This window comes from Myotis yumanensis, unplaced genomic scaffold (assembly GCF_028538775.1).
Source record: "Myotis yumanensis isolate MYYU_CA2020_CCGP unplaced genomic scaffold, mMyoYum1.0.hap1 SCAF_1, whole genome shotgun sequence".
Lineage (NCBI taxonomy): Eukaryota > Metazoa > Chordata > Mammalia > Chiroptera > Vespertilionidae > Myotis > Myotis yumanensis.
The window spans coordinates 172,765,397-172,909,575 of NW_027223752.1; the positions used below are offsets into that span (position 1 = coordinate 172,765,397).

General features: G+C 41.9%; 3 protein-coding genes across 5 annotated transcripts in view; 2 read left to right on the forward strand and 1 right to left on the reverse strand.

Annotated features, from left to right (window-relative positions):
- The window catches only part of LOC138993225 (all-trans-retinol dehydrogenase [NAD(+)] ADH4-like), a 22,968-nt gene extending 21,045 nt beyond the window's left edge, over positions 1 to 1,923 (forward strand). The window contains exon 9 of the mRNA XM_070392333.1: positions 1,388 to 1,923. Coding sequence (XP_070248434.1) covers positions 1,388 to 1,412 — 25 coding nt within the window. The 3' untranslated portion in view covers positions 1,413 to 1,923. The remainder of the gene's footprint in view (positions 1 to 1,387) is intronic.
- A 15,657-nt stretch (positions 1,924 to 17,580) lies between these two features.
- LOC138993239 (alcohol dehydrogenase class-3) lies at positions 17,581 to 29,476 on the forward strand. 3 transcript variants are annotated; one of them, XM_070392370.1, is made up of 9 exons: positions 17,581 to 17,679; positions 20,252 to 20,353; positions 22,137 to 22,278; positions 22,921 to 23,008; positions 24,850 to 25,069; positions 25,219 to 25,479; positions 26,711 to 26,846; positions 28,909 to 29,047; positions 29,178 to 29,476. In XM_070392370.1, exons 1-9 carry the CDS (start codon positions 17,668 to 17,670, stop codon positions 29,200 to 29,202), a joined length of 1,125 nt encoding a protein of 374 aa, XP_070248471.1. In that variant the 5' UTR covers positions 17,581 to 17,667; the 3' UTR covers positions 29,203 to 29,476. The 3 variants fall into 3 exon arrangements, with proteins under 3 accessions (XP_070248471.1, XP_070248463.1, XP_070248455.1); XM_070392354.1 differs by lacking the exon at positions 17,581 to 17,679 and adding an exon at positions 17,894 to 17,965; XM_070392362.1 differs by lacking the exons at positions 17,581 to 17,679; positions 28,909 to 29,047 and adding an exon at positions 17,862 to 17,965.
- Positions 29,477 to 39,568: 10,092 nt separating this feature from the next.
- METAP1 (methionyl aminopeptidase 1) lies at positions 39,569 to 107,569 on the reverse strand. The gene is made up of 11 exons (XM_070392376.1): positions 107,408 to 107,569; positions 70,502 to 70,553; positions 65,049 to 65,161; positions 64,071 to 64,131; positions 58,798 to 58,889; positions 56,931 to 57,014; positions 53,218 to 53,356; positions 50,828 to 50,959; positions 47,649 to 47,792; positions 43,046 to 43,111; positions 39,569 to 41,232 (listed from the first exon to the last, which is right to left on the reverse strand). Exons 1-11 carry the CDS (start codon positions 107,519 to 107,521, stop codon positions 41,069 to 41,071), a joined length of 1,161 nt encoding a protein of 386 aa, XP_070248477.1. The 5' UTR covers positions 107,522 to 107,569; the 3' UTR covers positions 39,569 to 41,068.
- Between the last annotated feature and the right edge of the window lie 36,610 nt (positions 107,570 to 144,179).

A 144,179-nucleotide genomic window follows, 5' to 3' on the forward strand; every position in this document is an offset into this window, starting at 1 on the left:
CATGTTAGCTACAACATTCAATAAAAATAAAAGAGATAAACATGCCCTGGCTGGTTTGGCTCAGTGGATAGAATGTCGACCTGCGGACTGAAGGGTCCCGGGTTTGATTCCAGTAAGGGCACATGCCTGGGTTGCGGGCTCGATCCCAGCATGGGGTGTGCAGGAGGCAGCCAATCAATGATTCTCTCTCATCATTGATGTTTCTATCTCTCTCTCCCTCCTTTTAAATATAAAAATATATTTTTAAATAAATAAATAAATAAATAAAATAAACACTATTTTTTAAACTATGCTAAATAACTTAGTGTAAAAGCCCTGAAATATCTTGCAGTGTCTAAATCTCTGTACTCCTCAAATGAGGAATTGGTTGGGTTTGGGGTCTTGGAACCTGGTGCTCATAACTCCTCCACCACTACCCAATTGTCCCTGGGTTCTTGGTCATACAATATACCCAACCAAGAATGCTAAGTGGCAGCCAAATGCAAAATGTTGCATTGCTTTAGTAATAACTGGTCAAGTCTCCCATATCCTACAAACAGGGCTGGTAATCACTGGTAGAATGGAGGGCTACGGGAAACATCTGAATGAGGCCTCCTACTCTCCCTCTGGCCCACTGAGAAGACCACCTGACTGCCCACACAGATGGACAGGTGGCAACAGAGCAGGCAGGGGATGGGCCCTCCCAGGTGTGCTTACCACATGGGTACAGGAAACACAATGGAGGACAGGCCCTCTTGGCATGCCAACTGCATAGAAGCAAGGAAGTGGGGAGAGGAGATGGGATACACCAATTGGCCTGTTAAGGTGCAGTGACCCCGACTCATGGTGAGGAGAGGACACAGAGACTCTCCCCCCACAGGGAGGTGGCTTGAAAGCATTTATGCATGGCAGCCCACAGCTCCAGCAGTAAGATCCAAGATAGGGAATTCTCTGTCCTTAAGGCTTACCCCCCATCTTGCTAGTACATGTTGAAGGACTAATTCAGAAGTTAGAATATTTCAGTTCTCAGAAAGTAGCATCCCAACACACCAACCACCTCCTTTTGATGCCCAATTTGCCCTCGGCTACAGGATTATTCCAAGATGAAAAGGTCACTACAACATGTCATGCTCTACTTCTCCACAGCACCACTAGGCAGCCAAGTCCTCACCCGGGGGCAAGTGAGGTCCCCAATTCTCTCCCAGCTTATTGGCATCATATATAAAGTTTTATTAGTGCCAGAAATAAAGGAGGATAACAAGATAAAAGAAATTAGGCTTACCAAATTGTGTGTCTATAAAGGAAGATTAAATCAAGTCCTGAAATGAATAAAACAAAAATTATTTGTGAGTTTTAGATAAATGTATTGTGAATATTGTACTGATTTTTTTAATATAATTATTAACAGCATTCGAACAGTCCTGACCTTCTGAAGAAGCCCGGAACAATTTGGAAGACTATCTGCCTGAATCTGAACCTGATAATCTGGTTAATTTATAACCTGATATGATGAACCAAAGATCACCATGAATTTAAATAAATATTTACAGTTAACATCTCAACATCAAATAGCTATAAAGATTATAGCATTTGTAGTGAAATACAGTAATAGTTCCTGCATTAAATAACTATGATAACTGATGTGTTTATTAATAAAATTGTTTAAAACTAGTTCTGGAGAAATGGTAATAAAGAATAAAGAGGTAATAAGAAAACTAGATTAGCTGCACATTCACAATATTTTAGGTTGGGTGATACATATACGGGGTCTCAGTACACTGCTCTACTTTTGAATATGCTGCACATTTTCCATAATAAAAAATTTTACTAGAAAAAAAATCACATGTATATGTACAAAAGGTATATATATATTTAAAGTATATATCACATATATGTAATGTCATTATGTAATTTCAGAGTTCCAATAAACTATGAGCTACTCATTTAATAAACTGCTAAATAATTTCCTTTTTAACATCTGTTCATTTTTATTAGCCCCACTTTACCTCTGTGAATTATAATCACAAGTAGTAGGATATTAGAAGCTATATAAATAAAAAACATGATGTTGAAGATTTTTTAAAAGTAAAAACACATATAATTCTCAAATTTCCATCTTTACTAGATAATTGCTTTTTTCATCTTTGATAATTATTATAACACTAGAGGCCCATATGTGCACCAGTAGGGTCCCTCAGCCTGGGCTGTGGGGATCGGGCAGAAACCAGCTCTCCGACATCTGCCGAGGGATCCCGGATTGTGAGAGGGCCAGGCCGAGGAACTTCGCTGGTGCACAAATCTGTGCAATGGGCCTCTAGTATGCATATAAGATCTTTGGTTAATCTCTTCCCACTCTCCCCCCACCCCCCTTCCCTCTAAGATTCATCGGTCTGTTCCATACTTCCATGCCTGTGGTTTCTGCTCCTGCATTGAACATCTGCCCTCTGGTGGTCAGTGTGTGTCATAGTGACTGGCCAGTTGGCCAGTCGGCCGGTCACTTAGCCTTTTATATATCTACTAGAGGCCCGGTGCACAAAAATTTGTGCACTTGAGGGGGTCCCTCAGCCCAGCCTGTGCCCTCTCCCAGTCTGGGACCCCTTGGGAGATAACGACCGGCTGGCTTAGGCCTGCTCCCGGGTGGCAGAGGGCAGGCCCAATCCCTAGGTGCAGCCCCTGGTCGGGCTCAGAGCAGGGCCAATTGGGGAGTTGGGGTGCTGCCCCCTGTCACACACAGAGCAGGGCAGATCAGGGGGTTAGGGCGCCACACCCTGTCACACTCAGGGCAGGGCTGATGGGGAGGTTATGGCTCTACCCCGTCACACACAGAGCAGGGCCCGTGGGGGGGGGGGGGGGGGTTGGGGCGCTGCACCCTGTCACACACAGAGCAGGGCCGATCAGGGGGTTGGGGCATTCCCCACTGTCACACTCAGGGTAGGGCTGATGGGGAGGTTGCGGCTCCACCCCGTCATACACAGAGCCGCAGGGCGATCAGGAGGTTGGGGAGCTCCCCGCTATCAGGCACAGAGCAGGGCTGATCAGGGGGTTGGGGTGCCTTCCCCTGTCACGAACAGAGCAGGCCGGATAGAGAGGTTGTGGCCCCGCCCCCTGTCACACACAGAGCCGCAGGGCGATCAGGCGGTTTGGGCGCTGCCCCCTGTCACACTGATCCCAGTGCCGGGAGGCCTCACTGCTCCGCTGATCCCGGTGCTGGTAGGCATATTACCCTTTTACTATATAGGACAGAGGCCTGGTGCATGAGTGGGGGCCGGCTGGTTTGCCCTGAAGGGTGTCCTGGATCAGGGTGGGGGTCCCGCTTGGGTGCCTAGCCAGCCTGGGTGAGGGGCTGATGGCTGTTTGCAGCTGGTCACACCCCCTTAGGGGTGGGGGTCCCCACTGGGGTGCCTGGCCAGTCTGGGTGAGGGGCTGAGGGCTGTTTTCAGGCTGGCGGGTGACTGAAGCTCCCAACTGCTCCTTTTTTTCTTTTTTTTTTTATTCTGGGCCAGCTTTAGCTCTGAGGCTTGGCTCCAGCTCTGAGGCCTCGGCTGCTGAAAGCAGGTATCTGGTTTGTTTGGGTTCTATAATTGAAACACTGTTTCAACTCCAGCTCTGAGATCCCGGCTGGCTGCAAGCAGGTTTCTGGGGTTTTGTTTAGCTCCTATATTTGTAACAATGTTTCAAACTGCAAGCTCAAAGGCCAGCAGCGGCAGGCGGGGAACGTTGGCTTCCTCCGTCACTGAAGCAAGCAAGCCTCATGTTCGCTTCAAGCTGCCTGGCTGCCGGCTGTCATCTTGGCTGGCAGTTAATTTGCATATCGCCCTGATTAGCCAATGGGAAGGGTAGCAGAGGTACGGCTAATTACCATGTTTCTCTTTTATTAGATAGAACTAGAGGCCCAATGCATGAAATTCATGCATGGGTAGGGTCCCTAGGCCTGGCCGGCAATCAGGGCTGATCTGTGGGGCAACCAGCGTGGCGATCGGGGTCCCCGCTGGCACCCACCTTGGCTGGCCTGGGGCCTGTAGGCTGGGGGCAGCTCCTGTGTTGAGCATCTGCCCCCTGGTGGTCAGTGTGCATCATAGCAACTGGTCGTTCCACCAGTTGTTCCACTGGTAATTACCCCTTTCAGTCAATTTGCCTATTAGGCTTTTATTATATAGGATATATAGAAAAGGCTAATATGCTAAGTGTCCCTCCTACTGTCCAACCAGTCGCTATGATGTACACTGACCACCAGGGGCAGATGCTCAATGCTGGAGCTGCCAAGCTGCAGTGACTTGGCAACGGCTGTTCTCGGGTGATGCACCCTGAAACCAGAGAGGAGGGAGCCCGATTCCTCAAGGGGCTGCGTGACTCCACCTTTGGCCGTGGGTTATGTTGTTGCTGGGGCACTGTCAGTCCTGAATCTGGTTTACTGTACCTGTGCATTTGTGTTCCACACCCTGTATGACAGCAACTTTGCAGAGTGCCCTCTTGCACTCCAGGACCCCTTGGGGGATGCCAGAGAGCCATTTCCGCCGGACCCCCGCAGGCCAGGCCGAGGGACCCCACCTGCTGGGAGGATCCCGCTCACTCCACAGACGCTGGGGAGGGACCGAGGGAGGTTGGCTCCAGGGCGTGTCTGGCCCGTCTTGCCCAGTCCTATCCCGCCAGCCACCTTCTAATTAATTTCCTTTCAATGTACACAAATCCATGCACCAGGTGACTAGTATAGATATAATGTTTAGAGCTTTATGAAGTTTAATGATCTGTAATTTGCACTAAGTAATCTATTTTCTGTAGTCAACTAAAAGTGAAAAAAAGCAATGTACTTACAATAAACTAATTAAGCAGAATATTTATAGCTACAAGATTTATCAGATAGTAAGATTTATATGAAAAACAAAATGAGAGTTTTCAAATGATTACATTCATTGATGCCACATAAACAGTTTAAGGATAAGACATAATAATTTGAATCAAGTAACAAAGACTAGTCCTCAGCTTAGCATAATTTATGAAACCTGCCAGTTTTTTAAAAAAAAATATTTACCACTTATTAACTTCAGAGAAAAGATAAACTTCCCTGAAGCTTTGCTGGGGAGGGTGGTAATATAGTAGGCAGTAAGACAAACAGGAGCAGAGTAGAAACAACAGGCCAGGTACAGAAGGTCATCAGGGTGGAAAGTCCTGGGTGCCTAGCAACAGGCAAAACTGGGCTGGGACCTCCCCCACCTCACCCCACCCATTGACCTTTCCTCCCCTAGCATATCCCTGGTCTTGCGGCTAGATCCCCTGACCTTTCATATCACTGGACATGTGGTTCAGATCCTCCCCTGACCTTTCCTCCCCTGGCATGTCACTAGTCATGTAGTAGACTCCCTTAGAAGAACAGGGGAGAGAATAGCCTCATAGGACTCCCATACAAGCCCTTACACAACCACTGCCTTAAGCATTAAGCCCTAAGGACAATCAGGTTCTGGCCTCATCAAACAACCTTAGAAACAGAGCCTCCAGCCCAGGAGTGGGCAAACTTTTTGACTGAGGGCCACAATGGGTTCTTAAACTGGACCGGAGGGCAGGAACAAAAGCCTGGATGGAGTGTTTGTGCGAACTAATATAAATTCAAAGTAAACATCATTACATAAAAGGGTACGGTCTTTTTTTTTTTTAAGTTTTATTCATTTCAAACGGGCTGGATCTGGCCCGAGGGCCGTAGTTTGCCCACGGCTGCTCCAGCCTGTTGACCACAGAGACAGAGAGTTGGTCCAACTAGAGATAATATCTAGGCCTCAGCTGTGTTTCAGCTCTAGGCCCAGAAAAGCAGCAAGGCCAGGCAGGGCTAAGCATTGACTCATAACCTCCTGCCCTGACACCACCAATCAGTGGAGAATGGGACCTGAGGGGAACACCTGGAAAGCTGACGAATATTCTATTGAGATCCTCCCCTGAAGCCTCCAGAAAAAAGCCCTTCAGAGGAAAGACCTGCATGGCTCCCTCCCTCTGGAGCATGCCCATGCCTTTCCCCCTCTTCTTTCCCAGTGTTTGTTTCTCTCTCTCTCTCTCTCTCCCTCTCTCTCTCTCTTCCTCTCTTTCTCTCCCTCTGTCTCTCAAGAACGCCCATGCCTCCTTTCCTCCCCCTTTTTTCCCTCAAGAAATGTATACCTTTGCTTTCTTTCTTCTAAACTCAAAGTGCCCTTCTTTTGCCTCTGTCACAACTCACTTCTTCTACCTCTTTAAATTTCTAAATAAACTTTTGTTTGTATTTGAGCCTTGGCTCTAAATTCTTTTTCAGAGGTCTAACATATGGCACTGTTTAATGTTAACAGGTAATAATATCTCATAGTAGAAATTCACATTCCTGCTCATTTAAGATCCTCTTTCATTAGGAATGGAAGCAGTTAATCCATTTGTAAATGCTTCCTTTGTTAACGTTATGGTGAATGGAACCCATCCCAAAGATGGCCGGCCTTTCTCATGCTATTCCCTACATCAGTTATGTTCTTCCCCCTCATCCCTTTGCCTCCCCCTGCCCCCACCCCCCCTCACCCCACCCCCCTCCGGCTTCCTCCATCCTCCCCAGGTCTACCTTAAGACCCACCTCCTTTTCAGATCCTGGCAGCTACAAAGCTGTTTTCCCTCCCTGATCTCCTTTGGCTCTGAGTATCTTTAAGGAGCTTTTAACACATGGTGTGTTCATAGAACTGGAATGAAACTTGACCCCTCCCAAGGGGGGAAAAAATAAGTTACTTTAAAGGGTTGGTTTCTCTAACATAAAATATGCAAGTCTTTCTTTTTTTTTATTCTTTATTTGGTCTGACATCATTACACATCTTTAAGAATGCCAGTTACTAGGGTGGACAATACTTGACTTTAGAAGACAATACAATCACAATATATTCTTCTAAGAAGAAAACATATGCAGCTATAAGATATATTAACTGTCTCTTCAAACATCTTAGACCAAGCATATCAAACTTGGGGCCCACAGGCTGCATGTGGCCCACAACGAATAATTTTGTGACCTAGCCAATATAACGGTATGTAAGAAACATTTTAATAAAAATTTTGTCATTTAATTTTTACAATGTCCTTTTATATATAATTATTAATAACAAACTATAACGTTCGCTAATGACTGATTACTATAATCATGTTGCATTCATTTCCCTTACATGCCTTATGCGCAGGAGCACCATTTCTCTCCACTAATACTAGCAGCGAATATTTTAGCAGCCGATTGCCACATCTTTAGTCTTGTACTGACTTGTTTGGTGTGCGCAACAGGAAATATTTCGCTTTTGGAGAACAAGAAAAATAGGTTTATTTGTGTTACACTTATTAATTTGTGCAGTTATTCAGTGTCTGGTAAGTTAATGTTCAAGAAAAAATATTAATTTTTATTAAAATGTTCTATTATTTTATGTTAACGATTACTCATTTATTTCAGCCCTTTGTATTCAGCATGTCTCTATTGAAATAAACCTATGTTCCTATGAAAATTGAAGCTTTTGTATTTTTGCAGCCCACATATACTCAAACCTTGCTTATTTGGCCTGTGTTAGCCTTTGAGTTTGACAGGCTTAGACTGTCATTGTTTTCTAAATGCTACTATAGCGCCCTCTGGTGATATTTTTATTTAACATTTTTCCATCTCTTAGATCCTATTTTCTTTGAAAAAAGGAATGCAGGGAGAGAGTAACAACTTTTATTAACATCACTAGGCCTGGTGCAGGACATTCGTGCCCTCTCACAGTCCAGAAGCCCTCGGAGGATGTCTGACTGATGGCTTAGGACCGCTCCCTGTGGCAGGGAGAGGCTCCTGCCATGCCCACTGTGCTTACCAGCAATGAGCCCGGCTCAGGTTTTCTGGCTGAGAGGCGCTCCCTCTGTGGGAGCGCACTGACCACCAGGGGGCAGCTCCTGCACTGAGCATCTGCCCCCTGGTGGTTAGTGCACATCATAGCAACCAGTCATTCTAGCATTTGGTCGATTTGCATATTACCCTTTTATTATATAGGATAGTTGATGTTTTAAAAAGTACTTTATGTGCATTATTTTGTCTGATTTTCCAAATTTTTCATTTGGCCTCACTTCTTGAGGGCAAGGCTATTTTTTATATTCTTTGAGTCCCCTGAAGATAGCAGGCCTCCCAACAATGAGCCTATGAGGTAGGCAGGGCCAAATTCATTAATCTCAGTGAATGAATCCTGTGTTTCAGGAAAAACAGACATTTTTTTATGATATTTTTCATAAGAAGTCAGAAAAATCTTGAAGATTCATATAATGTAATATTATCTTAATGATGGATAGTAACAGTTAGGAAATGTCCCTGTTCTTAGGAGATACTTGCTGAAGAAATTAAGGATGAATTTTATTAAAAAGCTTCTGCACAGCAAAAGAAACCATCAACAAAACAACAAGAAAACCCACTGCGTGGGAAAACATATTTGCCAACATCATATCTGATAAGGGCCTAATCTCCAAAATTTATAGGGAACTCATACAACTTAACAAAAAGAAGATAAACAATCCAATCAAAAAATGGGCAAAGGATCTAAATAGACACCTTTCAAAAGAGGACATTCAGAAAGCCATGAGACATATGAAAACATGCTCAAAGTCACTAATCATCCGAGAGATGCAAATCAAAATAACAATGAGGTACCATCTCACACCTGTCAGAATGGCTATCATCAACAAATCAACAAACGACAAGTGCTGGAGAGGATGTGGAGAAAAGGAACACTCGTGCACTGCTGGTGGGACTGCAGACTGGTGCAGCCACTATGGAAGACAGTATGGAGTTTCCTCAAAAAGCTGGAAATGGAACTCCCATTTGACCCTGTGATCCCACTCCTAGGAATATATCCCAAGAAACCAGAAACACCAATCAGAAAGGATATGTGCACCCATATGTTCATAGCAGCACAATTCACCATAGCTAAGATCTGGAAACAGCCTAAGTGCCCATCAGTAGATGAATGGATTAGAAAATTGTGGTACATCTACACAATGGAATATTATGCTGCTGTAAAAAAAGAAGGAACTCTTACCATTTGCAACAGCATGGATGGAACTGGAGAGCATTATGCTAAGTGAAATAAGCCAGTCAATGAAGGAAAAATACCACATGATCTCACTCATTCATGGATAATAAAGACCATTACAAACTTTTGAACAATAATAGATACAGAGGCAGAGCTGCCTCAAACTGATTGTCAAACTGCAGTGGGAAGGCCAGAGAGGGTTGGGGGGCAGTAGGGAGGGCAGTAAGAGATCAACCGAAGGACTTGTATGCATGCATATAAGCATAACTAATGGACATAAGACACTGGGGGGTAAGGGAGGGCAGGGGATTGTCAAGGGCGGGGCGGGGGGGGGGGAAAGGACACATATGTAATACCCTTTGTAATACTTATTATAATATTTTTTTAAAGAATTTAAAAAAAGGATGAATTTTATGAAATTTTAAACTTCCTTTCATATAGCTCATCAAAAGTGTGTGTGTGAGAGAAACCAAGATGGCGGCATAGGTTAACGCCGGAGTTTGCTGCCTCGAACAACCACTTCAAAAATACAACTAAAAGACGGAACGGACATCATCCAGAACCACAGGAAGGCTGGCTGAGTGGAAGTTCTACAACTAGGATGAACCGAGAATCAGAGGAGGCGCAGTGCTGAAGTAAAATACTAAGGTGCGGAGTGCGCGCGGTGCGGGCTGGTGGCGGAGGGCACAGTTGACTGTTTCAATCCGGAGGAAGCCTCAGACTCAGAGCTCCAGATCCTGGCGAGTCTCTAGGGACCCAGACTCAAACGGGAGAAGCAGGACTGTCTGGCTACGGTCCCTCCGAGGTTTGCAGCTGTTACTGGGACAGAGAGGCAGAGCCCCTGGGGACGGACTGAGAGCAGCCATAACTGCTCCCTCCTCCGCCCTGTTGATCCCGTGGGACCTGCCCCGGCCAAGCCCTGCACAGAGGCATTTGCGGGATAGCCTCAGGCAAAGGCTAGATTAGCACCTCTCTAGAGGACACAAGTTCTTCCACTGCAAACACAGCTGATTATCACAGCCAGTCAGCCTGGAGGTCAAATTCCTCTAGTATTAACTATAACAATCAAGGCTTAACTACAACAAGACTGTGCACAAAGACCACTAGGGGGTGTATCAAGAAAGCGTAAAAAAATGCGGAGACAAAGAAACAGGACAAAACTATCAAGGGAGGATATTGAGTTCAGAACCACACTTTTGAGGTCTCTCAAGAGGCTTCTAGAGTCTGTCGATAAACTTGATGAGATGTACAGGAAATCTAATGAGACCCTCGATGGTGTGATAAAGGACCATCTAGAAAGTAAGCATACACTGACTGAAATAAAGAATATTATACAGACTCCCAACAGCAGACCAGAGGAGCGCAAGAATCAAGTCAAAGATTTGAAATGCGAAGAAGCGAGAAACACCCAACCGGAAAAGCAAAATGAAAAAAGAACCCAAAAATACGAAGATAGTGTAAGGAGCCTCTGGGACAGCTTCAAACGTACCAACATCAGAATTATAGGGGTACCAGAAGATGAGAGACAGCAAGATATTGAAAACCTATTTGAAGAAATAATGGCAGAAAACTTCCCCCACCTGGTGAAAGAAATAGACTTACAGGTCCAGGAAGCGCAGAGAACCCCAAACAAAAGGAATCCAAAGAGGACCACACCAAGACACATCATAATTAAAATGCCAAGAGCAAAAGACAAAGAGAGAATCTTAAAAGCAGCAAGAGAAAGAAACTCAGTTACCTACAAGGGAATACCCATACGACTGTCAGCTGATTTCTCAACAGAAACTTTGCAGGCCAGAAGGGAATGGCAAGAAATAGTCAAAGTGATGAATACCAAGAACCTACAACCAAGATTACTTTATCCAGCAAAGCTATCATTCAGAATTGAAGGTCAGATAAAGAGCTTCACAGATAAGGAAAAGCTAAAGGAGTTCATCACCACTAAACCAGTATTATATGAAATGCTGAAAGGTATCCTTTAAGAAGAGGAAGAAGAAGAAAAAGGTAAAGATACAAATTATGAACAACAAATATGCATCTATCAACAAATGAATCTAAGAATCAAGTGAATAAATAACCTGATGTACAGAATGAACTGGTGATTATAATAGAATCAGGGACATAGAAAGAAAATGGACTGACTATTCTTGTGGGGGAAAGGGGTGTGGGAGATGCGGGAAGAGACTGGACAAAAATTGTGCACCTATGGATGAGGACAGTGGGTGGGGAGTGAGGGCGGAGGGTGGGGTGGGAGCTGGAAGGAGGGGAGTTATGGGGGGAAAAAAGAGGAACAAATGTAATAATCTGAACAATAAAGATTTAATAAAAAAAAATAAATGCACATTGCAGTTTTCGGAAAAATAAAAAAAAAAGTGTGTGTGTGTTTGTGAGAGAGAGAGAGAGAGAGTAAATGTAACAAAAAATTTTAATTGATACATTTGGTGAAGAGAGATATGTGTTCATTGTCCTGATTTTTCAAATTTTGAAATTTGAAACTTTTTTAAATAAAATGTTGTGTTAATAAAGATGGATGGTTTCCAACCCCAAATTCAATAAATAAATCACTTTTTAAAATAGGACAGGTAATCAGTCAACCATGGGTTAAACACCTTCATAGGTCAATTTTTCCTTATGGCTAAAGTTAAAGTGTGCCCCCCTCATCTGCTCTCGGGAGTATCACAGAGTGAGCACAATACCTCTGATTGGTGAGGACAGCTGGCAGGTCCTCTTCTCCCCACCACCTGTCTTGTTTGGTACCTAATTAAATATTTCTAAGTACAGTTAAACTCAATATTCCATATGGAGTCTGAGAAATATACCTATTCAGAATTATAGCCCAGAAAATGTAGGCTATATTTATATATTCTTTAGTCAGCCAACTTCATTGTTGACAAATATTGAGATGTATAAAATGCCTAAATATTTCCTATCTGGAATGCCATTAATCCAGAATGCTCCTATTCTACCACTTTAAACCAAGGATAAACCATTGGTCTTCTCTGAAATTTCAAGATCTTTTGAGATGGAAATTATAAGAAAACTAGAGGCCCAGTGCACGAAATTCATGCAAAGGGTTCAGCCTTGCAGCTGCTGTGGCTTGCCTTGGCCCTCACAGTCCTGGCTTCATCCAGAAGGTGGTCCGAAAGGACTTCCGGAAAGTCATTGGGCTGTCTGGTCTAATTAGCATATTATGCTTTTATTATTATAGATAAGGCATTTAATAATAATGAAAGAAAAATTATATCCTCCTTACTTTACTGCTATTAAACAACACTTTTATCCCTTTCTCCATTTCTGCCAATAAAATTTTGTTCTAGAGGCCTGCTTATATTATAGCTAATGAACTGTGGAACCTGACCATAAAAATGAAAGTCTTAATAATTAACTGAAAGAGTCTGAGACAGAGATAAAAGACATGTACCTTCTTGCAGCTATAAAAAGAGAAATAAAATTCTATATCAGAAGCTACTTTTAAAAACCTGATTTGATTAGGTACTAAATTAAGAATGTTCCCACCAAGCCAGCATAACTCAGTGGTTGAGTGTCAACCTATGAACCAGGAGGTCACAGTTCAATTCTCAGTCAGGGCACATGCCCGGGTTGTGGGTTCAATCCTCAGTAAGGGGCACGCAGGAGGGAGCCAATCAATAATTCTCTCTCATCACTGGTGTTTCCATCTCCCTCTCCCTTCCTCTCTGAAATCAATAAAAATATTTTTTTAAAAAAGAATGTTCCCAAGAATATCATTTGTTCTCCTTAGCATTATGGAGACATGTGTGAATAGTCACAACTGTTACTAGAATGTCTTCTATTTATTTCAGGAAGCCACCCATTGTCTTCACTATCAGAGAAGTGCCAACAAGGATCCCGGAATGCTGGTGAACCTTGAACCCATGGCAAGGGCCAGAGTTATGCACCAATTGCCTAGTCTGGACAATGGGGGCTCAAGCTATTTCCTGACCAGATAGTCTCAGAGTAAATCCTTCTAATATTTACTGACCTTTAAGATAGTCTGTCTGTTACTGCAATTGCCTGCCTAAGAGCTAGATGTGTATCCAAAATTGAATAAAAGGTTGGTGAGGCCTGGGCACCAGTGGAAGTCCTTTCTCTTGCATTGGGCTTGTCCACCTGGCCCCCAATATTTCCAAATTATTATTTCTTGTCTCATCTCTTTCATTTGTGTGTGGCCCCTCTTCCAGATCCTGAACCCTGAACCACACAGGACATGGGGGAACATTCACAATTTATTATTCAAAAGAAGTCCATTCTCTGTTAATATATATTTTTTAATTTATCTTTATTGTTGGAAGTATTGCAGATGTCTCCCTTTTTTCCCTCCTATTAACCCTCTCCACCCCTACTGCCTCCCAGGCCTTGACCACACTATTGTCTGTGTCCATGGGTTATGCTTATCCTATACAATAAAAGGCTAATATGTAAATAGACCAAACGACGGAACAACTGAACAACCGAACAACCGATCGCTGTGACGTGCCCTGACCACCAGGGGGCATGTGCAGGACATGGTGGGCGTCAGCCAGGCAGGATGGTGGAGCAGGTGAGTGGGGCACCGGTTGCTGTCATCGGAGCAAGCCTCTGGTGGTTACTAAAAATTCTTTGCTCCCAGGTACCATGGTCCTAGCCAGCGCTCGCACCTGCTGCCAGCACTGGCCCTGCTCCCACCTGCTGCCAGAGCCACCGCTCACACCCACTGCCAGCACCGGCCCTGCTCACACCCGCAGCCAGCGCCGGAGCCGCCACTTGCACCTGCTGCCGGTGCCTAGAGCCGATCCCAATCACTTGGCACCATCAGCGGGTGCAAGCGGCAGCTGCCGGTCCTGATCACCCCTGAGGTCTTCTCCACCTCCCCCTGCTCCTGAGGGACGATAGGGCAGCAGCCACCGCTTCCACCCGCTGACAGCGCTGGCCCTGTTCACACCTGCTGCTGGTGCCAGCCCCAATCACTCTGCGCCATCAGCGGGTGTGAGCGGGGCCAGCGCCATTAGTGCGTGGGAGCGGCAGCAGGAGCAGGGCTGCCAGCAGACAGAGTACCGGGGCTGTGGAGGGAGGGGCCAGGCAGGAGTGCAGAGGATGGGCCGAGACCTTCCCCTGTGTCTACCACAGCCTCAAGGCCCACACTTCCTTTCAAGGGGCATGAATTTGTGCACTGGGCGCCTAGTCTATAATCATAAAAGCGTAATATGCAAATTGACCAAACCGCCGTCTGAACGACCTTCTGGCTGAAGCTGGGGCTGCAGCCGTGGGTTGAGGCAGCCGCAGCGGCTGCGAGGAAGGGACCAAGGCAGCCTCCAAGGCTGCAAGGGATCGAGGCAGCCGCCATGGCTGCGAAGGCCTATCTTGCACAAATTTCATGCATCGGGCCTCTAGTATGCATACAAATTCTTTGGGCAATCTCTTCTCAGCCCCTCCCCCTTCCCTCTGAGATTCATCAGTCTGTGCCATGCTTCCATGTCTCTGGACCTATTTTGTTTGTCAGTTTATTTTGTTTTTTAAACCAAAAGGTCTTTTAAGGCTCCAAATGCTTTAGGAAGTGTTGCCTGTCCTGTGAAAATAACCACCAAGAGGAATCTGCAATTCTGGTTGCCTTATTAAGAAGGTTTTGACCTGATAATAATATTGTAAATGACATCTCTATATTCCTAAGCAGTCTTCTAATTGTTCTGACAAATTATAAAAGAATCATCAGCACTTTCCCTTTCTCCAATGTTCACCATGCGGAATTATTAACTGTTCCATAATAATGGGATAATTAAAAGCCCATGCCTTTGCTATAATTACTTTTTTAAATCTGAGAATCTGAATCTGTGTTTCATTTCTATTAATAAATCCATGGATGATGGTACAAGTGGAAGCATGACAGATAGGGAAAACAATTCTAGACCCAGCATAAGAATTCACCCCAGGGAGAATAATGAGGGGGACCCATGTAATCAGTCAGAGAGCTGCCCTCTGGTCCCCTTTAGGTCCTGTACCATATTGAGGACCCAGGGGTGGGTGCTGCTATCAATCTGGGTGTTCAGCATGGCAGAGCCAGGACAGCCTTGGTAAGGAACGCCTGTGCTCTTGGGCCCAACCTCACCTCTATGGCCACTACATTATTAGCCCACGAAGCAAGCACTTGGGGTGCTGCTGAGCAAAGTCCTAGGACAGTCACCTTGTTCACCTGATTGACAATCTCTTCCAGACTCAGACCTTTTGGTGAAATTCACATGGAACGTACGTTTCCTCACACAGTGCCTATTATTGAAAGTTCCATCCCATTATCTTTTCTAGTCTTCCTTATTACAAATTTTATTGATAAAGCATTTATTTTTTTATATATTTTATTGATTTTTTACAGAGAGGAAGGGAGAGGGATAGAGAGTTAGAAACATCGATGAGAGAGAAACATCGATCAGCTGCCTCCTGCACACCTCCTACTGGGGATGTGCCCGAAACCAAGGTACATGCCCTTGACAGGAATCGAACCTGGTACCTTTCAGTCTGCAGGTCGATGCTCCATCCACTGAGCCATACCAGTTAGGGCCATCTGAAGCTTTTTGAGTGGTTTTCTTCTCTTGGCTTCAGATGAGGGGGAGAGCTTCCCTCATCCTCACCAGGAGGTAGAAAGGACGCATTCAGCACATGGACAACTCTGTCCAAAGAGACCTTCCCTCCTGACCATTTCTGCCCTCCCCCATGAATCTTTGCCCTCTCTTACAAACAGATGAGCTGATACTGGCAGTTGAAAGGTGCTATGTCTTAGGATGTCCTACATTAAGTAGTCGAGTACCTGGCCTTAGAGTGTGGGGGTAATTTTGGTACCCATATTGCTTGGCCTTGGAATCTTTAGCCAAAACCGAGACAGTATGAAAAGTCGTCTTTGAATTTCCTGTTACATTTAATCATGGAATTATACCTTGCTCTTCTCCAGCCTGTCAGGTTTGCCAGAGGCCCCGGAGTTCCTGTCAGGAAAAGGTATGCTTAGGTTATTTACAAGAATGGATAACTCACAATATATTATTGCCTGCAAAAAAAAAATACAAGGAAAATTCACTTCTTCAGGATCATAGAACCACCTTGAGGGAGTCTCTGACTTCCAATTCCATAATATGTGTTTATCTTGAAGAGTAACAGGAAAACTGCACAACACAGTTTGGAGCTGCAGCTGCAAATTAGACAGCCACCTTCTCTGTATGCCATGCGTATGAAAGAGAAAAGACTTGATGAGTGGCTTTGGAACCTCGGTATTGAACAGCATTAGTACCAACCACTTCTGGCTCCCTCCTGTTCAACCCATCAGGGCTTTCTTCAGTTCAGACAGTTTTCTGTTCCAATTCATGGCGGCTCCAGCAAGGGCTGTCTTTGCCTCTCTAATGAAGTATGTACTCAAACAATGCCTACTAGAGCTGGATAGCAGACATTTATGGCTTCATGAATGCCTCCCTTCAATTCGCTCAGTATTTATCTTCCTTGTGAGCACTAAGCAATCTGCTTCAACTTGTTTGAAATCTGCTCGACTATGACAACTGTACACTTCCTTGCTTGTTAGAAAGTCCAAAATGACAGGTCATTTTCACCTAGTAAGTCCATCAGTTCAAAATAAACTGAACTATTTTCTTAGGAGGCAGAATTACATACAAGTTGGCACTGTCCCTCATTGCTTCCCGTCTTCTGCTAGCTGAAATAGGGAAAGGTAGGTCAAGAATTTAACAGAGTCTGCTTCCAAGTGATACCTGGCGTTTGAGGCTCTCCAGCTCTTCTGCACGTTGCTGCTATGCGCAGTGTGTGATCTGTATTTGGAAACTACCTGGTCAGCTTATTTCCAATGCAGTGCACACCAGCAAATTCTCTAAAGGGACTGAGGGTCTCTAATTTCATCTTATAACAAGTTTATCCTTCTCACAGAAAGTAGATGGGATTTACAAATCTACTTGTCATTCCTGCCTACGGTTTTTTTAAATATACTTTATGTCAGGGGCAGCTGGACTAGCAGCCGAGGACATTTCCCGAGTGGGTCCCCCGTCCTTTGTGTCCTTTGCTCATTCTCACACTCAGTTTCCTCTCCATGGAGAATCCTGAAGGGTTTTCTCTTACTCATCTTGCACCCTCAAGACATAGCAGCGCACAAAAAGTTGCGGGGAGCACGAAGCCCAGGCAGTCCTCCCGGTTCTCACGTGCTCCCGGTGGAATTCCTGGTCCCTCGCCTCCCACATCGCCCCCTGGAAAGGCTTACCTACGCTGCCTTGGCTACAGTCACCCGAGGAAACCCTGTCCAGGCACACACGGTTGCCGGCCAGGCGTGCGGACAGCCAGGGAGCCGCCGCTACCCCGCCTCGACCACACCCCGCCAGCCTCCCGGACCAGACCTCGCGCTACCGCTAGAGGGCGCGGCGCGCCTCACCCGGGCCCCGCCCATCCCTCCCAACCCTCGCAAACCGCGCCCCACGTCCCGTCCCGCCCCCCAGCGCCGGAGGAGGCGGGACCACGCCGAGCGCAAGCCCCACCCACGCTGCGCCTGCGCCACGCCCCTGCGTCGGGCACACGCCCCCTGCGTCGGGCACACGCCCCCTGCGTCGGGCACACGCCCCGTCCACGTCCCGACGGTGCGCCCGCCCCGGATGCGCGCCCGCGCTGGTCCGCGCTGACCCGCGCAGAAGGCATGGCGAACCAGGTATCTTAGGCCCTACCGCGGGCCCGAGTCCGAGGATGCGGGGAGGGGAAGCACAGCCTGGACCCGGGCTGCTGGGAACCGGAGCCGAACGGGGCCTCGGAGGAGCGGTTCGCGGGAAGGAAGCTGTGTTCCGCCTCCTTGCTGGGGAGGGCTCTGCGCTCTGGGCAGCTGGAGCGGAGCGGGAGACCCGGGGCGCGGGGCCAGGGTGGTCGGTGCGTGTTCCGGTGAAATGGCCCGAGGCCGCGCTTGGCCTGTGCAGAGAGCACGGCAGGCCCTTCTGTTCAAGGTGATTTCGTTAATAAAGGTGATGAGAGGCCGTGGGAGCTGCACCCCCGCTGGTATTAACTGGCATCTGGTAAGATGAGATGCCTTACCCGTCGTTTTGCGCGAAGTCGCAGAACCGATCCAGGTCTTACTGTGACTTGCCCAGGGTCATACTTGCGGGTGCAGAATTGTAATTCCTGTGACAGTTCAGATATGGAAGTAGGGCAGTCGCCTGTGATTTAGAGCGGGGCTTTGTTGTGATTAGAATTGTCATCGAAAGGAAACATCCTTTAAAAGTGGAGGGCTGGAGAATAAATCACATATGGATGGACTATTCCTGTTGCTCCAGATCTCTAGTGTGCGATATGAGTTCATTGTTAATATTCTGCATTGGACCTCTGAGGTTTACGGTACATTGAGGTGAAAAGGATTCCAGTGCAGAGTCTGAATTTTTTGTACCATCAGATTTAATATCTACGTTTCAACTTTAAAAGCAGAATTTCTCCCCTTGCCAACTTACACAAGCCACTCATCCTATATAATCCTCTATAATAAAGAGCTAATATGTTAATTAGACCAGGCGGCAGGATGACCTTCCCGGAGGACGTCCCTGACCGACCAGTGGGCCGGGTCGGGGCCAAGAGGCAGCCAGGGCTGCTGGGAGGGCCAAGCCCCTTGCACGAATTTCATGCATCGGGCCTCTAGTCTCTCTATATAGTTTAACTCTCCTTTCCCCTCCACTCTTTGTTTCACTGCTACTAATAACTACTAACTTATTTTTGCAAAGCTACTCTGTGCCAAAGAGGATGAGTATTAGGGGCTTCATATTCATTCTCATTCACCCTTCACAAGTACCCTGTATGTAGGTGTTTTATCACCGTTTGTAACTCTTCGCCTTCAGTATCCCAGTTAAACGCGATGCTTTCTCAAACTCACTACCAAAGTTACACTCTTTCTCCACTTTTCGAATTCTGTAGCACTTTGTGCCTCTAACTTTAAACCACACTTTTTGTAATTATTGACTTTCCAGTCTGTCGCCTATAAACCCAGTGGCTTTCAACCTTTATTCTACCAACTTGTTTCATAACCATTATGTAAACTGATGGAAATCTTCCCTGTTACATTTGATTCTCCGGGAATGGAGGGGTGTACTAGAATCTCTAAGGCAACATTATGCTATAGAAATATAATACAATTCACATATGTAATTTTAACTTTTCTATTAGTCATATTAAAAAGCATTAAAATTGTGTTAAAATTTAATCCAACATATTGAAAATACTATTTCAACATGTAATCAATATTTTAAAATATTATTGAAGTATTCTTACCCTTTTTTGTACTGAGTCTTCAAAATCTTACAGCTTAACTCAGTGCAGACTGGCCATTTTTCAAGTACTCAGTAGCCACAGGTGGCAAGTGAATACTGTATTGGATGGCACAGTTAAAAAGGATAGGAATAGCCTGTCTGGCTGGTGTTGCTCGGTGGTGGAACAACCTGGGTATGTGCCCTGATGGAGAATCGAACCTGCCACCTTTTGGTGTATGGGACAGTGCTCCAACCAGCTGAGCCACACCAGGGTGATAGGTATGGTTTTTTAAAGTTCCCCCATTCTGGTTCTCCTTACATTCCTTCCCATCCTGTGGTTTTGTACTACACCAATGTTACTTACACCAACCTGAACAAAAGAATTTCACAGGGTACGTGTTAAGCATTCAGATTCCTTGGGCCCTATGCCAGACCTACTGAATCAGATTCTCTTAGACCTGTATTCTTTACCTGCTCCTGTAGAATGTCATTAAGTATTCCATGAATAAAACTTTTCAACCGGACGAGGCTTTTATATCTGACCAAAGGTCATCTAAGTTAAATACTTTAATGAATATTACTTATACGAAATCTAAAAAACAGGCAAAACAATTCTCCATATCACTTAGAGGTACATGTTTCCTTTTTTTTTCTTTTATTAATATATTTTTATTGATTCCAGAGAGGAAGGGAGAGGGAGAGAGAGATAGAAACATGAATGTTGACAGACAGTCATTGATCAGCCGCCTATTGCACACCCGCTACCAGGGCTCAAGCCCGCAACCCAGGCATGTGCCTTGACCAGGAATCGAACCCAGGACCCTTCAGTCCAAAGGCTCTATCCACTGAGCCAAATCGGCTAGGGCAGTACATGTTTCTTTGTGAATCTTTAATATGCTTCCTAAGATTAGCATTCATCAGTATCTAAATTAACTAACAAGCAGTTCATTATTTGTTCAGGTGAATAAACAACTTGCTCTTTTTTCCCCCCCGTTTCAGGTGATCAAGTGCAAGGCAGCGGTTGCCTGGGAGGCCGGAAAGCCTCTCTCCATCGAGGAGGTAGAGGTGGCACCCCCAAAGGCTCATGAAGTTCGGATTAAGGTAATGTTACATCTAAGGCAATGGAAAAAGAAGACTTACAATTAGGTCTCTGGATAGATTAATACTCTTGAGTTCTGCAGAGGATAAATCCCAAAGGAGAGTGTCGAGAACAAGGTATTAAAAATCCTCCAACCACAGAGTCACAGCATCCTCCTCTTATTTTATCCCTCTCTCCTCTGCAGCACTCCTCCCATCTTTTAGCTTTGATGTTGGGCTGAGCAGCCTTCCCCAGGGATCACTGCAGTTTGTTTTCGTAGCCTAGGTTTAAGGTGACTTTGACAGATGTGTCCCCTTTCTGCTGATCCCATAACTTAAAATGTATGGTGACACATTAGGAACAAAAGAAAAAGAAATGGTCTTTAGTTTTGTTAGGTGAGACTTCAAATAAGATTTGGGAAGAGGCTCCTGATCAACTGGAGCAACAACCCAGTAAAGTCATCTTGACTAGAGAGCTTTAAATACTGACCCTTGCAGACAGGGCCCGAGTTCAAGGGATGCATTCATTATCCCAGTGCTGCTTAAGGAAGCTATCCCAGGAGAGAGGCATAGTTCACAAGGCCACCAGCTGGGTGTTTTTAGCATTCTTCTCTGTTTTGATGTAAAATTAATGGTTTAAAGTAGTGACCTTTGCCCTGGCCCGTATGGCTCAGTTGGTTGGGCATCATCCCATGCACCAGGAGGTCACCGGTTCAATTCCCAGTCAGGGCACAAGCCCAGGTTTCCAGCTTGATCCTCAGTAGGGTAGGGGGTGTGGCCGATATTAGGCTCTCTTTTGATGTTTCTCTCTTCCTCTCCCTTCCTCCCTAAAAAATCAATAAAAATGTTTTTTAAAATAAACTAGTGACTTTTAAATAAAACTAACATCCTAGAAAAATCAACTTTTTTTGCTATAAATTGGAGTAAACATCCCCGGTCCTACCTCCAAACACACAGCACATAAACACGTACTGACTCATGCTCCCAGGGACCACACATATCAGGTCAAGAAGCACAAATAACTTTTCAAGGTCCTTTTCAACCCAGACCCAGAAATCTGAAATATTTTAATAGTTAAGTTCAGAAACTAACCTGATTGTGATTTTGCCACTGAAAAAGAAAATGTCCTGGCTGTATTGTTTGGGGCACACTGAGTTCAGCTGTCTTTCCTGGGGTTGCCAACAAATAGCAAAGAATGTTACATTGTAAGTGGGTATGTAAGTGAGAAGCAGAGAAGTATAAATACACTCTAAGACTTTTTCTTTGTGCTTTTTTGGTGGTTTGGAAAGATAACATACTTAAAAGAGATAGGGATAAAGGGCTTATTTAAGCAGAATTTGTGTGTGTGCTAAAAGGGAGTTGGTTCCACTAGAAGCTCTGAGTTTTAGTGCAGACCAAGCAGACTGGCATATTTCAGAAATAATCCATAGCTTTTTAGAAATACCACTTCCCAACAGTCATGAAGAGCCCAGCAGTGAAATGGCTTTGCACACAGGTGCTCTTCCTCTTCACCTTGTTTGCTTTGTCTTGCTAATATGCACTGAAAAGGAGAATAGATGTGCCATCTTTCATTGAATATGAATACTCTAGCCCTTTAATGTACTACTAAGAAAAGGCTGCCAATTCTAGTTGTTAAGATGTCATCTGTTTGTAAGCATATACTGATATTAGAGAGGTTAAAGTATGAAAGAAAAGTATCTTGGAATCAATGGAATATATTAAAATAAAAGGGCCTTTCCTTTGACCAATGCCTCACTGAGTCGCATGCACACACACTGAAATGCTCTTTATTTGAAAATCTGGATAGATTATTGCCACTGCAGTGTGCCACACTGATGCCTATACCCTGAGTGGGGCTGATCCTGAAGGGAGTTTTCCAGTGATCTTGGGACACGAAGGTGCTGGAATTGTGGAAAGTGTTGGTGTAGGAGTTACTAAGCTAAAAGCAGGTAAGAGGGTATTTGAACCACTTATTTTATACCACCATAGGGAAATAACACTTCTGATCAGCTACACATTGTTTATTTATGAACAAATTATCACCTAAGGAAGTTATGAAGATTGATTTTATTCCTCACCCAGGAAGCGTAAATACAGGGTGGGCAAAAGTAGACTGCAATTGTTTGTATGGAAAATAATACAATAACTAATAAATAATACAAGAATAAACTGTGTTTCCCATTGTCATAACTGTAAAACTACTTTTGCCCCCCCCCCCCCATATTTGATGGGGTTTTTTCCCTGATTTTGCAGACTGTTGTTCATCTGAAACTGTTAAAAACATTTCCGAAGTCAGTTTCTAAGCAAGAATTTTTAGATACCCATCAGTGAGTCAGTAGTTTGAGGCACATGACTCCTTGTACTCCAGTTATTGTTTTTAAAAGTTTCCTTTAGTCAAAATTCTGAAACTTATATTTTTTGCAGAGCCAGGCATTGTCTGAATGATGTTATGTAGGTGAAGTTCTAAGCCTTGAAGAGGTTAACTTTCAAAGCCGAATGAGCTGACAGGAATAGGAATTTGCAGGGGCTGATACATTCATTAGAAATAGATGCTATGCATCCAGGATAATATCTTTGTATTTATTTTCCAGGTGATACTGTCATCCCGCTTTACATCCCTCAATGTGGAGAATGCAAATTTTGTCTAAATCCTAAAACAAACCTTTGCCAGAAAATAAGGTTAGTGTCTTTTTATTTTATTTTTAAAACAAGATTCATTTTTAAAATGATAATAATAAGTGTGTGGCAATTTATACAGACCATTTACATGAATTATTTCAATCCATCTTTATGTCTAAGAGTGTACCTCAAATTGTTACCTGGTGGGGTCGGGCCCAGAGCGGGTCTGTGGGTCTGCCTTGAGCCAGCTGGTAGCATGTGAGCTCTTGACTTCATGCAGGAAAGATTTCATAACAGGAGTCCAGGTGATTTTGAGAGTACATTAATTAAAATTGGTAGCAGTGAAACAAAGGAAGAGTTAAAGGTAGAAGCAGCAACAGGAAAGAGATTAGGCAGAGCTGCTTTGGCTCACTGAGAAATAGAAATCACAGTCAAAGAAGTGAGCCAGGGAGGGGCTGCTGTTAGCTCACTGAAAAGTCAGAGAAAAGGGAGCCTTGGAGACAGGTTCAGAGGGTGAGCCCAGGATGAGATGCCGCTGCCCACTGCTCCCCTGGTGGCAACTCTTGTAGGTCCCTTAGAGTTTAGAAAAAGAGCAGAGATGCAGGGCACAGGCATGCTATAGTGAGGGCACTGTTGCTCCTTTGTTTTTGAGGCGTTTCATCTTTAGCCAGTGGAAATCCAAGTGAAGGTCTCAGAGGAGGGTTTTAACAGGATATTCACTAGCTTTCCAGGTGTATCCTTCAATATGTTGATTCATCCAAATGTGCATATGGAGGGGTCAGGGTTCTTTTCTGGTTAGTTTCATTTTAAAACGACTTCATCAGAGAGGGACTGGGATGAGGCCAGGCTTCCCCAAGACGGTCTGGAGTGTGTAAACCATTTGCTCCTAAGTGCCCTTGGTTAGGGAAGGTAAAACCTTGTGATTCATTAGCTGGCTGTAAATTGCTCAAATTGTTTTGCCTTGTTTAATTATTTTTGTCTCAGTTTCACATGTTCTGCTTCCCTAGCTTCTTACTACTCTACTTTAAAATTATAGTGTTTGGTTTTATTAACAATAAAAAATATTTATTAAGCACTCTGTGCCAGGCTCAGTGCTAATGCTTTACATAACATCTCATTTGATTTATTTTATTTTATTTTATTTTATTTTAGCAATCTATGAGAAAGAATTGTTCTCTGCATTTTCTAGGGAGGAAACTGAAAGTCCAGTTTCACACAGGATTTGAGCCCAAGTGTGTCTGACTTCAGGGCTCATCCTCCTAAACAAGACACTATATCACCTATATGTTTAGATTATCAAAAATAAATTTTGCTAACATATATCATAATGGATGCCTTTGTGAGTGTGCTCTCCCACCTCCATCCCCGTTACTGTAACCAACTACACAGGCAAAAAACTAAGTGAACAGAGAAAGTAACTTGAATCCCTGAGGATTGCTACACTTTTGAAAAGGCCTGCTGAAAGATCTAAATTAGCCAGTTTGGCCATCTCTTTTCCTTAGCCAAATGGATCATTGCATGTGGTCTCTGCTTGTGTAGATGCTGGGTTTAGCTTGATGCTTTATGAAGTTACATTTGCTCACAGAGTGTTATGGTGGAATTTTAAAATAATTTTATCTGATCCATAAGTTGTACCTATTAAAAATTATTTCAATACTCTGACAGTAAGATCCAGAAGAATATTGAATGTTGGAAAAGATGTGAGGTTATAAATCTCTTACAAGTTTCCCTATTGTTGAAAGAGATAACTGATTAATACATACATTAGAAATTGGACTTTTGGTCTTAGCACACTTTTCTAATTATTTATATTAGTTGTTATTTTTAAAAGTAATTCTTTTTCTTATGGGTTTTAGGGAACCTAATTCTATCCTGCCTTTTTCCTTTTCTGTTTTCTTTAGAGTCACTCAAGGGAAAGGATTAATGCCAGATGGCACTAGCAGATTTACTTGCAAAGGAAAGAAAATTTTACATTACATGGGAACCAGTACGTTCTCTGAATACACAGTTGTGGCTGACATCTCTGTTGCTAAAATTGATCCTTTAGCACCTTTGGATAAAGTCTGCCTCCTGGGTTGTGGCATTTCCACTGGCTATGGTGCTGCTGTGAACACTGCCAAGGTAAGTGTTGGCCTGGCTTTTAGCTCCCACCTTCTAATTTGATACAACAAAACTTTGCTGAAATAATTAAATTGGTCCGATCTGTAAGAAACCTAGTGATTTTCTTGACTCTTGTGGAAGCAGTACCTCATAGACTGTCTTATTATTAGGTGGAGCCTGGCTCTACTTGTGCCATCTTCGGCCTAGGAGGAGTTGGATTGGCGGTTATCATGGGCTGTAAGGTGGCTGGTGCATCCCGGATCATTGGTGTGGATATCAATAAAGATAAATTTGCAAGGGCCAAGGAGTTTGGAGCCTGTGAATGTATCAGCCCCCAGGACTTCAGTAAACCCATCCAGGAAGTGCTCATTGAGATGACCGATGGGGGAGTAGACTACTCCTTTGAGTGTATTGGTAATGTGAAAGTCATGGTAAGTATGCTTGGTTGACTTCATTCCTTTCTCTCTCTCTCTCTCTCTGTCTCTCTCTCTCTCCCAGTAACTTTTTTTTTTTTCTAATACATTTTTATTTATTTCAGAGAGGAAGGGAAAGGAAGAGATAAAAACATCAATGATGAGAGAGAATCATTGATCAGCTGCCTGCTGCACACCCCCTACTGGGCATGTGCCCCACTCCGGAATGAAACCATGACCTCCTGGTTCATAGGTCAATGCTCATCCACTGAGCCTCGCCCTGCTGGATTGTAACTGCTTTTTTAATGTAATTTTCTTAATTAAGATTTAAAGTTGTTTTATTTTTGTAAAGGAGAAGTCTCTTGATAAGAATTATTCTAATAGAAGAAAGGAAAAATAATGATTTGAACTACAAATGGGAAATGACATGAGTGACTCAGGGAAGGATGAAGAAAAATGTTTCTTTGCCTTCCATGCATGCTGGATCTTAGAGTATGTCTGCTTAAATAGAGGCAGAGTGATGCAGTTGTAGAGAGCATGCGCTTTGAAGGTGGATAAACATCCACATGCTAAATCAGTGACCCTGAACAGTGACTTCTCAAAATCTCAGTTTCCTCATATGTAAAATACAGACAGTAAAGCCCCTACTTGATGCAAAGTAGATATTCAGCAAAAGTATCAGTATTACTTCTCTGCCTACTTCTTTTATTAAAGTCTTTAGAATTTTGAGCTGGTATTTATTTTTAAAAATGGACAGCAAGTAAAAGCTTTAAATCCTTTCCATTGGTGTCACTATATAGCCAAGTTAATAAATTTCTTTTCTTTTTTTAAGGGGAGAATGATGATTTTTATTTTTTTTAATATATTTTATTGGTTTTTTTACAGAGAGGAAGGGAGAGGGACAGAGAGTTAGAAACATCGATCAGCTGCCTCCTGCACACTCCCTACTGGGGATGTGCCCGCAACCAAGGTACATGCCCTTGACTGGAATCGAACCTGGGACCCTTGAGTCCACAGGCCAACGCTCTTTCCACTGAGCCAAACTGGTTAGGACAATAAATTTCTTAAAGTAAAATTGTTCAATAAAAGTAAATGCACTAAGCATTCTACTTGATCATTTTCCTGCCGTTTTTTTAGAAAGCTTTGTGAAACCACTCCCTTTGCCCTTCTCCCCCAGAGTTTCTGGGGAAGCAGATATCCTCGACAAAAATGTACTGACTATTGTGATTTGGTTCATCTCTGCCTGCAGAGAGCCGCGCTGGAGGCCTGCCACAAAGGCTGGGGCGTCAGCGTGGTGGTAGGAGTCGCTGCTGCCGGTGAAGAGATTGCCACTCGGCCCTTCCAGCTCGTCACAGGACGCACATGGAAAGGCACCGCCTTCGGAGGTGATTGTTGGATGGGATGGCACGTTTTCTCTCTCATTTCTATTTGCAGAGTTTTAATTGTAGGCCAGTTTTCTTGGTTTAACAACAATTTTCATGGGTTTCTTATACTGAGTTGTTGTATACAAAGTTATTTTAATAGAAGAGTTTCACACTCAATCAGTATTTTCTCATGAAGCTCAAAGCCACGTTTTACTCAGTAAAAGAAGAAAATTAATATTCTGTTAATGAGGCCATCGCTGGGGGTAGGGCAGGCATGAGAACTTGTTTGCAGGCTAAGCAAACAACAGTCATCCACACTGCATCATGTTGTGGAGTTAAATAGGTTACAGGCATTTTTTACTCATTTTTTCTGGAGGGTGCAGTGGTCAATCATACCTCTGAAAAATACTGATTTCAGCGTAACTAATATTAAATCAAACTGAAAACGTTAAATTAGACAAAACCTTATAACAAAATTAAAAAGCTGCCAGACTGATTATTTTTCCCTGGTATGATCCTAAAAAGTGCGTGGTTGTTAACCTTTCGTACGCCATAAGCCTCTAGATGCAAGGATGGTTTCCATTTTGGACACATGGCAGTTAACTGGTTAGGGTTGCCTACGTTTTAATAGTTTTTAAAAAAATATATTCTCACTATCCTCTTAGGAATACGATCATATAGCATGAGCTTTGCATGATCTGTGTATCTGTTAACATCCACTACCTTATGCTATGCCTGCTTTTTTGAAAGTCAGAAGAAAAGATTCAGGAAATATGCTAAATTGAAGAATTTGGCCAAAGTTTTCCTTCTTTATACTAGAGAATTTGCTGTAGAAACGTCACGCTGACTAAACCCTCCTGTCCTGGAAGTATGCTGAACTTGAGAATCTTAGACCTTTAAAGCCACACATGCAACTCAGAGGCATCTTCTCAGGATCCAGAGCTGAATTTGAAGGACCTTCTAAGCCTGGGTGACTGAGCCCGGCCAGGTGGTAGGAACCTCTGACGGAAGGCTCGTCCTAGCTCAGTGCTGTTTGGGAACTAAGCAGGAGCATTTGGGGCCCCGTGGTGTTCCTAAAACAGCGGTCGCCAACCTTTCGGGCTCACGGACCACCAGTTGGCGACCACTGCCCTAAAATATGACCCACAGATGTAAATAGATGTTTTAGTCTAGAGTTGTAGATGTCTCAGTTTTAATAAGAGTTTTGAAAGGAAACAAAAAGCTCTCGCCGAAACCGGTTTGGCTCAGTGGATAGAGCGTTGGCCTGCGGACTGAAGGGTACCAGGTTCGATTCCGGTCAAGGGCACGTACCTGGGTTGCGGGCACATCCCCAGTGGGAGGTGTGCAGGAGGCAGCTGATCGGTGTTTCTCTCTCATCAATGTTTCTAACTCTCTATCTTTCTCCCTTCCTTTCTGTAAAAAATTAATAAAATATATTTTTTAAAAAAAGAAAAAGCTCTCAGTTTGTAGGGGAAAAAATAATTAGTAGAGGATATAATGTGGGAGATTTGGAAAAAGCTCAAAAGAGATTTGAAATCTGGTCCAAAGCATCCCGGCTTTAAAAAGTAGGAAGGCTGCTTTGTTGATTTATTGCTTCTTTCAATAACAAGTGAAAAATTAAAGCATCTGATTTTCTACTTTGATTTCAGTTTCACAGTTTTCCATTCTGAGTTGCTATCCCTATTCATTGTTGATTTAACACCAAAGAAAGAGTCACGTAGCACATCAATATTTTTCTTCCTTACATTTCATTATAATGGAAATCTCTGCTATTATGGACCTAAAAAATAAGCTTCTAAGACTTACAAAGTTCTATTCTGGGTAGTCTAAAAGTCTCAATTGAAACTTAATGACATTTTAGTAAATCAATATAGAAAGAGGAACGTACTAAAAAGTCATTTACTTTTTTCTTAACTAATATTAATTAAATTCTTTCTCATCTCTGCTGATTTTGATGTTTTTCATTCCTATGTATTGAAAACATTTATTCTCTTAAATGTCTTTGTTTAACCCACAAAGTAATAAACATACTGTAGAAACTTGTTGAAAAAAAATTAATGAATAGATGTATGATTTCTTTTAGGATGGAAGAGTGTAGAAAGTGTCCCAAAGTTGGTGTCTGAATATATGTCCAAAAAGATAAAAGTTGATGAATTTGTGACCCACAATCTGTCTTTTGATGAAATTAACAAAGCCTTTGAACTGCTGCATGCAGGGAAGAGGTAAGCTGTCCCTTAGGTTGTATATTATAGAATAAGTTTATGGAGGAAAAAGGATAAACATATCAATTTAATGTTCCTAAAAGAAAAGATACCATTCCAAACCTACATGTATTGTTTCTTTCTCTTACAGCATCCGGACTGTTGTGAAGTTTTAAATTCAAAAAAACGAAAATATGTCCATCCTTATAACTGAATCATGTGAGCTGATTGGAGCAGCCAGACAAGCTGGGAGGAGCTCTTACAAGTTAACAGCCTCTTAGATGTTCAGTAACCTACTCTAGGGAATAATGTTTTCTGTATAATTAATCTCTCTAATCAATGGGAAGGCTAATACAGTCATAAATCTGTTTTCTGGACTCTCCTTGTGAATAATTGTTAGCTCATTAAGGAATTTTTTAACAAAATAAAAGTAATTTCTGCATAAATGTTTATCTCTGTTTTATGCTAAATTTATACTCACGGTTTTTCCCCCACTATCTTTATTCTTTAAAGGAAAGATGGAAGCAGGCCAATAATGAGTTTATGAACCTTGTCTGCTACTGGCTCAGTAACTTTGGCTTAACTTTTAAGAGTCTCAGGCCCATTTACTGAAAAACAGATTTCCTTAGCCATCAGTGACAAAGTTCATGAGAACCCAAGAAGGCCTCTGTGAGGTTATCTTGAGGGCAGGCAGGTACTGTGCCTTGTTCAAACTTACATACCCCCAGTTCCTAGCATGATATCTAGCCCACAGTAAGCACTAAAATTCATCATTGAAACAACCTTCTGTACTTAAGTAGGTGTGTGTGTGTGTGTTCTTAGCTCTATAAACTATTTCAAGATTATAAAAATTACAGTTATTTATGTACTGAATGTCCAAGTTCCGGGCACTTACTTTGATCAGATCTTCACATGTTACCATTGGCCAGACACATTGCACTTCCAGAGGAAGCAGCGTCCAGAAATCGATGTCTAGCACTCTCATGCCTGTTGTTATGCGTTTTACTGCCCGGGCATACAGTAAGTCCTTGCTTACTGTCGATAGGCTCTTGGCAATTGCAACTTTAAGCAAAAGGACACCTCACCAAACCAATTTTCCCATAGGCTAACTGATAGAAACAACAGTTAAGTTCCTACCGCATATTTCTGGTCACGAAAACATCACCAAACTAAAGATTCAACATTGAAATAAATGGGAGCTATACATACATTGAAGAAAGATTAATAAAAACAAATCAGATAATTATGTTCCTCCAACCCACTGATTCCAGTTCAGGGTTGCGGGTAGCTAGAGCATCTCTGCAGCTCAGGGCGAAGGAGGGACCCCCATCCTGGACGGAAGCCCTCCCATCGCAGGGCACACTCACACCACATGCACTCAGACTGGGGCAATGTGGACACGCCATTCACCTCACATGCACACCCACGCAGACATGGGGAGAATGTACCAACTCCACACAGACAGTGGCCCCAACTGAGAATTTTTTTCTCATCAACATTGCAACGAAATCAAGTTGAAGGAAACCAGGTTATTCAAGGACCTGCTATACCTCACTTTATTGTGCTTCTCAGATACGGGTTCCGTTTTTCTTATAAACAGGTTTGTGTGGCAACCGTGTGTCGAGCAAGTCTATCAGCACCATTTGCAACAGCATTTGCTCACTTCAGGTCACATTTCGGTAATTCTCACAATATTTCAGATCGTGGTTCCTCTAATGGATCTGGGCAAAGTACATTGAAAACCTAGAAAGGATTCACCATTCTAGATGCCATTAAGATCATCCGTGACTCATGTGGAAGGTCAAAATACCGACATAAAGAGTTCGGAAGAAGTTGGTTCGAACCCTCATGGATGACTTTGAGGGTTCAAGACATCAGTGAAGGAAATAACTGCAGATGTGGTGGAAATAGCAAGAGAACTAGAAGATGGGACAATTCTTGCAATCCCACATGATAAAACTAACAGATAAGTTACATCCTAGGGATGAGCAAAGAAAGTGGTCTCAAGATGGCATGTACTCCTGGCAAAGATGCTCTGAAGATTGTTGAAATGTCCACAATTGACTTAGAATATTACCTAAACCTACTTGATAAAGCAGCAGCAGGATTTGAGAGGATTGGCTCCAATTTTGAAAGAAGTTTTATAGGTAAAATGCCATCAAACAGCATCCAGTACTACAGAGAATTGTTTGTGAAAGGAACACTCAGTGTGGCTGGATTCACAGTCCTTAAGAAATTGCCACAGCCACCCCAACCTTCAGTACCACCACCCTGATCAGTCAGTGGTCATCAAAGAGGCAAGACCTTCCAGCAGCAAAATGATTACAACTCACTGAAGGCTCAGATGGTGGCTATTTTTCAGCAGTATTTTTAATTATGTACATTGTGTTTTTTCATAGTGTTAGAACACTATTGCACTTAATAGATTACAGTATAATGTAAACATAACTCTTATATGCAACTTGGAAACCAAAAAGTTGTGATTTTATTGCCTTGGTCTAACACTGAGCTTATACCTCAGAGGTATACCTGGACATATCCATAAACCCTCTAGTACTGTTGTGCATGTTTTAAACCTGATACTGTCTCATTCTGCAGCTTTCACTTTTCATTCATTGTATGCTTAATCTGTTATTTTGTGCTTAGTCTATGTTGTATGTGAAGCTCTCATTCATTCATTCTAATACCATGCAACAATATTTAATTATATGTATACCATAATTTATCCGTTCTCCAGTTGATGGCATGAAGTTGTTTCCAAAGCTGTTCCTGTATTGCTAACAACATTGTGTGGGAACATTCTTGTGCATTGTGCTCAATGTGTTACTTAGGATAAGCACATGTTTACTAGAAATTGACAAATTGCTCTTCAAAGTTGTTGGACATTTTTTGCAAATCACATGGGTGTGAAGTGGTATTTCATTATGACTTTAGTTTGCATTTCTGTAACTTAAGTCCTTCATTGGCCATTTGTATTTCCTTTTCTGTGAAGTATTTTTCATATCCTTTGCCCATTTTCTATTGGGTTAACTTTTTCTGAGTAATTTTTACAGGGTTTTTTTATTTTTCTGAGGTCTTTATTTTAGATGCCAATCTTTTGTCAGTTTTATATTTTATTGTATTTGATGTTATTTTTATTTTTAAACCTTTTAGTCTCATTCTGCAACTTTCACTTTTCATTCATTGTATGCTTAATCTGTTATTTTGTGCTTAATCTCTGTTGTATGTGAAACTCAAATTATCAGTCTTCCTGGTGCTGTTAAGGAACACTTAGAGTTTTTTATTGTATTTATTTTTATTTTTTATAATATATTCCATTGATTTTCCACAGAAAGGAAGGGAGAGGAGCAGAGTTATAAACATCGATGAGAGAGAAACATCCATCAGCTGCCTCCTGCACACCCCCCACCGGGGACGTGCCCACAACCAAGGTACATGCCCTTGACCGGAATCGAACCTGGGACCTTTCAGTCCACAGGCTGACGCTCTAACTACTGAGCCAAACCGGTCAGGGCAACACTTAGAGTTTTTTAATCCTGAGCCATATAAAGAAGCAAAAAACGATGGATAGTCTTACCATTCAGATAATCCAATGTCATAAAAATAAACACATGAAAGCAATATATCCATGAGTTAGAAAACTCAAATAGTAGAGAAAGAAAAGCTACATGCTCCTCCCCTCCCCTAAATCAGGTGATCACTGTTAAGTCTATGTATATTCCCAGAAGTATCTATGTATATAATAGTATTTATACACTTCCTTTAAAATTACACAAAGGAAATACTATTAACGCTATCCTGTGCTACATGATAAGAGTATTTTAGACTGTTTCAGTATTGGCACATCAGATATGCCATGCATAGATATATCCTATGATTAGATTGCTTTCTTTTTTAATACTTTTGATTGATGTGGCTTAATTGCTTCCAAAAGGTTGTGTTTTTGATTGAGCAAATTTAGTGGAAAAGTAGAAGTATGGTCTGGGTTCTCCTTTTAAATCTTTGTGCATTTGAAGTGTAACCTACCTCTCATTTAGCTAGAGGGCTGGAGAGACCGTAGGGGCCCAGGTAACCCTGAACTATTTATTATCCTGGGTGAACATGAAGGGGAAATGAAAACTAACTTCTACCCCTGCAGTAGAAACTGTGTTTAATCGGGTTTGGTTTAGCCCAACCTTCCAGGAACAAAGCATGTTATTGCCTTGGGCAGCTGCAGTAACAAAATGGGCATGTAGGGTACTAATGGAGAGCTATTAATTCTTTTAAAAAGCTTTTATTTCCCGTTTTCTACTATAAGGATTCTTGGATCATGGGACTATAGGTATAAAGTATTCCTTATTAAGATCCTTTTAATACATCCTCTTGGGTGGCATCTAGAATGTCATGTATATTGCTGAACCAAAGTTTTTGTAGGAAAATATAGATTCAGCACAGGACTAAAAACCATTCACTATATGCATATCAGCAAATCTATCCTGGTTGTCCAAAATTAGGATTCTGCCACCTTAGAAATGTTGGAAATTTTTTGAACATATCTTGGACAAAAGGTATATAATTTTAACATATATGGCTATAACTTCCACTGTATATTTCATGAAAACTAGTAAAATGTATTTTTAAGGATCTAAAATATTACAGTATTAAGAACCTTAAGCAGCTTCATTTTTATTTTTTATTGAAAATTTTTCACATACCTAACGTTTTTCAAATCTTCATTTCCATTTTCAGCATGTTGGTCTCTCCTGCTTTCTACTTAACTCATTTAATGATGTTCGCTGAAAATTGTCCATATACAGGCATGTCTAACTTGGAACAAGTTCTTTTTTAAAAATATATTTTTATTGATTTCAGAAAGGGAGAAGATATAGAAACATCAATGATGAGAATCATTGAACAGCTGCCTCCTGCACGCCCCCCACTGGGGATTGAGCCCAGAACCAGGGCATGTGCCCTAACCAGGAATCGAACAGTGACCTCCTAGTTCATTGGTCGACCCTCAACCATTGGGCCACGCCGGCCAGGCTGAACAAGTTATTTATTACATGCACAGAGAACTAACAACATATACAATAGAATGTGTAGAATGATGGGTGGTTGTTTTTTTTGAATGGAGGTGAGGAAAAAACTGCATTATGTCCAAAATTCTGTCACATGGAGCAGGTTAATGTGTGTAAAACCCACACCAAACAAAAATGTGTCCAAAGCATACACATAATGCTACTCCTATTTATCCATTTTGGATGCAAATGATACGTAATTCTCAAAATGTTTTGATTTGGGGAGGGCGGGGGGAGACATATTTTGCATGCACAGAATGCTTCACGCTTCAGAACATTTTCTGCTTGGCTACCAACCTACAAGCAGGCTGATGATCAAAGTCCGAAAGTAACTTTGGGCCTGGAAACATTTTGCTGACCCAGGAAAAAGACCAACTTTGGACTCAGACAATTTTGTTTCACTCAACACGCAAGATCAGAGATTCTCTGTCAGCAAATACTTTTAGGAAAAAGTACACTGCAAACACATTTGGAAAACATTTTATTAAGTATATTCAAAGCTATTTAGATAATAAATGCATAGAACTATACCAAGGAAATCACATCTTTAGAGAAACAACCATAAAGTGAACAGGGATATTCCAAGTCCTTCCCTACACCAGTTTCATTTTCTTCACAGGAACAAAGGAGATGGGGTGGGCTGTCAAGCACTGACTTGATCAAACAGGACACGGACTGAATCCCTTGAGATGAGGTAAACTTGCACATGCTCCTTCCACGGGAGGAGTATTAATTCACCATAGAGCTACCTCGTTTAGATAGGGACTAAAATACCAAAAACAATCAAGCTATGTTAAGGTGAAACAGTGGAAATTTGGATTAAAATATGTTGATCTCTTTTCGAATCTACATTTTCATACTAAACGTTTTTATCATTGGCTACTTTGTTTCCTCAAAGTCAGCTAGGGCTCAGATTTACTGATCAAGTTCTAAAAATTCTAGCCTGAATCTCCTGTTGAACTCTGATGCAGCTACTAAACTAAAGCAGATTTGCTTTATAGTCACACTATAATAATAAAAGCGTAATATGCTAATTAGACCGGACATCCTTCTGGACGAAGCCGGGGCTGCAAGGGAGGCCGGGGTCCCAGGTGCTGGAGGGAAGCCCGGGTCCCAGGTGCCAGGAGGAAACCAGTGCCAGCAGCCAGGGGAAGGAAGGCCTACTCTTGCACAAATTTCATGCAGCAGGCCTCTAATATATAGAATAAAACAGTTGCTAAGTAGTGGTGTCATCCTACACAAAGATCAAGTGTGGCACTTGTCCTCCTAGCCATGCAACCAGTGAAAGAATCCGGGAAATCACAGCCCTGGTGTCCTGACTGTTGGTCTTGTGCCCTTCTCATGACATCATAGGGCAGTGGTTGGCAAACTGCAGCTTGCGAGCCACATGCGGCTCTTTGGCCCCTTGAGTGTGGCTCTTCCACAAAATACCGACTTCTGCGCACGGGCCACGAAGTTTCAATCGCACTGTACGTGCACGCCTGCACGTGGTATTTTGTGGAAGAGCCACACTTAAGGGGCCAACGAGCAGCATGTGGCTCGTGAGCTGCAGTTTGCTGACCACTGCCATAGGGCAAATGTGCCTACATGTTTTGAGAAGTTTTGGCATGTGTTTGTTGTTGGGAGTGGGATGAGAAGGGGGGCGTAATAATAGTAAAAGGGCTAATCACCCAGGAGATGGGAGCTATTACTCCACTAAAAGCTTTACAATCATAAAAATCGGATGTCCATAGGAAAATATTAAAATACTTTGAACTATAACAAACATATTAATACTATCAACAATAAAAAAATACATTAAAAAAAAACACATATTGATGTGAAAGTCTTTCCAGGAAGCCCTTCCTGAATGCTCCACATATTGACTTTTTGGCACATTTTAGTAAAATATACATTTAATGTAATCACAAAATTGCCATCTAGACAGTTGTTGCTCACCCAGTGTCCAACATGAAAGGCAGCAGATGACAGGTAGTCAATGCCATCTTAGTCTTGCTCTTTTGCAAAATAACCAAATGCAAACCACTGTTTTTTATTGTCATCCTTCACACCAAAAAGAAGAGGTAAGGGGGGAGGCTGCCCCCAAAGACTGCTTGCACCTCAGAGTTCAGACACTGAGGCCAGAGGATTGCCATGTGTGGAGCATGTGCTACTAAGCTGACCTTTCCTTAGATGTTCATTTTTAAAATGAAGCTAAATACATTACCTTTTAGAGTATTAGCATAATGCAGCCTACGCTGTGAAACTATTTGTTCCTAAAACATTACTGTCCAGATGATTTCCCCCCTACTATATTGGAAAATGAGCCACACAGCTACAAGTGGTATAATTTGCGCCTCTCGTAGGCTAGGGAGCCTGGGAGAAGTCAAACACCTTCAAATGCAGACAGAATCTTATCATACTATCTCAAACGGTTCCAATATTTCTAACTCCCAGACCACTAAATTATCCTCACTACTCCTACTGTATTCACTGCATTCATTGTTAAACGGTAGCTCAGTTTATGAAATTTAGCAGACAGTAGGATCAAAATTAATTCAAATAATTTTTAAACCAATACTCTGCATGCCCTTAATGACATGTTCCAAGAATAAAAAGAATCACACTTTGCACTAAATAACTTTATTGTTGGTAGTGATCTTCACGTAGTCATTCTGAAATAATTTTACATCTTGTAGAATCAACTAAATAGTAAATACTGATGTTCAAAACCAAAGTTCTCACCATCAGAGAGGATACCGATAGGGAACAGGGAAAGGTGAGACAGATGTTAGATGTGAAATAAAGTATGTGAAGAAATTCATGATATATAAGCAATGCATTTTCTGGCTCCATTCCCTAAAAAAGCCTAGAAACAATGACACCCCAGTAGCACATAGATCTTGATTTCCCAAGTAAAGAAAGTGGGCTTTTCCTTGAAGAAATAGCCAGATACCAGTCTGGGGCAGGCAACGTGTATGATAAACCTAGAATATCTTGCTATAGCAAAAGGCACGATATTATGCCTTTTAGGCACAAGTCAAAATAACCCATGAATAAGCTTAAAGGTGTTCCTGCTGACCCAATTTGGAATTCCAGTAATTTAAGTAGAATGTTTAAAAAGAATCTATGAACCCAAAGATACTAAAAAAAAAAAAAAAAAAGAAAAAAAAAGCGGTAAGAGGGAGGAAAAACTCATCTTTGTAAAAGGGTGCTAGCTAATAATGCAGATGAAATACTAGGTTTGGAAAGTCCCAATTTGCAGCAATCAATTCAATAAAATAATGGATTCTGCAGTGAACACTAAAACCATTGAGTGAACAAGATCTCCAAATGGTCTCCAAGTATCTCCTCCCAAATTATCTGCTTAAAAAAAAAAAGATGTTTTAAATTTTTAAAATAAAAAGATCTGACAGAATCCAAGTGACAAACTTGTATTGGCATTAAATATGACAATATTATGTGCCTCCTGATGAGATGTGACGCAGTGAAAGGGATATACCATATGCCATTATGGTGATTTCTGCCAAAATGTTTATCTTGAACCTATTCATGAGAAACAGAGAAATACAGAATTCTACAAGCTAACTGGCCAGCTTTTTCAAGTGTCAATTTAAAAAAAAAAGGGGGGTGGGGGTGGGGAATTGCTCTAGAGTAAAGAAGACCACAGATACATGACAACTGAATGCCATGGGTCTGGATCCTGGATTTAAAAAACAAAACAAAACAAACAAACAAACACAAAAACTTTGAAGAACATTTTGGGAGAAATTGAGACTCAAGCTTGAATATGTATGATACATTAGCCCAGCGATTTCCAACTGGTGTGCCATGACACACTGGTGTGCCACAAGAAATTTTTAAAACATGCACTACCTATTTAGTCAGGGGCACTGACTTCTTTTCCCTTAGGTTGTCAAATAAAAAAATAACAGCTAACACAGTGTGAATAAATCAAAATAATATCTTTTTTGTCAGATCAGCAAAAAAAATTTTTTGGTGTGCCGAATTTTAATTAGTTTGTGTGCTATGAAATTAAAAAGGTTGAAAATCACTGCAGTAGACAATTCTGTATCAATGTTAAATTCCTTGGGTAAGATAACTGTACTATGGTCATGTAGAAAATGTCCTTATGCTTTAAGATATATGCTGTATTAGTAATGGCTGAAGTACAATGCCACTTCTTTCAAATGAAAAGTGTGCTTATATAGACAAATTATGACAAAATAACAATTGTTGAGTACAAGAAAAAGAAATGTGATTATTTCATGGTTTTTATAAATATACTTTCAAGTTTTTTTAAATTTTCAAAATAAAAAATTGGAAGTAAGAAACTACGGGAAAAAAGAGAGAAATAGATTATAGATACCATGGGGGTGCTTTGGGGGGCTTTAGCAAAGTGGAGCATCCTGCTCTTAATTTTAAGCAAATCCAATGAAATACCGGAAGTGATTATAGAACAAATTGAGGAATCAAGCTAAGATGGCAGACAAATTTCTAAACCTCTTCTTCCTATTTACTTAAGCTATGTGGATGGCAAGTGGTATAAAGGTGTTGGTAAATGAGTTCTAATGAACCTTAATCCATTTTATCAGCAAAAGACATAAAATGAAATTAAAAGGCTAATATGTTTTCCTTCTTCTATATTATAATTCCAAAGGGGCATGGAGGACTGGTAGGGGGGAAAAAAAGATTATTTAAAAGTTATTACAGCCCTAGCAGGTTTGGCTCAGTGGATAGAGTATTGTCCTGTAGGCCATAGGATCCCAGGTTCAATTCTGGTCAAGAGCATGTACCTCAGTTGCAGGCTCCTCTCCGGCCCAGGGCCCTGGTCAGGGCTTGTGCAGGAGATAACCAATCTATGTGTTTCTCTCACATCAATGTTTCTCTCTGTTTTTCCCTCTCTCTTCCACTCTCCCTAAAAATCAATGGAAAAATATCCTTGGGTGAGGAGTAACAAAGCAAAACGTTATTACAAAAAAAAGTTAACACATTGGCTCATCTTTTTTGAGAAGTTGGCAGAATGGTGTAACTAGATGTTTTCTTATCTAAAACTAATAAACATCTATAATTAGATACATACAATCAGAATAGAGCCCGTATTATTTTAAAATCTCCCAAACCGAGAAAAGCATCACCACCAGTATGGTGTCTTACCTTTTAACAAAAGAACCATCCCACCAAGATTTTTTCCTGGAGCTTATTTTGTAATGCTAGACATTGAATCAGCACACACTTAATCCCACTACCAGTACATACAATGCTCCACTAACTATGTAGCATTCTCTGTCTTAAAAGCTCTCAAAAACACATTTGCATCTCAAATGTTGCTGGGTAGACTCTGCTGAACTAAACACAGTACTGGAATTTTTATATGGCCATTAAACTTGAAGAAGTATTTTTACTCAACTAGTCGTGAGTTTATTTTAGATTATGAAATCAGCCACCCCATTTCCCTCTGAAATCCCAAACAAAATGCAGCAAAGTTAATGACTACATGGCGGGATAATCACTCAAACTTTTTAATCTCCCTTTACACATTATATTAACATTCATATTGCAAGGCATTCCATTCACAAATATTACAGTTTGATAAAAAACTTCGCACACATACCCCCGAAAGTCTACACCAGATTCAGTCACCTGACTAAATCATTAAAATAATAAAATGAAAACATTATCGTAATTCTTTTAAAGCAACAATGTCTGAGGCACTCTGGGAAAGATATTCTCCTAAAGTATTAACATGTCAGTGGTATCGAATTATCTTACAAGAAAGTCACCTGAAACCCAGTAATCAAGTACATTCTAAGGACAATGCCTTTGATCTGCTATGCCTTCACTGGGTACAATCCCACTTGGACTGACCTACTGAAAAGAACACAGATATTGGGCAGCTGAGGTCATTTCTAATGAGATTCCCAGAGATGTAAAGGTGAAGTATGTTTACAGCTGCATTCCTACTGCAAGGAAACAAGCCAGTCCTGCAAGGGGTCCTTTTTCCTCACCACCAGGTTTACTAAATGTTAGGTCTAACCTCTCATCTGACTGACTCTGCTCCCTACTGGAGAGCTTTCAGAACTGGCTTTCCCCATCCACTTCCATAGTGCAACCTCCACCCTCCTCTGAATATCTCCAAGGTGTGCTCTAGAAATAAAAAAGAGTGGAAGAAAGGGAACTCTTTTCCTCCCATTTTGACCAAAGAGAGGTCTGAAATAGCAATGTATTACAAAACCCTCATGCTCTGCAACAGCCACTACCACGTGGAGCATGGCTATTTTTGCCATAAACTAGATTTTTTAAAAAACCTAACCTTTTCCCAAAGTGAATTTTCCCACATCCATTCACTGACAGTCTGACCGAGTGTTTCCTTACACACAACTACAAAGGTAAATAATTAGCATTGGGTGGGTGGGGGTGGGGGGGAAGGGGCATTTCCCAACTGGGAATTAAACTACTGCACACTATGGGTCCATTTATGACAGCATATAACCCCGTCAGCGCAGAATCAACACAAACCCAGGGCGCATAGTGTTCAGTAATTACATAGAAGGAATTTAAAATGTATACATATATATTTCCTATATAATAAAAAAAATCTGAAGCAACACATGTTGCTAAAGTTTCAAGGGTTCTCATGTTCTACATTCATCTATCTGGAAAGCAGCTGGCTCTCAGTGCCCAGTTGTGGCAGTGATAAAAGCAACTAGAAGCAGGTTTAGGTAAAAGTGCTCAAAGGGCAAATGAGAAAACAGGGGTGCAGAGATTGGGGTGGGAGGAGGGAGAGAGGGGGACACTGAAAGGAGTTGAAAGTGTTTCCTTTATTCTTCTTGGCTTTTCCAGACCCAAGACAAGTTCTTGAGGACACATGTCAGATGCTGTATTCCTTTCTTATCTACAGTCAAAACAAAACAAATAATAAAAAATTTTCTCTTCCATTCTGTACTCTCAATAAAAAGCCTAGTACAGCCAGGAAGTGTTACTGAGATGTGCCATCTCGGGGAAATTAAAACTGGGACATGAAGTGAGGCCGCTCGCTATCCAGTCGCCGGGTTAGGATTTCACAGCCAGTGTCCGTGACCAGCAGGGTGTGCTCAAACTGAGCAGACCGCTTCCCATCTCTCGTCACGGCGGTCCATCCGTCGGGCCAGGTTTCATCCTGCCATCCACCTAAAACAACCAGAAACAATTTCTTACTTCCATCACCCAGTTTTCTAAATAAGTTCCAGGTAAGTGTATCTGTGTATCCTATATCTGTAGATAGCACAGAAAACCAATTAGAAAATTCTCTATTAAGATTGTTATTTACACTTCAACTAAGTTTTAGCTAAAGCCGTTGATATTTAAATTTACATAAGTGTTATACTTGACATGTTTTATACTTCCCAAATGTCAAACCAAGAAAGTATTTCCAAAATAAAAGCACTCGGGTTTCATTTTAGAAAATATATTAATACCACTTACCATAAAGCTATAGGGAAAAAAAATGAATGCATGAATTTAGCTCTTTCCTGGTATAACTCTGGCATCTGACTAAACTATAGCCAGTGTTAATAAAGATCGTCTCTCTTCATTCTTACAGCAGCCCTGGAGAAGTGGCAAAATATAAATTGTATTTCCCATTTTACAGAAAAAGTCTGCAGCCTCTCAAAGGATCTCCAGTGCTCCCCTCCGCCACCTGAGTGCAGGCTGGGTTTAGAGACCAGGTCTAAGGAAGAGAATCTGGTAGGAGTGACAGGATGTCTCTCCCAAGATTAAGTTATAAAATAGATGGGAAGGGCCAGGACACATGCCTACTACTACTGCCTCACTCTGCATCCCTAATCCCAACAAGGAACTGGCAGAAAGGAAAGGCAAAGGCTTCACGAAGCAGACCCGAGTTACCAACTGAGTCTATCATCACTGCCACGTGCCTACCACAGGAATAACAGCAGTGAGGACAAACAACTGCCAGCACTAAGTACGTCTGTGCTGTGCTTTCTCCACAACAGTGGTGTGACACCACCTGACATCGTGAGTGCAGACCTTGAAGAGGCAGAACAGCTCAGGACATTGGAGTCCGACAGAATCTGCCATGCAACTAGCTAAACGACTTTATGCAAGTTACATAATCTCTTCGAGGATCAATTTGCTCTTCTGTATAATGCGGACAGCACCAACCTCATAAGTTGTAGAGAATTAAATCATTTAACTGTGTCTGTCTCAAAGTGAGTGGCTCTACTTCTTTTCTCCTCCTCTCCACCTTCCCACCCCTTCCCCATGTCAAGCAAGAATTTCTACACAGGCTTGATGGAGGCTTCTAAATATGATAATGTAGGCCCTGGCTAGGTGATTCCGTTGTTTAGAGCATTGTCTCGATACACCAAGGTTGTGGGTTCGATCCCCTGTCAGAGCACATACAAGAAGCAACTAGTGAATGAAAAAGGGAACAACAAACCGATGTCTGTCTGTCTGTCTGTCTCTCTCTCTCTCTCTCTCTCTCTCTCGCCTCCCTTAAATCAATCAATAAACAATTAAAAATTACAATGCATCCTGTGACAGGATCTTTATTAAAATGGACCAGGATTCAAGTACTTCAGCATCTACTGAGAGCAAGAGAAAGTACCGCTTCCTTGCCAACCCTTACAATGTTTAAACATTTATCTTTTTAATCCTCACCCAAGGACATGCTGATACAGGAAAGAGGAGGGGGGAGGGGGGAGAGAGGGGGAGAGAGAGAGATCAGTTTTCTTATGTTTGTGTCCAGACTGGGAGTGGAACCAGCAACCTTTCGGTGCACAGAACAATGCTCAACCAACTGAGTCACTCCGGCCGGGCAACCCTTACAATGTTTAGTTCTCTACATGATACTAAACCAAGTTGAGATGGGACAGGGAGCAGAAATGAAGCAAAAAGTGAGTAGAGCAGACTACTAATTTGTACATCAGTAACCAAGAGTAAACAAAAATTCAATTAAGGAATGTACAGCATCCTTTTTGCTCACCTTCACAAATCATTGGCTCAATGGTAAATACGTGGCCCGCCTTCATCACTCCAACTGCTTTATTTTCTGAAATTAAAGAAGAAAAAAACTAAAATCATAGCAAAAAACCAACAGTGTTGCTGAAAAGCTCACTGGAAAGAGGAGACAACTGTATTCCCATCAGTCATCCTCAATTACCTTCTCCTCTCCCGATTCTCCTGTCTTACAGTAAGTCATTAGCAAATGATAACCACCTACTCTGGAGCAGATACTCTCCTCCGTGACTTCACACTGCTTATGCTTTCTCTAGGAAAGTACACAGATATCCAAAGGCTGAATTTTAGATGCAGTTATCACTTTTACAAAAGGAGAAGTGCCACCATTTATGTGACAGCAGGATTAGAAATGCAACCATGGAACCAAGCAAAATTCCTTACTCACCCAGGTGTAACAGTGTGGAGGCGTGTGTGGATGTGGGGTGGGAGTCGGGGCACAGCCCATAGAAACACTGCATGATTTTTCAGTTGTCTTCTTGTTCTTATCTTCAAAGGGGAAAAAGCCTCTGCACACTACCCTATTTTTTTTTAATGCTGACGAGACTATTCCTTTTTATTTGAAATCAGAAATTCCATTTCTCCCTCCAAATACTATTTTAGCTTTTGATCCAAATTCACTCACCTCAGAGTACTTTTCAGGACCATCATGAGAAACACAACTATTAGTCAAACTGTCCAGACCTGCCATCCCTCTCCAGGATGCCAAAAGTTAAAAATAGGGATAGGCCTTTTTAGACACTCTCAGACAAAAACAGAGAACCAGTTTAAATTTCAAATTAAAAACCAACTATTAACAGCCCCAATAAATGAATACCTGCATTTACTCTGCCAGACCAGCAGGGGGCCAAAACATGGCTTTCAGGGTTTTTGGTCTGGTGGTTGTCTTCATGGTGCTGACTTTGGTAATGACTGACACATGTCCACTGAGGCTGAATTTACTGAGTATCACACTTTCTAGGTGTGGTCTAACCTCACCCACATCTTTCCTTGTGAATAGCTATCATGCTGGTTTCCACTACCTTAGGTATTGCCAAAATCTGAGGAGTAAACACAATTTTGACTTTTTATTTCTAATCTAAATAACTTTCTCCAAATGACATGCAATTACTACATATAAAGAACTGGTCCTATTCCCTTGAGGATATCAAAAAGAAAACATCAAGAGTGTCAGTGTGGTGTCATGGACAGGAAAAAGGATGAAGAAATCTAGAGCTGCTGTCCGACAGCAGCACTGGCTGCGTGTAGCCACTGAGTCCTGGAAAAGTGGTTGGTCAGAGTGAGATGGGCCGTAAGTGTAAAAATATGCCGATTTTAAAGGCAAAAAAAGCATGCAATGTATCTCAATAACTTTTCCATTCATTGAAATGCTACTATTTTGAATGTAATAGACTAAAAAAATATACAATTAAAATTAATTTCACCTATTTCTTTTTACTCTTTGAATAGGACCATTAGAAATTTTTAAATTACATATGTGCCCCATCTATTCTATTGAACAGCACTGATACAGAGAATCTGAGCTCCACTAATTCTGCCATCGATTCATTATTCTAGAAAGGTTACAACTCCCACATCTCAACTCATGGTTTCAGTTTCTCAATGTATCTCAACCAATACACATTATCTGAGTGACTACACTATTGCAGACACTGTGCTAAGTACTTTTTAAAAAATGTGTACCTCACAGAATTATTGCAATATACATTCTAAATGTAGGTATTATCATCATTACTTCCCAACCATTAACAACTTAAATAATGACGCAAACTCTCATCTAATAAGGACTTCTCTCATACAGAAGGGGTGGAGGGAAGTTAACACAATTCCCTGGTTCCAGCTCAGTAGGTCAGGAATATGGAGTTACAAACCAAAGCAGAGATCATTTACATTCCAAAAAGCCTCCGCTCCACAAGGACTCTCTCAGCAGTTTCCTCTAACACTTTCCTAAAGTGAGCACAACAGATGCTGATTTATATAAACCAGATTTACACGTGACGTTTCATAAACATATCAAATGTATGACATGAAGTAGATCTAGCTCGCCCTTGCTTCTTTCCTCAGAATTTTTTTATTTCTAACTAGGTGGTTTTAAAAGACTTCAAGTGGCATCTCTTGTATACCAATGGCACCGTATTTTGCTGACCCCAAACATCACTGACACATATCTCCTTCTCCCACAAATTCTATCACCTTCCAACAGTCTCTCTTTGTATCATCTATACCTAAACCTGAGTTTGTCACTTCTGTAAGGGCACATTTTCATTCCCTCCCTGCACACATACTTTTTATTTACACACACACACACACACACACACACACACACACACACCACTGTAATTAGAATAGCTACTTCTGTTCTAAGAGAATGCACACCACTTGGTTACAGGGCTTACCAGTAAGGAATGGAGTCAGCTACTAATTTTCTGCTCCTAGCTTTTATTTCAAGCATAATTCACAACTTAAATAAAAAGAACTATGTGGTCTGTTAATAAATGCTCATTGATCTATGTCAAATGCTATACTCTAAACAACTTCTTCAGCTCCTCCTAAGTGGCTTCTGGCTCATTTCCCTTCCTCTTCACAACCTGCCATCTAGGATTTTACCACCTCACAGCTGGACCATTGCCAGTGCACTGGGCTAACTAGCAACACCAGTTCGCACCTCCAATACATTCTAGATACCACTGCCAAACGGCAACTTCACTTGCAACTCTTCTGCCCAAAAATGTTTCTGAAAATCCCTACAAATAAAGTAAAATATCCTTAGGCTGGCACTGCTATTACTAATAGTTCTTAACACATAATAGCCAAGCTTGTATTATCTCTGTTCAGTCTCAACTTGAAGCACCTATTCATGCTTCCCCTCCACCTGGAAGGGTCTTCATCTTCCCCGCCAAACCAAATCTTGGCCATTCTTTATTTCCCCCACAGGCCCAGCACCACACTGCTTCAGTCTTTACCAAGCAGCACAAAGTACAGGGGAAGACTGACTCTAGAAAGCCAGACAGAACCCAGGTACAAATCCTAGTCCTGTCATTGTCTTAATAGTTTGTGTGAAGCTGAGTAAATAAATTACTTCTCTAAGCACAAAATCTGCTTTTTAAAATAGGGCTAAGAAATTATGCAAGGAGTTATAATGATTAAATGAGATAATGTATGATTTTCAACCTTTTTCATCTCACAAATCATATGAACTTATTACTAAAATTCTGCAGCACACCAAAAAAAGATTTTTTGCCAATCTAATAAAAAAGTATAATTTTGATTGATTTACATAAAAAATATTAATAGTAATTACCTACTCTTTTTGCTCCAAGTAACTTTTTTAAAAAATCAGGTACCTATACTTGTATGTAAGAATTTCTGGTACCAAGAATTAACCAATCAGATGCAACTTTATTGTGCAACGTAACCAATAAAATGCAACTCTATTATATAACCTATATAGTTATGGTTTAAGACAGGGCATTCACACCAGGCAGCTATTTGACAATCTAAGAGAAAAGAGGTCAGTGCCCCTGACTAAATAGTCAGGTATTGCATGTTTAAAAATTCTTGTGGCACATGAGGGTGCTTCAACATACCGGTAGAAAATCACTGAGATCATCATCACCATTCTAAAGGTTAACATTAAGTGTTTTCTATGTAATAATATCTCACTTTACCCTAATAACAGTTCTAGGGTAGGTGCCAGCCATTCCCTCAAATTATACAGATGAGGAAACTTAAGCAATAAGGAGATACATGAAAGTGTTTACATAGCAATTGTTAAATTCCTTCTCAGGTCACTTACTGTGAACAGCTTTCTTTTCTAGCGCTAAATAACAAGACTTATTCCTGTATGTGTTATCCTCCAAGAAAAAAGCTTTCTGGAGAAAACTGTCCTACACTTCCTTTGTTATTCTATCAGACAGCAATCAACTGGAGGAAAGGTACTTTGTCTATTCCCCTCATTAACACCAACAAATAGTACAAAATCTGACATACACTGAGAACTCAAGTCAAACCAAGCTGAAGCCATTTCACTGAAGGAATCAGAATAGTGATGGATAGACAGGTAGCAGAGACTGTTCACCAAAATTAGTTTACTTTTCTCCCAGAGTATTCAGCTAGATAACATTCCTAACCTCCCTACAATTAGTGTAGCCATGTGACTGAAGTTCTGCCAATGAAAAGTAAATGTAAGTGATTGTCCCAAGTCCAGGCTGGCTCATTAAAACCTCCCAAGCATACCCCTCCAATGCTTCCCCCTCCCCCGGTATCTATAGGTTAGGAGGGAAACTCCCACAGTGATCTTGAAAGCTAAGGGTTGACAATGACAGAGCCTAGGTCACGGAATAACTGCCCCACCCCCACAGTGACCAAACACACATGCTTTGGACTGTTATATGAACAAAATGTACATATAAACAGGTATCGTGTTTGAGCAAATATACATTTCTAGGGTCTATTTGTGACAGCTAATAGATTACTCTAATAAATACAAAATAGTAGGCCCTGTTAAATGTTTGAATAAATATTTGTTGAATAAATAGTTAGCAAATATCAAATCTTTGGACGGTACTTACTGGCATAATGGGGTACATTGGGGGCTGTATGAAAAAGCTTATGGATTCCATGCCCACAGTAGCTTCGCACAACTGAAAAGCCATTTGCTTGGGCATGCTTCTGAATAATGTTTCCCAGTTCTCTGTATCGAACGCCAGGTTTCACTAAAAGGGAAAGAGAAGACTTATGAAACAGTAATAAAAGCTAACATTTACTAAGCAATTACTATCAATGTGCCAAGAATCTTTCTGAATGCTTTATAGGCCTACATGCTGAAACTTTCAGATGAGGAACCTGAGGCACAGAGAAGCTATTCTAGCAGTAAATGGCAAAGGGGTGATTCAAACCAATAGCACTGGTACTTCCTCCTTTGATGTGGATGCACAGAGTAAGTGGGGGGGGGGGGGGGGGGACACCTTTTGCTTTCTGAATAAACAAGAGAATGGAAAACACACTTCTCTCCTTCCCTAAGGTCAAGTGTGCTATTCTATTAAAGTGAGAGGAAGAGCTAAGAGAGGAAAGAGCATCGGGAGAAAAAGGAATGTCCAAAGTAACTTGACTTGTCCTGAGTTTCAGTCTCATCAACTTCTCAAAGAATTACTTCCATAAAAGTGGTTCTCAAATTATTCACAGTTGCCTCTGGGGGTAAGGTATAGAAAGGTACTTCTCACGTGTATATATTTCCTAGTTCATTTAATTTTTATGACTTTTACTTCTGTTTCCATAAAAACCAAAACAAAAGAACTGGTTCTCATTGCTGTGAAGACACTCCTGGCACTGAGACCCCTTGTACTGGGCCCTGCCAGACTCCTGGGGAATCCAGCCATGGTTCTGGGTGTCCTCCGACTCCCTAGTCCCCTTCTGTGCCTGATTTCAACTTGAGGTTCAGGTACAACATACCTTGTCCAGCTCATCAAATTCCTGGGCAAAAAGCTCAGGAATCATTTTTATTAACACTTACTTGCTCTTAACCAGATGTTCCAGCTTGACATTTTTGGGGGTGGGAGGTTAATGATTTTGAGGAACCATGCTGATTTTCATAATGATATTCTTGCATTCCCATCAAGCCTTCCTATCAACCCCAGTCAATGGGAAGAAAAGCAAAATTTTAACCCATGTTGGACAGTAGCAAATAAAGAAAATCCCTACTTATCAATAATGAGGGAGAGTGAGAGGGGAAATTCCTCCTTAATTCTCAAAGCAGAGGCAATCCTGGTCCCAAGGGTGCATGCAGTAGTATCTGTAGATATTTTTAGTTGCCACAACATGGAGTGTGGTACAAATGGCATCTGGTGGGTACCAACTAGAGATGCTACCTAGCAACCTGCAATACACAAGGCAGGCCCCTCAAACAAAGAATTATCAGATACAAAATGCCATTAATGTGTAGGCTGAGAAACCCTATGAAGAAGGCTAATTTCAACTAATAGTCAAGTTCTCCAGTGGCTCAGCACTACGGTGGGCAGCCAAATTAATGGAAAATAGGACAGACACGACACATACAAAGCACCTTCCTGAGATTAAGCAACTTTTGTTCTTTCCTGGCTACGTTATGATGACTTTGGTTTCTGGTAGTTTCTTTGCAAGTCTTTGTAAAATAAATTTCAGCATTCTGGTTATTTCAATCAACTCAGAGAATCAAAAAGGATATAAATATTGAACACATTATCTGGCAGAAACCCTAACAATTATTTAAAACTAAAGCTTCCACAAATGAGAAACTAAACGCTCAAGTTCTCATCACACAAAACCACTAGGAGTATTACAGTCCTTTAATAATCAACAGGGGCCCTGGCTGGCTTGGCTCAGTGAATAGAGCAACGGCCTGTGGACTGAAGGGTTGCAGGTTTGATTCCGGTCAAGGGCATATGACTGGGTTGTGGGCTCGATCTCCAGTGGGGGGCATGCAGGAAGCAGCTGATCAATGATTCTCATCATTGATGTTTCTATCTCTCTCTCCCTCTCCCTTCCTCTCTGAAATCAATAAAAAATATATTAAAAAAAATAATCAACAGCAAATACGTAAAAATACATATTGATACATGAAACTATCACGTGCTTTCGTTTTTCATTCCTCCAACTTCATTAAATTAGTAAAAATGTCATTATCTCCCACGCATGTTAAATGAACTAAAAACAATAAAGACAATGAATTTCTATTATTAGAGATAATAGAATTCTGTCCTGTTCAATACTTTGTTGATGATAGAACAGGGTTATTTTATTTTCTGTGGTAGTGGAGTGGGTGTGCAGAAACAGAGATAGAACACTGAACAATAAAGCTGAAATGCTATGGATTTCAAATGAAAATTTATTTGCCCTCAAACTGTCCTGTTTGGTAATGGACTGTTAATATTTGCAACAAAGCCTTTCCTTCTCTTTCCTCATAAGCTATAGCTTAAACAAACCAACAAAATAAACCCTGGATGAATTGTTTGCATGGACAAAGAGAACTTGAGAAAAGTCCTACAGAAATACCCCTTTACCCACAGATATTCACTATAGCAAGACATCTAGAAAATACCAAAGTCCAATAAGGAATAGTTGTAAAAATTTTCATATTATGCAATATATAGCCATTAAAAGAATGCAGTAGACTATGCATACAGGTGCATGAGCTAATGTGGAAAGATTCCTAAGATACTGTAAGTTAAAAAGTACCAAATTACAGAATGCTACAATTATGATTCCATTTATCCTAACTAACCACATACACATAGGGGTGAGTGTGTGTGTGGGTGTGTGTGTGTGTTAATGGACAGAGGAGAGAAAAAAACTATTAAAAGTAAATACCTCTGGAGAAAAGAGAGATATAAAAAGAGGAGAGACAAGTGCAAAGGAAGACCATTCATTTTTCCCTCATAATCTAGAATCCTGTTTTAGTGTTTTATGAGAACATATTTATTAAAGAATAAAACATAGGAAAAAATTATACTCAAAACTAACTATCCATACATTCCTCATTTGTCAGCCATAGAAAGATAAAATCACAGAAGAGCCAAAGGATGAGAGGCAGTCATTCAGTCCATTCTCATCAAGGGATTCCAAATCATCCTTAAACCGTCACTGTGAGAACCCAAAGCTCACTCTTGTAGGAGAGAGGCAAGGCTGGCAGGGACAGGAATGCCTCGTGCAGTGACAAGTCATTCAAAACCCATCAACACACGCAGGTCCCACGGTGCCCGGCACTGAGGCTGACCTGCGTCGATGGCTTGCATCAAGCACTCATATGTGGTCTGAACCAGCTTCAGTGCTCCCTCATCCACATCGCCAACAAAGAACGTCTCGTTCAGGTCCCCATGATAACCATTGCGATAAAGAGTGATGTCCACTGCAAAAGAATGTGCAAATATAAAGAACACATTTGGTTTTGGTTTTGTTAATCTTCACCCAAGGATATTTTTTCCATTGATTTTTTTTTTTTTTTTTTTAGAGAGAATGGAAGGAAAGGAGGGGGAGAGGGGGGAGAGGGAGGGAGGGAGACAGAAATGTGAGAGAAACGCATTGATTGGTTGCCTTCTGCACATGCCTTGACTGGGGCCAGGGAACGAACCTGCAACCCAGGTACATGCCCTTGACCGGAACTGAACCCTCGACCCTTGGGTATGCAGGCTAACATTCTACCACTGAGCCATACTGGCCAGGGCTTAAGACCACATCTGTTTTTATTTCAAAATCAAAGTCATTTCTCCAACATGACAGCATCAAGCAGCTTATGAGAAAGATAATTCTGCGTTCTCCTATTAGACCCCAATGGATGTACAGTTGCTGCCCGACAGACACTTCTTACCTACAATACAACTGAACTCACTGTGGAGAACAGAGACATGGTCACGCAGCACAAGCCAGACAGTGGACTTTCATTACTCTTATAGTAGTATTAGATCATTTATGGCAGAAGAGAAATGCATTCATGCAAGATCAATAATCTGAGTTAATGATATTAAATGGAAGACTTTGTTACATTTGACATTAAACAGAAAATACTGCTTTAATTTATTCAACCAGTTTTTCCTCCTCTTGGTGAATCAATAAATAGAAAAACTTACACTACTCTTCACTTATTTTTCAAAAACTCGTTTGCCTTTCGCTTATTTGTGAATATTCATCCTTCTCTTTGTGCCCATGTTTAAGAATGCAGATTATTGCTCTAGCCAGTTTGGCTCAGTGGATAGAACGTAGGCTGCGGACCAAAGAGTCTGGGGTTCGATTCCGGTCAAGGACATGTACCTCAGTTGCAGTCGCCTCCCTGGCCCGGGGCCCTGGTTGGGGCTTGTGCAGGAAGCAACCAATTGATGTGTTTCTCTCACATCGGTATTTCTCTCTGTCTTTCCCTCTCTCTCCCACTCTCTCTAAAAAATCAATGGAAAAATATCCTTGGGTGAGGATTAAAAAAAAAAAAGAATACAGATTACTACTACACCATTATAATACACTAAACATATACTAGAAAGCACATTCAATGAGTCTTTTTAAACCACGAATTTTCAGTCAGCCCACAATATCACAGTACAGGTGTGTTGGCTCTAGCTTGATACACATATTCCTAAAAAACCTCACACGTTATGCATGTAATAAATGACAGGGTTCATATAAAAAACAGGGATGGGCCCTAACCGGTTTGGCTCAGTGGATACAGCGCTGGCCTGCGGACTCAAGGGTCCCAGGTTCGATTCTGGTCAAGGGCATGTACCTTGGTTGCGGGCACATCCCCAGTAGGGAGTGTGCAGGAGACAGCTGGTCGATGTTTCTCTCTCATCGATGTTTCTAACTCTCTATCCCTCTCCCTTCCTCTCTGTAAAAAATCAATAAAATATATTTTTTAAAAAAAAACAGGGATGGGCAGGCATCTCACAACCTCTGGAACTTTATGAACAGATACCTAATTAAAGCAATAACAATCCAAATAAAAACAGTGCCTCCACTGTCATTCACAGCCAGCATCCCAGTGGGTGCATTCTCTGCAACCTTCCACATGTGGGCTCCTGTTTCCTCGCTTGATATGTAGGTCCTTGAAGAGGCTGGATTACTAAAGAGACCAAGTTCATCAACATTAAAAGTACCATCTAGAGGAGTCTTCAACTTTTTTTTTTAATCTCAGAGGAAAATGTCTGGAAGCTTCTTCCTCTGCACTTGCAACTTCTCAAGAGCTTAACTTCTTATAAGAAGGGCACTTCTGTAAGATTTCTAGCTTTTTTCTTAAGGTTTTCATATATTACTAAGGATTTCTCTTTATCTGTAAGAAAGTCTGAGCTAAGCTCTTCAAAACCATTAGTGAACCAAAAGAAAAAAGAAAACTCTCACTTGAATGAACATTACTCCCACATTTCACTGACACCTTTCACCTACTTACCAATCACATGATAATCTGCATTAAAGAAAGACATGCTGTACCAAAGGCATCATACTAGAAGTATCTTAACACCATGAAAAATATTTTCAGATTTAAGATTTAAAATTTTAAATATGAAAAAGGATAAGTTAAAGACAGAAAGCAAGTGAAGAAAACACAAGTCATTATCAGACACCCACCAAACCTTGTTGTTTCTTTACTCGTAGTGACCAAAGTCACACTTACATATTTCTTACCGTTAACAATATCACCTTCTTGCAAGGGCCGTCTGTCTGGAATTCCATGACAGATAACTTCATTCACTGAAGTACAACAAGACTTTGGGAAATTATAATAATTCAATGGAGAAGGATAGCAATTTCTTGCAATGCATGCCTATAATAAATTAAAATATAGAGAAAATAATTTGCAATGTGTAACCCAATTGAATTTTAAAATTTAAAAACTGTGTAAGTATTTGTTGTACAGATGCTCTTAAAGGAAAGTTTGCTTAATATTTTATTTTAGAAGAAAAACAGTAGTTGTTACAATAGGGTTTGTGCTTGTCAGACAGACTATAGGCAAAACCAGTCCAAATTCCTGATAATGGCAAAGGAAAAGCAAATTTATATATTAAATATATACAAATATGAAGATTCTAGTGTAGAATTAACTACTTGTGAAAAATGTGTTATTTCAAGTAAAAAGATAATATTTAAGGTAATATTAACATGTACTTTTAATCCTATATAATAAAAGCCTAATATGCTAAGTTGTCCAGTCAACCAGTCGGCCATTCAACCAATCAAAGCATAATATGCTAATGATATGCTAAGGCCATTCAACCGCTCACTATGACGTACACTGACCACCAGGGGGCAGACAGTCAATCGGTCAACCAGTCGCTATGATGTGCACTGACCACTAGGGAGCAGTCGACTGGTAGGTTAGCTGGCTGCTAGGGTCTGAGCGAGATGGGCCGGATATGCCCTGGAGCCCTCCTGGGGTCCCTCCCCAGCTGACCTACCTCCCGTGTCCCTCTCCAGCCCTGATTGTGTACTGGTGGGGTCCCTTGGCCTGGCCTGCACCCTCTCACAATCTGGGACCCCTCAGGGGATTTCAGAGAGCCGGTTTTGGCCCGAATCCACAGTCCAGGCCGAGGGACCCCCTGGTGCACTAATTCGTGCACCGGGCCTCTATTTATTATACAGAACTAGCCTATATACCTATAATCAAAAGATTAATACTTAGTATACCAGGTGTACCAGTTAATAATGCAGATTTATAATCAAAGAAAACACAATAATTTCAAGAGAAACATTAAAAGTGCTTTATTCAAAGTAATGTCCATCGCTAGCTACACATCTCCTCCAACTTTCAGGTAATTTGTGGATACCGTCCCAATAGAACTTTTTTTGTTTTGAGGCAAACTATTCAGAGACCCAATTATCCACTTCTCCGTACGTTTTGAAGTGCTGCTCAGAAAGTGCGTATGCCATTGATCAGAACAAACGGTAATCTGAAGGAGCAAGGTCTGGTGAATATGGTGGGTGGGTTAATACTTCCCAGGCAAGATCTTTTAACGTGTCTTTAACTGGTTTTGAAGTGTGTGATGGTGCATTATCATGAAGCAAAATTACTTTGCCGTGTCTTCTGGCACATTCTGGTCGTTTTACAATCAAAGTGTGGTTCAAATTGAGTATTTGTTGTCAGTAGCGATCAGTATTAATGGTTTCACTTGGTTTTAAAAGCTCATAACACACCACACCTTCCTGATCCCACCAAATGCAGAGCATTGTCTTCTTTCCGAAGCGATTTGGTCTTGCAGTTGATGTTGATGGTTGACCTGGATCAACCCATGATTTTGTGCATTTGGGATTCTCAAAATAAATCCACTTTTCACCGCCAGTCACAATTCGATGCAAAAAAGACTTTCTTTTGTGCCACTGAAGCAACATTTTACTGATAACTTTTCGGTTTTCCATTTGTCTTTCGTTCAGTTGATGTGGCACCCATTTTCCTTCCTTTAAAATCTTTCCCATTGCTTGTAAACAATCGGAAATTGTTTGCTGAGCAACGTTTAATCTTTCTGCAAGTTGTTTTTGAGTTTGACATGCATCTTCATCCAATAATGCTTGTAATTGTTGCTCTTCAAACTTTTTGGGTTGACCTGGACATTCTTTGTCTTTCACATCGAAATCATCACTTTTAAAGCATTTAAACCGGCATTCATAAGTATCTTGAGATGGAGCATGTTCACCATAAGCTTCCTGAAGTATACGATAACTTTCAGCAGCACTTTTCTTCAAAATAAAGTAATGAATTAAAATTTCCGCAAATGCTCTTTTTCTGGCACAAAATTCAACATTTTTAAGTGTAAATATATCTATGATGTTAACACCTTCAGCAAATTTGACATATGAAGTTTTGAAGTTTGTTGTCAATACAACAAAACAGCATACTTATCAAATCGCATATATATCAACATATATGTAACCCCATCTATTGAAAAAATTCCACATTATTAATCGGTACACCTGGTAATTAAGAAATGGTAAAGTACTTCTAGAGACATTTTAATTACTACATTCATGTGGAACAACAAAGAAACCTCTAAGAAAATGGTCTGGTTTTCTATAACAAGTCCTATTTTACTAAGATATTTTTACACAGTGGTAGTCACAGCATATATAATTTTTCTTTCCACACTACCACACAGTCTTCAGACTAATAATTTTTAATTAGTGGCACACAATAACTTCATGGACAATTACACTATTATTTGAAATTTAAATTATTTCCTCAATTACAAAAAATATCACTTTGCCAATACCTACCTATCACTTTTGCCTTGCTTAACAATACTATACTTCTATGTTTCTTACAACAGATTCTTGTGACTAAAAATGCCAACTCCATCACAGGTTGTGTAACCGTAGGAAGTTAACCTCTCTGTCTCAGTTTCCTTACCTATGCAATGGAGGTGCTAGCAGCATCTATCTCGTAGAGTTGTTGAGGGTATTAAGTGAGTGAGTAAAAGAAGCACGTGAAAGAGCACCTGCCCACAGGAGGACGCAAGGTGCTATTACTGCACACTACGTATTTTATCACATATGGAACAATAACCAAAAGTCAGGGTTTATAAAATTCTGAATATATTTTTAAAAACATTTTTATGCTCAAGACACATTGTCAAATTTCCTTTCAAAAGTGTTGTCCCAATTTACAATCATACCACCACATTTCATCATCCCCAAAAAGGTAGTGGATATAAGCATTTTAAAAAATACTTAATAATATAGTAGAGCTTCATGATTTGCATTTGTTTTATGACCAGAGAAAATTAGTTTTCCAGGTGATTTCTTAACTAGTTATTGCTCTTCCTTTGTGAACCATTTATTCATATAATGTGTACACTCGTCTACTGTAGGGTCTAGATCATATTTACTACAAATACAGGGTGGGGCAAAAGTAGGTTTACAGCTATTCGTATGGAAAATAATACAATAATTAATAAATAATACAAGAATAAACTGTGTTTTGTATACTCACAACTATAAACATACTTTGCCCCATACTGTGTCTGGTCTACTTACTGACTTGTTATTGTGGGTATGAAAGGGAATATTTTTTCCACTAACTAGTTTCAGAACTTGTATTCTTTTTATTTCAGAGTATTTAATGTATGTAGTGGCATGATTTAGTTCAAGCACCAATAAATTAATCATTTTATAAAAGCTAAACTAAAATGTTATGAAATGTGAGGTTTCAGAAACAAGGTATTTCACAGACACTTAAAGATGGAAATGATGACTGCTGAATATTTTCCACATTTAAAACAAAGTAAAACTTTGCTTTCAAATTAACATAGCCAAGTTACTTTAGACATTCAGAACTTAAGTTTAATTTTTAGTAGTCTAAAACATTAAATAATGCGAAACATTTTCAAACATAAAAGTAAAGTCCTTACTAAGTGCACAGCATGATCTATTTCTTCAGTAGTTACACCTGGTTTAATCATCCCAGCAGCAATGTCCAGGACTTCTCTAGCAAGCTGTAAAAGAGAAACCCTTATTACATTTCAGAAGAAAGGAAATAAAAACAGAAATCTGTACCTTCTGCCCTATCACAGATTTTGTGAAGATTCATAAAGTGCACCTCACCTAAAGGTTATAATCCTGCAGCTCCATCTTAAAACCATTTGTATTTCTAATGCCCATCAACACACGTGTGTGTAAATACATAAATAAAATTGGACTAGCTAGTAAATAGCTTAATAAGTAAGTCTGACTGATTTCTATGTGAAAATGCACATGTTAAGTAGTCTACACAATGATCAACTGGTAGAGACTAAGTCCTGTCATATTTCTGTAATGGGGAAGGAAAGGGAAGTAAAAGAATAGATGATTTCCTTCAAAGAATCACAGCACATAAGTGATGGAAACAAAATTTCTCCAGATTATCAAAGAAAATTAGTATCCAATCACTTTTAAGTACTGAATAAAAACTTTAAGGATCATTTCTAAATCAGCAATATCACCCTAGCCGGTTTGGTCAGTGGTTAGAGCATTGGCCTGCGGACTTAAGAGTCACGATCCTGGTGAAGGCAATGTATTTCAGGTTGCAGCCTTGATCCCCCAGCCCGTCTGGAGCGTGAGTGGGGGGCAACCAATCAATGTGTCTCTCTCACATCAATGTTTCTCTCTCTGTCTTTCCCCTTCCCTTCCACTCTCTCTAAAAATCAATGGGAAAAAATATCCTCAAGTGAGGATTAAATAAACAACAAACAAACAATAGCAATTCTTCCTTTTTTCTTTAGAAAAATGTGAACATGTGACTTCACTTAATAAGTATCAGCCTAAATGCTACACTGCATCAGTATTTCACAATAGGATCTTTAGCTGAACTTTAAGCCTTAAACTCTGCCCTAAGTTATAATGACTTGTGAAAATAAGATGACAAAATGTCACAAAAACTAGATTCTTTAAAAATATAAGGGATGGCCCTAACCGGTTTGGCTCAGTAGATAGAGCATCAGCCTGCGGACTCAAGGGTCCCAGGTTCGATTCCGGTCAAGGGCATGTACCTTGGTTGCAGGCACATCCCCGGTGGGGGGTGTGCAGGAGGCAGCTGATTGATATTTCTCTATCATCAATGTTTTTAACTCTCTATCCCTCCCCCTTCCTCTCTGTAAAAAATCAATAAAATATATTTTTAAAAAAATCAATAAGGGATAACAGAAATAGACTCTCAACTGAATATATACTTCCTGCCATATTAATTTTCAAATAGATTATTTAAGTAGATAACAGCTGTTGTACAGAACTATATACTAACAATCCTATCTAATAAAGAGCTAATATGCAAATGGTCATCACACCTCACACCATCACAATCCATCACCAGGAGGCTGCGTACGCAGTGGGCCGGAACTTGACGCTGCACGCATGGCACAGAGGCGGGTCCCGGTGGCTCCGCATGGTGAGGCCTGGGGGTCCCGCGGCTCCACGTGGCGTGGAGGCAGGACCCCGTCTCCGGCCGACCTCTTTGGGGCAATCCATCAAGGAGCCCCAAATGGGTGGGTGGGTCCTACATCTTTGGGTTGATCAATCATGGTGCTCCCTCACTCTGAGAGGCCACAGGCCAGGCTGGGGGACCCCCCCCTCCATGTGCATGAATTTCGTGCACCAGGCCTCTAGTAGTTTAATAAAAAGCAAGTACGGCTAGTCAAAGCCTTACTACAGAGCACATCCACCCTTTGTAATTCAGCAAGTCACTGCCTTCCTGTCTAGTAACTGCTGAAACGTGCTCTAACCCATGCGGTAAAAAACTCTTACCCTACATACGAGTCGCATCCCTTCTATATCTTCCGCTGAGAGTAATTTAATTTGAGAAGTACCCTTAAGAGCTTGTTCAGATTCAGACATTCCTGGAAAGGAAAATCAGTAAATAAAGCCAAATGAATGGGAAGATATAGTATTAGGCATAATTATCTCCCTGATGACATAATAATAGTCAAGTTTCACTATTTCACATAATGATATTTCATAATATAGGAGGATCCCGGTTGGATTTTTTTGAAAAAATATTTTCAGCATGAAAAAAAAATTTGCTAAGTAAACTGAAGGGCGAATTCTAAAGAAAAAATTTACAGATCTATGAGAATTCAGTCAATATGGAGTACTTATTACATGACAGGCAGTGTGCTAGTAAAGGTTAGTAAATTATTCACATTTGAATAGTACCACACAATTTACAAACTGCTTTCATGACCATCATCTAATAAGGAAACTATATACCAACAACTGATGAGTCAATTATACACATTTATTTTTTTTAATAGGAACCTAAGTCAGTGTTTTTCAAACTGCTGTTTGTGATCCATAAGGTAAATAAATGGAATAGAAAATAATAGATTATATCATATAGGATAGGGGTAAGTACTGCTATGAAATGTTTGTTAATTTACACACACACACACACGCCTATATACAGATCGTATTATAAAATCTATTTCTTACTTTGGGTTACAGTAAAAAGTATTAAAAAAATACTTGAAAAATATTGCCATAAGAATCTTCATTAATAAAATTACCTTAACTCAAATTATTCATATATTTAAAAATATTAGAGCCAGTATAATAATTATTTCAAAATCTGACAAAAAGAATATAACAAACCATAAACTAATATTTTTAAATAAATGTGGATAGCCCTGACTGGTTTGGCTCAGTGGAGAGAGCGTCGGCTTGTGGACTGAAGGGTCCCAGGTTCGATTCTGGCCAAGGGCATGTACCTGGGTTGCAGGCACATTTCCAGTAGGGGGTGTGCAGGAGGCAGCTGATCGATATTTCTCTCTCATCGATGTTCCTAACTCTCTATCCCTCTCTCTTCCTCTCTGTAAAAAATCAATAAAATATATTAAAAAAATAAATGCTTTATCAATAAAAAATAGTAATAATAATAAATGTGGATATAAAAATCCCAACTAAAATATCATTAAACACAATCCAAAATACATATAATACCCCATGACATAAGTGGAAAAACACATTAACAAATCTATTAATATAATTCCTCACAGACATAGATTAAGGAAGGAAAAATAAATGATCATCTAGAAAGATAATTCTGATAACATGGTCAGCATGACAAATATAAATCTCAAGCCAACAACCCATATCATGGAAGGCCCACTTCAGCACGACTATTTAACATTGTTCTGACAGTACTAGCAGGTATGTTAAACAAGAAAAAGAAATAAGACATATTAAATTAGAAAGAAAAGGACAAAATCTTTATCAATTTCAGATATGATTATATATAATCATATCCCTAAAATAAGGGGACACCTGGTGAATGACTAGAAATAATAATTTAGCAAGTTGGCAGATTGTAAATTAAATATATCAAAATCAATAGCTTGCCCATATACAAACAATGAGCTAGAAAAATATAGAAGATACTATTTATAAGAACAACTAAAAAAGATAAAATATCCAGAAATTAACTTGATACAAGACCTAATGAAGAAAGTTTTAAAACACCACTGAGATAGATAGACTTAAATAAAATAGAAAAACATACCCTGATCTTGGATAGGAAGACTCAATATTGTAAAGGTGTCAATTCTTCCAAAATTAGTCTATAAATTTAATACTATCCCAATAAAAAAATGGCAACAGGATATTTTGGGGACAAGCTAATTCCAAATTTCACATGGAAAAACAAACATGCAAGAATAGCCAGGAAAATTCTGAAAAAGAGGAAAGGTGGGGGCAACAAGGCCTACCAAATATTAAAACATTATATAGCTATAATAATTAAGAGTTTGGCAATGGCACATGATAAGACAAATGGGTTAATGAGACAGAATAGAATCCAAAAACAGACTCAAAGACTTGTGAGAATTTAATATAATTGTATAGGCAGCATTTTAAATCAGACCAAAAAGGGACTGATATTTTAAATAACTAATGGTGTGACAACCGGATATTTTTCAAGGGAAAAATAAAGTTACATTTGTATTTAATACCTAATACTAAATAAAAATGTTATCACACATAAAAAGAGTGAAGCCATAAAAATAGTGGAAGAAACAAAATGGGAAAATCTATATTAATAAAAGCATAATATGCTAATTAGACCGGACATCCTTCCAGATGAAGCTGGGACTACGAGGGAAGCCCAGGTCCCGGGTGCCAGAGGGAAGCTGGTGCTGGCAGCCGGGGGAAGGAAGGCCTACTCTTGTACAAATTTCTTGCATCGGGCCTCTAGTAATTTTATAATAATCTCTGAATCAAAAAAGTCTTCCTAAGTCATTAAGCTATAAACCTCTCAAAGAAAACACTGATAAATTTTATTACAGAAAAATGTTGAAAGTTTGCCATAAATGTAATGCTATAAACAAAGACAAAATGTTCAATTGGGAAAAACCTTTTATAGAAAACACATCAAAGGATTATTTTCCTTAGTAGAAAAAGAACACTTATAAATCAGTATGGAAAAAAACTAGTGACCTAATTGGAAAAGGGCTAAGATGAATAGACAGATGTATAAAAAGATGTTCAATCTTCTTCATAATTTAAAAATACAATTTAACACAAAATATCATCTTTCAGATTAGCACAATTCATATAGTTTGTAAACACTCTATGTTAGGGAAGATAAGGTAAAAAAGACTCCTATATGATTTTTAATAAAAATGACAACTGGCAAAATTGCTAAAATTTGTTATAGCTCTCAAAATAAAAAAAAAAATACATGTATTCCTTGATCTAGGTGTTTTACTTTAGGCAACTGATCTACAGAAATACTCTCACATGCAAGAATAGTTACTACAGTCAAACAAGTAAAAACCTGGAAATAATCTAAACATACATTAGTAGGAGGAGCCTGGTTTAATAAATTATGATGTATCCACATAATGAAATACTTGTCATTAAAAAGAATATTTATAAGATCTATTAAGAGAATAAAACAAGGTGAAAATAAAAAAGAATAAAGCATGGTGAAAAGGTGTATATAGTTTGGTCCTACTGTGTATAATTGGGGTGAGGGGCTAAAGTGCATATACATGTAAAAGATCTCTGGAGCCCTAGCTGGCTTGGTTCAGTGGATAGAGCGTCAGCCTGCGGACTGAAGGGTTCCGGGTTCAATTCCAGCCAAGGGCACATGCCTGGGTTTCGGGCTCGATCCCCAGTAGGGGGTGTGCAGGAGGCAGCCAATCAATGATTCTCTCTCATCATTGATGTTTTTCTCTCTCTCTCTCCTTCTCCCTTCCTCTCTGAAATCAATAAAGAAATATATTTTTTTAAAAAAAAGATCTCTGGAAAGTTTTGCAAGGAACTGTTAATAGTGATTCTACCTCTGGGGAGTAGGACTTACTTTTCACTATGTAACATTTTATCCTATCAGAATTTACCACGTCTATGTTGATTTTAAAACTACATTAAGCCCTGACTGGTTTGGCTCATGGATAGAGCATCAGCCTGCGGAGGGAAGGGTCCCAGGTTCGATTCCAGTCAAGGGCATGTACCTTGGTTGCAGGCACATCCCCAGTAGGGAGTGTGCAGGAGGCAGCTGATCGATGTTTCTCTCTCATCGATGTTTCTAAGTCTCTAACCCTCTCCCTTCCTCTCTGTAAAAAATCAGTAAAATATATTGGGGGAAAAAAACTACATTAAAAAATATTAAATAGCCCTAGTTGGTTTGGCTCAGTACAGCAAGTGTCATCCTGTGGACAAAGGGTCCCAGGTTCAATTCTGGTCAAGGGCACATGCTCCGGTTGTGGGCTTGATCCCCAGTGGGAGGGTGTGCAAGAGGCAGCCAATCAATGATTCTCTCTCATCATTGATATTTCTATCTCTCCCACCCTCTCCCTTCCTCCCTGAAATCAATAAAAGATATATATACATATATATATGTATGTATATATATATATATATATGTATGTATATATATATATATATATACATACATATATATATATATATATATATATATATATATATGTAAAATACAGCCTGGCTCGTGTGGCTCAATAGTTGAGCATCGACCCATGAACCAGGACAGGGCACATGCCTGGGTTACAGTATCGATCCCCAGCAGGAGGCAGCCGATCAATGATTCTCTCTCATCACTGATGTTTCTAATCTCTCTCTCCCTCTCCCTTCCTCTCTCTGAAATCAATAAGAAAAACTATTTTTAAAAAATATTAAACACAGAGTAATGAACTTATACATCCTCAAGAGCTATCTATCATTCAGACTATCTTTTCCTTCAATGTATCTGAAATAGTGAAGTTTAAGTTTTTAAATTATATTCATAAAAATGTAATATGGTTCGCCACTTCTTAGAGAACAAAGGCAACTTAACAGATTAAACCACAAGAAAATGAATATTCAACCATTTTTGACATGCAAAATCAGTAATTTCATATAATCCACTTAAGTTATGCCTACAGGCCCTACAATCAGAGACTGCTCCACTTGTGCTACAAATTACCTATCTTCTCTGGGTCTCTCACCATCATTATCTATAAAATGGAGAAGACAACAGAATCCACCCCAGAAGTAACACGTGAGAACTTAGCATAGTGCCTGACATATAGTTATGAACAAATATCACTTACCGAATCATCATCAATACTACTGTAATCATTGCCATTAATACTAGGTTCTATTACCTCTACAGACCAGTCCTTATTTAGGCATTCATTTGAGGCCTCCACAATCTGTTTTTATCTAAATAAGTTTTATTTAATTAAAGTATAGAACATGTTAAATCAAAATGGTTTTTTTAAATCTAGAATTCGATATAAAAACACAAAATTCAATATTATGTTGAATGTAGTCTTAACATCTAAACATTATTTTCAGAATTGGGTAGATTTCTTGGAAGAGTCTTTAATTTTCTCACATGTTCTAGTGTGTCTTAAAAAGCTATGTTTACATTTACTAGAAATCCAGCGCTAAAACAAAAACAAAAAAAAAACAAAAAAAAAAGAAATCCAGCACTGAAATATTTTCCAAAGAAAAGCACTCCTTTCTTTGCAGCGGTCATCAGGCTCACAAGCTGAAAACTGAGGAATCAGCATCGCAAAACTCACCTAAAGGATGATCAGCATAATCTGGTCTTTGAATATAACTTGGCACGGGCCTGGTTGGCATCTAAAAACATCGCAAAATATATGTTAGTTAAAACCAATTCAAATCTGAAAGCAATTATCACTATTAAAATTTACTAACAAAGGAAATAAAAGTGAGGAAAACACTAAAAAGTTCATTCATTTCATTTAAATGAAAAAAGTTTTCAATGACACCTTAATTATCACAATATATCTACTTCATGAAGATTAAGCTTCATTTTCCTAGTGCTAATGCCACTTAAATATCTTAAGAGGGGAGGGTGGCCAGGGCCATTAAGGATTTAACATCACAAGCAGACAACAAGGTGCCATTGTTGTTCCGAACAAGCTGGCAAACCATCAACAACAATAAATTATATCGCTAAGTAAATACACACCATTATGTTCATTATTATCTCTGGGAGCTAGGATTAAAAAGATGTTCTTATGTTGTTGATATTTGCCCCAAATTTTTAAAGATGTATTCTTTTTATTTAAAAAAAATCAGTAAAAAAAATTTAAATATCTGTGGATGACAAATAGATTTCAACTTAAATGGATTCCTATGTTAACGTGCTGAAGCCCATCTGACAAGAACATAGGAAGGAGTGGGAGTGGCAGGAAAGCCCTATCAAAATTAAGGTAGAAATATATCACGTTAAACAATTTTAGAAAGGTAGCAATATACACTACCACCACGCCAGCCAGAAAATATCTATTCTACCATTTTCTTTTTTAAGATTAAAGAAGTTTTAATCCTTTCACCTAAAAATTTTTTCTTCTTCCATAATAGCCAATTATCCCTATTAACTTCTAAATAATGTTCCATAAAAAGAGCTAGAATGTAAACTTAATCCTGATTATATAATTCATAATTGGAATACAACTTACAGGTATCATTTTTAGTAAACTGAAAATTGGCTTTAAGAACGTTAAGTGTTTATTACCTTATTTACTCACCAGTGGATAATGTGGTCGGAGTTTGCCCGTGTACCGATAACCTGCCCATGGGTCAGTGTTAATATCACCTTCTAGACTCCAGGAAGACAATTCCCGCTTTGCCTTTTCATCTTCTACGTGATAAATGGATGAGAGAAAAAGACAGAGAGGAAGAAATGCTTCAGTGTCAAACTACTGAGCAGCAGCATTCTTCACCTGTAACTTGTGTGAACACCACACCAAAGAATATACAGGTACAAAAGCCCAGCAAATTCCCGCCTTAGCCTGTATCATCAAAGCTATTGTTTTCTTGCTATATTTACAACCCTATGATACCTCAAGATCTGAGTGTCTTGTGAGAAAAAGCCTAAGCTAAACATATTGTAAGTTTTTATACATTATTGACTAGGAACAGCTCATAGTAGAATTCCTTTCCTCAAGCAATGCTAAATGTATACTCTCTACAAGATCAATTTATAGAAAGCCCATTTTGAAGTATAAAGTCTGAGCCAAGGCAATATTTCAAATTGCTTTAAAAAATTTATAAACATCATTTGCCTTTTCTCAGTATGGGGGTAACAGAAGAAATTAGAAAAAGGTAAAAAGATAAGGGGAGGGAATAATCAGTAGAAAATTACTGAAACCTCAGTAGAAAAATTTAAGAATCACATGCACACACCCCTTACCAGGTTAAAGTTATTAATATATAATGTTGCATTTAGTGAAATGTACCTAAGACTCATTTCCACACAGTACAGACCAGCCCCTCTATGGTATCTCACATCAGCAAACTGACTATACCTCCATCTACAATGTAAACACACACACACACACACACACACACACACACACACACACACACACTAAATAGACCTTGAATAGCAGGAATTAAATCCCTCAGAGTGTCAACCTACATACCTCCCAAGGCACACCCTTCTTTTCTTGATTACTGCCATGCTATCACAAGTTTTGAAAGTCAGGCTTTAGATAATTTTAGAAGTGTATGAGAAAAATAAAACACCCCCTTTACAAAATATATTTAAAGTACAAAATGGGGAAGAAAAGATGAAATCATACCATATTAAGCTAATGAGGAATGGTGAAATTGATGAAGTTGGTCAAAAGATACAAAATTCTAGTTATAAGAAATATATTCTAGAGATGGAATGTACAGCATGGTGACTAAAGTCAACAAAAATATAATCCAGTCAAATTTCCTCATTTTACAGATGAGGAAACTGGGTAAGGGGAGGTTCCAGTAGCCAATCCATTCACATTACTCTGGAAGATAATACAATGATAATATTACATATAAAGTAAAGAAACAGAAAAGAATGAGAATGGAAAAACAAAAGAAAAGCTCTACTGTGCTACTGAATTTTAAATATCTTTCTCACGTAAGGAATTGAAGAAAGCCACGGTGAATGTTAATGTCAATAGGAAAACTATCTCTCACCCCAGGACAAAACTGGACTGCATTCACTGCCTCAGGGTCAAACATTACAGAAATACTTAGAGATGCAGGCCCACTGACGCCTGCTTCAGCTATGAAGAGCATCAAGTGCTTTTGTCTGGAATAACAATTTCCACCTGAAACCTAGGGCAGACTAACAAGATGCAGGCTTTTGTTTTAACATACTCCTGTGGAGGCAGCAAGGAAAAAGAAAGATATAAAATCTTTCCAAGCTTCCAGCTGATCTGCATTCCAAGTTTTCCACAATCTTTTTCCAAAAGAGAATTGAAAGCAGACCTCAAACAAATAATACATATAAACAAAAGATTCCTAGATGAGATTGAAATCTGGCAAGTTCTTTTCGAATAATTTACTTAGGAAAATGTACACTTCAAAAGTCAGTTTATTTACATTTTAGGGTCAGTCTGAGCTGAGGCCTAGGTGCCAGCTAGACACATAATGGACACCTAATTCAGCTGAATTGGACTTGGGATTGGCAACAAAATTGCAAACTAACTCGTCTTTTTCAAAAAGCTATGAAAGCACAGGACAGTGTAAATAATACCTGAAAGCTGAGTCTCAAACACACATCTGGATGAAACAGGACCAGGTAAGAGGACCTGTTCTGTCCACAGTCTGGTTCAAAGTACATCACATCCAGGCTTTAGTCTTTAAAAGGTTCTGTGCAGGCTGCCTCCTCTGGTCAGCTGACACAACATGACTGCCTCTACCTAAGCTTTGCATAAGACAGGATCATCTGATCACAATTCTGACTCAGTTCTTCGAGAAATGACTATTAAGTAGCTGTGCAGCACTTACTATGCACTGTACATATGCTAAGCATTTTACATGGATTTATTTAATCCTCACAACAGACAAAATTTCAGCATTTTGAAGGTGAGGCTCAAAATAATGTATGCTTGCAAGTCTTTGGTGGAATCAATTCTGAAACATTACATAAAACCTTCACTCTGCAATCCAAAAATCAAGCACTCTAGTTTTGAGGGTAGAGGTGTGATTATTTAGATTTGGTTTGTTGTTGTTTTTTTAAAGGAATTTTTACAGCATTTTTTGGGCTACTCAAAAGACATCTATCAAATGCTTTCACCTCTTACTTTAAAAAATGGGAGATAAGCACATTGAATAAATCAGTGATACATAAAAAGAATATCCTAATATATAAAAAGCCAGGGGCTGTCATGACTGGAACAACCGGACGGATAACTGAACAGCAGGCTGCATGGGCTGACCAGGCCGGCAGGGATTGGGGACAGTTGGGGGGTGACCAGGCCGGCAGGGGGGTAAGTTAGGGGTGATCAGGCAGGCAGGCAAGTGAGCACTTAGGAGTCAGCAGTCCTGGATTATGAGAGGGATGTCCTGGATTGGAGAGGGTGCAGGCTGGGCTGAGGGGACCCCTCCTCCCGCCGCCGCCCCCCCCCCCCCCCGCTTGCACGAATTTTGTGCACCGGGCCTCTAGTAGAATAAGAGAGTATTAACCGGGCCTCTAGTAGAATAAGAGAGTATTAAGATGTGAAACGCTACTATGTCCACCCTGGCAGGAGATACGGCATAGGAAATATGCACCCAAGCTTGAGCACTGTGTGCCTTTAAGGGCTTTGTAATCTAACTGGTCCTTACTATCACACACAAAAAATAAGGCCTGGGCCTAGCTGGTTTGCTCAGTGGATAGAGTGCTGGCCTGCAGACTGTAGGGTCCCAGGTTCGATTCCAATCAAGGGCACATGCCTGGCTGCGGGCTTGATCCCCAGTAGGGGGTGTGCAGGAGGCAGTTGATCAATGATTGTCTCTCATCATTGATGTTCCTATCTCCCTCTCCCTCTCTCTTCCTCTCTGAAATCAATAAAAATATATTTTCAAAAATAAATAAAAAAATATTTTTTTAAAAAGTCCTGTCCTTGAATCATTTATTTAATTCACACTTGAAATTTTCCTAAGGCCTGATTAGCTTCTGCAATCAAGAGAACCCCAGGTCCATATGGTTTCACTGGTGAATTCTACTAAACATTTAAGGGAGAAACAACACCAATTTGACATAATCTTTTCCAGAAAACAGAAGAGGAGGAAACACTTTGCATTTTATTGGAAATAAAATTACTCTAATGCCAAAACCAATCAAAGATATTAAAAGCAAATTACAGAAATATCCCACATGAGCAAACATATAAATCAGGCATCCTTAATTAGAGATCAGTACACACTACACCTTAAAAAAAAAAAAGGAAAAAGGTCTAAGCATGTCATCTCATGACATGACCTACTTGATATCTTATCCCACTATTGTTTCTTGGAATAAGTTGCTATGTTTTATGATGCCCTGTTCCTTCCTAACCCAATATTCTTTCCCCCTAATTCCTTTCCCAATAATCTGCTTAGTTCCAACAAGGACCCTTCCCCAGACATTCCCTGCTCTAAGTAGTGTAGTTGGGATCAATTTGTTAGGGAGAAGATACAGGGCTAGCCAGCTGAGGGTTGTCTCTATCCAACACAGCTCAAAGGGATCAAGAATATTAGACTCACCACTGAAGAAAATCATCCCAAAAGATCCAAGAGGGCATCACACTAAACACTGTGGTACGAGTAAAACCCAAATGGCCTCAGTTCAATTCAGTTAATAATTATGTTATTTTCACTCTGGGCACATCAGTGGTTCAATTCTCTTGTAAGATAGGTTTTAATGAAATAATTCACCCTTGGAAATCCAGGATTGAAGAAAGAGGCCCATTTCAGTTAGTTAACAAATGCCTGGGGTAGAGACTCATTCTAAGCTCTTTTACTAACATACTGTTTCACCTCAACTCTTCACTCACCTATGCTTTAACCTCCTGATTATAAAATATTAATAACTGCCTTAAAGAGCTCTAAAATACCAAACACATTAGAAATACAGCATTTTATCTATGAGTGAATAAAACTAAATGGCATTACTTAAAATCAATCTCTGTATTTGATTTGAGGTAACAAATTCTGCCTTTTATGCTTTGAGAAAGTCATTTATTCACAATCAGCTTTCCTCCTCTCTAACCACATTTCCTCCCACAACAGTCTAACATTTCCATTAAATGTAGACTTCACTTTGCACAAGCACAGAAAATATCTTTTTAAACTGTTGATATAAAACAATCTACCAAACTTTATTAAATCAACAAATTCCTAAAAAAAAAATACACACACACACACATACATACAAAGAGATAAAATACAAAAATACCAAGGTCAGTAAGCTGAAACAAAACCCTTATATGAAGGACCATGTGCTGTCTGGCAAGCGTTCATCTATCAGGATAGCAATGCCATAAGAACAGAAACCCCCTGCCAATTTTCAGGTAATTGTGATGGGTTGTCTGTCTTAAGCCAGCCACACTAATGACATGAATTTACAAGATGAATGGCCAGAGCAGGAAAGGCCATTTCAATCAGAGACACATCGCGGTGGTGACAGCAATAGCTAAAGCAATAGCCAATAGTTTCACTTTGTGGTGTCACACAAAATAACTTCAAAAGAGCAAATTAAACATCAGACTGGAAGTAATAACATTACATGACCAAAAAACCTAAAGTAATAGACTTTTGAGTAGAAAAGCCATCAAAATTCAAACTAAACAAAACCAAGAGATCAGGCTAAATGAAGCCAGATAGCTCATGTGTCCCAGGCCACAATAAGCAAACATTTCTAGCAAAGGAAAGACGGTGCTAAAAGATTAGACCTTCTCAGGTATTGCTCAAGCAAGATCTGTCTATCCCAGCAACCATTCATGTTTTCATGTCACATGTCATACAATAATATCAACAAAGATATTACTCAGCCACATTTTTTACATGATAACACATCATAAAGAATAAATAATACGTTCAAATTCTAGCTTTTGAATTACACTTAGAATATTCAAATATGCACTTTCTGAATATTCAAACATACACTTTCAAAACTGGAAGAATTCTTATCTTTTGCAAAAAAGCCACTTCGAAGACATACGGTGTAGAGATGTGTGATTTCACTTACTTGCTTTCTTATGTAGTAACTTGTGAGTAGCCCAACTTCCTTTAAAACATTCCTAAAAGAGCAAACATGAAAATTAGTGTCAGGCCTTCCTTAATTAGAAACATCTTTTTTTTAAATATATTTTATTGATTTTTTACAGAGAAGAAGGGAGAGGGATAGAGAGTTAGAAACATCAATGAGAGAGATCAATCAGTTGCCTCCTGCACGCCCCCCCAGTGGGGATGTGCCCGCAACCAAGATACATGCCCTTGACGGAAGTCGAACCTGGGACCCTTCAGTCCGCAGGGCAACGCTCTATCCACTGAGCCAAACCAGTTCGGCAATTAGAAACATCTTAAGGAACATTGTACATAAGAAAGGGTTATTGGAAATTTCATTTACAAAAAAGAAATCTTTGACTTCACTGAATATTGAGAAAAGCTTAAAAAATGATATCTGCTTAAAAATTTATTTCAAAAAGCAACCTAAACTGTAAATTACTTCAAATAAGCAAGAAACATTAGTCTATATTGTAAATAGTAGTCACAGTTACATTTTGAAGTATTTTAAAATAATTTAGGGACATAATCATAAGACAATTAATCATAAGACAAGGAAAATGTTGCATTATTTATAGAGGTTTGATTTTCAGTCGTACCCACTTTGTTAACGATGTGCTGACAGCCCTACTAGACTGAACTCCGTGAAGGAAGGGATCATGTTGAGCTTGCCAACATGTCCCCAGAGCTAAGCAGAGAGCCTAGCACATGGTAGTACTAGCTGGTTGGAGAAATAGATGAATGACTAGAAAGACTAAGCTTTTCACTTAGGAAAATAGGTTCACATAACGTATTTCAGACACCAGCAAGAATTACTGAACTGGAAAAACGAGTTCAAGTAATAAATTGAATTAAAAATAACGAACTCAAGCAATAAATTAGAAAAATGATTCAATCGTATATATTACTTATGCTTTGGTTTTTAGAGTCTCTCTTTCAAAGAATTTAAAATACAGCAGTCACCCTTATTAGTTTCACTTTCCGTTACCTGCAGTCAGTTGCAGCTCAAAAATATTAAATGAAAAATTCCAGAAATAAACCATTTTATTTTTAAATATGTTTTTAGGGATTTCAGAAAGAGTGGGAGAGGGAGGGAGAGAGAGATAGAAACATCAAAGATGAGAGAGAATAACCAATTGGTTGCCTCCTGCCGCTCCACACTGGGGATCAAGCCCGCAACCCGGGCATGTGCCCTGACCAGGAATCGAACTGTGACTTCCTGGTTCATAGGTTGATGTTCAACCACTGAGCCACTCCAGCCAGGCCAATTTGTACATTTTAAAGTGTGCTCCATTCTGAGTAGCGTGCTGAAATCTTGCGCAGTCCCACCCCAGACATGAATCATAGCCGCACTGAATATATACACTGCCCGCCTGTTAATGACTTAGTAGCTGTCTCAGTTGTCAGACTGACTCACAGTATTGCAGTGCTTGTGTCAAGTAACCCTTATTTTACTTACTGGTAATAATGGCCCCAAAGCACAAGAGTGATGGTGGCAATCTGGATATGCCAAAGAGAATCCATAAACTTTATCATGGGTCTATATGTATAGGAAAAAACGTAGTATAGGGTTCAGTACTACCCGCAGTTTTAGGCATTTACTGGAGATCATATGGGGGAGGGGGGCGCGACTACTGTAAATCATTACAAATATTAAGAAAATCCACAACTTCCTACAAATGTTTTAATCTTTGCAAACATAAAAGAGTAAGGCATGGATAAGAGAAAAGGTAAGAAAAAATATAAAATAAAACACCCCTAGAACTACGTAGTAATCACACTACATTACACCAGTGATGCTAGGCAACTCTCCCTAGAGGTCTACCCAAGGGCCTGAGGGCCTCCAGGGCCAGGATCTTCACTATTTCCCCTTTGCTCTCCTTGTATCCTCACAGCCTGCAGCAGCTAAGCCAAGAAAACCCAGGTCCTACCTAGTTCTCCTACCATAACATCAATATACTTCAAGTGTATAAAAAGGTATCCACAGCATCCTTAGATTTATTTTTATTTTTTTGAAGCTAAAACTGAGTTCAGTCTTTTGGAGAGAATGGAGACCTGGTGGGCAGAATAGTGCACCAAAGATGTCCATATGCTAATCCTCAAAACCTGTGACTGTGTTAGGTTACAACTATGGTAAAGGGGAATTGAAGCTGCTAATCAGCAGACCTTGGGATGGGGAGGTTATCTTTTTATCTAAATGGGCCCAATGTAATCACAAGAGTCCTTAAAAAGGCAGAAGAGCCCTAACCGGTTTGGCTCAGTGATAGAGCGTCAGCCTGCAGACTGAAAGGTCCCAGGTTCGATTCCGGCCAGGGGCATGTACCTTGGTTGCGGGCACATCCCCGGTGGGAGGTGTGCAGGAAGCAGCTGGTCGATGTTTCTCTCTCATCAATGTTTCTAACTCTCTATCCCTCTCCCTTCCTTTCTGTGAAAACTCAATAAAATATATATATTTTTTAAAAAGGCAGAAGAGGGAGGGAGAAGGAGTCAGGAAGATGTAACGATAGAAGCAGGGCAGGGAGAGATAATTACATTATTGGCTTTGAAGATGGAGTGGGGGACCATGAGCCAAGGAATACAGGCAGCCTCTGTAATAACTGAAAAGGGCAAATAACAGTCTCCCCAGAGCCTCTAGACAGCGGTTCTCAACTTGTGGGTCTCGACCCCTTTGGCGGTCGAACGACCCTTTCACAGGGGTTGCCTAAGACCATCCTGCATATCAGATATTTACATTACGATTCATAACCCTAGCAACATTACAGTTATGAAGTAGCAACGAAAATAATTTTATGGTTGGGTCACAACATGAGGAACTGTATTTAAAGGTCCAGAAGGTTGAGAACCACTGCTCTAGAAAGGAATGCCAACCTGCCGACACCTGATTTTAGCCCTAAGACCTCTGTCACACGTCTGACCTACAAAACTGTAAGATAAGTCTGTTGCTTAAAGCCATAAAATTTGTGATAATTTGTTATAACAGTTACAGGAGGGAAAATGAGTTATTCCTATTTGTTGTCAAACGGCAAAAAGATCAAGAAATTAGTAGGAAAACATATATTTATGTTTTGAAAAGTCCCAAGAACTAAGTGATTTCTTCAGTATTACCACACCTACTACAGGATAGGAAAGGAAAAGTCAATTTTAACCTATAATATGAAGACAGCCATAATAATAACTATAAAGTTACTGTTTACTGAATAGGTGCAGTATAGGCCTATATCTCATTTCATCCTCACAAGAACCCTGCAAGGCAGATGACATTATCCCCGCTCTACAACCGACAGCACCGAAGCACCAATATGCAATAATTTGTCTATCACATAACAGAACCATACCTGGCAGAAATAAGACTCAAACCCAGCATTATCTCACTAAAGGTGATAGTTTCTCACTGCTTTACGAAGTGTGGGTGGGGGTTATGGGTGTGTGTGTATTCAATTCAAAGCATAATTTAGCACTAAACTTAGAACCAGAAAACATGGGTGTGATTAAGCTCTACAACTGTAAGCTCTAAAATTTTACCTCTAAATCTAGAAAATGATATTATTAACCATTCTCATGGATCCTCAGTTGCCTCATCTATAAAGTGGAGTTGATATCTCCAGGAGCAGAAAATGGAGATTAGAGGAGATGATGTAAATAACCTATATGAAAGTAGTTAACAAGTGTCTATCCTACAGCAAGTATCAATGCAAACAACATCCCGGTGCTTATCACTATGCCTGGAACTGAACAGGTTTCCTCAATATAGGTTGGAGAATGAACTGTGTAATGTGATCACATACACAAGAGCCTTCTAGTTGTAGGTGGAAATGTAAACTCTTTTCATTACCTACTAGGACAGGCTGCAAGCTGCCTACTCCATAGCCATTCTCCCTTTGCCTTAACACCAACAGAATCCTGCTAGTGGAGGTGTAATGTCCCAGCTAAAAACATTCCCAGCTTCCTTAATGATGCGGTGGCCATGTGATCTAGTCTGGCCAACAAAATGTAAGCCTCGCTGTTGGGTAGGACTTCTGGAAAGCTTCTTAGAAAACCAACATGTATTTTCTATTCTTTGCCCTTTCCTGCTTCTAACAGGGAGATGCTGCCTGAGGTGAAGCAGCAGTCCTGAGGCCACAAAGCCACAAGCAGACCCCAAGCGGCCTGGATCTCTAGTGACTTTGGGCAGGGACTGGAGTGATGCAGTAGAACAGTGATGGCGAACCTATGACACATGTGTCAGAGGTGACACGCGAACTCATTTTTTTGGTTGATTTTTCTTTGTTAAATGGCATTTAAATATATAAAATAAATATCAAAAATATAAATCTTTGTTTTACTATGGTTGCAAATATCAAAAAATTTCTATATGTGACACGGCACCAGAGTTAAGTTTGGGTTTTTCAAAATGCTGACACGCCGAGCTCAAAAGGTTCGCCATCACTGCAGTAGAACCTCTGGAGGGAGCATAGCCCTGCTGCCACCTTGATTTACGTTCAATGAAACTAATTTTGGACTTTTGGCCTCCAGGACTGAGAGAGGATAAATTTGTTGTTTTAATCCACTCAGTTTGTGGTGATTTGTTACAGCAGCCGCAGGAAGCTGATACAGTAGCTGACCAGTCATCAGGGCAGAGCAGAGGAATGAATGCAATTACTAACTACACTGCAACAGGATGAAAGACTAATTACAGCCTTTCTGAAGTTTCTTCAACTTACATGTACTTATTTATGGAGTCAACTCCCAATTATTCATGATAATTTATAAATGGGGTAAGCAAAGGCAGATGAGTTATTTTAAGAAACTTAACTTTAGCCAGCAATTTCAACTTCTTCTCTTCCTCCCTGTCCAAGCTATTCTTCATCACAGATATGACTGGCAAAGGGGCGGGGCAGATTGGAGTTTCATCTGTTTTTCCTTCTTCCTGGCAAAGATGTTTATGGCAGTTAAGACTGTCAGTGAGAAAAAGATCAGGGGTGGGGAAGAAAAGAAGTGAAAGGAAAAGCTCAAAGTAGGCCCTAGAACCCCATTTTAAAGTCATCCAGGCCCAGAGGCAAAGTCCCACCACTGCAGAATGTTGGGTGCGCCACTACTTTTCTTCACTTCCAGGTCTTAATGCTAATGTTTCCTTAACACCAGACAAACTGTCTGCATACTAACTATACTTGTGCAATTCCCCATTCATTTTCATTATGCAAGCTTAGAACAGATCAACTGAATGCCTGCCCAATGAGAACTATATATGGCTAAAGTGGGATACACATCTCCTAGGTACCGATATAGCCAATATTGTAGCACTACTATTATTTTCTTCCCTGAAAAATGAAGGACAGATTCTTGGCTGGGCACATAAACCCCCTTATCCAAAGTCCTAAACTACTCCAATTGTTAGATAAGCATTAGCAAAGTTTATACCCTCAGCCTGGCAATGCCTTTTCCTGCCATCCTGAAATTCTATCCTATATAATAAAAGGGTAATATGCAAACTGACCCTAGGAACGACCAGTCACTATGATGCGCACTGACCACCATGGGGCAGACGCTCAACACAGGAGCTGCCCCCTGGTGGTCAGTGCGATCCCACAGGGGGAGCTCCGCTCAGCCACAAGCCGGGCTGACAGCTGTGAGCGCAGCGGCTGTGGCAGGAGCCTCTGCCGCCTCCTCGGCAGTGCTAAGGATGTCCGAAGGGGAGCGAGCCTAAGCTGTCAGTTGGACATCCCCCGAGGGCTCCCGGACTGCCAGAGGGATGTCTTGACTACCAGCTTAGGCCCGATCCCCCGGGAAACAGGCCTAAACTATCAGTTGGACATCCCCCTAGGGGTCCCAGACTACGAGAGCTCGCAGGCTGGGCTGAGGGACCCCCTCGAGTGCACGAATTTTCGTGCACTGGCCTCTAGTTAGAATATGAAGAAACAAAAGGACATTAAAAAAAAATGAAAACAATCTGTAAGAACAATGTATAAGTGAGTTCTATATTGGGTTAACACAAATGACCTTTTAGATATTCTTCAGCTCCGCAAGCCTATAATTCCAGTTTTATAAGTAACTAGAGGCCCAGTGCACAAAATTCGTGCACTCAGGGTTGGGGGGGGGTCCCTCAGTCTGGACTGTGAGAGGGCACAGGCCAGGCCGAGGGACCCCACCGGTGCCGGGGAGGGATGTGGGAAGTTGGCCAGCCAGGGAGGGACCGCGGGAGGCCTCCAGGAAATGTCTGGCCTGTCTCGCTCAGTCCTGATCGGCCAGACCCCAGCAGCAAGCTAACCTACCAGTCAGAGCATTTGTCCCCTGGTGGTCAGTGCATCATAGCAACTGGTCAACCAGTCAACTGTCTGCTCCCTGGTGGTCAGTGCACGTCATAGCGAGCGATTGAGCAGCCTTAGCATGTCATTAGCATATTACACTTTGATTGGTTGAATGGACAACTGGACACTTAGCATATTAGGCTTTTATTATATAGGATTATAAAAGAGATTACAAGTTCTTAGAAATGTTTAAATGACAGTAGAAATGAATGTCTCAAAAGAAAGATAAAGATAGAAAAATCTCCCCCAAACGGTGAGGAAAAAAGTTAAAAAAAAAAAAAAAGAGAGAGGCCGAAACCGGTTTGGCTCAGTGGATAGAGCGTCGGCCTGCGGACTGAAAGGTCCCGGGTTCGATTCCGGTCAAGGGCATGTACCTTGGTTGCGGGCACACCCCCAGTAGGGGATGTGCAGGAGGCAGCTGGTCGATGTTTCTCTCTCATCGATGTTTCTAACTCTCTATCCCTCTTTCTTCCATTCTGTAAAAAATTAATAAAATATATTTTAAAAAAAAAAAAAAAGAGAGAGAGATGGGGCCCTGGCCAGGTAGCTCTGTTGATAGAGCATCATCTTAATAAGCCAAGGTTGTGGGTTCGATCCCCAGTCAGGGCACATATGAGAATCAACTAATGAATGCATAAGTAAGTGGAACAACAAATTGATGTCTCTCTCTCTCTCTGTGTCTCTCCCTTTTCCTCTCTCTCTAAAATCAATAAATAACAATTAAAAAAAGAGACGGTATTTTGAAACAGAGGATTAAAACAACAAGTCTGATATTTAAATAAACAAGTTTCAGAAAGAAAATGGAGAGGAGAGGCCAAAGAAATAACAAAGTTTTCCATAACTGAAAGGAGTTTCCAAATGGAAAAGGCCATTTACGGATGAAAATCAATTTGCCCAAGGCATACAATGTGAAATTTCATACCAGGTGTAAGGGAAAATCCAATAAGCTTACAGAGAAATGGCAGGGAAAAATATTGAAAATGTTATGAATCCCAGTGGCATGAGGCTTTCAACAGCACTGGAAAATAAAAGAAAATGGATCCATAACATAAAAATTCTGAGAAAATCATTTCCAAACTGGAATTGTATACCTAGCCAAACTGAAAATTGAGTGTCAGGGCATAGCAAGAAATTTTCAGATATAGAGAATCTCAAGTTTACTTCCCATATAATCTTTCTCAGGAAGCTACTGGAGGAAATCCTATATAATAAAAGGATAATATGCAAATTGACCCTAACAGCAGAACGACTGGGAATGACTGGTCACTGTGACACACACTGACCACCAGGGGGCAGACGCTCAATGCAGGAACTGCCCCCCAGTGGTCAGTGCGCTCCCACAGGGGGAGCTCTGCTCAGCCACAAGCCAGGCTGATGGCTGCCAGCACAGCGGTGATGGCGGGAGCCTCTCCCGCCTCCTCAGCAGCGCTAAGGATGTCTGACTGCAGCTTAGGCCTGCTTCCTGCTGGCAAGTGGACATCCCCCGAGGGCTCTTGGGCTGCCAGAGGGATGTCTGACTGCCAGCTTAGGCTCGATCCCCCCGGGAAGCGTGCCTCAACCAGCAGGTAGATATCCCCTGATGGGTCCCAGACTGCGAGAGGGCACAGGCCAGGCTGAGGGACCCCCGAGTGCACAAAGTTTTGTGCACTGGGCCTCTAGTCTACACTAATAAAAGAGAAAAATGGTAATTGGCGTACGACCGCTACCCTTCCGATTGGCTAATCAGCGTATCCTTATGCAAATTAACTGTCAGCCAAGATGGTGGCTGGCAGCCAGGCAGCTGGAAGCGAACGTGAGGTTTGCTTGCTCCAGTGACTGCAGATTCCAACGTTCCCCGCCTGACTTGCCGGACTCTGAGCTGGCAGTTTGAAACATTCTAACAAATATAGCCGGCTGGGATCTCAGAGCTGGAGTTATACATTGTTTCGATTATAGAACGGCAAACAAACCAGCAGCGGAAGCCTCAGAGCTAGAGCCAGAGCTAAAGCTGGCCCAGAAGAAAAAGAAAAAAGAAAAAAAGGAGCGGTTGGGAGCTTCAGTCAAAACCCCTAGCCTGAAAGCAGTCCTCAGCCCCTCACCCAGACTGGCCAGGTACCCCAGTGGGGACCCCCACCCTGAAGGGTGTGTGACCAGCTGCAAACAGCCATCATCCCCTCATCCAGGCTGGCCAGGCACCCCAGTGGGGACCCCCACCCTGATCCAGGACACCCTTCAGGGCAAACCAGCCAGCCCCCAGGCCTCTATCCTATATAGTAAAAGGGTAATATGCCTCCCAGCACCGGGATCAGCGGAGCCGAGAGGTCTCCTGGCACCAGATCAGCGTGACAGGGGGCAGCGTCCAAACCCCCTGATCGCCCTGCAGCTCTGTGTGTGACAGGGTGTGGCGTCCCAACCCCCTGATCGGCCCTGCTCTGTGTGTGACAGGGGGTGGTGCCCCAACCCCCCCCCCCCCCCCACGGGCCCTGCTCTGTGTGTGATGGGGTAGAGCCATAACCTCCCCATCGGCCCTGCCCTGAGTGTGACAGTGGGGGCGCCCCAACCCCCTGATTGGCCCTGCTCTGTGGGTGACAGGGGGCGGTGTCCTAACTCCCCTATCGGCCCTACTCTGTGCGTGACAGGGGGATGCTCCCCAACCCCCTGATGGGCCCTGCTCTGTGCGTGACAGGGGGGAGCTCCCCAACCCCCTAATGGGCCCTGCTCTGTGCGTGATGAGGGGGGGGCAGTGCCCCAACCCCCTGATGGGCCCTGCTCTGTGAGTGACAGGGGGCAGCGCCCCAACCCCCTGATTGGCCCTGCTCTGTGAGTGACAGGGGGCAGCGCCCCAACCCCCTGATTGGCCCTGCTCTGTGCATCACAGGGGGTGGCGCCGCAACCTCCCCATTGAACTTGCCTTGAGTGTGACAGGGGGCGGTGCCCCAACCCCCCAATCAGCCCTACCCTGAGCGTGACTGAGGGTGGCATCGCAACCTCCCAATCCGCCCTGCTCTGTGCATGACAGGGGGCGGCGCCCCAACTCCCCAATCAGCCCTGCTCTGAGCCCGACCAGGGGCTGCACCTAGGGATTGGGCTTGCCCTCTGCCACTCAGGAGCAGGCCTAAGCCAGCAGGTCATTATCTCCCGAGGGGTACCAGACTGCGAGAGGGCACAGGCCGGGCTGAGGGACCCCCTCTTCCCCCCCGAGTGCACAAATTTTTGTGCACCGGGCCTCTAGTATTATATAAAACACTAGAGGCCCAGTGCACAAATTCGTGCACCAGTGGGGTCCCTCAGCTTGGCCTGCGGGATTGGGCCAAAACTGGCTCTCCAACATCCCCTTAGAGGTCCCAGGTTGCGAGAGGGCACAGGCCAAGCCGAGGGACCCCACCCATGAACGATCTGGGCCAGGGAGGGACACGGGAGGTTGGCTAGCTGGGGAGGGACCGTGGGAGGGCTCCAGAGCATGTCCGGCCCATCTCACTCAGTCCTGATTGGGCAGACCAGCAGCAAGCTAACCTACTGGTTGGAGCGTCTGCACCCTGGTGGTCAGTGCACGTCATAGTGACTGGTTGACGGTCAACTGTCTGCACCCTGGTGGTCAGTGCACATTATAGCTAGTGGTTGAGCAGCCTTAGCATATCATTAGCATATTATGCTTTGATTGGTTGAATAGACAACCAGACACTTAGCATATTATGCTATTATTATATAGGATGAGAATAAACCAAGAAAGAGGAAGATGTGATACCGACAAGACAACAGAGAAGTCAAGGGTATCTCGAGGATGATGCTTGAAGAGAGATGTAAGGATGACTACTATGAAGCAAGCCCAGGGAGCAAGAAGTTCTGACTACAGGAGGTCAGAGGGTTCCAAGAGAGACATTTCCAAGATAAAATTGATTAAATGTCAAATGCATTTAAAAGTACTAAAATGAGTTCTAAACAATTGTGGAAGAGTTGGGGGATGAATTAGTAAGTGACCAAAGGAAACTATTAAAAGAAGGGGCCCAGCCCTCATGGCTCAGTGGTTATGGGTCGACCTATGAACCAGAAGATCATGGTTCGTTTTCCAGTCAGGGCACATGCCTGGGTTGTGGGCTAGATCCCCAGTGTGGGGTGTGCAGCAGGTAGCCCATCAATGAATGATTCTCTCTCATCACTAATGGTTCTCTCTCTTTCTCCCTCTCCCTTCCTCTCTGAAATCAAGAAAAATATTTTTTTAAAAGGGAGGATGGAATTTATAAGTTAGAAGCATTTAACCAGGTATGTGAAATAATTTTACCAATCAACTAAAATAAAAAATAAAATAAAAAAACATTTTAATGAATGTTTTTGTAACATTTGTGCCTCTATGATGTTGATAGTAAACATAAACCCAATTAAGAAACATTTAGAGCCGAGGCCGGTTTGGCTAAGTGGATGGAGCGTCGGCCTGCGGACTGGGGGGTCCCGGGTTCAATTCCGGTCAAGGGCATGTACCTGGGTTGCGGGCGCGTCCCCAGTGGGGGATGTGCAGGGGGCAGCTGATTGATGTTTCTCTCTCATCGATGTTTCTAACTCTCTGTCTCTCTCCCTTTCTCTCTGTGGAAAATCAATAAAATATATTTTTTTAAAAAAAGAAACATTTAGATTACCTTATTGTGAATTAAGATTCAATATAACGTAAAATATTTTAAAATATATATACCCACTGCTAAAGAAACCCCTTTAAAGAAGTTTATAATATGAATGAATTAGTATCTTTAAAAAATCAATAAGTAATTTTAAAAGGAAAACACAGAATTTTCAACTAGAAGAAATTTACAGTTTTATAGATGAAATTTGTGAAGTAGCCAATTTTCCACTCAACAGCAACTCTATTCTGCTGTTAGAGATCTTATATGATAATCAACAATTTTTAAATGCTATTATATTAATATAACCCATAGATAATGTTCTTTAAAGTGAATTTTATGTTCTACAGACAGTGTAATAATTTTAAACGAATGCTTGCTCATGGCCATATATAATACTGTATATGTCCAGATATCTAAATGCAATTTGAGACTGAAAAGTGAACATCTTTAATGTTTAATGATACCATGTAGGTTAAGTATCCATTTTACTGTATCATTTCCTGCAGTGTGATACTTAACTTTAGATCACTGTATCCTTTGAGAATCGTGGGAAAGCAATCATTCCCTTTCAAAGAAAAATAAAATATCCATGTATGAATAAGCATGTGCATGCAATTCTATTTATTCATTTATTCATACAAACATGGAGCATACATTATGTCCAAAGCACTGTGCTAGGTGCTGAGCATTCAGCAGTGAACAATATAGGTTCATTCTGACAAATATCACATGGCTAATTACACAATTACTACATATTTTAAGTCAGAAGGGCTAAAAAGAAAAACATACACAGTGCTATGAGAAGAGGTTGAAGACCAGAGCTGAAAATACAGGCAGGGGTCAGATGACTTAACGTTAAGGATTTTGGTCTATTCTAATGACAACAAAAAGCCATTAAAGGGTTTTACACCAAAGAACAACCTGATGAAGACTTGAGCTCATGACATTCCTGCTCCCCAATTACAAACCCAAAACTAAAACTCCTTTTTCTAAATAATACACAGAATGGTCTTGAAGAGCTCTATAAAACTGGTTTTTAATACAAGCAGTCCTTGCTTTGCATAGTAGTGCAGAACTGTAAAAATGACCAAGCAAGCTGTAACCATAAAAAGCAATCTTCACAATCAATAGAAAAAATAACAAATATAAAATAACTAGAGGCCCAGTGCAAGAAATTCGTGCACGGGTGGGGTCCCTAGGCCTGGCCAGCGATCAGGGCCGACTGGGGCCAGCCTGATCAGGGCCAGGCCAGTTGGGGCCTGAAGGCCCTGGCAGGGTCGGACGCCAGACTCCAGACGCCGACACCGCTTTTGGTGCCCCACCACCATGCGGTTCTCCGCCTCCCCCTTCTCTCTCCGCGACACGGTCACTTGGGATTGACCACCAACCCCCCCCACCCACCCCTGGTTCCCCGTCCCAGGCCAGGGCCTGGCCCTGATAAGGTGATCGGGGCCTAACACCTGGGGGGAAGGACCGTGGGAGGTTGGCCAGCCAGGGGAGGTTGGCTGTGGGAGCACACTGACCACCAGGGGGAAGCTCTTGCATTGAGCGTCTGCCCCCTGGTGGTCAATGCATGTCATAGTGACCGGTTGTTCTGGTCATTTGGTCATAATGGTCACTTAGTCTTTTATATATATAGATATTGAATGTCAACTATAACTAAAAAATAAAATTTTTTAAATTGTAATTGATACGTAACTTTAAAATTTTTTGTCAAAACCTTAAAAGCTTGAGGGTCCATTCATTTGTGTAAAGTGGTAGGTCTTTCAAAGTTTGGTCCTGGGACCAGCATCATCATTTCCTGGAAATTTGTGAGAAATGCAAATTATTATGCCTGACTCCAAATCTGCTGATTCAAAAACTCCTTGGAGGGGCCCAGAAATCTGTTTCCACAAGCCTACCCAGGGATTCTGGTGAGCGTACAATTAAAAACCACTGGTTTAATGTATATTTTTCAAAAGAAAAATTTTGACATTTTTAATCTTTAAAATTTTTTTAGTTAATATTATAAAGTCCTTTAAAATAATCCTTCAGGTCAGATAAGTAGTTCTCTTTTGTCCTTTCAAGATTATTAATAAAGGCAGTGAGATTTCCTACTACCTTTTTTTTTTTTTAAAAAAAAAAGTCATTTATTTATTTTAAAATATATTTGTATTGATTTCAGAGAGGAAGGGAGAGGGAGACACAGATAGAAATATCAACAATGAGAGAGAACCATTGAATGGCTGCCTCCTGCAGGCCCCGCCCCCCTTGGGATTGAGCCCTCAAGCTAGGCTTATGCCCTGCTTGGGAATCGAACCATGACCGCCTGGTTCAGAGGTTGATGCTCAACCACTGAGCCACGTTGGCCGAGCGATTTCCTAGTATCTTGATAATTCTGCTTATTGATAACTCAGAAAAATATTTGTGTTTATCATTATTATTAGAACCATCACATTTTACTGTTTTGCTGACATTTCACTGCTGTAAATGGCCTGGTGCATAGCTATAACATCTGCATATTTCTAAGGAAAACAAGAAAAGAATGCTTGTAGCACCTTTAGAATCATGGATTAATAATGAAGCAGCAATTAGTCAGGAATAGAGTGTGAAGCTCAACTCAGTTTCACTTTCCAGGTCTGAACAGAAGAATTTCCCTCAGTATATAAGATAGTACATGTAACATTCATTGCCATGCCAAGCACACCAAAGGAGCTTAATGTTAGCTTTCATTATATTGGTGCTTTTTAGTACTATTCTAGAGAAGGTTCCTACAAGCCCTCCTGTTTATGTAGCATTACAAAGCTTGACTAGTCAACAAAAACAAAACATAAAGAAATGAAGAATATGAAGAAAAACTCCATTCAACAGCCTAATTTCTCATATGACTTTGTATATATACTAGGGGCCCAGTGTACAACTTCGTGCACATTGAAAGGAACTGTGGGCCACGAGGCTGCGGTGGGCAAAGGGGTGGGTTTCAGCCCATCCTCCGTGCTCCCGCCTGGCACCTCCTGCCACGGCCCCCGGTCCCCTGTCTGCTGGCAGCCCTGCTTACGCCGCTGCTCCCACTCACTGACGGCGCCCCCACTCGCACCCGCTGATGGCGCAGAGCGATTGGGACGGGTGCCAGCAGCAGGTGAGAGCGGGGCTGGCGCCATCAGCGGGTGCAAACGGTTGCTGCTGCACTGAGGAGCAGGGGGAGGTGGAGAAGCCCTCAGAGGCAATCGGGGCCAGCAGTCGCCACTCACACCGCTGACAGCACGATCAGGGCTGGGCGCTGGCAGCGGGTGCGACAGGCAGCTCCAGCGCTGGCAGAGGGTGCGAGCGGGGCCGTCGCTGACAGCAGATGCAAGAGGTGGCTGCCAGCCCCCATTGCCCCTAGGAAGCAGGTGGAGGTGGAGAAGCCCTGACGGGCCAGCACCCGCAGCAGGTGAGAGCGCCGGGTGGGACCGTGGTGCAGGGGAGCAAAGAATTTTCAGTAACCACCTGAGGTTCGACCTGATGACAGGGCAATGAGGGGATAAGGACACATATGTAATACCCTAATCAATAAAGAAAAAAAAATGATCTGACTTTATATAGTTGGCAACTTTATACAACCCATTTATAAAACTTTTCTAAATCGGTTATGTGAACAAAATACTTCTGCATCATACAGCATCTTTTGTACCCTCACAAAAGCTGACACATATTTCCTTAAACAAAATAACATCTCTTTCCCAACTGATTCATTTAGAAACACAGAAGTTTATATATCAATTTAAATCAAGAAAGGGAGGGGGAAGAAACCATCAAAGAAAAGAGGTAAAAGAAGCATTTAAAATGTTATAAACAATGTGTATCTTCGCCTTTCTAATATAGTAGAACCTCGTTTCTCGAACTAATTCGAGAAACCGAATCATTTTTCCCATTAGAAATAATATAAGTTGAATTAATCCATTCCAGACCCCCAAATGATTCCCTGCTTTAACCTTTCTTACACACAGTACATGTCTATTGTACGGTTTAACCCATAAATAAACACTTTAAAAACAAAAAAGGACATGAAATGTAAATGAAAATTTAGCAAAAAGGAAATGTACAGTAAAAAATAAAAATTTAACAATAATTATAAGCAGTAACAAAAGCAAAAACATGAAAATATTCACAGCACAATATCCTGAGATTTTAACAGTGGTAAACTGACTCAAATTTTCGCATTCTCTCCTTAGTTTGTTATCTGAGAGATGCGTGACTGATCATACAGGTAGCATCAGCATGAAAGAGTTGTCAGGTTGAGAAGCAAATTGTTCAAGATGGGAGACGTTTGAGAAACGAGATTCCACTGTACTGCAAAAAATGTACTGCCCACTATTAATTCATAATTCAGAAAGATAATTCATAATTCAGAAAGAGTTTAATAGTAGAAACAACTCAAAACCCACATGGTTTTCTAAAACAATTTCAAAACTAAATGTAGGGCAGTGGCTAAAATCATGGACTTTGAAGTCAGACAGACTTGTACCCTAGCTTGGTCACTTATCAGCTGTAAGACACTGGGAAAAAAAGTCTTGCCGTCTCTAAGTTCTGCCTTCCTAAACTGTAATGTAGAAAAAATCACTGTGTAAAATGTGTGGCCGGTAATAAATGCTCAATTCTAGAAATTGTCATCAATTTTACTATTTTAAAAAGCATTTTAAATGCTAAAATATTTATCTTTAACCTGTGTGTCAATCCTGGCCCAAACTTTTGGCTTATGAAAACTGATGACAATTAGGCAGCTAGTGATTACTGCAGGCATTGTCTCTCACTAGCATCATTGCCCACAGAAGCTGCGCATTGGGAAAGGGGATGCAAGAGCTCAGTAGAACCTGAAGTTCAAAAGAGCTCCCAGCCAACACACAGACCATCAGCACAACCTGTGACCAATCTTTGATGGAATACTGAGTTGTTCAGACACAAAGGCAACCCCTAGAAAGCTAGGCTTTTTCTAAAATAAATTTTTTTTAATTAAATAAAAATAAAATGAGCATAGACTTTAAAAGCCACACTGCAAAGGAGACAAAAATCACAGATTCACAGATTTAGACTATAAAAACTATATATATAAACAGGGAATATGCTAATTATCCCGGATATGCTAAATAGTCACGACCAGTCAGGCGTGGCCCAGGAGTGGCCCCGCTAGAGTGGCCACCTGCGCAGGCAAGCCCACAGCTCCGCCCAGCCAGGGGTCACGAGCAAGCACGCCACACCACCTGTCCTGGGAGTGACCCCCGGCAGGAGTGGCCACCAGCGGGGGGGGCACACGCAGGCCCGCAGCGACGCCCAGCCTGGAGGCCAGCTAGCTGGGGGTCGCAAGCAGGCCCACGGCATCCCTGCCCTGTGCTGAGGTGGAGCAGCCCCCAGAGGAAGTGGCCACCAGCTGCCTGCCTGCGTGGCGCAGCCTGTGTGCGTCCCCGTCCAGTGCCAAGGTGAAGTTGCCTGCGTCCCTGGCCAGGGACAGGACACTGCCTGCCTGTGTCCCTGACCTCAGACATGGCGCTGCCTGTGTGCAACCCCGCCCTGTGCTAGGTGAACCTGTCTGCCTGCATCCCTGGCCAGGGGACGGGACACTGCCTGCGTGTGTCCCCCTGGGTCTTGCCCAGTGGGGGTGGGGCTTGCCGAGTCTGGGTTTCAAGTGATTTTGAGGCGTGCACAGGTGTGCGGGGTCTTAACTCTGGCTCCCACAGTGCACCCAACACTCTGACAGGAGGGAGGAGGGAGGAGGGAGCCTGATACCCACACCCAGGACCCACACAGCAGGGCAGCAGGAACCCCATCCCTCGCGGAATCAGCCATTGGTTAGCTTGCCTTCAGCGGCCTGACAGCCAGGAATCCCATTCACTCGCACCCAGGACCCAGACAGGTTGTTACTATTTATTAATAAATTTATAGATTACTTTCATATACATTTTTCTAATTTTCTTTCATCTCTGACACATCTATTATAGAGAAAGGGCAAATAGTGGTATTAAAATATTTCTTCTAATTAATTCCCTTTCAGTGTGCATGAATTCGTGCACCAGGCCACTAGTCAACTATAAAATCTCAACAGAATGCAGGGAGCAGCTATTTGAGGACTCTAAAAAGTGAATAAATGCAGGCAGGTTAAGAAAAGCCACAAATTTGAGGTACCACTCCACTGCCAATCACCAGAGTCACCAGGAAAGTGACCACCAGGGCAAAAACACAACAGTGCTCCAGGAGAAGCCCTCTGATTCTGGCTCATGGAACAGGAAAGGGAATTCCCAGTGCTCAGAGTACAAACACCCACCTTCTTTCCTCTTTTCTGTCCTCTCACATCCTAGACCCCAAGTGATCCATGAGCTTGTTTTACAGAAGCCAAAATTCTTGGGAAAAGGGCATTTTCCTCTCTTAACGGTAAAGCTGTGGTCCAGAGAAGGTGGAGCCAAACCCTAATGCTTTTTCCTCTGCGTTCTCCTGCCATCTAGCCCCAGACACAGGCACTGTCAAAGAAGTGTGCAGCAGAGCAGGTAACTAAACCCCCGCTTTCCAGCTAGAGGACCAAAAAAGAGGATTCCCAACGAAGCTCCAGAAAGTAGCCCCATAAAGTTGTTCATAACACAAAATGCAGGTGCTTGTGAAAACAGAACTAATAGCTGTAGGCCGTCAGCCAGGTCTCAAACCAAGCACTGGGAAAGCTCTAAAGAGCACTGCAAAGGCTTTGAAAACGGAACTGACATTGGAACCCACAGCCCAAAGAAGGCAGGTGAGAACTTGCAGCCTGAATCTAACCAGATTAGTAGCCTGCTAAAATAAAATATCAACATTCTGCATAGGATTTAAACAAGACTAAGATCTCTTAATATTCAAAATCTCCAGGGTACAGTCTAAAATTATGCGGCATATAAAAAAGAAATAAAATTTTAACTCATAAGGGAAGTGAGTCAACAGACACCAATGCTGGCATTCATAATGTTGGCATTAACTGTCAAAGAGCTGATTAAAGCAGCTATTATTAAAATGTCCAATAAGCAATCAGGAATATCCTTGAAACCCATGGAAAAAGAGAAAAATCTTTGCCAAGAAAAGAAAATATTTTTTAAAAATTTTTTTTTAGTTTTTCAAATGAAAACATTTTAATTGAAAAATAGCTAAAATGAAAAACTAAGTGTATAGACTCAATAACAAAATGGAGATGACAGAGAAAAGATTCAGTGAACTAAAAGATCAAACAAAAATTATCCCATTCAAACACAGAAAAGTTTATTTTAAAAATGAACAGCACCTCAGGAACCTATGTGATGATAAAAAAGAAAATTGCTGCCCTGGCTTGGGTGTCTGTTGGTTGGAGTGTCATCCCTTACACCAAAACGTTGCCAGTGGGATTCCTGATCTGGGCGGGTGCGTGCATGGGAGGCAGCCAATTGATGTTTCTCTCTTTCTCTCTCTCCCCCTTCCTCTCTTTAGAATAAAAACATATCCTCAGGTGAGGATTTAAAAATAAAGAAAATTGCTAAGGGTAAAGTGAAAAACTGCATAATGATTTTAAAAAGGTCATTAACTAAGATGATATAGCAGTCTAAACTGTATATATTTAACAACATACAGGAAACAAAAAGTGACAGAAGTGAAAGGAGAAACAGAGAAATCCAAATATAGTTGGAAACAAAAATCTACATCCATTCGTGATAAAAACTCAGATGACCAGAAGAGCATTTCCTCAACTTGATAAAGACCACCTACAAGCCGAAACCGGTTTGGCTCGGTGGATAGAGCGTCGGCCTGCGGACTGAGGGGTCCCGGGTTCGATTCCGGTCAAGGGCATGTACCTGGGTTGCGGGCACATCTCCAGTAGGAGATGTGCAAGAGGCAGCTGATCGATGTTTCTCTCTCATCGATGTTTCTAACTCTCTATCTCTCTCCCTTCCTCTCTGTAAAAAATCAATAAAATATATTAAAAAAAAAAAAAAAAAAAAAAAGACCACCTACAAAAAGTCTCCAGGTTATATCACATATCACATTTAATGAAAAACACAATGCTTTGTCCCTAAGGAACCAGACAAGGATTTCCACTCTTAATATTCCTGTTTCAACAGCACAGCATAAGTCTTACAATGCAAAAAAGCAAGAAAAACAAATTAAAAAGGCATAGACTGGAAAGGAATAAAACTGTCCCCGTTCAAAGATGACGTACTTATCTATATAAAAACACCAAGGGAGCCCTGGCTGGTTTGGCTCAGTGGATAGAGCATCAGCCTGCGGAGTGAAGGGTCCCAGGTTCGATTCCAGTCAAGGGCATGTACCTTGGTTGCGGGCACATCCCCAGTGGGGAGTGTGCAGGAGGCAGCTGATCGATGTTTCTCTCTCATCAATGTTTCTAACTCTCTATCCCTCTCCCTTCCTCTCTGTGAAAAATCAATAAAATATATTTAAAAAAAAAAAAAAAAAAAAAACACCAAGGGAAAAACCAGTCCAGATATAAAATACCAGTTTAGCAAGGTCACAAACACCTAATCCTATCTAATAATAGACAAAGATTGAAATTAACCGTACCTCCGTACGCTTCCCATTGGCTAATCAGCGAGATATGCAAATTAACCGCCAACCAAGATGGCGGCCGGCAGCCATGCAGCTGAAGCAAGCAGGAGGCTTGCTTGCCCCAGTGATGGAGGAAGCCAAGGTTCCCCGCTTGCCACGGCCCAGCTCTGAGCTCCGGAAGCAACATAGGTTCAATTATAGAAGCCAAACAAACCCCAGATACCTGCTTTCAGCAGGCCGTGGCCTCGGAGCTGGAGTGGCAACAAAGTTTCCATTATAGAAGGTAAATAAATCCGAGAATAAAAAAAAAAAAAAAAAAGGAGAGGCTGGGAGCTTCAGTCGCCAGTGGGCTTGGCCAGCCTGAAACCCCTCGACCCCTCATCCAGACTGGCCAGGCACCCAAGTGGGGACCCCCACCCTAAAGGGGGTGCAGGCAGCCTGAAAACAGCCATCAGCCCCTCATCCAGGCTGGCCAGGCACCCCAGTGGGGACCCCCAACCCTGAAGGGGGTGTGGGCAGCCTGAAAACAGCCATCAGCCCCTCATCCAGGCTGGCCAGGCACCCCAGTGGGGACCCCCAACCCTGAAGGGGGTGAGGGCAGCCTGAAAACAGCCATCAGCCCCTCATCCAGACTGGCTAGGCACCCCAGTGGGGACCCTCACCATAAAGGGGGTGCAGGCAACCTAAAAACAGTCATCAGCCCCTCATCCAGGCTGGCCAGGCACCCAAGCGGGACCCCCACCCTGATCCGGGACACCCTTCAGGGCAAACCAGCGGGCCCCCACCCATGCACCAGACCTCTATCCTATATAGTAAAAGGGTAATATGCAAACTGACCCTAACAGCAGAAAGACTGGGAATGACTGGTCACTATGACACACACTGACCACCAGGGGGCAGACGCTCAATGCAGGAGCTGCCCTCTGGTGGTCAGTAAGCTCCCACATGGGGGAGCTCTGCTCAGCCACAAGTCAGGCTGACAGCTGCCAGTACAGCGGTGGTGGTGGGAGCCTCTCCTGCCTCCTCAGCAGTGCTAAGGATGTCCAACTGCAGCTTAGGTCTGCTCCCCGCTGGCAAGTAGAGATCCCCCGAGGACTGCTGGGCTGCCAGAGGGATGTCTAATTGCCAGCTTAGGCCCAATCCCCCGGGGAGCAGGCCTAAGCCAGCAGGTGGTCATCCTCTGAGGGGTCCCAGACTGTGAGAGGGCACAGGCCAGGCTGAGGGACCTTCTCCCCTCTTGTGCACTGGGCCTCTAGTCAACAAATAAAAGCCTACTTTATTTTTATATACTAGCAATGTATAACTGAAAAACTACAAAAAACAATGCTATTTATAATCATCCCTCCCAAAATTAAATAGCATGAATATAACAAAACATGTACAGACGATGTATGCTGAAACCTAAGAAACAATGATTTTTTTTCAAATCAACTAATATCTAAATTAATAGAGATATCCTGTCTTCCTGCAATGGAAGACTAAACAGAAAAAAAATATCAATTCTCCCTCAAATTCATTTAAAAGTCCAAATTCATTTATAAGTAATTTCAATCAAAATCATAACAGATTTTAGATATAGAGCAGAATGAGTCTAAAATTTATATAAAAAGGCAAACAAAACAGAATAGCTAAAACGATTTTGAAAAAAAAGAATGAAATTGGAGGAATCATACTTTTTCTTACATTAAGAAATTTTTTTTTCCAATTCTACTCTTAAAATAACGTTAAGAATCTCATCAAATACATCTTAATAATCTAAAAAAATTATATTTTTTTGTATTTGATGTATTATATTAATAGCTTTTCCTATTATTTAATGATTTCTACCTCCCTGAAATAAAGTAGCTGACTATGGTTGATTATTCTTTCATATACTACATAGTGCAACTTGGTCATATTTGTTTTATAAAGTTATGGTCATTTTATGTCTCTCAATAGGTACTGCTGGATATTTTAAATCCGTTTTCTTGCTGATCTTTCTTTCCTTTCCTTTCTACCTGCCATTTCACTATTACTACCAACCCTTATTATTAATTATTATTACCAATCCTTATTATCTAAACTTCCCAATACATAATAGGGAAAAAGCCATTACTTCTGCTTCAGAGTCTTGTTTCAAATCTAAAAATAGCCCTGTCATCTTCTTAATGAGTATAAAGGACCAGGTGCTGAATATCTATAGAGAAAGGTTGCCATCAAGCTGGGTCAGCAGGACTGTCACCTTCCATCATAGATAACATAACAGCCTGTCATGCCTCCCATTTGGTAGTGGGAACTACCATTTGTTGAGAGCCTTTTTGTGTCAAACACCTTACCTGTGTATTATCTCATTCAGACTTCACACTAATCCTAGGAACTGGTTATGACTATTCCCATTTTACAGACAGGGAAACTAAAGCAGTAAAAGGTTAAATAATTTGATAGCTCAAACAGCTGTCAGGTGGCAGAGCTGAAATTTGAATATATAGCTCTCTGGCTCCAAAGTCACTCTCTTTCCACACAGCTACAGGCTCCTGGGCAGTGCTCTGAAGAAGCAGAGGCTCAGTAAAGGGGATAAGATCCGGCTCTGCACTGCCCCCACCCCCAATACCCTGGTCTGTGCATCTCTTATGTTTGGCTGCCTCTGAGTTTATCCCTTATAATAATCCAATAAAAATGAATAAAAACACAGACAATCTAGCAGCAGATAGGAGAGGAAGAAGCAGATGACATCAAGGTAAAAGGAGACAGATTTAAGAGAAAATGCTACATAATCAATTTTAACTTAGATTTTTAAAAATATAAATATGAAAAAAATATACACATTTGTCAGTATATAATAAGAAATGAAAACGGGATAAAGTAAAAAAAAAAACAAAAAAACCAGAAGATTGGCATCAAGCAGAATCATATTTACCTCTTAAACATTAAACAAAAGATTAAATGTTTTCATTCAAGAGCTTATGTTATTGTATGTTAATTCTCTTACCAGCAGTAATTATTTCTTTATTAGACACTATAGTAACCCATGTTTATCAAGCACAGGAAAATAGAATGTCCCTACTAAATTCTGCTGAATAATATGCTGATTAAGGGATGTACCATGTACCTTGAAAACTCCTGGGACTACATAGCGATTGCTCCTGAGGAAGTAGATAAATTAAGGAGAGTAGGGAGCCAGGCACCCCTCACTTTAAATTCTTGGCAACTAACAAAAGGCATGCAGGAGGCAGCCAGTCAGTGTTTCACTCTCACCTTCGATGTCTCTCTCTTTCTCTCTCTCTCTCCGCCCTCTCCTTCTCCCTCTCCCTTCCTCTCTCTAGAAATCAATTAAAAAATATTTTTAAATACAATAAATTACAATTAGTATAACCTCTGAAATGTGCAGTGCATATATATTAAGGCTTATTTCCTACAGCCAGTATTTTAAATTGAACACCATCTGTTTTCTTATTCTGAGTTAAAGCAACTTGTCTCTGGAAACAGACATTATACAAATTAATACAGCAGTAAGGCAACATGTTTATACTTTCCTGCTCACAGCATGACTAGACAGTTACTCTCTGCCCCACAATTGATTATCTATCTCCACAGTGGCCAAAACACACAGCCCACTTCTTTCAACCTCTTCCCTGGGAACAGGAGCCTTCTGGTGAACTTGGTTTGACAGACTGGCATCCAGAGAAACCATCAGACCACTCCTTTCTTCCCCACCAATCTCATTAGCCTACCAACATAGCTGTCTTCAGTGACCCACCCCTTACAGGGGTATGTCTAAACACTCCCCATTTTTTTATTGTTCCTAGTTTCTCCACTCACAAGGTAATGTCATTTACAATATGACAACATCCAGAACCCAATCATCAAATGTCCCTCAATTTTAAATGAACACTTTCCTAATTGAAATGCTTGCCATCTGGAGTGTATCAGAGTAGGTTCCAAACATTTTTCTTCTCAGTCTCTTGACCATAGAACTCTTTTTTAAAAGAAATCTAAATAATCTTCAGTATTTAAAACAGAACAAAAGAACTGCTCTGAGACTGGAGCAGGGAGCTGGTGCATTTCTCACTTGTACATATTTCCATATGTGTAATTCAAACCAATCACACTTAAGTAATCAGATGTCCTCTCCTCCATTCAAACTTTACCTCCCTTCAAGAACACAGAAGATGACAACTGATTTTAAATGCCATATGCTCTGTAAAACTGCCCCCCTTTAAGCTATCACTGCCTCTACAGTTTAAGTTAATGGTCTGTTCCATTGTAATCTCTACTATTGATCTGATTTTCTCAGGTAAACGCTGAACAAACTAAAAACCATGTAAGCTTTTTAAAGGCATTCTATTTCAAAACCCTTCTCCATCCTCACTTCATGGTGGGCAGAGTGAAAAACCAGGATAATCTGTAAAGGACAACATTTAGGACACACCTTAAGCCAGGGGTCCTCAAACTTTTTAAACAGGGGACCAGTTCACTGTCCCTCAGACCGTTGGAGGGCTGGACTATAGTTTGAAAAAACAACTATGAACAAATTCCTATGCACACTGCACATATCTTATTTTGAAGTAAAAAAACAAAACGGGAACAAATACAATATTTGTATTTGCATGTGGCCCGCGGGCCGTAGTTTGAGGACCCCTGCCTTAAGCATTCATGGAAAATTATTTTCCTTTCGTATCTATTCTGAAAAGTCCTAAGCTATGGACCAATTACCAAATTTAAAAATAATCATCCTTGATTCTACTTCAGCAAACACACTCCTGAAAAAGAAGATGCTTTACATTTTTCAAACTACTTGGTATTCAACTCTGCCCCACATCAGATTTTCTCCCAACTGTATTTTCAATGTAGTCATCATCAACTAACATTTTGAAATTCCGCACATTCATTGAAGAGTAGCTACTCAAATAGTCTCGTGTTTTCTTTAGAGGATTTCATGGTGCTTATATTTGATTCATGAAACCTATATCAAATTCCAGCTTTTTAATAAGAAGAATAATAGGATTATTCTCATTAAATCAACTGAAGAACTGTCTCACAAAACAGTTTAGTTAGCTAATGGCTTGTACTTCAAGATATATGAGGATTCAAGTAAGTTAAGAAACAAAAATTCTCACTTGTATAAGAATACCCACCTTTCTCTTACTTGATGAGGCAATGAAGCAACTGGTTCATGGTCTTCAAAATGACTGATGGCATCAAGAACATTTCCAAATCTCCTAATAGCTCTTGGAGGCTCAAAAGTGTTCCTTCCCTAAACCACAATCTCACTCTTTTTCTTCTATTCACGATCAGACTAGGACCACTTAAAACCCTGCATAACTATCTTTTCCCTGAAGAATACACCTCTGACTCCTTAATTGGGTGATCTTTCCCTCCTTATCTCTGAAAAAAATGCACCAATAAACTAACTAAATTAGATTTAGAGTTTCCCAGACGAATGCCACACTTTCTTTTCCTTTGCATAACCTATTCTATCTGCACCTGACACTTACCTTTATATCTGTATCCTCAGAAGCTTTACCTACCCTTTCAGGTCTATTTCAAATGCTACCTTCTCCATAAAGTGTCCACACCACACACACTCCCACCCGAGGCCTAACAGATCAAATGTATTTATTCAGTACTCCTTGAGAGCTCTTTGTCATATTGCCTTATTTTCTACCTACTTAACAACTACAAAGTACTGTCTACTAATTACCTTTTATAAATAGTAGTTAAAACTTTTATTTTCACCCAAGAGAACACACTTTTTCTTTACTACAGCAGGTGTCTACCAATTTTAGGAGCTGATACAGGGTTCTCAGCCCTGGTGACATATTAGAATCACCTGGAAAGCTTTTCTTTACAAATACACATGCTGTTTCCTGTCTCAAATTAGGTCAGAAACTCAAAGGATAATCTATGTAGGTGATTCTTATTTATTTGCAGGATTATGAATCACTGGAGAGTGAAAAAGTACCACCAGAGTTAAGAGATTTGTTTTTTCATTTCAATGTCAGAGCAAATCATCTCTTATTTCACTCTTCTTATCTAATTAACCCCAACATCTCCCACTCTATTTTAGGCCCTACTGACTTGCCAAACTACCAAAGCAGCTTCCCAACTGGTTTCCCTACCTCAGCCCTCTCTTGTCTCTCCCTAATCTTTTCCTATTCTGAACCATCCTACAAGTATTTGTTAGAATTAACATTAAATAGTTTCAGAATGTGACCACTTACCCACTCATCCTCTTAAGAACCTGTATTACCTTCATCTTTTCCATCTCAAAACTAAAATCAATTCATGTTGATGAGGGTATGAGCAAATGGGTATAACAAACAATGTTAATGAAATTGCTGAATGGTCAGCTGGTACTGAGAAAGCTACAGGTATCAAAATATAGCATGCATAAATATAGCATGCATACAAATACTTAAACATAAAGATGGATATAGGGTGGGGCAAAAGCAGGTTTACAGTTGTTCATATGGAAAGTAATACAACAATTAATAAAGAATAATACAAGAATAAGCTCGTATTTTGCATACGATCAACTGTAAACCTACTTTTGCCTCACCCTGTATACCCACACACAAAAACATACTTTGAACCAATAACTCCACTTTCAGAAATTTAACCAAAGAAAATAATCTCTCTCTCTCCCTCTCTCTCTCTCTCTCCCCCCTTCTCTCTTTCTAAAATCAATTAAAAAATATTTTAAAAAGAAAAAAAAAAAACAGGGGGAAGATGGCATAGGTAAACACCTGTATTCGCGCCTCCTACAACCACATCAAAATTACATCTAAAATTACAACCATCATCCAAAATTGCTGGAAAGCTGGCTGTAAAGAAGAAAGCACACTGAGACTGGTAGGAGGTGCAGAGACACAGAACAGGCTGTTCCGGCACCCATGTGTACCGATTTTTTAATCAGGAAGGAGATCGTCTCTACGGAGGCTGCCCAGCCCCACACCAGACACCCAGCCCAGGGTCCCAGAGCTGGGAAAAGAAATCCCTACAGGCAGTAAAAACTAGGGGCTATAAAAACCAGTGTGGATTGGGGTTCAGTGACACAGAGGCTGCTGGAGACCCAGCTGTTCCTCTTAAGAGGCCGGCACCACAAACTGAACTTACAAGGTCCTGCTTCCTCTGAGCTCCAGCACTAGGACGAGGCTCAGGGAACACAGACACATGTGAGGAGAAACTGGATTGTCTAGCATCTGGGCAGGAACTCAGGGTGGCTTTCTCCTAGATGGAGGTGCTTGCAGGAATCATTGTTCCTATGCTGGGGCCTCCCCAGTGCAGGACTGACTAGCAGCCATTTCTGTTTGCTCCACCATGATGATTCCCTAAGACCCCCACCTCATCCAATTTACAACCCCACCCAAGCTGTGTGCAGTGGCTTTTGCATATAAATGGCCTGTCCTTGCTCTGGCTAAAATCTCTCAAACAAGCAGTAGCTGGGCCAGGGAGCCCCAAATCTATCAATAAAAGGCCTAAGATCCAGCACCAGCACCAGCCTGCCTTGCTTCATAGCTGGGCCTCTTCTCGGTATTTCCAAACCCAATACAAAGAGGAGGAATCTGCAGATCTCTCTGTAGCTCCTGCCTGGTGGCACCAGGCAGTGGCTGATTTTGCACCTCTCTGGAGATCCAAGAGCCAGTGTGCCCAGAAGTGTCGGGCCATACCAGATTACAACTCTTCACATCCATAAGCGACACACTAAAGGAGAAGACTCAGTGAGCACCAGAGCCCACTGAAGCAAGTCCTGCTCATAGGGGTGTCTCCTGCACAGCAGTTCTCCTACTGTAGTTGCAGCTGGTCCCCACAGCCAACTGGCCTGGAGGTCAATCCCCCCCAGTGATGCCAACAGCAATCAAGGCTCAACTACAACAAGACTGTACTCACAGCCCACAAAGGGGTGCAACTAGAGCTCCCAGCTCAGGTGATTGGGGAGGCTGAGCCACTGGGCCCTATAGAACACCTACTACACAAGGCCACTCAACCAACTCAAGAAGACATAGCAACTCTACCCAATAAATAGAAACAAACACAGGGAAGCAGCCAAAATGAAACATGTAACAAATTAAAGAAATGGAAGAAATCAAACTACTAAATATAGAGTTCAAAACCATGGTTATAAGGTTACTCAAGGATCTTCCAGAAACCTCCAAAAAATTGGAAAAGGGCCAGTCAGAAATTAAGCATACACTGATTGAAACAAAGAATATACAGGGATTCAACAGTAGAGTGGAGGATTCTGAGAATCAAATTAACTATTTGAAATATGAGGAAGCAAAAAAACACCCAACCAGCAGAGCAAAAAGAAAAAAGAATCCAAAAATATGAAGATAGTGTAAGGAGCCTCTGGGATAATTTCAAGCATAACAACATTCACATTATGGGAGTGCCAGAAGGAGAAAGCAAGATATTGAAAACCTATTTGAAGAAATAATGACAGAAAACTTCCCCTACCTGGTGAAAGAAATAGACTTACAAGTCCAGGAAGCAGAAAGAGTCCCTAACAAGAGGAACCCAAAGAGGACCACACCAAGACACATCATAATTAAAATGCCAAGGGCAAAAGACAAAGAGAGAATATTTTTTTTTTAAATATATTTTATTGATTTTTTACAGAGAGGAAGGGAGAGAGATAGAGAGTTAGAAACATCGATCAGCTGCCTCCTGCACATCTCCCACTGGGGATGTGCCCGCAACCCAGGTACATGCCCTTGACCGGAATCGAACCTGGGACCCTTCAGTCCGCAGGCCGACGCTCTATCCACTGAGCCAAACCGGTTTCGGCAAAGAGAGAATATTAAAAGCAGCAAGAGAAAAGCAGTTAGTTATCTTCAAGGGAGTGCCCTTAGGACTCTCAACTGATTTCTCAACAGAAACTATGCAGGTCAGAAGGGAGGGGCAAGAAATATGCAAAGCGATGCACAGCAAGGACCTACAAGCAAGATTACTCTACCCAGCAAAGCTATCATTTAGAATTGAAGGTCAGATAAAGAGCTTCACAGATAAGAAAAAGCTAAAGGAGTTCATCACCACCAAACCAGTATTATATGAAATGCTGAAGGGTATTCTTTAAGAAGAGGAAGAAGAAGAAAAAGGTAAAGATAAATAATATGAACAACAAAATGGCAACAAATACATCTGTCAACAAATGAATCTAAAAATAAAAATAAACCAATAAGAAATCTAATGAACAGAATAAACTGGTGACTAAAATAGAATCAGAGGCATGGAAATGGAACAGACTGACGATTCTCAGAGGGAAGGGGGTGGGGGCAGGAAGGGATTAAACAAAGATCTTATATGCATATATGCATTACCTATGGACACAGACAAAAGGATGGCGAAGGCCTGGGGCGGGGCAGGAACTGGGTGGAGAGAGCAAAGGGGGTAAAAAAGAGGGACATCTGTAATAAGTTCAACAATAAAGATCTAAAAAAAAAAAGAAAGAAAGACATAAAGGTGGTCAATTCCCTAGGATTATGGACATTATGGTGCCATTTTTGTAAAAATATATATAAGTATATGCACGTTAATATACATAAAATATATAAATGTTTTTAAAATACATATCAAAGCCCTAGCCAGTTTTGTTACATGGTTAGAGTGTGGTCCACAGACTAAAGGGTCACAGGTTCGATTCGGTTTGAGGGCATGTACCTTGGTTGTAGGCTCGATCCCCAGCCCAGTTGGGGTGCATGCAGGGGGCAACCAATTGATGTGTCTCTCTCACATTGATGTTTCTCTCTATCTCTCCCCCTCCCTCTACTCTCTCTAAAAGTCAACGGAAAAAAATATCCTCCATTGAGGATTAACAAAAAACAAACAAAAAATACACATCACAAATGTCACACTGGGGCCAATGGGGGAAGGAGGACATATGTAATACTTTCAACAATAAAGTCACAGAAATTATCACTGGGTAACTTTTCACCTGTATTTTCTAATTTTTCTACAATAAACATATTAGTAAAGTTCTTTTGTTTAAAAATCACAATCTTCATTGTACTTTTTCTTGCAAGAAACTACAACAGTTGTGCCTAATCATTTAACTCACAGCACTTTCGAGGGGTGGTGAGTAATGTGAGAAGTTTAAAGAAAATCCCCATAATTAAAACTCGTAATATGGTTAATATCTCCATCCACGATGAAGATGAGTTCCAGAAACACTCTGCATTGTCAGGAACTTGGTTGCTGAAGAAACAAATGTTTCAGAGGACAGGGTTGCATTTCAAAGACACTAAATATTAGAAGGGCAATTCCTCCTACAAGATGTCCAGCCACTCACTTTCTTCCTGCACACCCAATTAATCACCTTACCTTGCCACTGCTTCTTTGAAAGAGCCTATTGCAAGAATTTGTTCAAATTGTTCGTAAACAAATAGTACTTCTCTTTAAACACTTTTAAACCTTTCTTGTAACTGACTATAATAGTATCAGACATGAGCCTATAGGCATAAAAAAGCCATTTACTGAACACTGTTAAGCACTTTGCATGCTCTCTCTTATTCACCTTCCTCTCAACTCCATAAAGAGGGTGCACTATTCACCCTCTCTTACAAAATTAGGACATGAATTACCCATGGACACGGAAGCAAAGATTTAAACCCAAGTCAGACCCCAAACCTAGTCTCCTACTCATGCTATTCTACCTTTTAAGTTATTAAACCTTATAATGAGTTATAAGGTCCTTCTCAACTGATCCTTTAACTAAAGATATGATAGCATCTGCCCTGGGCTGTAAACTAAAGGCTTGAATGCTATGCTTTCCTTCTCAGGCCCACCAACTTCTTTGCTTTCATTTAACGAACTAATAAGTGCCTTGCCTACTGCATGCAAGGCACTTAGTGAAAGACAAAAAAATGAGTAAAGCGCAGCCTCCATCCTCAAAAAAATTGTTATAATCTCCTAGGGACCAGGAGTAAACTACTAAACTACTAGTAAAACTAGTAAACTATTAAATAAGAATGAACATGTCCCTTAAAAAATTACCAAACATCAGGAACACCTGAAAAGCTGATTTTTTCAAGTAAAATAGGTTTTACTCATTTACAGGGGCAAACTTTTCTTAAAATTAAACATCTCAGATAAAAATATCTAACTTCTTAAACATAAAACACAGTATAACAATAAAAAGAGCTAACACTGATTAAACTTACTGATGTGCTAAGTGTTTTACATATGCTTAGCATTTAGTCTTCACCAAAACCCTGAAGTACTATGAATGGCCCTATTTTAAAAGAATGTAACAGAAAACAGAGACATTATTTGCCCAGTTAGTAAATGATTCAAATGCAGTAGTCTACCTCTCTATTCTACCTTTTTTAAAATTATTATTATTATTGATTTCAGAGAGGAAGGGAGAGAGAGAAAGAGAGAGAGATAGAAACATCAACAATGAGAGAGAATCATTCATCGGCTGCCTCCTGCACGTCCCACACTGGGGATGTAGCCCGCAACCTGGGCATGTGCCCTGACTGGGAATCAAACCCTGACCTCCTGGTTCATAGGTTAACGCTCAACTGCTGAGCCATGCTGGCCTCGGCTATTCTACCTTTTGATACATTTATTCATTGATTCAAACATTTATTCCCAATTTAAAAATGTGTCAAACACCTTAACATAGACCTCACCAAAGATATTCAGATGGCAAATAAACATATTGAAGATGCTCTACATCACATGTTCTCAGGGAAACACAAATTAAAACAAGATGACACTATGCACCTATTAGAATCACCAAAATCTGGAAAACTGATAGCACCAAATTCAGGTGAATATGTGGAGCAACAGAAACCTCCATTCACTGCCAGTGGGAATGCAAAATGGTACAGCCTATTTCCTTATAGAACTAAATATTCCCTTATAATACAAATCAGCAATTATGCACCTTGGTATTTACCCAAGAGTTAAAAACATGTTCACACAAAAACCTGCACACAGATGTTTGCAGCAGCTTTATCATAATTTCCAAAACTTGGAAGCAACTGAGATTTCTACAGTGAGTGGATAAATCGTGATACATCCAGATAGTGGAATATTATTTAGCTCTTAAAAAGGAATGAGCTATCAAGGCATAAAGAATCATGAAGGAATCTTAAATGCATATTGCTAAGTGAATGAAAACAATATGAGAAGGCTACGTACTCTGTGATTCCAATTGGAAAATCAAAACTATCTATATATATCCTATATAATAAAAGCCTGATATGCAAATTGTCCCCTCGGGCGGTCGTTCGACCAGGAGACTGGGAGTTCAACCACTCGCTATGACCTGCGCTGACCACCAGGGGGCGGTGCGGAACCTGGTAGGCATTGGCAACGCGGACCTGGCAGTGGACGGCCGTGGAGGCGCTGCCAGCCCCAGTGGGTCCTGACAAGAGCGGGACCATAGTGGGATGGTGGAGCAGGTGAGCGGGCGACGCCATGTCAAGACGGGTGCAAGCAGGGGCCCAATTGCCCCACAGATGGTGACCAGCGGCGGCGGTGGGGGGGGGAGCGGTGCCAGGCCAAGGCGGGGTGCCAGGCGGGGCTACGGGGCTGTGAGGCTGGGGGTGCAAGCTGGGACCCGATCTCCACAGACCACCCTGAGGGACCCAACCTGTGCACAAATTCGTGCACTGAGCCTCTAGTATATACATAAAGGCTAATATGCTAAGTGTCCCTCCCACTGTCCAACCGGTCACTATGATGCGCACTGACCATCAAGGGACAGATGCTCAACGCAGGAGCTGCCTGACGTGCACTTGCCATTTACAGAGAAACAGCAGTGCGGACCTGGTGCTGACAAAGCAACACTCAGCTTCCCCCAAGTGGGACACAGGCCCTGCCACCACCCAGAAGCAACAGCTCACCAAATCGCAGCCAACACTGGCACAAACTGCAGCCCACAGCCCAACCCAGCCCAGCCCAGCAACGGTGGCTGTGGGTGCTGGGTAATGACATCACGTAGCAACATCCAGCTTCCTCTCCCTAGCAACAGGATATCTATCTATCTATCTATCTATCTATTTATTTATTTATATATCTACACTATTTATATTTATATATCTGCACCAGAAGGCAGATGCTCAATGCAGGAACTGTCCCCTGGTGGTCAGTGCGCTCCCACAGGGGGAGCTCTGCTCAGCCACAAGTCAGGCTGACGGCTGCCAGCACAGTAGTGGTGGCGAGAGCCTCTCCCGCCTCCTCAGCAGCACTAAGGATGTTCGGCTGCAGTTTAGGTCTGCTCCCCGCTGGCAAGTGGAGATCCCCTGAGGGCTGCCGGGTTGCCAGAGGGATGTCTGACTGCCAGCTTGGGCCCGATCCCCCCAGGGAACGGGCCTAAGCCAGCAGGTGGACATCCTCCGAGGGGTCCCAGACTGCAAGAGGGCACAGGCCGGGCTGAGGGAACCCCCCCCCCCAAGAGTGCACAAATTTTTGTGCACCGGGCCTCTAGTGTGTGTGTGTGTGTGTATACACACACACATACATACATACATACATATACATATAGATATATATATATATGGCTAATACACTAAGTGTCCATCCAGGTAATGACGTCACATAGCAATGCCTGACTTCCTCTCCCTAGTGACCACTAGTCTCCTTGCAGTTTCTTCAACCCAGTAACACGACTTGCTTACCAAAATACAAATTTCACTATCCTGGTTCTTTAAAAAGAAAAAGAATGAACAACATAAACTGATGAGCAAAAACAGAACCAGAGTCATAGAAGCATCGAGTAGATTGTCCAACCTATGAGGGAAGGTGGGGATTGAGGGGCTAAGAGATCAACCAAAGGACTTGAATGCATGCATCATATGAGCATAACCAATGGACACAGATGTTGGAGGAGGGGGGACATGTGCTGGGGGGTTGGGGGCGGCCAGGGAGAGGTCAATGGGGGAAAAAGGAGACTTATGTAATACATTAAACCAGTGATTCCCAAAGTGGGCGCTACCGCCCCCTGGTAGGTGCTGCAGCGATCCAGGGGGGCGGTGATGGCCACAGGTGCATTTGGGGGCGATGAGTAACTGCTATTAAAATTTTTAAAAAATTAATTTCCAGGGGCTGAGTACTATTTTTTCTGGAAAGGAGGCGTTAGACCAAATAAGTTTGGGAACCACTGCATTAAACAATAAAGAATTTAAAATAAAAAAAGAAAGAAAAAGAAAAGAAACAGGATGATCCCACATCAGTATGCTGGTATTCAGGCAACATTTTCAGCCTCAGTTATGCTGTGTCACTTCTTGATCTCACCGACAGATCAACCATGTAGAAGGACACCTTATCAGGCACTCTATCAGAGGCATGTTGGTCTTATGGGAACAAGTCTGTGCTCATCCCTGGAATTTTCTTTATTTTGCTAGAATTTAAATTCCTAGGTCAAAATAGTGAACATTCTTAATGTTTTTGATACATGGCCTTCAATTTTTTTTCAATAAATGTACCTATTAACACATTTAAAAAAATGTATTGACCATCTACCACATACACAGCATTGTGTTGAAAAATGACAATAGGGCAATGAACAAGATAACTTTATTCCTGAAGCTCACCTAAATCAGAGATTGAAAGACAGATAAATAAGAAAACAAGTAAGATAACTAGATTGTATAAATTACAAAGGAAATAAACAAGGTGGTGTGACAGAGTAACTGGGAAAGGCTCTCTTCTGTGAAGCTTCTTGTAGTTTTATTCTGTTTATTCCCAAGACAAACTGGCCAGACAGCCAGGCTCGGGACTGGAGGAGCTAAAAGTAGAGAGAAGACACAGCACTCCTAGTGAAGATAATCAGAGAAATGGCAAGAAAAAGCTCTAGTTCATCACAGATGTGTAAACTGGCTTAGGGAAAGTTAGTGATTTGGTTAAAGTCTCAAGCTGGGACTGAAAGAACAGTTGTGATTTGAGAAAACAGGTGACATGTTGGGTGAAAGAAAGAGTACAAGTACAGCCTCTAGTTCAGCGGTTCTCAACCTGTGGGTCACAACCCCTTTGGGGGTTGAACGACCCTTTCACAGGGGTCGGCCTAAGACCATCGGAAAACACATATATAATTACATATTGTTTTTGTGATTAATAGTATGCTTTAATTATGTTCAATTTGTAACAATGAAATTGGGGGTCACCACAACATGAGGAACTGTATTAAAGGATCGCGGCATTAGGAAGGTTGAGAACCACTGCTCTAGTTAGAGCAAGAGAATATGTAAAGTTAAACTCTGAAGAGGGCCCTGATTATGGGGCTAGTATCTCAGAAGCAATGGTAACTCTACTTGTTGTGGGTGGAGGGTAAGCATAATCAGACTGTGCTATGCTGGGGGAAAAATAACTTCTTTAGGAAAGTTTTGTTTGGTTGTTTTTGTGCATGTGGGTGGGTGTTTGCACAGTGGGGAACTACGCTTGGGAAATACATTAAGAGACCACTATAACTGGCTTGGTGTAAAATTTTAAAAACTGACCCTAAGAGGTAGCAATAGGAATGAAGAAAGAGAGACAGTGTGAGAGCAACTCGGAATATGTTTGACTGCAAGTATAGTAATGGTACCAGAAATATACCTGCAGAACCCAACATGACATAACTCCAGTTCTACAGCACTAAATAAACCCTGCATGTTTTCACAAAAGTGTTGGAACTTTTCCACAAACCTCAATGAGCCAAAGTTCCTTCTATTGAAGAATATCATGCCTAAGAGAGCATCACCTATGTTTGAGGAATATGGTTTCATAGTATCTTTTTTTAAATCTCAGCAGATAAATGTGTATACATATTAATTAATTTAGCATTACAATTCCCACCTATTCTTAAACACAATGTAAACCACATTACTCGATTCAAATGGCACACAATTTCCAAAAGGAAACTATATGTTATGTTTTCTGTTTTAAGTCCAGGTCCCACATAGGCCTCAACAAATAAGAATTTGAAAATTGTTTTAAAGAAACAAACGGACTCATACCAGATTTAGTATGTTGAGAAGGCCCACTGCTATTTTTAGAATAAGCAACACTTCTCAATGTGCAACTTTTTCCAAGTGATACTAACAAGGTCAAGGATCATATCCTATCTAAAAACAAGACGTATACAACATAGCTAGGATCCCTTACAATGGTTTATCTACAAGTGTCTTGGATGTTATTTATGTTTATTTTACACACATCTTTATGTTTATATATTTATATTTGTACTGTTCTTATATATGTTTTCATTCTATTCATTGATATTTTCACATATGGCAATGTTATATCGTACTGGTGGCCTTTTTAAAAAAATGCCTTGGATTTTTACCAGCATTTCACATTCATTGGATAATTTGGGGTTCAGAACGACCTTGCGAAATATGTAAGTAAAATATCATCTTCCTCTCTGTACGGTGGTGGAATGAGAGCTCAGAAAGGGTAAGTAACTTGACTCGTTCAAAATCGCACAGTAACTGGCAAGCGCAGGGTCCTAACCTGGCCTTCAGACCATGTTCACGCTCTTCTCCCCCCAGGACACTACCGATTTAATACTTTAGTATTCTTGAGTCTCCAGCAAACCCGGACTGTAACGAAAAGCCACAATTCCAAAACGTTGCCGCTCTGCCCAAATCCTGAGTGTGAACTGCAGCCGGAATACTAGTCCTTCTCAGTAAACATACACACAAGCACACGTCTCCGTCAGGACCCCACTCGGTGCCGGGTGTGCTCCACTGCACAAAACTTACTAAGACGCACTACCGCCTTAAAGCAGAACCCTGAATGGAACTGTCTTATTCACTCCATGGGAAATGCAGTCAATGCAAAAGGTGACTCAGATCGTTAAGCTATGGTTCTCTAAATCAGTAACTGTGGACACCCAAGGAAAATAATAAATTACACAAACCCCTCTCCACCCCCACCCCACCCCCCAAAGTTGCCTAAGTGTCAAAGACGGAGGTGGGGCTGGAGCCAGCATTCCTCCTCCCTGCAACTCCCACCATCCCCAGGCAACCCACCCCGCAAAGCCCAGCGGGTCTCTTCCGACCCCCCCCTCCCCATCCCGCCGAGACCAGAGTGACTACCGGCCCCGGAGTCCCCCCCACCCCCACCCCACCCCGCAATCCAAGGCAAGAGCCCCGCCGAGAGCTGCCGGGGCGACTCGCAGGGCCAGGGCCACCCCTTCCTCAGGTATCCCCACCTGTCCCGGCAGCCCGCGCACCTGGGAGCCCTCGCCCCAGCAGACGACGCGCGGCGGGAACCGGCCGGTCAACGCAGCGCCCCGGGGCGGCCGGGCGCCCGGGGGGAAGTCCTCTTCCGCTTTCCCCCCCACATGGCCGCAACAGACCGCGCCCCGCCCCCGCCGGCCCCCCAGTCCCTCCGGGCCCCAGATCGCAGGGGGGCTGCAGGGGGGCCGGCGCTGCGAATGGGGGGGGCGGGGGGAGAGCGCAGTAGGCGCGCCAGCCCAGGGACGAGGAGGAGCGCGTCTGGCCGGCCGCGGGGGCAGGCGGAGAGGGCAGGGGAGCGGAGGGGGCCGGCGCCGGGGCCGCGGAGGCGGGCGTCTACCTGCGAGCAGAAGTAGGAGCCCTGGATGCCCAGCTTGATGCAGGTGGGACACTGGAGCTTGGCCTCGCTGCTGCAGCCGGCCGTCTCGCACACGCGCGTCTCCACGGCCGCCATGCTGTCTGGCTGCTGGAGGAGCGCCTCGCCGAGGAAGAGGAGGAGGAGGAGGGAGGGAGGAACGGCCGGTGGAGGGAGGGCCAGGGAGGGAGCGAGGCCGAGCGGGGGAGGAGCTGGGCCCGCCAGGCCGGGCGCGGAAGGAAGGAGAGCGCCCGACAGGCCCAGGCCGAGCTGCGCGCCCCGCCCCGGCCCCGCGCGCGCGCAGCGGGCGCCCCGCCCCCCCCTCCCCCCGGCCTCGCCCCGCCCCCCGGCGGCCGGCGCACGTGGGGCACCGAGGACCTGGCCGCGACCCCCACCCGCGCGGCAGCCGCCCCTGGGAGCGCTGGGCGGGGCGGCCGGGAGGCCCGCGAAGGGAGGCCCACGTGCCTCGCGCTCTGCCGGAGGCAGATGCCCAGTCGTCCCTCCTGACAGCCCCGGTGTCCTCAGTGTGCCCGCTCCGGGCGGTTGGCGAGGGCGGTTCGCTCCTCGGCGTCAGTCCCGCCGGCAGCTCCTAGGAAAGGGGACTAACGCCCCTTTGTAAAGTTCTGCTTCTCGTGGACGCCGCTCTGAGGCCTGGGGGCCGCGGCTCATTCACAAAGAACGAGCCGGAGAGCTGTCTGAGGAGGGGGGCTGGGGCTGGCGTTGGTCCTCCCTTGCGCCGGGTATTCCTTTCCCAGCACCCCCTCCATTCACAATCTAAGGTGCTAATAGTAGGGCAGCGGCTACTATGTATTCAGTACAAGCCTTAGTTATACTGTATCTATGTTTCTGTATCATCCCAAGTAATTTAAGAGGTAAATAGAGGGGAATTGTAAGAATCATGAAACGTCAGTTGCAAGGAGCCTTAGAGGTCATCCGACGCAAACCTGTTGCCTCAATCTCTCCAACCACATCCCAGATCTGCCATTTTCTGACTTGTGCTTGAATACCTCCTGTCACTAGAGAAGAGAGAGGAACTAACATTTATTGGTCAACTAAATCAGCGGTTCTCAACCTGTGGGTCGCGACCCCTTTGGGGGTCACCTAAGACCATCGGAAAACACATATATAATTACATATTGTTTTTGTGATTAATCACTATGCTTTAATTATGTTGAATTTGCAACAATGAAAAATACATCCTGCATATCAGATATTTACATTACGATTCATAACTGTAGCAAAATTACAGTTATGAAGTAGCAACGACACTAATTTTATGGTTGGGGGGTCACCACAACCTGAGGAACTGTATTAAAGGGTCTCGGCATTAGGAAGGCTGAGAACCACTGAACTAAATACTGTGAACTTTGTGATATCTAACCCATTTTTTAATGCATATTTTTTAAAATATATCTTTAATGATTTCAGAGAGGAAGGGAGAGGGAGAGTTAGAAACATTGATGAGAGAGAAACATTGATCAGCTGCCTCCTGCACACCCCCTACTGGGGATGTTCCCGCAACGAAAGTATATGCCCTTGACCGGAATCGAACCTGGGACCCTTTTCAGTCCACAGGCCAACGCTCTATCCACTGAGCCAAACCAGTTAAGGCTAAATGCATATTTATTAGACAAGAAAAGCTCACATAACTTTTATTTTAAATAACTTTGTTTTGCAATGTAAGCAATGCAAATAATGTAATAAAATTTAATATGTTATATACACATAAGCAAAAGGGCATCAACCACCAAATATATGTGTGTATATATATATTTTTACATGTGTATATATGTACATATAAAATATTTTTTTATAAAAACAGGAAAACATACCGTGCAGAGTATTTAGTCACCTGCTTTCTTCAATTATTATGCCATGAACTTTTTTTCTTGTCATTAAATATACTTTTACCCCATGATTTTACAGTCTGTATAACATTCTGTTGTATGGATAATTTACTGAACCAAACTCACTAATAGGCATATAGGTTATTTTCAATTGTTATATGTTACACACAAGGCTTCAGGGAATACCCTTTTAATAAGAACTTTGCATACATCCTTATTTACTTAGGATATATTCTTTGGGAGGGGGGATATATAGTCTTGAGAGTGGAATCCATGCATCAAAGGGCTATCACTTCATTTTTTATACAGTTTGTCAAAAGTTTCTTCAGAAAGTGTGTACATGTTTACACTCTGGTCAGAACTGCACTAGAGATCTTATTTCCTGAGACTATACTAGTGCCAGTTACGATCTATTTTTAACGCTTGTAATTTTGATAAGTGAAAATGGTGTCCTGTTTTTTTAATAAATTATAAGACTTTTCTCTTATTAATATTTGTATTTTTCTTTTATGTTTGCTTTTATTTATTAAAATTTCTTTTTTGCAGAAAAATACTGGAGAAGAAGAAGAAGAAGAAGCAGCCAAGACACAAATTGGCCACAATACCATCAACTAAACACATCAATGTTTCATTTGTCCTTGTTACCTTTAGTCCTTATCCACGGGCATATTCAATGTTTACATATTGATCAAATGTTTTAGTCTATATATTCACATAACATTAATCCACGGATTACTCTTAGATTTAGAAAAACCAATAAGTCCTCTTCTATATGATAGCTCTTTATGTATTTGAGACAAAGTATCATATCTTATGATTTGCCAGTTCCGACAACATCCCCTTGTATTATATAGAACGTTTAGATCCCTTGTAATCCATGTCCATCTACTCTAAAGAAATTCCAGCTTGTTGACCCCTGATGGGTCGTGTTCAGGATTGAACTAGTAAAATGGAGGAACAAGAATTTCTGAAAATTCTGGTCCCAAAGACCCTAAGGTTTCTTCTTGGGCACAAGGAGGGTAGAGACTGTCCTCCCCCTACTGACCGTCTGCTCTGGGGACTGCTCTTCCTTGCCCGTGGGCAATAAGCAAACCTCTTTGCCTTCAACCCTGCTCCTTTAGTCATGTTTTCATGGGCAAATTGTTTAACCTCACTTTCCATATCTGAAAAATCCAGATTAGAGTACCTGCCTCATAGAGTTTGTTGTGATTAAGTTGGGTAGGATTTGTGTAGTGCTTAAGAGCCCAAAAAGTACTTGTTAGTCTTACCTCTCACTATTCTTCATGCCTTGGCTTTGACCCTCCAGCAATAACAAACTGCTCACAGTTCCCTGAACACACACTGCTATTTTATTTTTGCATATTCTTATACATGCTGTTCCCTCTGCCTGGTTGGCCTCTCTCTATTTGATCTCTCAGTGCAATCACTATTTCTTCAAAATCCAGCATAGGCATCACTTCACCCATTAAACTTTTGCTGACCTCCTCGGTGCTACCTTTAAACCAGGTACAAAGTGCAATTGTAGCAGTTAATAATTTTAGTTCACATTTATTAAGGTCTTACCAAATGCTAATGTATGAGTACATATAGATGCTAATGGGTTTACTTTTCATCTTCACAAGGCCTCTATAAGGAAGGTCCTAGTACTAATCCCATTTTTTCTCTCTAGCCCAAGGTCACATAACCAGTAGGTGGCTTAGCCTGGACTTGAGCTCAAGTGAGTTTAACTACAAAACTCGCACTCTTAACCACTATACTCATTGCCTTTAATTTTTCACCCATCTCTCACCTACCAGACTGACTTCCTTGTGACAGGAGAGTTTATTTCTCATTTTTCTCTATATCCCCAACCTTTAACCCTATCACAATGCTTGACATATAATAAATGCTCAATAACGGTTTTCCTTCTTAATTTTTTTATAAATATGAATTATCTCAAATATACAAAAAAGAAAAGAATGTGGTGTGTGTGTGTGTGTGTGTGTGTGTGTGTGTGTGTGTGAAGAAAGAGAGAAGAGAGAACATATTCCATCAGTCAGAACCTGGCAAGGAGCAGATGACACTCTCAAGCTGGGAAATTTGACAAGAGTGAAGAATTTAATAAAGGGTCCATATGTTAAGGCATGTGCAGTTAACAATGGGGCAGCATTTCCATTCCATTCCAAGGAATAAGGGGACAGGGCAAATACCAAAACCCAAAGTGAGCTGGGTGGAGAGAGCTTCCTAACAGGAGTTGCAACCTTCGGTTAAGAAACATAGTCAGCCCGGCTGGTGTGGGTCAGTGGTTGAGTGTGGACCTATGAGCCGGGAGGTGCCTGGTTCGATTCTAATCAGGGCACATGCCTGGGTTGCAGGCTCAATCCCCAGTAGGGGGCGTGCGGGAGGCAGCTGAGCAATGATTCTCATCATTGATGTTTCCTCTTTGAAATCAATTTTAAAAATATTTAAAATAAATAAAATTGAATAATGGAATTTTCTGACAAGGACTAACATTGTCCTTGCTCTGTCATAGCCTCATACTTGACAAACATCCTGGTATAAACAATGGGTTGGGAGTCAGAAAACTGCTGCATGTGTATGGCTCCTAACTCTGCTTTGTGGAAGGCACTTAAAATCATTGAGCTTTTGTTTCCTCATCTGTAAAACACTGTTATAAAAATCAAATGAACAGGTGCTTATGAAAGCACTTTGTAAAGCACCACATGAATGTAAATGACTGCTGTTTATTGTTGCCCCACCTCTTTCTGTAACATGTCTTGTGAGAGCAGGCAGGCACCTTGTCTCTTGTCTGTTTGCTATTTGTCTTTCTTGCCCATAATGAGGGCTGGCACTGAATAGACCCTTCATTAATCAGGGAAGGAAAACTGCTAAAACAATCCCCAAATTCTCAGTGGCTTAAGAAAATCAAAGTTTACATTCCCCTTATGTCAGAATCATCTATACATGTCAGCCAAGGAAGCCCTGCTCTCCAACTCAATCAGAGATTCCAGATCCATCTTTTATCTCTACCATTGATAGGCCCTTGGAAACCTCACCTGAGGACAGGCTGCACATGAGCAATTGTGCTTGTGAGATTTAACAGGCCAACCCTGGGAGCGCTGCTCTTCATGCTAGCCCATTCCGTTGGCCAGAAGTCAATCACTGGTCACATAGTGCTCCAATGAAAGCTAGAAATCCTAAATAATAAAAGGCTAATGTGCAAATCGACCAAACAGTGGAATGACCGGTTGCTATGAAGCACACTGACCACCAGGGGACAGATGCTCAACGCAGAAACTGCCCCCTGGTGGTTAGTGTGCTCCCACAGGGGGAGCGCCACTCAGCCAGAAGCCGGGCTCATGGCTTACGAGCGCAGCAGCAGTGGTGGGAGCCTCTCCCACCTCCACGGCGGTGCTAAGGATGTCCAACTCCCTATGGGGAGTGGGCCTAAGCCAGCAGTCGGATATCCCCCGAGGGCTTCCAGACTGCGAGAGGGCACAGGCCTGGCTGAGGGACCCCCCCCTCCCATTCCAAGGGCACAAATTTCGTGCGCCGGGCCTCTAGTGTAGAAATAAGAGAAAATGAGTTTGATCAATCAGCATCTAGCTATCAGCATCTATCATTCAAGAGATATTTGTAGAATAAATAAAGGAGTGAATAAATGAATGCAATATACACATACTAATGCAGCCTAATATCCACTATTCATTTTTAGCATCCCAATAATGCTTTAATATTGAATTTTCATCATCTAAAATGCCTAGAGCACTTTTACTGTGTGTGCAGCATTGAGAATCGACTTGCTTCTCAAGAATCCTGTTTCCCAGAAGTAGGGTTTGGAAGGATTGGTTGTCAAATGCCAATGCTGCCCCATTACTAGACCCATTCTCTGATGACACCATGGCAGTGTCTACCTTCCTTAGAAAACACAGCGAGAAACTCTTTTTTCTGAAATCTTTCAAAATCTCATATGTATGGCTTGTAATGTGCACCTACCTGCTTGGCCACCTCAATCTTCTTCACAGGTGAGCACCTGCATGCTAAAACATCTGAGGTCAGGCCTCAAGAGAGCTGCAATGGCAACTTTAACTCCTCTTGGAATACTCTCTCTCAGGACCTAATCAGCATGTAAGAAGTCTACCCTGAGACTTTTGTGTAGGAATCACTTTTTTTTTTCTGGACAGCCACATAAAAATTCAGTGTTGGAAGTTTGTAGATACAAATATGAAAGGTGAAACTACATCTTCTAGATAACATTGGAAAATATCTTCATGGCATTGTAGAAGGCAACAATGTCTTAAACAAGGCAGAGTCTTCATTTATTTAAGGCCACCCTTTCCCCCTCTGCTCTGCATGCCATCTTTGTCTTAAATCAAGCATCCATATGTGAGTGGATTTGTGTCTTGATACCATTAGATTATATTAGCCCATTTTGCTATCCCTTGTCTCTATTCCTATAGCTGTATAGGGTGTACTGTTCTCCCACTTAGTTCTTTTTCAAGAGATTCCGTTCTTATCCCCAAGAAAGGCGAGGAAAGTGTCCATGGGAGGTTGAGTAGAACCAACTAGGACAGGGCATCTGAGTTCAACAGTGACTAGGAAGTCTTCCTTGCAGGCATGGGGATCCATTTAGCTCAGAATAGGGTGTCACTACCTACATAGGGTGCAGAGGGGGGTCCATGCAAGGAGATAGCATGGCACTGGGTGTCAGAGCCTGACACCTCACCCAGCTTAGGCTGACACCCACTATGGCCTGCCTCTTTTTGGAGATTCCCTTTTTATCCTGCTCAAGCTCTGATACTCAGTGTGAGGATGGTATTTCCCAAGGGGAATGACCTGGAGTAGGTGTCAGAGCCCCAGCCTGGTGACGAGGACATCTCTGCAGAGTGACAATCCAGACTTGGTATCATGACCTGAGTAGGGTGAGAAGGGCATCCTCACAGAGGGATGGCTTAGCAAGGGTCATCAGCTCTTGAGTGTAGAGAGGAGGGTGCCAGCCCAGGGGAGGGGGGAAGGTCCACATGGAAAGTCATAGCCTGATGGGGTAAGGTAGGAGACCCACCCCCCTTGTGGGATGGTCCAACATGGGGAGCCTGAATGCTATTTGGACATGGGGAAGGGGGCAGGCACAAGGTGTAGGAGCCTGAGCTGAGTGAGGAAGTAATCCATGTGGAAGGGGAGACTGATGTGGTGTGTTGATGCCTACATGTGGTAAGAAGAAAATGTGCAGAGGGGAAGGCAACGGTGGCAATGGAGATTATTTGTGTATGCTGGGTCCATTAAATAAATTAATATGTGAAGGGTAATTAAAGCCAGTTTTCTCTTTCAAAGAAGGGAATTAAAATATGGAAAGGTAGAAAACTAAAACAAACTCTGTGATGCTAAATTGGAATTTGAGTAATCTGTGTGAACTACCATTTTAAATATATAGACTAGTGGCCCAGTGCACGAATTCATGCACATTGAAAGAAAATTAATTAGAAATATTTTAATATTGCTATTTGCCCTTTATAATATAAGTGTCAGAGATTAAAGAAAGTTAGTAAAATGTATATGAAAATAATATATAAATTGATTAATAAATAAACAATAACAACATGATATAACAACAACAACCACAAAGACATGATATAAAAAGAACAAAAACATGATATAAAAACAACATTGATAAATTGATTACACTTATTCTAACACTGAGGCCAATGTCAGATGGGGACAAATCAATTCTTGGAATCAGAACAACCTCTCCTCCGCAGATCCTGTTAATACTTCAGCTTCAATTATGTTAGGTCACAATCTTCTGATAATAAATCTAGTACCATTACAAAGATCCCATCTACTATTAAGATTTCTCAGTAGCATGGTGATTGCACCTACTTTCAATTCTAATTTATGACATGGCATTCCCGAAGGAGTAATACTTCTAAGAAATTCAATGGGAAAATTTTCCTTTTTGGCATCATCCATTGAATCTAGTATTATTGTCAATTACACTGTCATCTGAGTCGTAATACAATATCCATTCCCCAGCCAAGGCAGGTGCAATGTGATTGGTCGGGGGGGGGGCCACCATCTCTCCATGATCGCCGCCCCCCCCCACCCCCCCGCAGAGGGAGGCCCAGGACATCAGCCGGCGGGGCAATTGATCCAGGATGGGGGCTCTGAGATTGCCCCAAAGAGGGAGGCCCAGGCCACCCTCTGCACAGTGATCGATTGGGAAGCCCCGGCAAGGTGGGTGGGGCCTCCCTCTGCTGGGTGATCGATCTGGGGGCCCCACAATCGATCACCCCACAGAGGGAGGCTCAGGCCAGCCAAGTGATTGCACCCCATGCCTGTTGCCCACAGAAGGAGGTGACTGGTGGCAGGGGAGGGGAGGGCAGCACCACACAGATGGCAAGCAGTGGCAGTGGCGGGGGCAGGGCCAGCTGCCAGCAGCCAGGGGAAGGAAAGCCCCAATAGGCCCTGATCGCCAGCCAGGCCTAGGGACCCTACCTGAGGGGTCCCGGATTGTGAGAGGGTGCAGGCTAGGCTGAGGGACCCCCCTCCCATGCACAAATTTCATGCACGGGCCTCTAGTCAATTTATAAAGGACAAAATTTAACTTCAGAGTTGACAAGCCTAGCAGACACCACCTTACTCAAGTAAGCAAAGTAAATACCATTGGGAAAGGGACATAGTGAAATTGTGCTCCACCTGATTAAATCCAGTGAGAAGAACTTATGTCGCTTCCAACAATGCCTCAAGTAAATCTAATCATGAGGAAACATCAGACAAACCCAAACTGAGGAACATTATACAAACAACTGCCTTGTCATGGCCAAAAGAGTTAAGGTCATGAAAACAAAGGAAATACTAAGGAACTGTTTTGGACAGTGGAGACGAAAGAGACATGACAATTAAAAACAATGTATGATGCTGAAGTGTGTCCTTGGGCTCTACGGGACATTATTTGAACACCTGGCAAAACTTGAACAGGTTCTGAGGATTAGATCGTAGCAATGTACCAATGGCAATTTCCTGATTTTCATAGCAGTGTGTGGTTATGTAGAAGAATGCCCTGGTTTTAGGAAATACACTCTAAAGTTTTAGGGAGCCCTGGCCAGTGTGGCTCAGTTGGTTGGAGCATTGTTCTGTAAAGGTTGTGGGTTCAATTACCGGTCAGGTTGCAGGTTTGGTCCCCAACTCTCTGGTTGGGACACATACGGGAGGCAACCAATCAGTGTGTCTTTCTCACATCGATGCTTCTCTCTCTCTCTCTCTCTCTCTCTCTCACTCACTCTCGCTCTCTCGTCAATAAACATATAAAGTATTAGGGAGTGATGGGCCATTGGTAGGCAATTTACTCTCAAATGTTTAAGAAAAAACAATCCTTGTACTATACTTCCAACTTTTCTCAAAATTTGAAATTCTTTCAAGAAATATAGCCTCATTCCATGCAAGGTATTTACAAAATAATGTTTATATTTTTAATGTAAAGTACAATAAACTTTAACAAATTTTTTAAATTATAGGCAGAGCTCGTTCTTGACTTATAGATATTGTGAAAATTGCTGGATCTACTTTGAGGCAATAGGTTGACCTTGATTTAAATGCTTTCAATTTAGCATGTACATATTTTAATTCTACTAGAAAGTGGTTTTTATAGTTAATACTAATAACGTACATACTTGTCTATGCTTTTATGTGTGTATGTACACAGAGTAACAGAATAACAGAACGATGGCCTCACACAAATGCACATTTCAGCCATGAACCACACAAAACATATTCCTGTACTAATATACAATATCCATGTGTTCATTAGACAATGGATATGAAAAACTGTATCTCTAATAATAATTTTTATTCAAGAAATGCAATAGAATTAGCATGTCTTGCTAAAACCTATATAGAAGTCATAGTTCCTTTACTGTATTTCCATAGAGTGACTTTTCTGCAATATACTTCAAAAATCTTTTAATAACCAAATTACGTAACAAGCTGTTTACAATCCTGAGCAATTATATTTTGTTCTTATTAAATTACTAGAGACCCAGTGCACAAATTCATGCACCAGTGCACCCTCAGCCTGGCCTGCAGGATCAGGCCGAAACCAGCTCTCTGACATCCCCTGAGGGGTCCCAGGTTGCGAGAGGGTGCAGGCCAGGCCAAGGGACCCCATTGGTGCATGATTGGGGCTGGGGCGGGTTGTGGGAGGTTGGCCAGCTGGTGGGGGGGTGGAGGGGACCATGGGAAGGCTCCAGGGCGTGTCTGGCCGGACCCCAGCAGCTAGATAACCTACCAGTAGACTGTCTGCCTCCTAGTGGTCAGTGCATGTCATAGAGAACAGTTGAGTGGCCTTAGCATATTATTAGCATATTATGCTTTGGTTGGTTGAATGGATGACTAGATGACTGGACACTTAGCATATAAGGCTTTTATTATATAGGATAAAGCACTAATTTCATTTTAATATATGCTTTCATTAAACTATGAGTATGAATAACAAAATTTCTCTTTGTCTTTATTTGCCAATGTGCATGTGGAATCATCCTTGGGAGGAAAAGCTCACATACCCACCTCACACATAAATACATAGGCTTTTAAATTATTCCAAATATGACACTTACATTTAAAGTCATATTAAAAATTGACATAATAAATATTAGTAAATATTTGTTAGTGCCTTTTTTAAAAACAATATTTTTTTATTGATTTCAGAAAGGAAGGGAGAGGGAGAGATAGAAACATCAATGATGAGAGAGAATCACTTATTGGCTGCCTCCTGCAGGCCCCTCACTGGGGACGGAGCTCGCAACCTGGGCATGAGCCCTGACCGGGAATCAAACCAAGACCTCCTGGTTCATAAGTCAATACTCAATCACTGAGCCATGCTGTTAGTGGTTTTAAGAGGATGGTTTTTGGAAGGGAGCGGCTATAGGGTCAAGCCTCAGACTGACCTGTGGCAGAGCACATACAAGTCCCAGCTTGGAGGGCAGAGCCCTCCTAGCACAATTAAGCTTGACCTTATAGTCCTTCCTTGTTCCTAGGTAGCTAATGGGCTGTGAGAGGTACAACAAGTGCTGCCAAAACAAGGCTTGAGTAACAAAATAGATTTGAAACTTGCAAGAACATTGTAAACATGTTGACCACTCCCCTTGTTTTGCTATGTGTGATCTGACTATAAAATAAAGACTCAGCTTACAGGCTGGGTCACTGTTTCCTCATCCAGGCAGTGACCCACCTGCTCCCAACTGTATTCTCTTGTCTGTCTTCTTTAATCCCTCACTGCCTGTCTGCAGGTTCACCTTGGCCATGCTGGACGCGATTCAGGTTTTCACACCTTATCAATGATACCTACTGATGGTATCTGATGCTAGCATCCTTTCTAAAGAAAAGGTCTTTAAATATGACTTCCCTTCTGAGAAGAAAACCTAAATAAATAGTCTAAAATTGAGAATTAAGAATATTTTCTATGCACAAAGATATTCATAGTAGATAAGCCTAATTATTTAATGATTTGAGACTAGATAAACTATGAAGCCCACATTTAATAGAAAATTGTACAACCCTTTAAAATTGTTTGTAAAGCTATTTATGAATATAAATAAATGCTATTATTTACTGTTAATTATAAAAAGCAGAATTTTAAAATTTTTATAAAAGCAAAGAGAAACTCAAAACAGAAACATAAAAAAAGTATAGAAGAAGCATACCCAAATATGCATAATACTTATCTTTGCCAATGTGCACAAGACAATGTCAATGGGACAATGACAAATAATTTTTTCTATATATTTTTCTATATTTTCTAGTACCCCTAATGAAGGTGTGTTTTCTTAAAATGAAGGGGGAAAGCTATTTAAAATGAAGAAGCATTATTTCTTTAATTTACATAATATACTATTGATAATAATATGAAATCCACATATTTTTGGATTTTCAAAATTATCTATTTCTTTTGAATTCATTACAAGTTCTGGATTGCAGTTCAATGATAATGGTGAGGATTTTTCAACATGCATTTCCAAAAAGTAACATCTAAGAGTTCTGGATTCTCACGCCTAACAAACTCCTGGAATCATCTTCTCTATTTTCATAGAAAACACATATTTCATTTATAATCCAACCTCTGAATTGATTGATTCCAATTTTGTGCTAATACAGCGCTAAAATGCAATGCCTCAGATAAATATGAACCAAGCTCTACGAAGGTTCATTGGAAATACGTGTTCCATGTTGCAGTTTGGTTTCCTTCCACACCGTCTAACAGATTACAGTGGCAAGTGGCATCATATGCTAACCCTTTGAGGCAGCGAGAGATACTGAAGAGTTGCTTGAATTTATTTCCGCTGCCAAATCCTAAATGTATTACAAGACTGTTCTAAGATTGATTACACATACAAGTTGAACTGAAGGTGATTTTTTAAAAAGTGGGCCTAGAGATGTGATATAAAATAAGCACCATTCTGGTTTTCTATCTTGAGTGCTTCTGATAAATTTGAAAGAAGTGAAGTCTTTGAGCAAGTAGGGTTAGACAATAGCCATAGATTATGTAATATTTGACATATACATTTAACACCAAAGCAGATTCTGAACTTTCCTTCTTATTTGAACTATGAAAGTAATGCGTCTTCTGCAGGCTAACAGGATCTAAAAGACGGAGATTTGATTACTGCGGAACATAACTTTGATACGCAAGGAAATAACCTCTTGTAGTCTGCTTATGTTCATGGCAACCCTTTTAGCAAAGAGAAAGGCCCATGACAGAAGCAAGGCGAAGTAACAATTTTTTCTCCTTTCATTTTGGCTCAGATTACACAGACTGGTTTGTCATGCCATGTCTTCCTAGTAGATGGAAGGAAAGACACACTGCACTAGACCAGTTTGGAAATGAAAGACAGCACCTGTTTATTTTATAAAGGTATCAGCTTCTTTTCTGACAGCTCAGCCAAGCTTCTTAGGAGGCCCTCTGCAGCTGCCCTTGCGCACTGCTGAGTGATACACTCACTCACATAAAATGAGTTGACTGGTTTCTGTTGCTTCCTTTCTTCGCAAAATGGTCCTTTCTATCAGTGCTTTCTAGTTCTCCATTTGCATAGCTTTATGTCTCTCAAAGGAACACATACCACGTAGCATATAAATTAGAAATTTTATAGTATTCATTCATGAACCTTGATTTATGGCAGGACTTCAGTTCTATTCTGGGCATGTCTGACAGCAGTGCAAGAGGTGAGCTCTACAGGGGCAACAGAGAAGGCTCAAAGGAGAGGTCAGATTGTCAGATGCCACTTCATCCAGCTGTGTGTACAGCTGTGTTGTGAGAATGACCAGCGAGCTTGACTGTCGTACTGCTTAGAGAAAAGCCCATGAAAGAAGCAAGGTGGATTGTCTTGATAATTCAAAAGGTGTCGATGTGCAGCCTGGGATTGCACAAGCTATCTATTTTGCTTTATTCCAGTCTCATCAGCATCAGAATGAATAATGCAACTACATAATACAATTCAGTTTTCTTTCTTATCTTAGACAGTTAAACCATATTTCTTCTCAAACACAATGCATTTAGGCAAGTTTTTTTTCAATAAGTCTTTACAACAAGATTATTAGTAATGCATCTCTAAGGATTCAAAAGTAATTTTATATCCATTACTAATTTCTTCATGTATTCTGTTATTTTTTACAAAGATGAACAGGATACACCAGCTGGCATGGCTCAGTGGTTGAGCATCGACCTATGGACCAGGAGGTCAGGGTTCGATTCCCGATCAGGGCACATGCCCAAGTTGTGGGCTCGATCCTCAGTGTGGGGAGTACAGGAGGCAACCAATCAATGATTCCCTTTCATCATTGATATTTCTATCTCTTTCACCCTCTCCCTTCCTCTCTGTAATCAATAAAAATATATATATATTTAAAAAGATGAACAGGATAGGCTTCCAATTCTTCATGTCCTTTCATCTTATTTAAATCATTGGTATTATCTATAACTACTTGATTCTGTAATTTATAAAAACTGAATAGGTCATGACCATAAAATACATTTGGAGGGCTCTCTGAAAACTCTGATATTAGTGAACCTACTCTCTAAGGCTTCCATCCTCTCTTAAAATAAACAGAAATAGAAGTCTCCAACAAAACCATGTTATGTCCCCAATAGTCCCAATATTCCCTTGGATATTTACTGTAAGAAGATATCTCTCTTATTTTACACTTAGGAATAAAGCATTTGATGAATTTGTGAGATTATCAAAAGAATCTTTCTGCCGTAACCGGTTTGGCTCAGTGGATAGAGCGTCGGCCTGCGGACTGAAGGGTCCCAGGTTCGATTCCAGTCAAGGGCATGTACGCTGGTTGCGGGCACATCCCCAGTGAGAGGTGTGCAGGAGGCGGCTGACCGATGTTCCTCTCTCATCGATGTTTCTAACTATCTCTCTCCCTTCCTCTCTATAAAAAATCAATAAAAAATATATATTAAAAAAAAAGAATCTTTCTAACTAGCATTGTTAGTGATAGTCAAAAATTGAAATGCAATCAGTAGTTTAGAGGGTTGTTCCTGGCTTAATTGAAAAGTTGGGTTATCTGTCCCAACTCAGAAAATAAAGGAACAGCTATTAATATACAGAGATTTCATAGGATGCAAACAGAGAGCTCTTGCCCATGGAATTAGTAAAACAAAAAGTGTTTGTGTTCACCGTATTCAGAGATTGGCTTATATATAAAGAATCCTACCCATGCTATGCAAGATTATACCTATGATGACTTAGGAGATTTGAAGCAGAAGTTGATTCTGAGGGACAAAGGGCCTTTAGAGATATACTAGAGGCCCAGTGCACAGATTCATGCACTGATGGGGTCCCTTGGCCTGGCCTGCTCCCTGTCACAATCTGGAACCCCTCAATGGATGTTGGATTGCCGATTTTGGCCCCATCCCCAAAGGCCAGGTCGAGGGACTCCATTGGTGCACAATTCTTGCACTGGGCCTCTAGTATGCATATAAGATCTTTGCTTAACCTCTTCCCACCCTCCCCCCTCACCCCTTCCCTCTGAGATTCATCAGTGTGTTCCATGGTTCCATGCCTGTCCATTGAGCATCTGCCCCCTGGTGGTCAGTATGCATCATAGCTACTGGTCGAATGGTCATTTGGTAACTTAGGCTTATATATAGAGAGAGATTAATTTAATAAGGCTGCCATTGCAGAATACCACAGATTAGGTGGTTTAAATAACAGAAATTTATTTTCTCTCATGCTGGAGGCTAGAAGTACAAGATCAAGGTGTCAACAGTTTGGTTTCTTCTGAGGCTACTTTTCTTGGCTGGCAGTGGCCACTCTCTGCCTGTATCCACACATGGTCATATTTGGGTCTGAGTTGTTTGTGTTCTATCCTCTTATAAGGACATCAGTCATATTAGATTAGGGCCCATACCCATGATCTTATTTTACCTTAATACAGTTACATTTGGAAATACTGGGGGTTAGGACTTCAACACATAAATTTTGAGGGAACACAGTTCAGTCCATAACACTGAGGAATATGCTATTCTAGATCTAGCAAGATCTAGATCCAGGAAATGTGGAAGCAGTTCACACTATTTCCCAATGGATGATCTTGGAGGTCCAGGGAAAGATACCTCAGCATACCACAGTATTTTCATACATGGCCACACACATGCAGAATAGAAGAGCCAATTACTGCTGCAATGTATTGATCTTAAGTAAAGAGCAGTAAAAAGTTTATAACATTTTCTTCCCAGAGCCTTTGTCAAAGTTGTTTAGGTCATCTCACTTAATATCAGTGTCCAAAACATTTATATGGTTAGAACATCTCAACCACATATTTATCAACAAATTTACAAGTGGTTTTTTTTTTTTAAGAAATCAGTATATTTGACAGAACAGGCTAACTTCCATAACAAACAACCCAGACATTTCATATGCTAAAGTGTATTTCTCTCTCTCTCTCTTTTTTTTAATTAAATCTTTATTGTTCAGATTATTACATTAGTTACTCTTTTTTCCCACCATAACTCCCCTCCACCCAGTACCCACCCCACCCACTGCCCTCACTCCCCACCCACTGTCCTCATCCATAGGTGCACGATTATTGTCCAATCTCTTCCCTCACCCGCCACATTCCATCCCCCCCCCCAAGAATAGTCAGTCCATTCCCTTTCTATGTTGCTGATTCTATTACAATCACCAGTTCATACTGTTCATCAGATTACTTATTCACTTGATTTTTAGATTCACTTGTTGATAGATGTACATTTGTTGTTCATAATTTGTATCTTTACCTTTTTCTTCTTCTTCCTCTTCTTAAAGGATATCTTTCAGCATTTCGTATAATACTGGTTTAGTGGTGATGAACTCCTTTAGCTTTTTCTTATCTGTGAAGCTCTTTATCTGACCTTCAATTATGAATGATAGGTTTGCTGGATAAAGTAGTCTTGGTTGTAGGTTCTTGCTATTCATCACTTTGAATATTTCTTGCCACTCCCTTCTGGCCTGCAAAGTTTCTGTTGAGAAATCAGCTGACAGTCATATGGGTATTCCCTTGTAGGTAACTGAGTCTCTTTCTCTTACTGCTTTTAGGATTCTCTCTTTGTCTTTTGCTCTTGGCATTTTAATGATGATGTGTCTTGGTGTGGTCCTCTTTGGATTCCTTTTGTTTGGGGTTCTATGCGCTTCCTGGACTTCGAAGTCTATTTCTTTCACCAGGTAGGGGAAGTTTTCTGTCATTATTTCTTCAAATAGGTTTTCAATATCTTGCTCTCTCTCTTCTTCTGGCACTCGCATAATTCGGATGTTGGTACTCTTGAAGCTGTCCCAGAGGCTCCTTACACTATCTTCGTATTTTTGGATCCTTTTTTCATTTTGCTTTTCCAGTTGGGTGTTTTTTGTTTCTTCGTATTTCAAATCTTTGACTTGATTCTTGCGATCCTCTGGTCTGCTGTTGGGAGTCTGTATAATATTCTTTATTTCAGTCAGTGTATGCCTAATTTCTAGTTGGTTCTTTATCACAACATCGAGGGTTTCACCAGTCTTCTTGAAGATCTCACTACATTTATCGGTGGTCTCACCAGTCTTCTTGAAGATCTCACTACATTTATCGGCGGCTTCTAGACAGTTCTTTAAAGACCTTAAAAGTGTGGTTTTGAACTCTATATCCAGCAGTTTGCTTTCCTCCAATTCTGTCATTTGTGTCCTGTTTCTTTGTCTCGGCATTTTTTATGCTTTGCTGTGTCGATAGAGTGTCTTTCTGTGCTAAGTGTCCCAATTACCTGAGGTAGACACTCTTGGTGCACCCCCTTGTGGGCTTTGTGCACAGTCTTGTTGTAATTAAGCCTTGATTGTTGTAGTTATCACTGTGAGGAATTGACCTCCAGGCCAATTGGCTGTGAGAATCAGCTGTGTCTGCAGTGGGAGAACTTCTGTGCTGGAGACACCCCTCTGGGGCTAGACTTGCTACGATGGGGCTTTGGTGCTCACTGAGTCTGCACCATGAGTGTGTCTTTTATGGTTCCATGGAGCTGCAAACTGGATGGTCCCACTCTGACCTCTGGGCTTCCTGGCTCCTGGATCTCCAGGGAGGTGCTAATCTAGCCTTTGCCTGAAGCTATCCAGCAAAAGTCTCCCTGCAGGGCTTGGGCGGGGCGGGCCCCATGGGATCAACAGGGTGGGGTTAGCAATTATGGCTGCTCTCAGTCTTGCCCTCAGAGACTCTGCTTCTCAGTGTCCCATTAATCGCTGCAAGCCCCTCAGAGAGAAAGCTGCCCTCGGGTTCTGACCCATGCCAGACAGCCCCGCTTCTCCGTATGAGTCTGGGTCCCTAGAGACTTGCCTGGAACTGGAGCTCAGAGCCTGAGACTCCCTCCCGATTGAAAACAACAACTGCGGCCAGGAGAACCAAGATGGCGGCATAGGTAAACACCGGAGACTGCTGCCGCAAACAACCACTTCAAAAATACAACTAAAAGACGGAACAGACATCACCCAGAACCACAGGAAGGCTGGCTGAGGAGAGACTCTTCAACTAGAAGGAAAAAGAACAGCAAACCGAGGCTCAGAGGCGGCGCAGTGTGGAAAATACAAAGGTACCGAGGTGCGCGCGCAAAGCGGGCTGGTGGCTGAGGGCGCGGTTGTCGTTTTCAGTTGGGAGGGAGTCTCAGACTCTGGGCTCCAGATCCGGGCGAGTCTCTAGGGACTCAGACTCAGACGGGAGAAGCGGGATTGTCCGGCATCAGTTGGAATCTGAGGGCAGCTTTCTCTCCGAGGTTTGCAGCGGCTGCCGGGGTTCTGAGAAGCAGAGCCTCTGGGAACGGGACTGAGAGCAGGCATAACTGCTCCCTCCACCCACCCTTTTGATCCCGCCCCGCCCAAGCCCTGCGCAGAGCCATTTGCCGGATAGCCTCAGGCAAAGGCTAGATTAGCACCTCCCCAGAGGACAGAAGTTTTCCACACAGCTGATTCTCACAGCCAGTCAGCCTGGTGGTCAAATCCCTCAGTATTAACTAAAAAAAATCAAGGCTTAACTAGAACAAGACTGCACACAAAGACCACAAGGGGGTGCACCAAGAAAGCATAAAAAATGCAGAGACAAAAAAACATGACAGAAATGGAGGATATGGAGCTAAAAAACGCAATTTTGAGGGCTTGCAATAAACTTGTGGAGAGCCTCACAAAAACTAATGAGACCCTCGATGCTACGATAAAGAAACTAGAAATTAAGCATACACAGACTGAAATAAAGAATATTATACCAAATAGCAGACCAGAGGAGCGCAAGAATCAAGTCAAAGATTTGAAATTCGAAGAAGCAAAAAACACCCAACCGGAAAAGCAACATGAAAAAAGAATCCGAAAATACGAAGATAGTGTAAGGAGCCTCTGGGACAGCTTCAAGCGCACTAATATCAGAATTATTGGGGTGCCAGAAGATGAGAGACAGCAAGATATTGAAAACCTATTTGAAGAAATAATGGCAGAAAACTTCCCCCACCTGGTGAAAGAAATGGACTTACAGGTCCAGGAAGCGCAGAGAACCCCAAACAAAAGGAATCCAAAGAGGACCACACCAAGACACATCATAATTAAAATGCCAAGAGCAAAAGACAAAGAGAGAATCTTAAAAGCAGCAAGAGAAAGAGACTCAATTACCTACAAGGGAATACCCATACGACTGTCAACTGATTTCTCAACAGAAACTTTGCAGGCCAGAAGGGAGTGGCAAGAAATATTCAAAGTGCTGAATACCAAGAACCTACAACCAAGATTACTTTATCCAGCAAAGCTATCATTCAGAATTGAAGGTCAGATAAAGAGCTTCACAGATAAGGAAAAGCTAAAGGAGTTCATCACCACTAAACCAGTATTATACGAAATGCTGAAAGGTATCCTTTAAGAAGAGGAAGAAGAAGAAAAAGGTAAAGATACAAATTGTGAACAACAAACATGCATCTATCAACAAGTGAATCTATGAATCAAGTGAATAAATAGTCTGATGTACAGAATGAACTGGTGATTATAATGAATCAGGAACATAGATAAGGAATGGACAGGCTATTCTTGGGGGGGAAAGGGGAATGGGAGATGCGGGAAGAGACTGGACAAAAATCGTGCACCTATGGATGAGGACAGTGGGTGGGGAGTGAGGGCGGAGGGTGGGGCGGGAACTGGGAGGAGGGGAGTTATGGGGGGGAAAAAATGAGGAACAAATGTAATCTGAACAATAAAGATTTAATTTAAAAAAAAAGAAAAGAAAACAACAACTGCGCCCTCAGCCACCAGCCCGCTCCATAGGCACCTCCACACCTTAGTATTTCACCTCCACACTGCGCCTCCTCTGAGTTTCGGTATGCTTTTCTCTTTCCTTCTAGTTGTAGAATTTCCACTCAGCCAGCCTTCCTGTGGTTCTGGATGATGTCCGTTCCGTCTTTTAGTTGTATTTTTGAACTGGTTGTGCGAGGCAGCAATCTTCGGTGTTTACCTATGCCGCCATCTTGGTTTCTTTGTATTTCTCTCTTATGCAAAGTGTTAATACTTCTAATTGGGCAGCTCTCCAGGCAATTCTTCTCCAACTGGTCAATGAAGGAACCAGGTACTCCCCTTCATATGGCACTACCATTGTAAATACGTGAATTCCAAGATTTCTACTGAAGGGGAATAGAGCATGAGGAAGGTACACCAGATCCTTATCTCCTTAACCTGAATGTAAAACACAAGTTCACATTGGCTAGAACCAGTCATATGCTCCTATTTAGATTAAAAGAAAGTGGAGCCCTAGCTAGTGTGGCTCAGTGGATAGAGCGGCCTGCGGACTGAAGGTTTTTGGGTTCAATTCCAGTCAAGGGCACATGCCTGGGTTTCGGGTTCGATCCCCAGTAGGGGGCATGCATGAGGCAGCCAATCATTGGTTCTCTCTCATCATTGATATTTCTCTCTCTCTCTTTTTCTCTCTCCCCCGTCTTCTATGAAATCAATAAAAATATATATATTTTAAAAAGGAAGTGGAAATTGTAGTTCTTGCCTGCACAGCTGCTTCTCACTAACAACTCTCCACTGTGAACACTGAATTTGAATCATCTCTGCTATGCACAGCAACTCCAATGTACATTTCTTTAAATTCAGTTTAATTAGCAAGGCAGTGGTTAAAAGCCAGACTACCCAGCCAGAATCCTGGCTCTGCTGCTTCCTGGCTGTGTGACCTTGGAAATATTGCTCAATTCTAACCAATTTAGCTTTCGCATCTGTAAAATGGGAATTTTATTCAGAGGTTTGAACAAACTAACTGGGAAACACTTGGAACAAGATCTAGCCCACAGTCAGTCCTCCGCAAGTATTAGCTTTTTTTATTATTCTCATAGAGTCCATCCCTACCACAATTCCTTGTGAGGTAGGCTCAGAAAGGTTCAAGAACCCATGGCCCTGGCTGCAGCAGAGATGACTCAGGTATGAGAACTCTGCCCAAAAGAGGTGGCCATAACTGAATGAATGGACCAATAGTCTCTTTTGCAAAGTCTGTGTAAAACATGGAGTAAGTCAGCAGTTTATTGTTGAGGTAGAATTCAAAAATGAAAAGAACAAAACCAACCAAATGCCTAGAGAAAAAGCAACAATCAGAAGCCCTGAGGTAGTAAAAGTCGAGAGTAGTCATAAACTATGAATGGCAAGAGCTAAGAAAGACAATGAAGAGAATGGAATAATAGGAATACCAGCTACAACGACTAGCTAAGTCCAATATCCCAGTGCTGTCTTCCTGAATAAAAGGAGATTTTCAAGTAGGTGTTGCACAAATACATATGCTGTTTCCATCACTAAAGTAGAACCAGGGCATCCTTAATACAGTGACAAGTGATAACATAATGATAGAGAGTACCGTAGACATGAGAAAAACAAAACCTACTTCATGCCAGAGCCAACTGCTTAGACTAATTAATTATAGACTTGTCAGGTTTCAGCAACTTTGCAGAAATTATTACACAAATAATAAGTCATTGAAATCCTGAATCTTAGAATAATTCAGAAAGCTGGCCATAATTCAAAGAACAAAGAAAATAAAGGCCAAATCTTTCATGCTAACTCATAGAAAGTGACTAAATCAGATTTGCTTAAAGCAATTGTTTATCCAGTACTATTTGGTCACCTGTTTCCTCAGACATTGCCTAGGACTTATTGTCTCCCATTGGGCCATTTAAAAAAAAAAAATGGGCTAAGACCTTTTCTAGTTGTCTCCACCTCCCCGTCTAGTTGATGCGGGCGCCTTCAGGGTTTCCAACATGATGCGGGCTTACGTCCACAGCTCTTTGTTCTTATATCCTCTTCCCTCCTCCTTACATTCTATTTACCCTGGGAAAATTCAGCAACTGTTTCCATTAAAATTTGACTATGCTGGAGATGGATCACAGAGGCCTGTTTCCTACACCAGGAGAACATTTTTTCCATAGCAAGCATGCCAAAAAGTATGATAATGAAGGAGCAAATGAATGATTGGCATGTGTAAGAGAAGGACTGTTTCCCTTCAACATTTTGACCCTTGTTCTTGCGGCAGCATGGCAACGTGGCTGGGAGTGCAGCCTGGAGCCAAACAGTCTGGGTTCACATTCAACTCTGCAACTCTTAGTAGTCCGAGTCTATACAATGCACTTCCTACCTCTGTGGCTCAGTTTCCTCATCTGAACATGGGGATAATAAAAGTGCCTATCTCATAGGGTTGTGGTGAGGATTAGATGAGATTTTACAGGTAAAGTCCTTAGAACATTGCCTGACACATGGTAAAGCAAGTGATTTCTATTATTATTTCTTTTACTTATGTATGAATATTCCATTTTCAGGGAAAAAAAAACTTTAATTACCAAGAACCTACAACCAAGATTACTTTACCCAGCAAAACTATCATTCAGAATTGAAGGTCAGATAAAGAGCTTCACAGATAAGAAAAAGCTAAAGGAGTTCATCACCACCAAACCAGTATTATATGATATGCTGAAAGGTATCCTTTAAGAAGAGGAAGAAGAAGAAAAAGGTAAAGTTACAAATTATGAAAAACAAATACACATCTATCAACAAGTGAATCTAAAAATCAAGTGAAAAAATAATCTGGTGAACAGAATGAACAGAATAAAATAATCTGATGAAGTGAATATAATAGAATTAGGGGCATAGAAAGGGAGTGGACTGACTATTCTCAGGGGGGAAAGGGGCATGGGGGGTGCAGGAAGAGACTGGACAAAAATCGTACACCTATGGATGAGGATAGTGGGGGGGGGGGGGGCGGGTAAGGGCAGAGGGGGGGTGGGAACCGGGTGGAGGGGAGCTATGGGGGGGGGGGGGGAGAGGAACAACTGTAATAATCTGAACAATAAAGATTTAATTTTTTTTAAAAAGAAAAAAAACTTTAAAGAATTTTGAACTTTCATAATTACCTACAATCAATGTGTTTTATATAAGCTGAAGACTAAACTTTAAGACATTTCAGGATAGAAAATGTCATGCTTGTTGAAGAGAAAAGATATCCTGGAGATGTGACCATGAGGTAAGAGAATTCTTTGGGGGAAAATCCTGGGGACAGGAAGTAGTACTGACGGGTAAGGCAAAAGGCAGGGTTGAAATCCCAAATCACAAAGGGACTAAAAAAACAAAACAAATATTCCCAATGGACACGCCCCAGGTCTGGCCACCATAGAAACTTGATCTTAAAAGATTCCAATGCAATTTGGAGGAACTTTTTCCCTATGGAATGATTTCTTGCGTTTCAGAAATGGAGAGTATAAACCATTATTATGGTGTCCTGAGTCATATCTCTGAGGCCACCTCTGATTTGTACCATAGATGTGGCTCGCAAGTACATGCAAGTTAAGACTCAGACTAATAGAGTCCGACCTCAAGCTTACTTGGTGTGAGTTTTTCTGCTTCTGCATCAGTGCCGGGTCTGAAGATGCTTGCCCTATTAGCAGGCACACTCAGTTGCTACCATTCTATAGTTTCCCCACATTAATGCTATTGCCAATAGACATTCATCATTATACTTGTGTTGCTGTGGTTCCTGTAGAAAAGTTTAGAGGAAAAGAAAACCTTTGTTATGCCCATGATGCCCATGAGTTACATGTGTCTTGAAAAAAAAGGTAGCACACTTTGTGTGTGGCCAAGAATATTTTATTATACCCTGGCTGCCTCACACATTTATGCAACCTGCCTTCCATGTAGGTATTTGTTCTGGGCTATGTTCTGAAACTTTGCTTAAATTGAACCAATACATAAAATCATAATAACTATTCTCTTAGTAAGAATTTTTAAAAGAATGACTGACTTCAGATGAATGCCTGTAGCATTTCATTGTTAAGAATGACATTGGCTATTTGCTTCAGATAAGTAATTATTATGATAATAAAGTAGTGCACTGCAATTCTAGTTTGAATCTGAGTTGGGCACTGAATTTTTATTAAACATATTTTCAGTATTTATCTAGATGAATTTGCGAACTTTTCCCTTTAACCGTTTAATGTCATCAATTTTATACATAACACATACATACAGATAATAGTCTTTTAATAAATGCCACTCATAGGGGCAACGGGGGATTGAGAAAAAGAAAGAGACAGACACAGAGACAGTAGGGAAAGCTGGGACCGGGTGGGACATTGCCCTCTGATGGAGAGACGGTGACCCAGAGCCAGTGCAGCACGTTTATTTTATACAGTATGATTCCAGGAAGTTTTACTAGAGGTTAAGACAAAGGAAATTATGTGAAATCATGGTTAAAGATCAAGCTGTAGTTCTTCACTCTTGTGGCTTCTTTGTAATTGTCACTCCTGGCTAAGCCCGGATAATTGCGAACATTCCTGAACTTAGATAATGAAACCCACCCCCTGGCACCTGAGCTAAGGGTCAGGCTGACAACATACCTGCCTCTGGTATGTTTCCAGGACGTGGCTCTGCTGACGCCACTGGGCTCAGCTGACGATAATCAAAGAAATGCTCATGTGCCTTCCCAGGTGCTCTCTACATTTTTCCAATATTTTATTTGAAATTATTTTTCCTCTGTTTTTTTTATTGAGGTACAATCGACATGTAACATTAGCTTAGTTTCAGGTGCATAATATAATGATCTGATATTTGTGTTTATGATCATCATCATAAGTCTAGTTAACATCTGTCACCATACAGAGTTGCTGTTCTCTTAGCAACTTTCAAATATGCAATTACAGTATTACAAGCTCTAGTCACCATGTTGTTTATTATACCCTTATGACTTAGGACGGCTGTACTTTTTGACCCCCTTCATACATTTCACCCCCTCCCACTTCCTTTTGCCCTCTATTTTTAAGTGATTGTTTTTGTGTATTTAATTTTGTTCTCTGTTTGTTCTTGATGCTAGAATAATGTTTGTCTCTTAAAATGAATAAAGAAGTTTTTAGTATTTTATATTTGCTCCCAAATATCTAAACGGTGACTGCAGTGAGGAGGTCAGTGGGTGGAAGTAGAAGAGGTCATTAAAGGGATAAATGGTGTTGGAAAAAATAAAGTAAATTAAATTAAATAAATAGAATATATAGTATCTGTTCCCTGAAATCTGATATAATTTATCAAACCATTTAAACCTTTGGTATTGTTACTAGTATACCTAATCATCACTCTTCTTGGCTAAATTCTTTACATTTATTTTTAAATATGTGTTTATGGATTTTTAGAGAGAGAGGGAGAGGGAGAGAGAGAAAGAGAAACACCAAGGTTACCTCTCATACTCACTCTGACCTGGGACCAATCCTACAACCTGGGTATGTGCCCTGACCCAGAATCAAACCAGCGACCTTTTGGTGCACAGGACAATGCTCAACCAACTGAGCCACACTAGGCAGGGCTGGCTTGTTTGTTTGTTTGTTGCAATAAACTTGTATATAATGTGTTTGTGTCATTTTTAAAAAACTCTTTCAATTGTTTGGCTACACTCCCTTTTCATTTCTTTTTTTTTTTTAACTTTTTAAAAAGATATATTTTATTGATTTTTTACAGAGAGGAAGGGAGAGAGAGATAGAGAGCCAGAAACATCGATGAGAGAGAAACATCGATCAGCTGCCTCCTGCACATCTCCCACTGGGGATGCGCCCGCAACCCAGGTACATGCCCTTATCCGGAATCGAACCCGGGACCTTTCAGTCCGCAGGCCGACGCTCCATCCACTGAGCCAAACCGGCCAGGGCCCTTTTCATTTCTAACATGGGATATTTGCCTTTCTTCTCTCTCTCTCTCTTTTGTTATAATTTAGTGCCATGAGGCTGAGAGTGCCCGAGATAACCACTGCACAATAGGGTGGTCTTCTCAATCAAACTTCTCCTCTGGCCTGAGTCTTCCTTTCTGGGACAGTGCTGGCATGGGTACTGCCTAAAGTTGTTTCTCCGGCCCTTCTCATTCAGAACCTCAATAATAGACCAGTCCCTTGTTCTCTGACACAGTCACACATTCTTTCTTTAGATTTGTGAATGCTTTCGTCGTCCAGCCCAGTCAGGTAGGTCAAGAAGCCGTTCTATTTAATATGACTTTACCCATTATTGGTTCTTGCTTTTCATATGCAAATACATTTATTATCTGATTTTAAAATCAGTACAAGCTGGAACATTGAAATATTCCAAAAAGCATTAAGCATGTAAAATGGACCAGAGACCTACTACCCAGTTTAAACCAGTTAAGAAGTTGCTAAGCATACTTCCAGATCACCCTTAATTTTTTTAAAAAAAAGTATCATATTATACATGCTTTTATTTATTTATTTATTTATTTATTTATTTATTTATTTATTTTTTTGTTACTGGAGCTTATATAAAACTTCATCTAGATATAAAAGTCCATTTTACACTGACTACAACTTTGATTGTATACGATAACTTCCCTTTTATTCCCTCCCCTTGATTTTTTTTTTTCTGGAAATACACAGACATTTTTAATGGAAGCAAAATGGGGCAACAGCGTCACAGCCAAAAGGGATTGAGCTCAGGCGAGGCAGGACCCGTGCTGTGCCCAGGTCATGGAAGCCACAGCAGCCTGGAGGCACAGAGGGAGGGGGGCCTAGCCGTGGAGGGCATGTGAGGAGCCCAGGCTGCCAGCTTCATCCCTGGGGAGGAGCAGAGGTTCTGGCCCAGGTGGTTCTGCTAAAACCTCAAGGGTGGGCACCTGGCAGCTCCGAGTGGCTCCTCAGCTTAATTACTTAATCACACCCCACGAGTAATCAATCAACCCACCAGTATTTAACCATAGCCAGCCCAGTGGGCCTGCGAGCCGGAGGTGGGCCGGGTGGGAACCGGCTTTTTTTTTTTTAAATCCTCACCCGAGGATATGTTTTTATTGATTTTTGAGAGACAGAGGTAGGGAGAAAAAGAGAGAGAGAAACATCAATGTGAGAGAGAAACATCTATTGTTGCCTTTCGTACAAGCCCTGACCCGGAATTGAACCCACAGCCTTTTGGTGTGCGGGATGATGCTACAACCAACTGATCCACCTGGCCAGGGCTGCATGCCTTTTTTATAACCTACATTTTACTCAACAATATTCTATAGACATGTTTCTATGTCAATAACTATGAATGTATGTAATCATTTTAATAGTAAATATTGTTACAGTGTATAAATGTTCCATCATTTGTATTTATTTTCAAAGTTAGGTATTGGAGGAAAATCTTATTTCCCTTATATCTAATTTCTTGGAAGTTAACTCACCATCACTCCCTTCAAGCAATCCCCCATTTTCAAGTTTATCATGTGCTTATTTCATTCTTATATGTGAAACAAACAACAAATGGGTCTGGGCTGCCTGTCACTACCTGAGCCAATTTAGCACAAACAGAGTTGCAGGCTCCATCCCCAGTAGGCAGCTGATCAACTTATCGATGTTTCTATGTCTTTCCTCTCCCTTCCTCTCACGGAAACCAAAACAAATATTTAAAAATATATAAAAAATAAAAAACAGCCCTAGCTGGCTTGGCTCAGTGGATAGAGCGTCAGCCTGCGGACTGAAGGGTCCCAGGTTCGATTCTGGCCAAGGGCACATGCCTGGGTTGTGGGTTCGATCCCCAGTAAGGGGTGTGCAGGAGGCAGCCAATCAATGATTCTCTCTCATCATTGATGTTTCTATCTTTCGCTCCTTCTCCCTTCCTCTATGAAATCAATAAAGAAATATATTTTAAAAAAAAACAACAAAAACACCCCCATAAAAGCGTTCAGAATACTGGTTAAATAAATTATGTTTCATTTATAAAATGGAATAATTTGCAGTAAATGAAAAGAATGAAGCAGTTCAATATAAACTTAGATGGAGGCATCTCCTAAAATATTATGTAAAAAAATTATTATGTAAAAAAATATTAATTTTTTAAAATATTAACATTTACATAAACCCAATTGAGAGTATGTTAGCATATTCTGTATATTGATGTTTATAATATACATATATATTTTAAATATACACATACTCAAATAAGTATATATACTAGTATATATTCAAAAATAAGTGGTAGTCCAGAGATAAGATTGCTGTAGGTACACATAGGGTGAGCATCAACTCAATACTTAACTATGCAAATTTCTTGCATTTCTCTACATTGCTACATTTCTATATTTCTCCCTCCATGTTGGCTTCATCCTAAAAGTTGTTCCCTGTGGTCACGAGATGGCTGCAGCAGTATAAGTACTTGCATGCAGACACACTTCTAGCAAGAAAAGGACTCTCTATTGGGTTCAAGAATGTGGCAATCATTTTAGGCCCTCTAGTGGACAACTCCTTAATGCCACGTTAGCCAGGTCTGGGAGTGTGGAAGGACTGGGAGGACTGCCCAGTCCTTAGCCTAACGCTCGAAAATGAATAGCTAGGTGGTTCTCAACCTAGAATCATTTTGTCATCCAGGGAGCATTTGGCAATGTCCGGAGACATTCTGTTCACAACCTGGAGGAAGGGTATGACAGGGATCTAACAGGTAGGAACCAGGGACTGCTAAACATCTTAGAATGCACTGAACAGCCTCCCACAACCAAGAATTAATTCACCCCAGGCCTTATACGCTGTTGATGGGAATATAAATTAATACAGTCACTATGTAAAACAGTATGGAGCTTCCTCAAAAAAATAAAAAAAGAAATATCACACGATCCAGCAATTTCGCTTCTGGGTATCTGTCCAAAAGAAACAAAATCACTGTACCCCCCTGCACTATTTACAACAGCCCAGATACATGTCCATCGACAGATGAATGGGTAAAGAAAATGTGCAGTATATAGTATACATAATATTATATTAAATATAAATAAAATGTAGTCACCAAAAAAGAAGGAACCCCTTCCATTTGTGAAAACGTGGATGGACTTTGAGAGCATTACACTAAGAGATGTCAAAGACAGAGAGAGATACTGTATGACCTCACTTATATGAGGAATATGAAAAGGAAAGCCACCCTAAATTCATATAAAGAGAGACGAGATTTGTGTTACCAGAGGCAGGGTATTGTGGGGGTGAGGGTGGGATTTGGATGAAGATGGTTCAAAGGTACAAACTTCCAGTTATAAGATACATAAGTACGGGGGATGTAACATACAACAGGATGACTATAGTTAACACTGCTGTGTGGTGTATTTGAAAGTGGCTAAGAAAGTACATCCTAAAAGTACGCATCACAAGGAAAACATAATTTTTTTTGTATCTTTATGAGGTGATGGATGTTAACTGAATGTATCTGGTAATCATTTCACAATGTACGTATGCCATTATATGCTGTACACCTTAAATTTATACAGAACTGTATGTCTATTTTATCAATAAAAAATAAATCTGACCCCAAATGTCAATGGTATGAAGATTTATTGACTTAGACCTGTGGTCGGCAAACCGTGGCTCGTGAGCTTCATGCGTCTCTTTGGCCCCTTGAGTGTGGCTCTTCCACCAAATACCACGTGCGGGCGCTCACATACAGTGCGTTTGAAACTTCGTGGGCCATGTGCAGAAGTCGGTATTTTGTAGAAGAGCCGGTATTTTGTGGAAGAGCAACACTAGAGGGGCCAAAGAGCCGTGTGTGGCTCGCGAGCCGCGGTTTGCTGAGCCGCAGTTTGCCGACCACTGATCTAGGCAGGGACCAATGCTGGAGCGTCATCTACCGTGACCACTATACTAACCTTGACTTGAAGAAGGCTAATTTTTGAGCACACCCTAATGCCTCCCCTCTAACTCCTTACCCTGGTCATGTGCTTCCACTTGCAGCTGGAATAAGGAGATCTATGAGAGAGACTCCAGTGGGACCACATGACTAGGATGGAGAAAAGTCATTGGAAGGATGATGGCAAGATCTGTAGAAAAAGAATCATTGGAAGGTGACTTTTATCATTAGCCAGGATAAATAATTCAGTAAAAGAATCATGTTTGGTGAGGCAGCAGGGAGATTAGTGCCGCTTTGGTCTTTACTTACCTTCATCAGCATTATTCTGGAAACCATTTTGGGGATTAATTTTATTAGGTTGTCTTTGAGTTTTATAGCATACTGAATGATAAGTGTCATCAACTTTGTTAGTCTGGGAAAGGGAGACCCTTGACCCACAGTTCAGCTACCATATTTGTGTGCCAGGGCTCTGAATTTGCACACAGCTAAATTTATCTTTCTGAACTTTCCTTTTAAATATGACACGGAGACCACCCCACCTCCCTTCTTAAGAGACGATTGTGGATCAGGCAGAGTATACTGCAACTGCTTAGTTTTAAGTTTCCTGGTTAAAATCGCAAGCCAATTGGACTTCCCTAAATTTACATATAAGTCATCTTTATTGAATTTTGTAATTTCTACTCATTATTAGAGGAGTATGCCTTGTTGTGGCATTTTCTCCGGAATTATAAAAAAGTCTATTCCCAGCCAGTATGGGTCAGTTGGTTGAGCATCATCCTGTGCACCAGGAGGTCCCCAGTTCCATTCCCAGTCAGGGCACATGCCCGAGTTACAGGCTCCATCCCCAGTAGGGGGCATGCAGGAGGCAGCAGATTGATGTTTCTCTCTCACTCTTCCTTCCTCTAAAAAAAAAAAAGTCTAGAGGTCTGTTCTAATACCACACTGCTTAGCTGTGGATGAGAGAATTAGGAAAGTGGACCAGTTCACTAACAGCCCTAGCTGGGGTTATGATTTTTACTTTTTTATTATATTATACTAGGGGCCCGGTGCACAAAAATTTGTGCACTGGGGAGGGGGTTTCCTCAGCCCAGCTTGCCCCCTATCACATACTGGGAGCCCTAGGGGATGTCCTACTACCTGCTCCCTGCTCCCCTTGGGGAGTGGGCCTAAGCCACAGTCTGGCCTCCCTTTGTGGAAGGCGACCGGGCTGATCAGGGGAAGGCAACAGCCCCATCACCCCGCTGCTGCAGCCACTGCCAGTCACCGCAGCCACCAAGGTGTTTTCATCAACACGGACTCCAGTCCCTTTACCATGAAAAAATGACAACTTTCTTTAGGCATTTTCAAGAAGTGTCTTTCATAGGATATGACATTTCTTTCTTTCTTTATCCTCACCTGGGGATATGTTTCCATTGATTTTTAGAGAATGTGGAAAAGAAAGGGAAAGACAGAGAGAAAAACATCAAAGTGAGAGGAACACTTTGATTGGTTGCCTCCTGCATGAGCCCTGACCTGGGCCGGAGCCAGGGAGGAACGTGCAACCTAGGTACATGCCCTTGGTCAGAATTGAACCCAGAATCTGCGTTGGGCAGGCCGAGGCATTATCCACTGAGCCAAACTGGCTAGGACAGGATATGACATTTCTTAACCCTCCAGCAGCAGACCTTCATTTTTTTCTCCAGGAGTGTGGTAAAAAAAACCCTAGATCACTTTTTGGACTCTTATTACCCAAGTTACTAAGAATATTACCAGTGGCATACAGAGAGCTTAACCAATCAGAGGTCAGAAAAGGTGTTTCCTCTGTAGTTCACACCAATTGCTGGTTTGGCCCCTGCCCAGGCCTAACGCCTCTGGCGAGTCATTAGCCCTGGGCCAGGGCACCCTCAGCTCCAAGCCACCGTGGCCATCAAGGATCGCTGGCTGGCTGCGCCCGGGTTCGGGCCGCCACCACCATCAAGGATCACTGGCTGGCTCCTCCCCGGCCCAGGCCTAAAGCCTCTGGCCCAGGCATTAGGCCTGGGCCGGGGCACCCCCAGGTCCCCGCCACCGCAGCCATCAACGATCCCTGGCTGGCTCCTCCCTGACACAGGCCTAAAGCCTCAGGCCGGGGTTTTAGGCCTGGGCATCTCGCCGCCTCCGAAGATCGCTGCTGGCTGGCTCCTCCCCGGCCCAGGCCTAAAGCCTCTGCTCGAGGCTTTAGGCCTGGGCCGGGGCACCTCCAGCTCCCGCCGCAGCTGATCGCTGGCTGGCTCCTCACCGCCCCAAGCCTAAAGCCGCCGCCGCCGCCGCCGCCGCCGCCGCCGCCGCCGCCGCCGCCGCCGCCGCCCCTGCCGCGGAAGATCGCTGGCTGGCTCCTCCCCGGCCCAAGCCTAAAGCCTCTGCTCGAGGCTTTAGGCCTGGGCCGGGGCACCCCCAGCTCCCGCCGCAGCTGATCGCTGGCTGGCTGCTCCCTGACCCAGGCCTAAAGCCTCAGGCCGAGGTTTTAGGCCTGGGCCAGGGCACCCCCAGCTCGCCGCCGCCACCGCCGCCACCGCCATGGAAGATCGCTGGCTGGCTCCTCCCCGGCCCAAGCCTAAAGCCTCTGCTCGAGGCTTTAGGCCTGGGCCGGGGCACCCCCAGCTCCCCCCCCAGCTCCCCGCCGCAGCTGATCGCTGGCTGGCTCCTCACCGCCCCAAGCCTAAAGCCGGCCGCCATCTTGGCTGACAGTTAATTTGCATAAGGATATGCTGATTAGCCAATGGGAAGGGTAGCGGTCGTACGCCAATTACCATGTTTCTCTTTTATTAGTGTAGATTGTTAATCCTCACCCAAGGATATTTTTCCCATTGATTTTTTATTTTTATTTTTGAGAGAATGGAGAATGGAAAGAGGGGGAGAGACAGAGAGAAAGAGAATCATCCATGTGAGAGAGACACATTAATTGGTTGCCTCCCACACTGATAGCCTTGCTGTTCCTACAGGTCACTCTAGGTTTGGGCCCACCAAAGCTACAGCATTTTAACTTGTATTTAGGAGCACAGTCTCTGAGACACCATGCGAGGTGGAGAGGGGGAAACTTTCCTTGTGAGCCGCAAACTGTGCCATATAGGGCTTGATCCTCACTCCCAGATGCCCCCTTTTTTGATGGAGAACTCCTAGTGCCTTTGGTGTTCATTACAGCCAGAAGACATTACTTGGGACCATCTCACTCTATTAAATAGATTCTAATGAATTGGAATATCAAAAGACAAAAGGTCAAGGTCTTGTTCCTTTCCACTCAGGAGGCTCCTTGTTTTCTATGAAAATTTGCATACCAAGAAGCATTAGGTGGGCAGCCTTTGTCAAACCACAAAATAAAGGGTGATGTATGTTCTTATATTTACACTAGATGACTGGTGCACGGATGCGTGCACTGGTGGGGTCCCTTGGTTTGGCCTGTGGGGATCAGGCCAAAACTGGCTCTCTGACATCCCCTGAGGGGTCCCCGATTGTGAGAGAGTGCAGGCCAGGCTGAGGGGCTTCACTGGTGCACAATCGGGGCCAGGGAGGGACTGTGGGAGGGCTCCAGAGTGTGTCTGGCTTCTCTGGCCCAGTCCCAATCGGCCGGACCTCAGCAGCAAGCTAACCTTCCTGTCAGAGCGTCTGCCCCTGGTTGTCAGTGCGCATCATAGCGACCAGTCAAATGAATGGTCGGACCCTTAACATATTAAGCTTTTATTATATAGGACTAGAGGCCCGGTGCACTCGTGGGTAGGAGTCCCTCAGCCTGGCCTGTGCTCTCTTTCAGTCCAGGAGCCTGTGGGGGATGTCCGACTGCTGCAGAGGTGGGAGAGGCTCCTGCCACTGCCACTGCGCTCACCAACCATTAGCCCTGCTTCTGACTGAGCAGCGCTCCCCCTGTGGGAGTGCACTGACCACCAGGGGGCAGCTCCTGTATTGAGCATCTACTCCCTGGTGGTCAGTGCATGTCATAGCTACGGGTTGTTCCGCTGTTTGGTCAATTTGCATATTAGCCTTTTATTATATAGGACTAGAGGCCCGGTACATAAAATTCGTGCACAGGTAGGGTCCCTAGGCTTGGCTGGCGATCAGGGCTGATCTGTGAGGCGACCAGTGGGGTGATCGGGGTCCCCCCACACACCCGCCTTGGCTGGCCTGGTGCCACCCACTCACTGCCTCCTCCCCCCCGCCCCCCCGCCCCGCTGCCCCCACCAGTCGGGGCCTGCGGGCTGGGGCAGCTCCTGCATTGAGCGTCTGCCCCCTGGTGGTCAGTGCACATCAAAGCGACTGGTCATTCCACTGGTCATTCTGCTGTTTGGTCAATTTGCATATTAGTGTTTTATATAGATAGATAAGTAAAAGCAACCACTCCAGTGAGTCTCCTCAGAAAAGAAAAATCTGCTCTAGAGTCAAATTCTGTTTTTGTTTAGAGTAGCAGCTGACAACTTTTAAATTTGTTAAAATAAATATCAAGCATACAATAAAGATGGTCTCTTCAATAAATGGTGTTGGGAAAATTGGAGCAGTACATGCAAAAAAAACATAACTAGACCAAAAACTTACATCATACATAAGAATAAACTCAAAATGGATAAAGACTTAAATGTAAGCCTTGAAACCATAAAAATTCTAGAAGCAAACATAGGCAGTAAAATTTCAGACATTTCACTTAGTAGGATTTTTGCTGATACATCTCCAAGTGCAAGAGAAACAAAGGAAAATATAAACAAATGGGACTAAATCAAACTAAAAAGCTTCTACATAGCAAAAGAAACCACCAACAAAAATGAAAAGGCCACTGTATGGGAGAACATATTTGCCAATGATACATCTGATAAGGGGTTGATTTCTAAAAAATACAAAGAACTCATATAACAACACCAGGAAGACAAACAATCCAATTTAAAAATGGGCAAAGGACCTACATAGACACCTCTCCAAAGAGAACACACAGATGGCCAAGAAACATGAAAACATGCTCAATGTCACTAACCACCAGAGAGGTGCAAATTAAAACTACAATGAGGCCTAGTCAGTTGGTTGAGTGCCCTACTAGTCTCATGCACTAAGAGGCCACCAGTTTGATTCCCAGTCAGGGCACATGCCCAGATTGTGGGTTGGATCCCCAGGAGGGAGCATGCAGGAGGCAGTCGATCAATGATTCTCTCTCATCATTGATGTTTTTATCTCCCCCTCTCCCTTCCTCTCTTTCTAAAATAAATAAAAACATATAAAAATTTTTAAAAAACCCACCTATAATGAGGTATCACCTCATACCTGCCAGAATGGCTACCATCAATAAATCAACAAATGACAAGTGTTGGCAAGAATGTGGAGAAAAGGGAACACTAGTGCACTGTTAGTGGGAATGCAGACTGGTGCAGCCACTGTGGAAAACAGTATGGAATTTCCTCAAAAAGGTAAAAATGGAACTCCCATTTGACCCAGTGACCCCACTTCTGGGAATATATCTTAAGAATCCTGAAATACCAATCAGAAAAAATATATGTACTCCTATGTTCATAGCAGCATTATTTAGAATAGATACGACCTGTACACAGCCCAAGTGCCCATCAGCAGATGAATAAAAAAGCTGTGGTACATTTATACCATGAAATACTATGTGGCTATAAAAATGAAGGATCTCTTACCCTTTGAGACAGCATGGATGGACCTGTAGATTATTATACTAAGTGAAATAAGCCAGTTAGAGAAAGACAAATATCACATGATCTCACTTATATGTGGAATCTAATGAACAAAATAAACTGATGAACAAAATAAGTCCAGAGTCATTGATGCATGGAACAGAATGGCAGATCTCAGAGGGGAGAAGAATAGAGGGGATGAGAAAAGATTAACCAAAGAACATATATGTATATAGGCATAGCCCATGGACACAGACAATAGTATGGGGAAGGCTTGGGGTGGGGCAGGAGCTGGGTGGAGGGAGGCAAAGGGGGGGGAAATGGGGGATATCTATAAACTGTCAACAGTAATTTTAAAACAAAACAAAAATATATAGAGATATATATATACAAGCAGCTGACAGCTGTCAGACGGGAGTGGGGAGATGGGGACTGGATGAAAGAAGGTGAAGAATTAGCCAAAAAATATATATGTATAACCCATAGGCATAGACAACAGTGCCAGAGGGAAGGGGGAGAGGGACTGGTTGGATGTGGGCAGAAGGGGAGAGGGGAACAGGGATATCTGTAATAAAGTCAACAATAAAAAGAAAGAAAATAAAAAAAGAAAACAAATGTCAAACTCTGCCTAACCAGGAAACATTAGACATCCTCATTCTGTTCTCACTGAGGAAGCAAGCTTATCACTCATGCTTTGCTTTTGTTTCTTTGAATCACATAAGTTTACCCGCCCATTTTTATTATTTTTAAACTAGAGGCCTGGTGCACTAAATTCATGCATGCGGGGTGGGGTGGGGGGGTCCCTTAGCCCAGCCTGCACCCTCTCGCAGTCCAGGAGCCCTCGGGGGATGTCCAACTGCTGGCTGGAGCGGGACTAAGCTGGTAGTCAGACATCCTTAGCGCTGCCACAGAGGTGGGAGAGGCTCCTGCCATTGTCGCTGTGCTCGCCAGCTGTAAGCCTTGCTTCTGGCTGAGCAGCTCTCCTCCTGTGGGAGTGCACTGACCACCAGGGGACAGCTCCTATATTGAGCGTCTACCACCTAGTGGTCAGTGTGTGTCATAGCAACTGCTTGTTCCACCATTCGGTCGATTTGCATATTAGCCTTTTCTTATATAGATCTAGGGGCCCAGTGCACGAATTCGTGCACCTTGAAAGGAACTGTGGCCACAAGCCTGCGGTGGGCACAGGGGCGGGCCTCGGCCCATCCTCCGCACCCTCACCCGGCCCCTCCCACTACAGCCCCCTGTCCCCTCTCTGCTGGCAGCCCCACTCCCACCACTGTCACTCCCATGCGCTGATGGCAGCCCCGCTTGCACCTGCTGACGGCACAGCCCCAATTGCTTTGTGCCGTCAGGATCAGGGGGAGGTGGAGAAGACCTCAGGGGCGATCAGGACTGGCAGCCATCGCTCGCACCCACTGATGGTGCCAAGTGATCAGGACTGGTGCCAGGCACCAGCAGCAGGTGAGAGTGGCAGTGGTTGCCAGCAGTGGCTCCAGTGCTGGCAGAGGGTGAGAGTGGGGCCATTGCCAGCAGCAGATACTAGAGGTAGTTGCTGACCCCGATCGCCCTTCAGGAGCAGGGGGAGGTGGAGAAGCCCTGAGGGGCGATTGGGGCCAGCAGCTGCTGCTTGCACCTGCTGATGGCGCAGAGTGATTGGGGCTGGCGCCGGGCGCCAGCAGCGGGTGCAAGCGAGG

Excerpts from the sequence above, each read along its gene's own strand:
- LOC138993239 (XM_070392354.1), top strand. The coding sequence starts at position 17,909 with ATGGCCCGAGGCCGCGCTTGGCCTGTGCAGAGAGCACGGCAGGCCCTT. Across the intron at positions 17,966-20,251 it reads GGCAGGCCCTTCTGTTCAAG|GTGATCAAGTGCAAGGCAGC; the intron begins GTGATTTCGTTA and ends CCCCCGTTTCAG. Across the intron at positions 23,009-24,849 it reads AACCTTTGCCAGAAAATAAG|AGTCACTCAAGGGAAAGGAT; the intron begins GTTAGTGTCTTT and ends TGTTTTCTTTAG.
- METAP1 (XM_070392376.1), bottom strand. The coding sequence starts at position 107,521 with ATGGCGGCCGTGGAGACGCGCGTGTGCGAGACGGCCGGCTGCAGCAGC. Across the intron at positions 70,554-107,407 it reads GCTCCTACTTCTGCTCGCAG|GAATGTTTTAAAGGAAGTTG; the intron begins GTAGACGCCCGC and ends TTGCTCTTTTAG. Across the intron at positions 41,233-43,045 it reads TGAGCCAATGATTTGTGAAG|GTGGATGGCAGGATGAAACC; the intron begins GTGAGCAAAAAG and ends TGGTTGTTTTAG.